Source organism: Stegostoma tigrinum, chromosome 4, assembly GCF_030684315.1.
Source record: "Stegostoma tigrinum isolate sSteTig4 chromosome 4, sSteTig4.hap1, whole genome shotgun sequence".
Lineage (NCBI taxonomy): Eukaryota > Metazoa > Chordata > Chondrichthyes > Orectolobiformes > Stegostomatidae > Stegostoma > Stegostoma tigrinum.
In genome coordinates this window covers 40,635,280-40,770,383 of record NC_081357.1, presented here as the reverse complement: position 1 = coordinate 40,770,383, position 135,104 = coordinate 40,635,280, and the positions used below count along the sequence as shown (strand labels likewise).

Here is a 135,104-nt window from a genome sequence, read left to right as displayed (position 1 = left end):
AAGAAAGCCAGTTAAAGAGTAAATGCGGATCTACAAGCGGCAGTAACAGTAACGCACCAATCCAATAAGGAAAAAAATCAGGCAGCTGCAGACCACACTAAGTGCCTGCAGGGGATGGAAAAGTTAAAATCCCAATTCTCAATCCGCAACAGGATAACATGTGCACATGGAGATGTTATAAGAGAAGAAGAGCAGGAAGTAAACTGGGATGAGCTTCAAGAAGATGCACACAAGTACGCCATGCTCGCAAATGACTGGGTTCCACCACAATCCTTCCCAGAAGAATCAACCCCTTCAATGCCCCCATAGACATCCCATGTTGTATTGAACACAATTATCACCGAAAGATGGGCCGGGGTTGCTGTTGACACCCCAGCAGTAACATACACCATCCCATTATCAGTAGTACAATTAGCAGAAATCGCCGAAAAGATCCTAGATCTTGATCCATTGGCAGACCCCTACGTACTCTTTGCTAGGGTCAGAGAACAAAAGGTTTTGCATGGGCTAGATGAGAGAGGAGGTAAAACTCATTATAATGTGGTTGATCCAATCAGTGCAGTCTGCAATCCCAGCCCCTCTAAATCTTAGGAAGGCACCCCAGCCAATTTGAAAGGGGCCATCCTAACAGCAAAGCACAACATATATTCAAACAACTAAACTCTTACACATAGCATGTTAGGAAATGACACCTAACTGAGATCTAGCAACATCATCAGACTTCACATAAATAGAACTCAAGATTCAAACTTAACAGCTAACCAAGCAAAAGTGGTAAGCTAGGAAAAAAATAAGACATTGGGAATTCATAGCGACAATCAAACAAACATTACGAAATAAGGGTTATATACATATATACCAGAAATGATTAAACAAGGTTTTGTACCCATGAACAAATAAACCATAGGATTAAGAAACATTAGTCCTCTTATCTACACATTAGATAATACTAGAGAAAGAAAAAAATGAGGTCTATATGATTTAACTCATCATATAGAGGAGCAATAACTTGAGACAAACCACCATAAAAAGAGGCGCCCCTTGGACCACTGGAGATCAAGTCCAGACTACCATCACCAAGTAGATCAAGGCCAAGGTCTTGTGTGGTGATGTTTGATCATTCCAAGTTAAGTTGAAGTACAAGATACTGATTTAGATTTACAGTGTTAATTGTCAAATTTATAGTATTAATTGTTAGTTTGTACAATTGCTATTATAGTATTAATGGTGTTATAATCAATAAAGATCATTTTCTATTACTATTGAGTCGACCCACAGTCCTTTGCGGGATATGCGAGGTAAGCACAGTGTGTGGCAAGCACAACACTTCTTTTTTACCTCTCCAATTCTGTAACAAACACTTAAAGTGTCTGTACCTAAGTACCCTGTACCTAGAGATGGCGCCAAAGCTGTGATGGTACAAACTTTTCACACGCTCATTCCAGTGCATGTGACAATAAAGGCTATTCTATTCTATGCTAGATAAGGAGTGAGAATTGATGGAAGAACAGAGAGTTAAGACTGCAAGATTAGCAGCAGAAATGGAAAATGATTATGAATTAGTTCACAAATCAAAGTTTGGCTTCCAATATCAATTTCAGTCAAACTGGGATAGAAATTGGGGAGAAAAGAAATCCTCAGCTGGTAAGGGAAAAGGAGATCTCATTGAAGACCGTAAAGATAGTTTACCACTGGGTAAAAAGGAAACCCACGAAGTGGAAAGAAAAGTAGAAAAGCTCAGGTGGTTTCACTACAATAATGGAGGCCACATGAAGTTGCAGTGTCAGTGTCAGGTGCCTTGGAGCTGCATTCATTCAGGCATTTGAGGAGTATTCCATCATACTCCTGACTTAAAGCTTGTGGATGGTACGCAGGCTTTGAGGAGTCAAAAAGTGTGTTAATTGCTGTGGGTTCCTAGACTCTGACCTGCTTTTGTAGCCACTGTGTTTATATGGCTAATTCAAAGTTAAGGTAAATCTACTCAGTGACCAGCATTGACATCCAACAATGCTGTATGCTTATTATGCAGTACATAACTCAAATGTCAAGTATAATATGTAGCTTTGTAGAATTCTTGGCTGGATGTTTTTATTCTTTGTTCTGATTCAACAAGTTAAAAAACAAATACTGATTTTGAAAGTGCCATGCTCATACATGATTTTAAAACAAGTTACTATATTACTGAAACGCTGAAAATATTTGGCGTAGGTGCAACAATTTACAAAATTATACAGAAGCAGGAGAATGATCAAGTTTGCCAACATCCACGTCCCAATCTATGTACAAGAACAAGAACAAGAACAAAGAAACTTACAGTACAGGAACAGGCCCTTCGGCCCTCCAAGCCTGCATCAACATGCTGCCCATCACAACTAAAACCCCGTACCCTTCCAGAGACCATTTCCCTCTATTCCCATCCTATTCATATATTTGTCAAGATGCCCTTTAAAAGTCACTATAGTATCTGGTTCCACCACCTCCCCTGGCAGTGAGTTCCAGGCACCCACCACCCTCTGTCTAGAATACTTGTCTCGTATATCATCTTTAAAACTTGCCTCTTGAACCTTAAATCCATGGCCCCTGGTAACTGATTCTTCCAACCTGGGAAAAAGCTTCTGACTATCCAGTCTGTCCATGCCCTTCATAATCTTGTAGACTTCTATCAGGTCCCTGCTCACCCTCCGTCGTTCCAGTGAGAACAACTCAAGCTTCTCCAACCTCTCCTCATAGCTAATGCCCTCCATACCAAGCAATCTGGTAAATTTTTTTTGTACCCTCTCCAAAGCCACAACATCCTTCTGGTAGTGTAGCGACCAGAATTGAGCACAATATTCCGAATGCAGCCTAACTAAGGTTCTTTAAGACTGCAACATTACTTGCCAATTTTTAAACTCATTGCCCCAGCCAATGAAGGCAAGCACGCCATATGACTTGTTGACTACCTTTTCCAACTACGTTGCCACTTTCAGTGACCTATGTCCCTGTATACCCAGACCCCTCTGCCTATCAGTACTCTTAAGGGTTCTGCCATTTACTGTGTATTTTCCATCTGGATTAGACCTTCCAAAATGCATTAGCTCACAATTTGCCGGATTTAACTCCACCTGCAATCTCTCTGCCAAAGTCACCAACTGATCTATATCCTGCTGTATCCTTTGACGTTCCTCATCGTTATCCGCAATTCCACCAACCTTTGTATCATCGGCAAACTTACTAATCAGACCAGTTACATTCTCATCCAAATCATTTATATGTATTACAAATAGCAAAATTCCCAACACTGATCCCTGAAGAACATGACTAGTCACAGCCCTCCATTCAAAAATGCACCTTTCCACTGCTATCCTCTGTCTTCTATGACTCAGCCAGTTTTTTTATCCATCTTGCAGGCTCACCTCTGACCCCATGCGACTTAACCTTCTGTATCAGCCTGCCATGAGGGACCTTGTCAAAGGCCTTACTGAAATTCATGTAGACACCATTCACTGCCCTACCCTCATTGATCATCTTCATCACTTCCTCAAAAAACTCAACCAAGTTAGTGAGACACGACTTCCCCTTCACAAAAACCATGTTGCCTCTCACTAATACATCCATTGATTTCCAGTTGGGAGTAAATCCTGTCTCGAAGAACCCTTTCCAATAATTTCCCTACCAGTGATGTAATAATGAAATAATAATGACAGAAATTCTACCATAACTCCACCTAAATGCATGTTTTCCTCATGTGCGTTCGTTTGAGGTATATTTGAGTTTTGTTGCCACGTTTGATAATAAATTTAACTAACTGATATTGACTTAGTAGTTCTGCAACTTGTTTTCAGCTTGGAACAGCAAAACATAGAGAAGCGTATGTTCTTCCAGCTATGGGTACAGTTGTTCACTTCTCTACCTAGTAATGCTTCTTTGTACTCCACTAATAATTTTCTCTTTCTCCACTTTTTCCCTCTGCCATTTGTCTCATTCTCATCCAATTCAACTTTTCTTTGATGTTTTCTCTCTGCTGAAAATTTTCATGCTTCCCATGATTTACATTTTTTTGCAACTAGAACAATGGTCCATGCTTCCTCGGTTTTGACAACAGATCACTGCCTGCAGGTATTTTGTTTTCACTTCTGACTTTTTCATACGTGAACTGGAGTTGTGAATTTCTGTGTAACGGTAAGGATCTTTCAGTTAAGTTTCTGTGTTTCTGTTCCACTGCTTCTCAGGCTTTTTTACAATTATCTGTACTAGTTTCCACTTTTAACATTCATCTTTGAGATTCTCTCCTTACATTTTTAATTGATGTATTTTTCTTTCCATTTGAATCATGACTAATTTTTCATTTTATCATTTTGCTGTGCTGAATTTCAATTTTGAATTTGTGATTTCTCAGTCATTTGTACTAGATGTCCACAGCTTATTTCTGCACGCCTTATCTTTCCCTCTCTCTGCTTCCTCTACCACTTCCATAAAGCTTTTTGTAAACCATTTCAGGAGGATAAAGGTAATGTTTTTCCCCTACTAGTCTGTAAACTACATATATTTCAAATCAGAAAAGATCTGAAACAAATTTGGTAAACAGATGAGCACCAAGAAAGAACTAAAACGTTCTAGGTGAAGTTGCAAATTTGGATCCTAGACATTTTTTATAGGATCCATCTGTTAATATTGTGTGATACAGTAAATTTGTATTTTATTTTAGAGTGTTTTGGGTTGTTGTTTAAAATATGGTTCATTGTACCACTGAGAAATCCACAATATTTTAAAACAATTTGTTACAGATGTCAAATGTGAGCAAAGTTTTCAGAGCAGATTGTTGGATATGGATTAGCCTGTAGCCTCCTCATTATGATAGATCTTAATGAAAAGAAATAGCTTTGTAATTACACAGCATCAACCAGTCAAGGAAATCACTCAAAGAACTGTGTACAGTTGATAACATAGAGTAAACAAAGCATGGTGTACATACATACACAACTAAATACAACCTGCCTTTGTCTACATTGTTTTTCCCCAATGGTGTTTCTGCCTCGTAGGTAAGAAGAATGCCCAGTCACATTTATTTCATTGTAACACCTTTGTTAAATGGTGCACCATTGTCATTTTTTGCAGCGTTTTATAGGACACCATCTTTTGACCTTACAAGACTGTACTTGACTGAGACTGTACTTGACTGAGACTGACACCTAAAATATTATTGGTGGAAATTACTTTTATTTATAATTACAGATAAAATATCAGTTGAATATTAAAGAAGTCGCAGTTGGTGTTCAGGCAAAATAAAACACTAAGCTTTAGAATTGTCATTTTTAAAATGTATTCTTTCCTAGGATGTGGGCATCACTAGCAAAGCTGCCCATTCAAAATTGCCCTTGAATTGAGTGGCCTGCTAGGCCATTTCAGAGGGTAGATTTAACACATTTCTGTGAGTTTGGAGTCACAGAGATCTATCTCTAGATCTTTTAGATGATTATTTATAGTTTCATGGTCACCATTACTGGGGCTAACTTTCAGTACCAGACATATTAATTGAATTTAAATTCCACTAGTTACCATGATCCTAAAACATTAAACTGGGCCTCTGGATTGCTAGTGATAATAGCACTAAGGTACTGTTTCCTCCTAGCCAGTGATAAGAATTAAATTCTCTCAGTGATAAGAATTAAATTTGCTGAACATATTCTACATATCAGTTGTCACAATGTTCCTCTTTTAATAAGTAAACACAAAGGGTGCTGAAAGTTATTAGTGTAAGGCAAATAAATAAATGGGACTAAGTATCTGCAAATATAATCTAAAAATCTCAAGAAGTTTTATTACCTATAATTTTGTTGTTTTCTGGACACATATCTTAAAGAACAAGTTATTGTTAATGATATTACCTCCCAAAAAAACCATAAATCCATGGCTGTTACAACTTATCTATTTGCCCTCATACTGAATTAAGCAAATCTAGCTGGTTACCTTGACTGTATCTTCAGCATCCAAGCAGTTCATTTTACAATTATATGCATTTTTAAAATTCATTAATGGAATGTATTGCTGGCCCAGGAAGGTCATTGATGGATGGCTGTTTATTGCCCATTCCTAATCGCCTAGAGAAGGTGATGGTAAGTTGTCTTCTTGAACCACTGCAACACCTCAGTGTTATTTGGAACAGAGTTCCAGGATTTTAACATGACGACAATGCAGGAACAGTGGCACTACTCTGAGGAATTCCTGCAGTGATGTACTAGGGCTGAGATGAGCTACAACCATTTCTTCTGTGTGTTCGGCAGTGAACTTGAAGGTCGTGGACAGGGTACAAATTAAGCAGGCTGCTTCAACCTGGATGGTGTCAGGTTTCCTCAGTGTCGTTGAAGCAGCATCCATCCAGACAAATGGAGAGTATGCCAAGACACTGAGCCTTGTAGATCATGGACAGGCACTGCAAGACAGCAAGTGAGTTATTCACCACTTAGGTCATAGCCCTTGGCTTTTTTTTTGTTGCCATAATATTTATGTAGCTAGTCCAGTTTCTGTCCAGTGGAAACTCCCAAAATGTTAAAAGAGAGGGATCCAGCGATGGTAATGTCATTGAACGTTAAACGGCCTGGTTCTTGTTGCAGGTGGCCATTGGTTGGTATTTGTGTGGTGTGAATGTTATTTGCCACTTATTAGCCAAGTCCAAGGAAAATGTGCAATCACCAGCAAACATCCTCACTTCTGGCCTCGTAATGAGGCTGAGATGATACACTTCCAACAGCCACAACTATTTTTCTTTTGGCTAGGGATGCAGTAAATTCTGGAGAACAAGTCATCAGTACTACTTTTGAGTGCTGTCAGAACTCAAGGCCTTGGCAGTCTCCAGTCTCCTTCCGCTGTTTCGAGCTACCCCGCCAAGTGAATCGAGAATTGGTTGGAAACTGCGAAGCTGGAGAACTCAACAGGAGGTCGCGATGTATGATCGACTTGGCACTTCAAAAGTGGAGCAATCGTGTAAACAATCTTAGTAAGTCAACAGTTAGCAAATAATATTCTCGTTGGTTCAGGCTGCAAGATTCCCAGAACATCCTTCACACAACCTGGAATGAAGCTCGCTCACATCTAGACCAATATTTGACCTAAATGTCCTTGTTCAATTTTTTTGCTTTCCTAAACAAAATTGACTTTTGTCCGGCTAAAGAGAGTGCTGAATCAAGGGTAACACTACCAAAACTACAAGCGTCACTCATTACTACTGTCACCCTTTATTTCGCATTTACAAAATGCTACCTGTTTTTAGTTTGATGAGTGTGCGCGGGTACTAAATGCAGTCCCATAAATTCGGTTCATATCGAGACCTGGCTGTGAGGTTGAGGGACGAGGTTTAACTGATTTAACTGCAGCCGCCCGCCGGGAAACTGGAGGGTGGGTACCTTTGTCGCGCCTGCGCCGGAACCACTGTTTAACGCCACGTCACAAAAGGTCAAGTCTCCGCTCGCGCTGGAGGGTTTCGGCATTAGCCTGTTCAAAGCCGGCGCGTGTGGTCTGATAACGCATTGTCCTCGAGCCCTGGGGTCTTGGGACGGGGTCGTGTGACGGCGCTGCTGTGTCCGCGAGCCCCGGTGGGTGGAGTCAGAGTGTTTGTGACTTCCCGCTGTGTCCGCGATCTCCTGAAGCGGCAGCGCTGCCAGAAACTGACAACATGGAGGGCCAGTACAACCTGAGGAATCCGGGTGAGTGAAACGTTCTCCCTTCCTCAACCGGCTCCCCCGTCCTTTCTCCCGTTTCGTGCCTTCTGTGAGTGTGTGTTGTGTATGAGTGGTCGCCTAGTTCCGGCCCTCTCCCGGCCTGTCGTACCCTACACAACTGCTGCTGTCCTGTTGCAGGCCTGTCGCTTTCTGCCCCGGTGTGTTGAAGGCCGTAGTTGTGCCTCGCTCCCTGAGATGCCTTCAGAATCCACTTGCTGCTACTCGGTGTTTCGCTGGGCTGGGCTGGGCTGGGCTGGACTGGGCAAGACACAACACTGAACTTGTTTCGAGACAATAAAATGTGAGGCTGGATGAACACAGCAGGCCCAGCAGCATCTCAGGAGCACAAAAGCTGACGTTTCGGGCCTAGACCCTTCATCAGTGATCTGAACTTGTTTCGGGTGGCTTTAAACATCAGTCGTCGAATCCCTTTTTGTCCTGTTACAACCTTCCAGTAGACAGAAGGATGGTGCACAGCTCAACCTCTGCCACCTCTCTTAGTCTTAATCCACCTAGGAGTTGTTTAGTTGGACTGCTGGTCAGCCTCTGAGGAGGATTTCTTTTAACACTCTTCTTCCCCCCCATGTAAATATTGGGAAAACCTCAACTGTGGTTGTTGGGCTCCTTGGAGCCACTTGCCACCAGTTCCATTCTCCTCTAGAAATGTCACTGGTTAAAGCAGATAGTTTTTATCCCATTGCCATCTAGCAGAAAGATCACCTGTTTCTACTTCTAGAATTATTTGCTCAATTCCTCTGCTGTTTCACTTGCATGTGCCCACACAACCAGGGTCAGCTGTTTCAATATTGGAATCTAATTTATTGTCACTGACCTCCAATGTTAACATAACCTAATCTGTAAGCACTACTTGACCTGCTCAGTGTTTTCAGCACTTTGTTTACTTTTAATTTCTGGCATGGCAGTATTTTACTTAGTACTGTTCTGGCTGATATTTCATCCTTCATTCCTGTCAGTATCAGCATTAAAGCTTCTGCTTCCCTTGCATGTTCCATACAAAGTCTGATTTGCACATTAGGCATATTCTTGTCTGTTTTGGAAATTTGTGACTGCGTATGGCTTCCGATGAATGTCTCTAAATTTGCTTTTAGAGAACGATAGAAATCGTCCAAAATAAATCCAGTTTTTTTAGCTATTGATCTGTTGGAGTATGAAATGTACTAGATCCCTACAGTTATTTGCAATGTACCTGGAATTACCATGGGTATTTGGGTTTGGGCCACAAATATTGATCTTGCATTTTTCTGAAGGAGAGTCCCGACCCCGAAACGTCAAGCTTTCCTTCTCCTCTGCTGCTTGGCCTGCTGTGTTCATCCACCTTTATGCCGTGTTGTCTCTTGATCTTGCAAGTGATGCCCACACCCCATGTAACCAAAAATTGATCTTAAAATTGAAGTATGAGAACATTAGTGAAAGGTTTGTTTTCTGATACTGCCTCCATTGCCAGTTAGATGGCAGATGAGAGTTATGTGGCCTTGATGTGTGCTTTGGTCATTCTTGTTAAAGTTAGGTTTTAGAGGAATTCATATGGAGTGTGTGCTATTTCTTAATACCTTTTTTGAGCACTATTATTAAGCTGTATGACCTGAACAGTTATGATTTATTAATTCTGGATCCTAATAATTGTGTTTTTGATGGCCGCTGGAGGTTAGATGTAAGAATACTGGCCTGCTTGAACTTGCTTTTGACCACATGTGGGTTGAATTTGAGACAATGAATTCCCTCGGAAAAGGATTGATCAAAAGGGATGGTTGTTCAAGCCAGGCATTTTCTGTGTGTTGGCATGAGCAGAGGGATGGTGGCAGTGAAGGGTTGTCAACTTTACGGTTAGCCATAAGTTACAGCAGCTTTTGACTTTTCGGACCTTTTCTGGCCAGCAAATCAGGTAAGCCAATCAAAGCCTTCCCAAATCTTTGACTCAAAGTTTTTATTAAGGGTTCTAGACGCTGGCTAGTTGTCCATCAGATGTTTCAGCTCCGACCATCTGAGGCTGTCTTCTGGCCTGAACTACTTGTTGATATTAGTGGACGTGTCCAAATTGAGTCTTTTGCCAGTTAGTTTCCTTTTTAAGGTATAATATCTTTAAGATATAAGATCCTTTTAATTTTGTTCAAAAAAGTGAATAAGAAGTTATCCTTTTTCACATAATGATTCTCAGTTTATAAACTTTGCTATTATACAACTTAAAATACTTCATTTTCTTTAAGGAAAGAAGCTCATGCCAAAATGAATGCAAAGTTTATAAACTCTTGAGATTGGTGATAGGAATTCTGACAATTCAAACAAAATGGGCACGTTATAGAACAGTGTACTTGAGACTGGAGCATACAACATTTTAAGGTTTATATGCCTTCAAAATAGAGGGGAGTGTTCAGTAGTCAGTATAAATTATTTTGTAGTAATTTCTTAAAAATAAATTGCACTGTATTTGTATCTTAGTGTTGTTTCAGTGGCAATAACTTAAACAGCTGTATAAGAAATCAAAACTGAGTCAAATTTTACAATAGATTTACCTGGGTTAGGATAAGTTTTTAGCAAAAAGGAAGTGTACTATATGTGATTCTTAAAATATATCAGAGAAACCGCAAAAAGTTGTAACACAAAGCAACTTGGGGTGTACTTGTGCATGCAAGCGAAGCAGGAAATCAGGGAAGCTAATGGAATGTTGGCCCTTATTTCAAAGTGGTATGGAGTACAAGTAGGGAAGCCTTGTTACACCTGTACACGGTGCTGGTCACACCACGTCTGGAGTATTGTAAGCACTTTTGTTCCTTTTAACAAGGGGACCAATATTATTTCATTGGAAGCAATTCACTAGGACGATCCCTGGTATGGAGGGATTGTCTTGAGCAAAGATTAAACAGGCTGGGACTTTACTTGCAAGAGTTGATGAGACATGCACCAGTAGGTTCAGGAATGGCTTCTTCCCAGCTGTTATTGAACTGATGAATGGATGCTGTAGTCCCAAATAATGCTGATCTTGCCAAAATTGATCTCATCTATTGCACGCCCTGTGCAATATAACCTGTATGCCTAAGTTATTTACAACCTTGATTTGTGCATCCTTGCATACTATGATCTGCCTGTATTGCTCGTGAACAAAGCTTCTCACTGTACTCTGGCATGGCACATGTGACAATAAATCAATCAATCTCATCAAAGCATACAGGATTGAGGGGCTTGACAGGCAAAATGCTGAGAGGATGTTTCCCCTTGTGGGAGAGTCTAGAGCCAGAAGCCATTGTCTCAGACTTCAGTAGCACCAATTCTAAGACTTAAATGAGTTGTCTACTGATAGTCTTTGGAACTCCTTGCCACAGAGAGCAGTAGGCCCAGAGTCCTTGTGTATATTTAAGGCTGAGATAGATTCTTGATTCTTGACCAGAAGGGAAATCAAGGGTTTCAAGGAATGTTGTTGAGGAGAATATGGCGATACAGGCTATTAGACTATACAGGATTGAGATTCACAAAGAGGTGTTAGCAATTCTGGGAGGTGTGAAAATAGATAAGTCCCCTAGGCCAGATGGGATATATCCTAGGATTCTGAGAAGCTAGGGAGGAGATTGCAGAGCCTTTGGCTTTGATCTTTGTCATCATTATCTTCAGAAATACTTTCCGAAGACTGGATGATAGCAAATGTTGTCCCCTTGCTCAAGAAGGGGAGGAGGGACAATCCTGGTAATTATAGACCAGTGAGCCTTACTTTGGTTGTGGGTAATGTGTTGGAAAGGATTATAAGTGGATTTATAATCATCTAGAAAGGAATAATTTGACTAGGGATAGTCAACATGGTTTTGTGAAGGGTAGGTCGTGCCTCCAACCTTTATTGAGTTCTTTAAGAAGATGACCAAACAGGTCGATAAGGGTAAAGTGGTTGATGTGGTGTCTATGGATTTCAGTAAAGTGTTTGATAAGGCTCCCCACAGTAGGCTATTGCATAAAATACGGAATCAAGGGATTGAGGGTGATTTAGTGGTTTGGATCAGAAATTGGCTAGTTGGAAGAAGACAGAGGGTGTTGGTTGATGGGAAAAGTTCATCCTGGAGTTCAGTTCCTAGTGGTGTACCTCAAGGATCTGTTTTGGGGCCACTGTTTGTCATTTTTATAAATGACCTGGATGAAGGTGTAGAAGGATGGGTTAGTAAACTTGCGGATTACACTAAAGTCGGTCGAGTTGTGGATAGTGCGGAAGGATGTTGCAGGTTACAGAGGGACATAGATAAGCTGCAGAGATGGGCTTAGAGGTGGCAAATAGAGTTTAATGTAGAAAAGTGTGAGGTGATTCACATTGGAAGGAGTAACGGGTATAGAGTATTGAGCTAATGGTAAGATTCTTGGTAGTGTGGATGAGCAGAGATAGCTTGGTGTCCATGTACACAGATCCCTGAAAGTTGCCACCCAGGTTGATAGGGTTGTTAGGAAGACATATGGTGTGTTGGGTTTTACTGGTAGAGGGATTGAGTTTTGGAGCCATGAAATCATGTTGCAACTGTACAAAACTCTGGTGTGACCACACTTGGAGTATTGTGTACAGTGGTCGCCGCATTATAGGAAGCATGTGGAAACATTGGAAAGGGTGCAGAGGAGATTTACCAGGATGTTGCCTGGTATGGAGGGAAATGCTGACGGACTTGAGGCTGTTTTTCGTTAGAGAGAACAAGGTTAAGAGGCAACCTAATAGAGATGATCAGAGGATTAGATAGGGTGGACAGTGAGAGCCTTTTTCCTCTGGAGATGGCTAGCACGAGGGGACGTAGCTTTAAATTGAGGGGTGATAGATGTCAGAGGTAGGTTCTTTACTCGGAGTAATAAGGGTGTGGAATGCCCCGCCTGCAACAGTAGTAGACTCGCCAAGTTTAAGGGCATTTAAATGGTCATTGCATAAACATATGGATGATAATGGAATAGTGTAGGTTAGATGGACTTCAGTTTGGTTTCACAGGTCGGTGCAACATCGGGGGCTGAAGGGCCTGTGCTGTGCTGTCGTGTTCTATCCTGTAGTTGGACATGAGGAGTGTTGGATCAACCGTGATCTTATTGGCTAGCAGAACAGGCTCGATGGGCTGAACAGCCAGTTCCTGTTTCTTATGGTCTTATAGATGTTGATTGCATCAAATGTGTTTTGTTCACTACAATTTCTGACAGTTGACTTAGCTCTTGTTTTGGTTTCAGAAGAGGACAACAGATAACAATCTAAATGGAATGTGTGAATTAAGCCTGCAGAAACTGGCTAGCTATATTTCGATTGGAAATCTTAAGGTCGTATGAGAAGACTTGAGTCTGAGTTGTCAGCAAAGTTATTCAACAAGTGGTTTTTTAACCACTTACTCTTCAATAAGCAGCATTTATTAATGGTATATAAAGTTCTTAATGTACAAATATGATTTTAAAAATTGATTAACAACACAATTTCTAAACAAATAACTGTTTGTATAGTGTCTGGTTACTTTGGCCCGCCCGACATTGTTCTTTCTAAAAACAAAATTCGAGCTCAGGTTCTTGATCTCCAATAAGCAAGTGTTAAGAATTTTTATTTTCTGTACTTACTACCCATTGTCCAGAAGTAAAATGGGAGAAATAGAGTCCCCACATTGCTTTTATTAGATTGCAAGATCTTGATATGGCTGATTTTTAATGTACGTAGTCTAGTGAATTTGGCATATTGTTTAACTCTTGTGCTTTTAGATATTTCAATTCAGAGTTCCCATTTTGCTGTTATTTGTGTGGCTTCATTCAAATGTCTGAGTTCAGTGTTTTACTTAGTTAGAGTTCTTTGAGTTTTTAAAAAAAGGAAATTGGTATCCATTCTGTAAAACTTGCACCAGATGAAACATTTCATGTAATAACAATAGGGATATGCTTTGAGTCAAAGTACAAAATGAAAATGGGCGAAATAGAACCATGATTATTCTTTGGAACTGAGGGCACATGTCATTCAAAACTGATTATTTCTGTTAAGTCAGCAAGCTTGTTCCTAGGTTAGTTTTGTTCTGTTGCAAGTTTTTTATACACTTATTTGTTCACGGAGTGTGGATTTGATAGCTAGACCAGCAGTTTTCTGCTCATTCCTAATGACTTTGAATAGATGGTGAATTGTTGCAGTCCATGTACTGTGGATAATTCTCAGTGCTGAGAGCAAAGAAGTTCATGAGCTGAGTGGCCCTGGTTGTACTGAAATAGAACATTAATAAGCAGGTTATTTTGTTGTAATGCACTTATGTTGAACAGACAGGAAGGAAATTAACCACAACAATACACTAACATCAACTGGCCACAAAAAGACATGACCGATACTCACTCATCTCCATCCACATGGATGAGGAAAACCACCAATTTGACTGGGACAGCCCCAGGATCCTGGGACAAGCAAAGCAGAGACAAGCACGGGATTCCTAAAGGCCTGGTTCTCCACTAAGAAAGCCATTAATAAACAGAGAGCTAGATCCCATACACACTCTGTGAAAGAAAACTGGAAGTGAGGTAATCCAGCTCAATGGACCTGAGAGTTTAAATTACAGGCGGGAAAACACAACAGCACTTCATCGGAGGCTGCACTGATGATGTTACCCAGCATGGTAATGAAATGTCTGCAGAACAATGAACCAGCTCAGTGAGCCAACCAACCACAGCAAAGAAGTTCCAGGATTCTGAGTCTTCAACAATGAAGTAATGGCAACATAGTTCAAAACCAGATTGAGAGAGTTTCAGAGGAGAGCTTGTAAGTGGTGATCCCATATGTCTGCTGCCCTTGTCTTTTTAGTTGGTAAAGATTGTGGCATTCAAAAGCACTGGGTGAAGCATTCTTGCTGCATTGCATCATGTAGATAGTATGTATTACTGCCACTGTGCATTGATGGTGCAGGGAGTGAATTATTATAGTAATACAGCATGGAAAAAGACCCTTCGGCCAATCTAGTTCATGGCAAACATGATCCCAAACTAATCTAGTCCCACCTGTCTGCTTCTGGCCCATATTCCTCCAACCTTTCCTATTCATATGTCCATCCAAGTATCTTTTAAACATCACAATTATACCTTCATCCACTACTTCCTCAGGAGTTATGTTTTTAATCAACCTGTATGGGCATGTTATGACACATTTCTGGGGCTGGAGAGACTTAAACTTGGACCAACTGATCCAGAAGTAGGACACTATTACTGTGACTCTGGACCCTTGAGGGAGTTACTGTTTAGGCTGGTGGATGTGGTTCCGTTCAAGCAGATTACTTTGTCCTGAATGGTGTCAAACTTCTTACGTTGTTGGGGCTGTATTCATCCAGGCAAGTGATACATTTTCTATCACACTCCTCCTGACTTGGCCCTTAATGAAGGACAGGCTCCAAGGAGACTTGATGTGAATTAATCACCACAGATTTCCTGGCTTTAGCGCACGCTTGTAGCTACATTACTTGTATGGTAGTGCAATTCAGTTGCTGGTCAATGTAAATCCCCAGGATGTTGGTCATATGGTACTCTGATTTGATAATACAATTGAATGTCAGATAAGGTGGATAAATTCTAACTTGTTGTGAGTGGGTTTTGTCTGTCATTGTGTTGCATGAATCTTATTTGCCATGTATCAGTCCAAGCCTAACATCATCCAGGTCTTGCTGCGTATACGTGTGACTGCTTCAGTATCTGAGTAGTCGTGATGGTGCGTTCAGGAATGAACGTACCCATTTCTGACCTTTTTTATGATAGAGGGAAGGTAATTGAAGCACCTGAAGGTTGGTTGACAGCCATTCACCTTTTGTGCTAGTTGTGACTCCAGTTAATGGAAACTGACTCCCACTTGGATTCCCTTGGCTTAATTTTGCCAGGGCTCCTTGATCAAATGCTGCCTTTGATGTCAAGGGAGTTCTCTTTCATCTTTCTGGAATTTGATTCTTTTGCTCAAGTTTAAACCAAGACTGTAATAAGCTTGTGAACTGAGTGGCCCTGGCTGTACTGAAATAGAATATTAATGAGCAGGTTATTTTGTTGTAATGCCCTTTTTCTAATGCCGCTTTCATCAGCAGAGAAGGTTAGTTTTTTGTAATGCTGGGAAGATGCTGGTATTTGTAGTTACAGTACAGCAATCTGGCTCGGGATGCAGCTAGTTCAACCTTCAGTGCAACAGTCAGAGTGTGACAAAACATGTAAGTCCTCCTGTTTTGTACCTTCACAAAGTTTTTAGTTGATTTTTCATATACTGCATGCTCTCCTGCACACTCCATTGAACCGGGGTTGGACTAATAATGGAAGAACAGATATGCACTGGACAGTGAAGTTACAGGTTTTTTAATATATAAATCCAGCTGCTTATGGCCTACAGTACTTCAGGAAGAAGAGGGTCAAATGAGCCAGCTGTTTCTTTGCCCGCATTTGATCACCTACCATGAGACCTCCTTGGGGTTTGAAGTCAATGTTGAGGACTCCCAGATCAACTCCCTCCTGACTGTATACCATTGTGTTGCCACCTTTGGTGGGACAGGACATACCTAGTATGTCTTTGCTGCTCCTCTGCTGCCTGGCCTGCTGTGTTCCTCCAGCTCCACACTGTGTATACCTAGTGATGGTGTTGCCTCGGGCATTTTAATACATGGTACCTTTTTATGTATGAATCTGGGCAGTGGGATAGCTGCCCCAACTTTGGCACAAATCTCCAGATGTTAGTAAGGAGGCTTTGCAGAGTTGACAATACTGGATTTTCAATTGTCATTTCTTGTGTGTACGTAAATACTTATTGGTGTTTGCGTTCAGTCCTCTTTGATTTCATAACCTCTTGATAGAACAGAGTGATTTTTTGGGGCATGGAGTCAGCTATATACTTTGCGCACAGTGCTGTGTATAGGCCAGGTAAGGATGGTGAATTCCTCGTCTAATGGACATCATTCAATATTTAGGTTGATGATTTGGTACTTAACTATCAATGTTCCCTCTAATTTCCAGTGCAGCATCAGCACACCAGTTGGCATGCGTGGAACCTCCCAGCAGTTGCATGGCTGTGCATCTTGGAGGGAATGTGATTACATATTGTCGTGCTTTGTTGAAGTATCCTGGAGTGGGACTTGTATCCAGAGTTCTGTTTCAGATAGGGAGCAACCCCTGTACTGCAAATGTTGTATTAATTGAATTCAAATTTCTGACAGCTGCTGCTCTGGGATTTAGCTCCCGGGACACCAGTTTAAGGCTGGACTTTGGGATTGCTAGCCTTATAATACTACTGCTGCATCACTGCCCCTCCCATATATGTCCAAGTTTATGATCCAGCATAAAGTCTTTCTGCAAATGGTGTTCGTCACTTTTGTACAATGTCCATGCATTACTCCTAAAATTTACTTTCTGTATTTTAACTTGTCTCTGCTTCACTTTATCCATTTGCCACGCTTTAAGTAAATTGTGCCAATGAGCCAAGTGAAACCATCTGTCACCCATATTCTTCCTAAGCTGAAGACTGCTTTCTGCATCTGCTCAGAGCTCTATTCTTGGTGCAGTCATGTAGCTTTTCTTAGCATTGCCTTGATCCTTGCAAATCTTGTGCACACTTGGCAAATGTTTAGCAAATACTTACCATGCAATTTGGTGTGCACTCTGCTTCTTAAATTTTTTTTGCAATGAAAACAGAAGGCTGAAGGAACTCTGATCAGGTGACATTTGTGGAAAGAAAAATGCTAGTGTTGCAACCTATCTGGTCTTAGAATTCAGATTCAGCTGAGTTTTTCAAACAGCTTTTTAAGGTCTAATTTCAGACTTTCAGCATTTGCTGTATTTTGCTCTAATTTTTGTGAAGTTGGTATCTAGTGATGCCTTTGCTTATTGCCTGGGAGAAGCAGTTGGTGGATGTACTACTGCAGGACATCAGTCCATCCTGTGCAAATCGTTAATTCTATATTTTCTGTTTGAGTATCTCCGATCTTTACCTGAAATAATTTATGAAAGAATTGTACAGAAGAATAAGTAAAGTTAAATTAAAAATCATCTTGCAGGAAGTACTGGTACTTGATTAATGTTGTACAGGCCTTACAAAATGAAGTGTGGAATTTTTGACTACAATTTTGCAGTGCAAGTCAAATCTTGCAGCAGGCTGAAATTTCTTTTAATAGAAGAACTGTTTAAAATCACGTCACACTGAAACATTTTTCTAAAAACAGCAGGCAGTCCCCTGGGTTGCAAGCAATTCTTTCTTGAACATTTGCAAGTTGTTTGTACGCAAGTCAGAACACAGTTCAGTACAGTCAAAAATAGCCATTCATAACTACAAGGAAACAATGGCATATCATAATTTTAAACTTAAGAGGAATGCATTCCATACGGGGTGTATTAATAAAGTTGAATTTTTTTTAAATGAAGGACTGCCTGTACACACACTTTGCAGGGGTTATGATCATTTTTCATGTTCACTATTATTCCACTCTAATGCGCCGCAAGTGCAGAAGCACTGAAGTACAGAAAATACCCCTAATCAATCTGTTCCTCTAAGGTGAGACCCTAGAGAAATGTTAACCCTTGATGCATTTCCATGTCTTTTGAATTCTCCTTTTTTAATTTTAGCTTCTGCTCCAAATCTATCCATAATTAGTTTTTACTCGGTTGAATATTTAAATTAAAAGTGAAGATTATTTTGTGCGCTTTAAACTTGTAGTATTTACTCTGTGTGAATACTTGTACAAATGACCCAGCCGTTCTAATGGGCAGGTAGCAATTATGGCAACACGGAATGGCAATGCACATCAGTACCATGCGTTAGTGCTGATGCACCCAAGTAGCTATAGAGGATAAGTTAGAGGGAATAAATGTGTAACTGTTCAACTGACAATTTCTCCTTCCCCTCTTTCCCTCCATCTATCTTATTCATATACCCATCCAGATGTCTTTTTAAATATTATTGTATCAGCTGCCTCCACTTCCTCTGGCATGACTCTCTGAAAATATTGTCCCTTGGGTTGCTTTTAAATCTCTCCCCTCTCTCTCATTTAACCCTATGCGCTCTAGTTTTGGACTCTCCCACCCCAGGTAGAAAACCTTGACTATTCACCCTATCCGTGCCCCTCTTGATCGTATAAATTTACCCCTCAGCTTCTGATGCTACAGGGAAAGTAGTCCTAGACTATACAACCACTTCCCATAGCTTAAACACTCCTCCAATCTCAGCAGCATCCTTGTAAATCTTTTCTGAACCCTTCTCAAGTTTTAGAACATCCTCCTATTGCAAGGAGATCAGACATGCAGTCAGTATTTCAACAGTGGCTTAACCATGTCCTGTACAGTCACAACATGATCTTGCAACTGCTGTACTCAATGTGCTGACCAATAAAGGCAAGCATGCCAAATGCTGCCTTCTCTAGCCTGTCTACTTCGGACTCTATTTTCAAGGAACTGTGAATTTAAGGTTTTGGACTAGATTTGTAGCTCAAGTTGAGGGTTGGTTGGCTCGCCGAGCTGGTTTCTTGTTTCACAGACGGTTCGTTACCAAGCGTGGTAACATCCTCAGTGCAGCCTCTGAAGCATTGGAATTCCTCGGATTTCTGGACTTCTAATCATTTGTATGTGTTAAGGATAACAGTCTTAAGCATATCATGATTAACTGAGTACTCATCTGAAAAGGCTGAATAAACCTCCCAGTGCTTTCCCTGCCAAACAAAGCATTTTTAATAGTTCAAATCCCTGTTGATCTTGGGTTACTTTGCACCAATTTCTCGAATGAGACTACAAATTTCATCCAATTTATCACTAAATTTAGGTACTTAGCAAATGAATATTCCTAATCATTGTAAGGTTTGTAACAAGTATTTCTCAAGCCTTCGAACTCTGCCAGTTAGAAGGACAAGAACAAAAGTGCATGGAGAGACCCATCCTCCGAGTTCTAAATTGCATAACATTCTGACTTCACACATTGCTTTTCAGGACTTCCAGGAGGAACACACATTGTGACATGTACATTTGCTGTGTAAACTGCAGTGCTTGAAAAATTCCTCTTCAATTCAGGGAAGTTAGGGATGTGTATTGTATGCTGTTTTTTGCCACCAATTCCTGCATTTCATGAGTAAAAAGAAGCTTATTTTACAGACTGCCTTTAATTTATTGTGATTTGAAGGTGCGATGTAACCTGCTGCTCTGTCTTGCTGACAGAAGGTCTGAGTTATGAGACTGTTAAAGATTCAAGGGAAGACGGTAATTCTGCTAGAAGGAACTTCTAGCACTGTTCATGCTTGGAGACAATGGCAGCAGTATCTGTGTTTATGGTGGTTTGATTTCTAGTCTCTAAAGTCTCAGGAAGGCATTGAAATGTATTATAAATGGTCATTCTTTAAGTTCATTTCAAAGTAGAATGGAGTTGGTATTTCAAGTGTAGCTAAACATCATTGAAATCATCTTTTAAGAGAAAGCTCTGTCTGTTATGTTCGAAAATTCAAACTAGGACCCTAAGAGCAGCTAGAGGATGCAAGTTGCTCTCGTTTATTACACAGGAATGAGACCAGGAGGAATCGCTGAGTGAAAGAATTGAGCATTTGCCTAGCTTAAGTTGGTGGGAAATTCCTCCAGTTTAGACCTTCATTGTGAAAGACCTTCTGGTCTTAAGATACCAGACTGGAAATGGAGATATGAACTGTCGAGCTAAGAATCACTTTGACCTTTTAATCACTGATCTTATTGCTGAAGTTTAAGAAAGGTCTGTTTTGTTTTAACAGCTGTTAAACGTTTAATGAAAGAAGCACAAGAGCTGAAAGACCCAACAGAACAATACCATGCACAGCCTTTAGAGGTAAGACCAAATTAATTTCAAAATGAAGGCCATTTGGAATTTATGGTTTTGCTTATGGAATGGAAACATGAACAGCCATCTCATTAGTACACTAATGACTGGTACAATATCTCCCAAGGTCAGTGCCATGTCCCTAGCTACTTACAAATGATCTAGATGAGAGAACCGGGCACTGTTTCAGATTGCTGATGACAAAATCAGAGGCTGTTAGGCTGCAGCAAGAGGCTTCAAGGTGATTCAGACAAGTTTAGAGTTGGCAAATAGATGGTAGATGCAATGCGAATAGCTAAATGGAAGCTATACTCTTCAGTGTGAAAAAGAGAAAGTGAGGGTATAATTTAATTGATCAGTTGGGAAGTGTGAATGTTCAGAGGGATCAGTCTGTCCTTGTAGACCGGTCAGTGAAAGCGGATGGATTAGTGCAGCTAACAGGAAGACAAATGATATAATGGCCTTCATTGCAAGAGGATTTGAGTTCAGAATTATGGCTATCTTAATATGAAAGGAAATATTTATCATTAGGGGGAGTATAGTGAAAGTTCATGAGGCTGATCGACTGGTTGCCAGGACTGTCATGGGAGATGGGGGGGTGTGTGGAGGTTATGTTTGACTGGTCCTATCTTGACCAGCGTAAGCAAGGATGAAAGGGGATCTGATTGAAATATAATAGAAGTTTAACAGGGTTAGACAGTCGAGATGCAGAGAAGATGTTTTCCCTGCTTGGTAAGTCGAGAAGCAGGGACCTTTTTAGTCTCAGTTCGAGCTGAACTGAGAAAGCCCTTCACTCAAGGCATAGTGAACTTGTGAAATTCAGTACCACAGAATTTTGTGAAGGCAGAGTCACTGACTATTTTCAAGAAACCGATGAAATCTAAAATATTTAACGTGTGGGGGAAGAAAGTAGGAGAAATGGAGCATCTTTTAATTCCTTAGCTGATTGATATATAACCTTGCTATTTGGGTGTGTATCACAAGAATATGGGATGCTTTGGAGTAAACGTGTGGACCGAAAGGCCTGCTCTGCGCTGTATTGTTCTCTGTTCTTTATGAAATGGGAGCAGATCATTCAGTTTCTTAAGCCAACTCTGCAATTCGTAAGGAATGCAAAATTGTTGAACCTGAGGTTAGTTTGTTTGACTATACCTCAGAGACTATTTTCTATTTCCAGTGAGCCATAGAACAATAGCAGTGATTAACATTGTGACACCTAATTTTGTTTTGGAAGAACCAAAGCTTTCAGTGCTGAATAAACACTGGGTTTATTTATTGGGTGTTTTGTTTTCTTAAGCAAGTGTAAAAATTTTGATTTTTAACTTGATCTGCAGTTACATCAAATGGGCAGATTATAATTATGGCAATGTGAGATGTTATGTTATTTTGATTCAAGAATAGTCCCTTTGGAAGATTGTGGATGCAGTTTCATTAAGTGTGAAAGATAGAAAGCAGGAAATTATAGACTTAAGCATTTGAGATTGCTTACATAGTAGATAAGGAAGTGATGGTTGGGAGGGTTCAGGTGACTGAAGATTAAAATCACTGCAGAGCTTGATGTATCTGGATACTATTGTGATGTGGGTCTTTGCGGGGGTGGGCAGGAAGCAAGTATCGGGAAAGGAAGGCAAATTAGGTCACTTCAAGGCAGCAGGAGTTTAAAAGAACTGAAAGTAAAGGTTTATTGTCTTAATGCATGAAATGTCTGCAGGAAGATGATGAACAACTGGCACCAGTAGATAAAAATGGTTTTGGATCTAATTGCTGTTCGAGAGATGTGATTAAGAGTGGGAAACCATATTCTAGGGTGCACTATTTTAGAAGGAAATGGATGGCAAATTAGGAAGGATGCCCAGATGGTAAAGGATACGGAGAGGACATTAGTGAGACAGCATCTGGCTCAGATAATCGTGAAGCGGTATAAATACAGATGGGAACTGGAAACCGCAAACTCTCCTGTCTTTAAAAAGACAGTGTTAGAAATAGGCTATAGGCTCTTAATGGCAGTGATATCTTTTGGTCTGAATATTAAGTTAGAAAATTAAAGCTGTTGCTACAAACTTCTTTGTAGTAATTGTGGAAATCTTAATATTTACACAGATTTGGACAATTAAATGGTCTAGAAGATGTATTTGAATATTTACGTGATCAGTTGACCTTGTAAGGGAATTGGAGTGCAAGAGTAAAGAAGTCTTGTTACAGTTCTATGGGGTACAGTTAATTCCAACTTTGGTCTACAAAAAAAAGTATTTGCATCGGAGGTGGGATGACGCAAGTTCACTAAATCGGTACCTGGGGGTGAAGGGTTGTCCTCTAGTGTGAGATTAGTCAAATTAGTCCTATTAACAAGAATACCACTCATTCTTTTGAGTCTTGCACAATTGTGAAGGGGCTTGATGCTGAGAGGTTGTTTCTGCAATTTGGGGAATCTCTAAAATGCGGGGTGGCAGGATTGTATGCTGAACGTATCGGACTAAGGTAATGAGAAACTACTTGTTCAAATCATTGTGAATCTTTGGAATTTTTTCCCGGGGGCTGTGAATGCTCCATCATTGAATAAATTTAAGCACGGATTAGCCAAACTTGGTTTCTCATGGAATGATGGGATAGTGGGAGAGGGCAGCAAAGTGGAGTTGAAATCCAAGATCCAACCACAATCCTACTGAGTGACAAAGAGTAGCCTCAAAAGCCATATAATCTACTCCTTCCATTTCTTGTTCTTTAGAAAGTTTCTATCGATGCTGCTTGTATGGACTTTCCGAAGGCATTCCATTACTAGTCACACAGACTGTTGACAGAAAATTAAATACATGGAATTGGAAGCAACCTTTTGACATGGGTAGGAAATTGGCTTTCATGCAGAAGACTGAGGGATGGCAATTATGTACTCTATTTGGCAGGATGTGACTGTGGTGTCCCCAATCTCCCATCCTCCTGTTCCACATTTCCACCAGTGCTCCTGTGAAGCACATTCAATTCAAGTTAGTGAGAATAGTTTGAGTTTTTCATTCTACTTACTGATACTGGCTGGAGTCATCTTCTGGCAGTGAAGCTGATTCCAAAAATACGTCTTGATCTGGTTTTGCATTATAAAACTGTAGCATGGCTGGCTGATGGACCATGAATTATCACCAGTTTTAGTTTATTATGCCACTGTTATTGATCCCTTGCTGTTGTGGTGTGTTATCTTTTTAAATGATGTAATAATGCAAGTATTGCAGGCAAATGATAGATTGGCCTTCATAGTGAAATGATCAGAGTACAAAAGCAGGGATGTTTTGCTACAATTGTACAAGGTCTTGGTGAGCCCATACTTGGACTATTTGTATGCAGTTTTGATCTCTTCTGAAGAAGGATTTTGTGGCAATGGAACGTGTGCAATAGAAGTTTACGAGACTAATTCCTTGGATGACAGGACTGACTTGTGAAGAGACTGAAGCAGGTAGGGTAATATTCACTGTAACTTGGAATGAAGGGTGATCTCATAGAAACATATAAAATTATAACAGGACTAGAACGAGTAATTGCAGGAAGATTGTTCCCAATGACTGGGGAGTCGAACCAGGGGTCACAATGAGAATATGGGGTAGGCCATTTACGACTGAGATGAGGCACACCTTGACCCAGAGTACGGTGAAAGCAGTTGGAGGCGAAAACAGTTAATATTTTCTAGAAGGACTTAGATAAGGGATCAAAGTGAGAGCAGGGCGAATGGCTTACTTCTGTTCCTATTTTCTGTTTCTATATTAATGGCAAGGTTACCAGTATCTAACATTTGCGCACATGCTGTTAAAGAAGTTGTTGCCAAAAGTAGCCTTCTCCACAGCGTCCAGTTGCAGTTCACACACAACCTTCAGCCACTTTGCCTATTTCAAGTTGCAGTCTGAGAGATGTATAGAAAAGTTAGTGCTGGTATATTTGAAGTGAGTGGGTGAAATAATTAAAAATTAACATCCTTTCTGATTCTGATAAGATGACTTTAAAATGTTTGTGGTGTAATTTCTCCAAGCAACTTTATACAGACTAGCTTGTGTGTTTCTCTCTCTTTATCTGTCACCACTATTTTCCCCCCCCCCCCCACCTTTTTTATCTCTCGACCATCTGCTCTTTCTACCCCCCCCACCCCGCATCCCATGTGTACTATCTGAATATTCTCTTGATTTCTCTTTTTAAATCTATAAATCTATTTATATTTTTCTAGTTCATCATTTATTTGTATGCTGTCTCACTGGGGATACCTCAGTCTGACTGAGGAGCTTCTGTTGCTTGCCTTGTTCAGACATGCAAATTATTGGATGCCTACTGGAAAAAACACTTTTTATTTTTAAAAGTCTGGACACTTGTCAGCGAAGTGAAAGAAACAAGCTATTTTAGATTATTAAAATCCCATAATAACCCAATATGCTTATTAAAAGATAGATAATGCTATCACTTTCAAATATGCTTGCATGTTGCAGATGAATAACATGCTTGTTTATATTTTTCAAACATTTGTTTTTTTTCCTTTTTGCTTTAAGGATAATCTCTTTGAGTGGCATTTTACCGTCCGGGGTCCTCCAGACTCTGACTTTGATGGTGGTGTTTACCATGGCCGAATTGTGCTTCCCCCAGAATATCCCATGAAACCACCCAGCATTATTCTCTTGACAGTAAGTGTGTGAAGTACATTTTTGAAATGCCTCTGGTTGTGTGCAGAATTTGTTAACAGAACAGCAAATTGCCAAGAAATTTCCACGACAATGTTTGCACATTGGAAGGCTATTTTAATACTCCATCTGTGTGTGGTTAGTGGGGGGAATAAAAGTTCCTGGTATCTTTATGTAATCCACCTTGTTTTGTCTTTTCACCATTGGATGAGATTAAGTAATAAAGCCTGTATTTCAGGAATCCTGAGGAGTATAAACTCAAACTGTCCCAGTTGTATTCAGCTGTTTGCTCAATTAGTGCTGAGATGCAGGAGAGATATGATCTGTATTTCTGTATACTTTCTCTTGTGTATGAAAGTAATGGTTTAATTTATATAGGTTTATCAATCCATAGACACATTCCGTTCCTTTCCAGAACTCTTAGTCTGTACATTTGTCAAACTCGTTTTTTAAAAAAACATTGTGGCACTACCCAAAGAGGAACCATGTCCTGTTGGACAAGCAGGCTGGACTTCCTATTTAGTATCTCGTCTAAAAGGCGACAGCTCCTACAGTGGGAGTGTTGCAGTGAACCCTTGGTCTAAATTATAAAAGCATAAGAAATAGATGGAGTACACAAAAAGACCCCCCCCCCCCCCCCCCCGCTCCTGAACCCGCTCAGGCCTTCAGTAAAATTATGACTAATCTTCCACCTTACTCTGTGTTTATGTACACAAGCTCCAGTGTGGTGCTTGATTCTATAACCTTTTAATTTGGATGAGACAATATTAACTCAAGCCAAGTTGGCAACTGTTTTGTGGCATTTCTAACAAAATAAGCTAACTTTTTTGCAATAGCCTTGACATGGAGGTTGACTTTTATTTTGTTTGCTTAAAATAAAGCATTCTAAGACAGGAAGTTGAATATTTTCCTCTTCCCAAAGATCACTCCCTGTTCCAAGGAACATTTGACCTGTTCTTACCAATCCTTTTCAGTTTGCTGCTAAGGAAGAATGTGACACCTGTTCTGTTGCATTATCACAAACATTGAGATCAATTTTGAGGCTGAGATAGTCAAAGTTATTATAATGTTAATGGAACAATAAATTGGGTATACAAATGCATTTAGATCTTTTACGTGGTTTATTCTTTTCAGTCATACCTTAGTATCTTTTTCTACAGTAAAATTTTTAAGATCCAGGAGAAGGTATACCAGGCATTCCAACTGGCTGACAAAGCATTTAAATTAGGAAGATTTTGGGAAACTTCCATAAGTTGATGCACGACAAAACTTAGTTTGGTTTGCATGCTATGCCTAGACATGTCAATCTTTTTGACAAGTTTGTAAAATGGTCAACTGAAGTTTATTGATATTCCACATATTATGATTTTAGTTTAAAATGGGCAGTAATTTCATTCCAAGCTATCTGTTTACTGGAAGTTTTATTTGCTGTTTACTACTGCTACTTAAATAGATCTTTTTCTTTCAGCCTAATGGAAGGTTTGAAGTAGGAAAGAAGATATGTTTAAGCATCTCAGGACATCATCCTGAAACTTGGCAACCATCCTGGAGCAGTGAGTATCTTCCAGTGTCCAGTATTAACTCAAGTCATCATCTTATAGCAACTGTCGCATTTAAAACACAAAGTGCAACCACCATTTGTCTCAAAGCAATTTTCAAAATGCAATATGACAAATCAGATCCCAGAAGGAGACCTGGTTTCATAACCATAAGCTAAATTTACAAATTTTGTTCAGTGTCGTGGTCAGTTGCTGATCATACGTTTGGCTTCCAATATATTTTTAACAAACATTGAAGCTTATGATTATGCCAAAGGGGGAAACGAATACATATTGTTTTGCACTTTCTTTAAAATAATAAGATTGTAAGAATTCTTACAATGATGGATTTAACTATTTTATTCTGAACAACAAGCTTACAGATAATTAAACTTCAGATAAAAGTAACCCTGCTTTTTTAAAATTCTCTTTTGTTCAGTTGGGGTGGCTGTACTTGGTTTCTTCCCAGCAAATCTGAGTCACCTAATGTTATTTCTTTTAGTTGATGCCACTTCATTAAACCCTTGAACTGTTAACACAGGTCAGTTATTATCACTAGTCTCACAGCGTAGAAACTGACCCTTTTGGTTCAACTCATCCATATTGACCAAGTTTCCCAAACTAAACTAAACCAGATTAATCTCTCCCATCTAACCAGGTCGTAATTATCACTTGTCTCCACCTATTATCACCATTCCACGTCTATTTCCCGCCCCCCCCAACTCCTTTTTCTGCAGGTCCCCCTATCTCAGCCCTTTCGAAGGATAATACCTGATGCGTTGACTGCTGCTTTCCTCCAGATGCTGCCTGGCCTGCTGTGTTTTTCCAACCTCCTGTTTCTCCCAAACTAAACTAGTTCCACTTGCCTGCATTTGGCCTCTCTCCCTCTAAACCTTTTCCTATTCATGTACTTGCCCAAATGAGGGGAGGTGACGGCCTAGTGGTATTATTGCTGAGCTGTTAATCCAGAGACCTAGATAACATTCTGGGGATCCAGGTTCAAATCCTGCCATGGCAGGTAGGATTTGAATTTAATAAATCCCTGGAATTAAGAATGTAATGATGATTATGAATCCATTGTCAATTGTTGGGGGAAAACCCCATCTGGTTCACTTTTGTCCTTCAGGTAAGGATGGCACTTTCCTTCCTAGTCTGGCCTGTGTGTGACTTCAGACTCACAACAACGTAATTGCCTCTGAATTGCTCTCTGGCCAATTAGGGATGGGCAGTAAATGCTGCCTGGATGGTGACACCCTCATCCTGTGAATGAAAAAGAAAAAAAACTTCTAAAATGTCATTCTACTTGCATCTACCACTTCCTCTGGCCGTTTATTCCACGTGGTGTGTATAGTTACATTATCTAAAAGGCATCTGTGTGGGTATATGAATAGAAAGGGTTTTAGAGGGATTTGGGCCAAGTGCTGTCAAATGGGACCAGGTCAGATTGGGGATGTCTGGTTGGCATGGACAAATTGGACTGAAGGGTCTGTTTCCATGCAGTACATCAACCTCTGTGTGGGAAAGGTTGCCCCTCGGGTCCCTTTTTTAAAAATCTTTCTCCTCTAACCTTAAAAATATGCCCCCTAGTTTTGAACTTGCTCAGCCTTTGGAAAAGACCTTTTACTATTCACCTTATCTATGCTCCTCATGATTTTGTAAACCTCTCTCAGGTCTCCCCTCGATGTTCTTTGCTGTAGTGAAATAAGTCCAAACCTCTCCTTAAACCCAAACCCTCTGGTGCCAGGAGTATCCTGATGGGTCTTTTCTGAACCCTCCCCGATATGATAATATCCTTTGTTTAGAAGGTGATCAGAACTGTACACATACTCTCTTAACATGCATTCCTTAAGCTCCACAGCGTTCTGTTTCTCGAATTTTTCAAGATGAAGGAGGTGATGGCCTAGTGGTATTATTGCTGTACTGTTAATCCAGAGACCCAGATAATATTCTGGGACCTGGGTTTGAATCCTGCCATAGATGATGGAATTTGAATTCAGTAAATATCTGGAATTAAGAATCTAATAATGACCATTAATCCAATGTCGATTGTCAGGAAAGTCCACCTGGTTCACTAATGTTCTGTAGGGAAGGAAACTGCCATCCTTATGTGATCTGGCCTATGTCTCACTCCAGGCCCACAGCAATGTGGTTGACTCTGAACTGCCCTTGGGGCAATTAGGAATGGGAAATAAATGCTGCCTGGCCAGCGATGCCCTCATCCCATGAATGAATAAACGGGGGGGGAAAACTCCCTCCTGCCCTGACACTGTGATAGACTGCTAAATTGCACTGCTGCTCACCTTTTTCCCCCACAAGAAACCTGCACAGCACATGCTCATATACCCATCACAATCTCAACTGCTAGATAGCGGACTATCTAACAGGAAATCTGTTTCTGTCATTGCTCCTTTACGTCATTGGGTACCTTTTATTGTGAGGCTTAGGTCGAATTTTTTTTTTAGCTGTTTGTAGACTCTGAATTATTCACCAATGTTTCTTAAGGGCCTTATCTGAATGCATGTAAACAACCAAGACAACCTGGCATTACTTTGAACACTCCAAATGAAACTAACATATCCTTTATTAACATCTATGTAATAGAAGTGCCAATTAAACTTGATATAAATTATTAAATGTCATGAACCATCTTCTCACTTCCCCATGGAAAAAATCTTTTAAAAGGCATTTTTCATTTTTCTTTTACTGTTTGCTCTCCTCTCTTCCCCGTATCTATTCTATTTATACAGAATTTACTTCAGCAGTAACAATGTCAGGGCATTCATTTTCTTTGTTTGCTCTTGATAAGCCATCTGCTACAATAATTGTCTCTTCCTGTGCCATGAATGATCTTCAAATCATGTTGCTGCGGATTAAATTCCAACAAATTAGTCAAGTGCTTATAGAATTATTGAAGAAAACTGAGAGGATTACAGTCCATACAAACATATGCTGCACGAGTGATAGCCTGATTTTTGTTTTGAGTGCTCAAGAATATGAACTCACTTGAACCTTGTGATTCCGAGGAAAATGTGCTAACAGCTGAAAATGTTGATCCCATTGATCACTAGACGTAGCACTGCAGTGACTGTCATGGTAGCACTTTAGGACTACTCCATTCTGCTATCGAGAGGTACAGGTAGGGTCATGATTACTTATTCTGAAAACTTCCTACTATAGCCATACGATAATGGCAAGATACCAAGCAGATTCTCCTTTTGCTTCTACATCCTTCTTGGGCGCCAGAAACAAGGAGAAACCGAATTGGAATTGTGCTCGCTGTTAAAACTTCAATATAGCTTTTCATTTCGTTCTAACATTTTAATTGTCATGGCACATAGTTCATATATAGACATTGAGATGGAAAGTGAGAAACACAAGTACCTTTTTTATCAAAATAGTTTTAAATCATCATATTGCATTTATTCCTAGTCCGGACAGCGCTGCTGGCAATTATTGGGTTCATGCCAACAAAGGGAGAAGGAGCTATTGGTTCTCTGGATTACACTCCTGATGAAAGAAAAGCACTAGCCAAAAAGTAAGTTTTTGTTTCAGGTATTTGTATTATTTAAGCAAAAGTATAATTCTACTTCTACTACCTCAGCCCCTTTGTTCTCTCAAAAACGATAGAAAAAGAAAATGGATACCAAAATTTATAATACTAGAGCAATGTTTAATCATGCATAAAATGCAAGATGAAAGAACTAGAGATTCTGACACTCTAATAGATTAGAGATAGTAGCACGGAACCCTGACCCGGATAACTAGCCACCTGACTTCCCCCAGAGCCTATCCAGTATCCAGACACCAGTCAGAAATGTGATGGAATGCTTCTACTTGCCTGGATGCCTCCAACAGCTCTCTGGATGTTTGCTGCCAATCAGGATAAAGAAGTTCACTTGATTGCCACCACATCCACAAACATCCCCCTCACTTCTGACATTCAGTAGTCGCAGTATGTACCATCAACAGGATGCATTGCAGAAATTCCCCAAAGATCTTTAGACTGCACCTTCCAATTCCATGACCACATCCATTTACAAGGCTAAGGAGAGCTCATAAATGGGAACACCATGACCTATAACTTTCCCTTCAAGTCACTCACCATGCTGACTTGGAAAAGCCTTGCTATTCCTTCAGTGTTGTTGTGTCAAAATTCTGGAATTCTTTCCCTAACAACATTGCGAGTATACCTACAGCGTGGACCACAGCAGTTAAAAGCAGTTTGCCACCACCTTCTTGGACAACCAGGGATTGGCCATAAATGCTGGCCCATCCAGCAAAACCCACATCCATAAGTGATTTTAAAAGCAAAAGCAGTTGTTCTGAACAAGCTAACTTGAGAGCTGTGTACCAAAGGATGTTATTTTTCCAAATGCGTGAACTGATTGCTTTGCTTTACTAAACGGCATCTGTTCATCTTTACAATGATCAATGTAAGGCGATTGACTGCTGCTTGTTGAGCAATGCATTGGAACATAAACACCCATGGGCACAACAGCAATTGTGTGTATCAAATTTAATTTTTTTATATATAATTTAGGTCACAAGATTATAACTGTGAAAACTGTGGTTCCCACATGAGGACAGCCCTCCTTCCGTGCACGGAAAGTGGCATTCCAAGTATGGCTGATGTGGAGGCAAAAGAATTGGCAAAACAAATCAGTTTTAAGGTGTGTTGCCTTTATAAATTGTTTTAAAATGGTATGCATTATTAGTTGAACCCACATAGTCATACAGCAAGGAAACAGACCCTTCAGTCCAACTCAAGCATCTGACAATGTTTCACAAACTAAACTAGCCCCATTTACCTGTGTTTGGCTCATCCTCTGAACAAATGCAGGGCTTGTATATTCTGGGAAAATTGTGTGACACGCTCTAAATTTGCTTTTCTTAAATCTTATTGTGCAATAATTCACCTTGGTGATGGAAAATTCATTTTTCATTCATTTTTCATTCATTTTTCATTCATTTTTCATTCATTTTTCATTCATTTTTCATTCATTTTTCATTCATTTTTCATTCATTTTTCATTCATTTTTCATTCATTTTTCATTCATTTCATATTCGATTCCTTACAGGTGTGGGAACAGGACCCCCTGGCCCAACGAGTCCACACCGCCCCCAAAGCATCCCACCTGGACCCACTCCCCCACAACCCACACCCCTGAGTACTATGGGCAATTTAGCATGGCCGATCCACCCAGCCTGCACGTGTTTGGATGTGGGAGGAAAGAGGTCTACCTGGAGGAAACGCACGCAGACACAGGGAGAATGTGCAAACTCCACACAGACAGTCGCCTGAGGCTGGAATCGAACCTGGGTCCCTGGCTCTGAGAGGCTGTAGTACTAACCACTGAGCCGCCGTGCCGTGTCTAATGTACCCTAGTTATTTCATACAGTTCACATCAAAATAATTGCTTTTGGAGTATAGTTGCTATTATGTTGACAGCCTGACAGCAAATTGCATGTCACAAGATTCGAAAAGCAGAGATGGCCTTCAGTTTTGTAACTAATTGAAAGGAAAATGTTGCAGGGTGTTCTGATTTGAGTTTGAGCAACAAAGCTTTGGTCTTATGTCTCATCTAAAAGATAGCATTAGAGTTGAAGTGTTGGCATGTAGTTTGTATTGAAATCCTTTGATGCATTTCTAGCCATATTTCTTGAATGAGAAACAAAGACTGCTAATAATTGAGCCAATCTAATGTTTTCAAATGTATAACTTGTTTTGTTATTAGGCAGAGACAGGTTCTGCTGCCAGCACTGCTGCTGAACCTTCTCCAGCACCAACACCTATAAAAATCGTAAACCAAGACACTCAAGATTCTGATCACCTTCTACTCACTGAAAACAATCCAGAAATTGAAGCTATGAGAGAGGTCTGTAAACTAATTCATCTTTTCCTTGTATCCTTGCCTTTAGTTAAATTTTTGATGGAACAGATCTGTTTACATCACAGCTGTGTTGAGGGAGGACACATTGGAGGGATCTTGCATTGAGGCATTATGGGTGGAGCTCAGGAATAGGAAGGGTGCAATCACAATGTTGAGGGTTTTCTATTGACCTCCTAATAGCCCACAGTAGACTGGACCAGCTAAGCAGTCACGACTGGAAAAGTGAAAAGAGCAGGGTAGTTGTGGTGGGTGACTTCAACTTTTTCCTCTTGTTGACTGGGAGTCCCTTTAGAGCCAGATGCTTGGATGGAGAGCAATTTGTTAGTTGTGTCCAGGAGAGCTTTTTGAGGCACTATGGTGACAAACCAACCAGAGTGGAAGCCATTAAACTTGGTCCTAGGGAATGATCCAGGACAGGTGATTGATGTTTCAGTAGGAGAGCGTTTTAGGCTTAAGTGACCATAACTCCATAAGATTTTGAGTAGTCATGCAAAAGGACACAAGTGGCCCTCGGATGAGGGTGCATAATTGGTCAAGAGACAGTTACATCCAAATTAGACAGGAACTGAAGAATGTGGATTGGAAGCAGTTATTTGAGGACAAATCTACCTCTGGCATGTGGGAGGCTTTTTAAGGACCAATTGACTAAAGTGCAGGGCATGCATGTCCCTGCAAAACTAAAGGATAGAAATGGCAGGATTCTGGAACTGTGGATGACAAGGGAAATTGTAAGGTTAGTCAAAAGGAAAAGGCAAGTATGTGACAAATCTAGGCACTTACAAACTGACAAAGCCCTGGAAGAGTATAGAGGAATTAGGAAGGAACTTAAATGTGCAACTGGGAAGACAGAAAGGGGCCAGGAAATGCCTTTAACAAACAGGGTCAAGGAGGATCCCAAGGCTTTTTATGCATTTGTTAGGAGAAAGAGGGTAACCAGGGAAGGAGTAGGCCCACTCAAAGACAAAAGAGGGAAGTTGTACATCAAGCTACAGGAAGTGGGGGAGATCCTGAATAAGCGCTTTGTCGGTTTTCACCAAGGAGAAGGACATGATTAATATTGAAGACAGGGATGAGTGTAAATACTCATTCTCTAGATTATTCAGATATAATCAACATACTGAAATAGGGAGTTTTGGGAATCCTAAATTGCAGTAAGATAGACAAGTCCCCAGAACCAGATAGGATCTAGCCCAGGTTACTCCGAGGCTAGAGAAGAAATAACTGGTGCATTGGCAGATATCGTCATATCCTTGTTGACCCACGAGTGAAGTTCCAGAGGACTGCAGATTAGTGATTGTTATTCCCTTGTTTATGAAGGGATGCAAGAATAATATAGGAAACTGTAGGCTGATGAGTTTGATGTCTGGTGTGGAAGCTCTTGGAGAGACTGAGGGGGCAAGATCAATGCACTTTGAGGAAAATCGACCGGTTAGTGACGGGCAGCATGGTGTTGTCTGGAGAAAGTCATGTCTCACCAACCTGATTACCTCTTCAAAAAATTCAATGAGGATAATTGATGAGGGAAGGGTTGTCTATGTAGTTTGTATAGACTTCAGTAAGGTATTTGATAAAGTTCCACGTGGCACGTTGGTACAAAAACTAAAATCACAAGGGATTGGGGGTGGCCTGGCTAGGTAGAAAACTGGCTGTGTCATAGAAAACAGGGTAGTGATGGAAGGATGTTTTTCAGAATGGAGACGGGTAACTAGTGTGGTGTTCCACAGGGGTCAGTCTTAAGTCCTTTGTTTGTAGTATATAAATGATCTGGAGGAAAATGTGGGTGTTCAAGTTTGCTGATAGCATGAAGACTGGAGTTGCTGATAGTGCCAATGATTGAAAGGATACAACAGGATAGAGATAGGTTGGTGACTTTGGCATAGAAATGGCAGATGGAGTTTAATCCAGACAAATGTGAAGTGATGTATTTTGGAGGATCAAATTTAAGTAAGAGTTATATTGTAAATGGCAGAACCCTTAGGAACACTAACATTCAGACAGATCTGGGCATGCAGATCCACGGTTCCTTGAAAGTGGCAACACAGGTGGCCAAGGTGATTTTAAGAAGGCATATGGCATGCTTCTCTGCATCGCCCGGGGTGTGGAGTACAAGAGTGGGCAAAACATGTTGCAGTTATATAAAACACTCGTCAGGCCACACTTGGAGTTTTATGTGCAGTTTTGGTCACCACACTACTAGAAGGATGTGGAAACTTTAGAGACAGTATAGAGAAGGTTCACCAGGATGTTGCCTGGTCTCCAGGGCATTGGCTATGCGGAAAGGTTAAAAAAGACTAGGATTGTTTTCACTGGAAAGATGGTAGCTGAGAGGAAACCTGACAGGTGTACAAAATTATGAGCAGAGTGGATAGCCAGAGGCTTTTTCCCTAGGGTTGTGGCACAGATTCAGAAAGTTTTTAAGGGAGCCGTGCAAGGAATGTTTTTCATGCAGCGAATGGTAGCAGCCTGGAATGCAGTACCAGAAGAGGTGGTGGAAGTGGGCACATTGAAGACATTTAAGAGGCATCTAGATGGGTACATGAATAAGGAGGGAATAGAGGGATACGGATTGGCAAAAAACAAATTTGGCATTTTAGGTTATTAGGGTATGATGGTTGGCACAGGCTTGGAGGGCTGAAGAGCCTGTTCCTGATGTACTTTTTCATTTGTTCGCTTATACATCGCACAGAATTTTTGTCCTATTTCTGGTGAGCTGAGTAATGAAAATAAAAAACTATATTCTTGTTAACTTGATCTGTTTTTCTAGCATGTGGATGTAACAGGAAATGTTAATGTAATAACATGTTGCAATGCCTTTTTTATTCCCCAATTAAACCCTATGTTAACATTCAAAAATTCCAGTTATTATCTCTCTCGTTATTGTTTTCCTTTTTCAGTTGTCATTTGTTTGTTAATTTTACATCCTTGAGGGTGAGGATAGATGTTTTGAAATTTACGTCACAAGTAGACAGGGTAGTTAAGTGTGTTTAACACTCCTGACTTCATTGCTGAGACCATTTGAATAGAGGAGTTGAGATGTCATGTTGAGGTTGTATATGACAATTTGAGGCCTTTTCTGGAGTACTGACTGCAAGTGTCGGTTGCTCTGTTTATAGGAAGGCTGTTATTAAACAGAGGGTTCAAAAAACTTTACCAGGATGTTGCTGGGAATAGAGGGTTTGAGATATAAAAATAGACTCGTAAGTCTGGTACTGTTCTCACTGGAGCCTAGGACGTTGAGGGCCGACCTTTATCGCGGTTTATAAAAGGGCATAGGTGACTGACAAGGGTTTTTCCCTCAGATGGGAGAGTTCAAAACTAGGTGGTGTGTTTTTAAGGTGACAGGAGGAAGATTTAAAAGCGACATGAGGGACAACTTTTTAATTCAGCAATTCCTTTGTGAAATGAACTGCCTGAGGAAGTGGTAGATGCAGGTGTCGTTACAATGTTTAATAGGCATCTTGATAAGTTCATTAGTAAAAGTTTGGCAGGACATAGGCTGAGTGCAGGCAGGTAGGGACTAGTTAGTTTGGGAACATAGTCAGTGTGGACTGGTCAGACAAAATGGTCTGTTTCCATGCCATATGACTCCATGACTCTGACACAAGAATACCTTATGAAATTAAGAGCAGAAGAAGGCATTCAGTCTTTGAGCCTGCTCTGACATGCAATAAGATCATAGTCAATCTGCTTATTTTGAATTCCATGTGCCCATTTCCTGAGGCAGGGGAATCGATTTCCTCCGCTTTAAAAATGCGCAATGACCATCCTCCTCCTCTTCCCAAGGTAGAGGTACAAAGTCGCACAACCCTCAGAAGAATCTCCTCATCTCTGACCTAAAAAGGTGAACCCTAACTTTTAAACAGTGCCTTCTAGCTCTGGACTCTCCCTCAAGGGAATGTTCTTGCCATCTCCTCAGCAAGACTATTGAGGTATTTTATACTTCAGATCAAGTCTCTTTTGAACTCCAGTGGAAACCAGCCCAGTCTGTCAAATTTGCTCATTCCATGTCTAAATCAAGTAAACCACCTCTGAAATGCTTCAACATATTTACCTTGTTCCTTAAATAGACCAAAACTACACACTGGTTCAGATGTGGCCTCTCTCATGCCCTGTACAACTGAAGCATAGGCAGTGTTTGAACATGAACAGCCTTTTTAATTACTAGTTCTACCTGTGTACTAACTTCTTAACTCCTGCACTAGACTACCTAGATCCCTCCACATCTCGGAATGTTACAGTTGTTCTCTTATTTAGATACTACTGTACTGTTTAAATCTCCCTGCCTAACTAAATCACTTCACGTTTTCCCATGTTATACATTGACATAGGTTTTTTCCCCACAATCACTGAACCTATCTAAATCAGTCTGTCTTCCATATGTTCTCTTCACAACACACTTGTCTGCTGAGCTTTGCAGATAACACAAAGGTAATTGCCGTGGCTTTGTTCCCTTTGTTCACGTCCTGATATATGTTGGAGGAAAAGCGGGCCCAGCTTAGATCCTTGTGGGATTCTAATAGTCATATTCTGCCAATCAGAAAAGGACTTGTTTATGCATGATCTTGCTGTGAGCTAGTCAATTTGTATCCATGCCAGGATGCTTATAACATGCTTGTAGACCAACACCATGACCCCTACTTCTTGGCACCTTGTCAAATGCCTTTTTACAAATCCAAGTACCGTACATCTACAAGCTCCCCTTTACCTGCAGTGCATTTACTCCTTCAAAGATCTCTACTGGTTAAACATGATTTACCCTACTGGTGAACTGCTTCCTGATTACATTGAGACTTGCTAAGTGCCCAGTTATAACTCCTTAATGCAGTGACATGAATCAGTCATTTACGTGGAACACTTGTTTCGACCTTTGAAACCACACTATTTGTAATAAGTTTACTGTTTTATTCCTTGTTAATGAAATGTTGGCATAGCTGGCAAGGCCAGCAGCGATGCAAGGTGTGTGAATATTTTGAGTTTGGATTTCAAGCAAATGGCATATGGGTGTTGGTGTCTTTTTGTGGAAAGTTTGAATAATTAACTGGATGTATCTTTTCAGAACCATGACTTTACACCAGTATGTGCCAGAAAGCAGATAAATGGAGGCACCCTGGAGGGATAATGGAAGTTTAAATTGTGGAGATTGTTTTTACCATTAGAATTATGAAGGGTTGATTTTTAATTTGGAAAAATCAAGTGATGGGAAAGCTTTCCAGCTGAAAGGACATCAGTCAAGTCTTCTATGTAAGAATAACCTCTCCTAGAAAAGGAATGTTCAGAACAGTTAAGAAACCTTTGTGCAAGTGTGTAGTTTGTGCAAATTTCCAGACCACAACTGGTTAAAAATGTTGCCTTAATTTTTCAAAACTGTGAAAGCCCAATATGAAAGGCCCAGACTTGTCTAAGGTTTTTCAACTGTCTTTTGTGTTAGCTGCCTTGATAATTCCCCTTGCAATTGCTCTGATTCTCAAGTTTTCATTCACTACCTTTTAAATCTGATTTATCCATTACCTTTTTAAGATGATCCAATTTTAATACTTCGCTTCCCACCCTAAACTTCATATGCTTACTACGTTCATAGCCATTGAGTTATACAGCACTGAAACCAATCCTTCAGTCCAACTTGCCTGCACTGATCTATTCCCATTGACAAGCATTTGGCTCCTATCTCTCTCAAGCCTTTCTATTTGCGTTCCCATCCAGGTGCCTTTTAAAACGTTGTAATTGTACCCACCTCTGGCAGTTCATTCCACAGGTGTACCACCCTCTGCATGAAAACATTGCCCATTAGGTCCCTTTTTAAATCTAACCCCTCTCACCTTAAACTTATGCCCCCTGGTTTTGAGCTTCTCTACCTTGGAGAAAAAACCCATTGGCTATTCACTGTATCTATGCTCCTCATGATTTTATAAACATCTATAAGGTCACCCATCAGTCTCAATGCTCCAGGGAAATAAAAGCCCCAGCCTAGTCAACCTCTCCCTGAAGCTCAAACCCACCAACCTTGGCAACATCCTTGTAAATCTTTTCTGAACCCTTTTCTAGTTTCACAACGTCCTTCCTATAGCAGGGAGACCAGAATTGAATGCAGTACTCCAAAAGTGACCTAACTAGTGTTCTGTGCGGCAACAACCTGACATCCGAACTCCTATACTCAATGCACCGACTAATAAAGGCGAGCCTACTAAATGCTCTACTTGTGACTCCACTTTCAAGGAATAATGAACCTGCAATCCAAGTTCTTTGTTCAGCAACACTCCCCAGGTCCTTCACATGAAGTCCTGCCCTGATTTGCCTTTCCAAAATGCAGCACCTCATGTTTGTCTAAATTAAACTCCATCTGCCACTCCTCACCCCACTGGCCTATCTGCTGTACTCGGAAGTAACCTTCACTGTCCACTACACCACCAATTTTGGTGTCATCTGCAAACTTACTAACCATACTTCATATGTTCACATCCAAATCACTTATATAAATGACAAAGTTATGTAAATTTTTGTCACAAATCCATCTTCTGTCTAGATTCTTGTACTTTTTCTGTAGTTACAAGTTTTGCTTCAAATTTTTTGAAATGTCCTTTTCTTGTAATTTTTTTCTTTATTTGTGGTTTGTGTGATGGACCAAGGATTCTAGATTAACCAATTTGCTAAGCTTCTGTTCCAATCCCCACTCCTTCCTTCCCAGTCCCACAATCAACAGATCCAGACCAACTGAGCACCTTTTTTGACATTTTGCCCAGTTGTTTTGTGCCACTTGTACTGTGATCTCCAAATTAGACACATTCATCTCTTCCCGACTGTGTTCCTGACAATTTGCTCCCTCTCTTCTTGATTATTAGCTTTTGTCTTTGCACTCCTGCATGATTTACCGAGATACCTCATCTATTCTGTATCTTCCAGGCTGAGAGTTCCTTCTACATAGAAAGCAGCATTTCAATGTGCTTTTTGAAAACTAGTTTGCTGTGTCTGCTCTTGACAGTGTGGAAATTGTGATTTATTTTAGCAAAACAACCCTTTTATCCACAAGTGTAACCCTGATCTCTATGCTTTATTTCTTCAATTCAAGTTCCCATTCTGACCTCTTCATAAGGCCACAATAAATAAATGGATAAAGAAGTAGGCTCAGACAGTAAGAACTGCCAATGCTGGAGTCTGAGAGAAGTGTGGAGCTGGAGGAACACAGCAGGCCAGGTAGCATCAGAGGAGCAGGAAAGCTGACATTTTGGGTTGGGACCCTTCTTCAGAAATGGGGTGGGGGAGGGCGCTCTGAAATGTATACGGCGGGGGGGTGGGTCGGTGACTGGGGAAGGTAGATGGGGTTGTGATAGTTGAAAGTATGTAGTAGTGGGAATTGTTCAGTGAGGTGGGAGGAGCAGATAGATGGGAGAGATGGACAGGTCAAGGAGGTGGAGATGAGAGGGAGGGTTGGTCTTGGGCTGAGGTCAGGAATGGGGAGATTTTGCAGCTAGTAAAGTCCTCATTAAGACCATTTGGGTTGTATGCTCCCAAGGTGGCATATAAGGCACTGCTCCTCCAGTTTCCGGGTGCTGCCATCGTGACACTGGAGGACGACACCTAAGATCGCCATGTTGTCCAGACAGTGGGACGGGAAGTTGAAGTAATTCGCAAATGGAAAATATGTCGTTCGTCATGAACCGAGCACAGGCGCTCTACAAAGTGGTCTCTGAGCCTCCGCTTGGTCTCGCCAATGTAGAGGAGGCCACATTGGGAACAGCGGATGCAATAAACCCCATTAGCGGATGTGCAGGTGAACATCTGTCTGATGTGGAAGGTTTTTTGTGGCCTGGGATGGAGGTGAGGGGGTAGGTGTGGGGGCAGGTGTAGCACCTGCGGTTGCAGGGAAAGGTGTTGAGGCCAATGAGGGTGGAGCGGGCAAGGAAGTCGTGGAGAGCGCAGTCCCTGTGGAAGGCAGATAAAGGGAAAGAAACATATCCTTTGTGAGGTCAGATTGCAGGTGGCAGAGAATGATGTTGAATTCAGTGGTTAGTGGGGTGACACATGAGGGCAAGAGGAATTCTGTCTTTGTCTTTGTTTTTATTGCAGGGAGGAGGTGTGTGGGCAAAAATGCAGGAAACGCAAGAGATGCAGTCCTTGAAATATGAGGACATCGAGAAAGTCTGGAAGTGGGTTGCCTCATCTTGGGAGCAGATGTAGTGGAAATGGAGGCATTAGGAGTAGGGGGATCAGATTCTTGTGGGAAGGTGGGTGAGAGCAAGTGTAGTCTAGGTATCTGTGGGAGTCACTGGGCTTGAAATAGTTATCAGTTTTGAGGTGGTCACCAGAGATGGCGACGGGTCCAGGAAGGGGGGAGAGGTATCCAATATGGTCTGGGTGGAAAGTGTTAGAAAATTTGAACTGTTCGATCTCCTTGTAGCAGCCCGAGGTGGCGCCGATACAGTCATTGATGTAGCAGAGGAAGACGTGGGGGGTCGTGCCAGTGTAGCTGCAGAGAGTATGCTGTTTGGCCCCACGAGCCTTCACTATTTCTGTACAATCATGGCTGAACTGACATTAGTCCACATTTCCACATTCTCCCGGTTACGCTTGATTCTCCAACTGTTCACAGAATCTGTCAATCTTGGCCTTAAATATGCACAAGAATTCTGTCCCCACTGCTCTCTGGTAAGGATTTCCAAAGGCATGGAGCCTTCTGAAAGAAATTTCTCATGTCAGCCTTAAATTGGCATCCCTTCTATTCAGAGACTATGCCCTCTGATCCTAGTCTGTCCCAAGAAGGGAAACTTTCTGACAGTGTATATCCTGTCAAGCCTCTTAAGAATAGTATGTTTCAATTCAGTCACTTCTCATTCTTCTTGAGCCCCAGTCTTTGCTTACAAGATGATTCCTCCTTACCGTGGATCCTCGTAGTGAGCCTTCTCTGAACTGCCTCCAATGAAGTATCGTTACTTAAATAAGGAGACCAACACTGTTGAGAATATTCTTAATGCTTTTGGCTTTTTACACTTCCATCTAGCTTTAATGCTAATTTCAGAAACAGTATTTTGCCATTTTCTGGACTAGTCTAAAATCCCCTCACCTGAATATTGGCTGCAGTAGCTTTAGATTTGTCATATTTTGCTAATTTGCTTGACTTTTTTAAAAATTGTACCATTCTGATTTAAGGATCTCTTATCTGCAGGAATACAATTATTTCATACAACAGCTATTGTATCCTGTACAGGCTGCTTATACCACAAAAGGATATTTTTGATATATTTTGTGGCTTACTCATTGTGCAGTTTTCAGGGTAGGAGTTAAATCAGCCCATTCAATTGGCTTTTTTTAAATAAATAATGACTTCTGAACTTTTTACCTGAATGTTTTCCCTAAAATGGCTGTTTCACATTACCGTACAGCTTGTTTATGAACCAAATTAAAGCAACTTTAACCTAAAAAATTCATGCCTTTATCATGATTGCAGACCACTGAATCTCCATATTTAATATTCTAAATTCATAAAATAACTATAATGACAATTAGAATATTTTGCATTTGCTTAATGAATGATTAAATCAGAGTTACTGTATGACATTCATAGTAAGTTCTCTATTATTGATATGCCAAACTGTAATTATTTAGTGGATCAAATGTTTATATAAAAACGTCTTTCTGAAAATCTGCAACTTGGCCAAGATGGGTTGGCCTGGAGGGCTCTTCCACTTGAATTTGCATTTAAATTGTGGTCAAAATACAAAATAAACTGTGGTTCAGAATGATAGCCTGGACATTGTTTTTGTGAAAACAGATTGAACTTGGTTCCATCTAACCCATCTTCAGTGAAAGAGGAGACAAGCTAAATTGTATCAGACACACATGACAAGATTCTTTTTCAGCTCTTGAATGTTTGTTTTTACTTGATTTTCAGTTAGTATTTTATGCCTTCATAATCGAATAATTCCAACATCAAATGCAGCAATTTTAATTTTCCTCACACACCCCTTCCGAAGGATATTTTCACCATTTAAGTATCCCGAACATTTAATCCTCTAGAATGGCGTGACTTCATGGGGAATGAGGAATGTGGAAGGCACAAAAATGTGCCACCCTGTAATGAGGAGGGAGCTCCAGTGTGGTAATTAGGAATCACTATAGGGAGTGAGATGAAAGGTTCTGCAGCACATTATTCCCTTTCACAAAAATAGAAATCAACGCTATTAAGCATAATTGAAAACACAGCCATCTTTACCTTTTTAAGCAAGAATTTTTAAGATAACATCAAATGGAACGGGGCTGTCGTTGCATTGCTGTAATGGGTAAGAGTGATATTTGCTTTCTGTTCTGTCACCTTTTTGCCATTGAATGTGTTTCACTATTTGTACAAGTGAAAGAAGGCACTAATTTGCGATGAAATCTAGCAATATTGCTGAATAAAAATGAGTGTTTCTCAATGGCAACACCCATACTAGTCTGAATCCACTTGCCTACAAATCAACAGTATAAAAGTTGGTTGTCTCCTTGAGTTGGTACTTCTGTGAAATGAGTGGAGGATGAAAAGCTTGAACAAAATGTCTATTTCAGCAAAATTCAAGTTTTATGCTATGATAATGGCACTAGTCATGGACTGTTGAGTGGTTTTTTTTCCATGTTAGTTTTGAAGTTGTTATTTAATTCTGGGAGATGTGGCATTAGATATCACCATTTTAAAAATTGCAAAAAAATCTTATTACTTAAGATTATTTTTCCTCCAGCCCTTTTGTATCAATACGTAGATTACTTTTTTATAACAAAAGGGCTGTTTAAAAATGCAAAATATGGATTAGGGTGTAATGCTAAAGAATAAAATTGAGAGAATTATTTTAAACCTGTATATCATGGTTGTACCACATTTGGAGTGCCATGTAGAGTGTTGGCCAGCAAATTATGACAAGGGCTTTTACACCCCAAGAAGGGGATGGAACAAAGGTTTACAAAGATGATTCCAGATGATTACACTATTTAGGAGAATTGAAAGGCTGAACAGAGTCTTTTTCTCTAGAAAAACAAATTCCAAGTTGTAATCTAAATTTTTTTTAAATAGAGTTTTTTTTGGGGGCGCATTTTCCATGTTGTGGGGAACATATTTAATTGCTTGAGATAACAAGGTGTAGAGCTGGATGAACACAGCAGGCCAAGCAGCAGCAGAGGAGCAGGTAAGCTGACATTTCGGGCCCTTCTTCTGAAGAAGGATCTTGACCCAAAACATCAGCTGTCCTGCTCCTGCTGCTTGGCCTGTTGCGTTCATCCAGCTCTACACCTTGTTATTGCAGATTCTCCAGCATCTGCAGTTCCTACTATCTCTGAAACATATTTAATTGCTTCCTTGTATTGAACCACTTGGGAACTTCAAAGAACATGTATTTGCCTGATGGGGCGAGAATGCAGTTTTTACTACCACTATAATTTAAGGCCAATAATTTAAATGCCCTTTTATAGATAAATAGACAGGAAGAGAATAGGGCACTCATTGGGTTAAAGAAGGGCAAAGTTCAAATGAAACATTGTTTAACTTGGATATGGTGATAAGCTTGTTTCTTTACTGTAGATTCAATACAATTTTACATTTCATCACTGAAGAATAGTCTAAAATTTAGCAAGGATGCATTCACATGCAATATGCTTTGTAAGTTAGTTGTGCAGAAATAGTGGAAGATGCATGGTTTACTTGCTCGATGAATATTTTTGTTTGATCATTTTAAACTGGATACCCCTGAAAACTACTTTCTATAATATTTGTATTATTCTTTTATAGACTGGTGTAGATGACTCTTCTATTGGGCCTCAGGAACCGCCACAAAGCAGACCAAATACTACAAGTTTAAGTCCTCGGCAGCGACGTACTCAACAGCAGCGACGTGCTCAGCAGCAAGCAAGGCGCCCAATTTCACAATCATACACTCAAGTCCGTCGACCAGCAAATGCCAGTCAAATTGGATCCACTGTCCTAATTGTCATCCTGACATTGGCACTGGCTGCGCTAATCTTCCGAAGGATTTACATGTCAAATGAATACAGATTTGACTATGAATTGTAATGATCATTTACTTTGCATAGCCATAAACTGGATTTATTATGTCATATGTATTTTAACATCAATCCCCATTTTACTGGCCAGGATTTGCAGAGGCTTTGAATGACCCATGCACAAGGGGAAATTTAAAGTAATACATGATGCAAAACTTGAGTGTAATTATGATCCTTGGGGTAATAATCAGTGGCATTTTACAAACTTTGACACTGCAGGGAACCCGTTCAGGAATGTTTTTGATCAAACTCTTGTTAAATTCAATTTATCTTCCGTAGAAGTCAGTTGTTTTTTAGTTGAGGCCATGCTGTTCAACAATGTCAGTAATTCTGAGGGTGCTGATAATCTGTTTACTGGAAAATTTCTGTGGACCATTGCAAAGTTCATTTGGCTCATAACCTGAGTGCTAGTGGTGTTGTATGCAATTTTATCCTCTGAAATGAGCCCTGTTTTTACATACAAACGATTGCCTTAACCCTGTCAGAAAGTGCAACATCTCTAGATATTTCATCAGAATTTGAATACATAGTCAGGATCTTTAACTGTCTGCAGCAGATCTAAAATCCAAAAGATTAATTTTCAATATTGCTATGTGGTGTTGTTGTAGGCTGAGATATCTTACTAGTTTCATGGTACAAGATTTCCTGTTACTGGAACATGCACCCAAAATTAAATTTTAAATGTGCAAATCATCTTGGAATGTGAAGATCCAAGAGAATTGATAAAATCCACAACCAATAAATATTTATTTGTAGTTTCTGCATGAAGTCAAAGGAACCATATTTGTAACAAGAGTTAACAACAAAGGTGGTTGTTATTGGCTTTGGATTGAGTAATTAAAGTTCCTTGAAGAATTTTTCTTCCAAGTTGGACAAATTAATTAAATATGGGATCTTCCGGCAAGTAAAAAGAAAGACCCTGTTTCTCCAGTACTCCTGCTTGTTAATTTTCCTTAACTGAGCTCTGAACACTGTCACATAAGAGTTGATGGTAATGTATGTATAAAATTGAACTTTCCATTGAAATTTGTACAATGATGTTTTTAATTTTCATGTGCAGGATATTACTTGTTTTATTTTTAAACAATCAGATCTTCGTGAATGAGTAAATATTGTCTGCTTAGTTAAGTAGGCAGGAATCTTTTTGATTGCCCAATGATTTATGTCAATGTAAAATTCAGTTTCAAATATAAACCATGAGAACAAACTCTCATACATGAATGTTTGTTTAATATTCTATCTTTTTGTGCTCTCACATTGATTTTTGTGGACCCAGAGTACTTGGCACAAGCAGAGCTATTGCACTTTACAGTTAAGGGAACAATGCAAACATTCTGCGGTTACTCTCGTCACTTTCTCAGACATTGATATTAAGTGTGAATAATTGATGAAAAGCCTGAAATTTATATGACAAAAATAACCTTACTTTTGGTTTCTAAAGAAAGGTTGCCATTTCAGTCTGGCATCTTGAATATGTACCAAGTATATTTGTTCAAAAGTTCCTTTCGCATGGTATTAGAAACACATTGCTACAGTGCACCAATGGAAAATCTCTAAAATAGAATACTTCCTTAATATCACGTATATTTAATAAACTCATTTGCCAATGCAAGATACAACAGTAAAATAAGTGGTGTTTAATATAAATCCAGTTTGCCATGTTTAAACTTGCTTGCTTTCGGTTTTCTGTCATTGCACAAAAACTGCATTTTTTTTTCATTGTGTTTTATCAAAAATGCCCTGGGTAAATGAATTGCAGTTGCAAGTAACAAAATAGTTAGCAAACATCTTATCTCTTAGGTTTAAAATGGAAAACAGTTAACTATCTACTTGACTTACATAATATTCTTGTTTGTAATGAGTACTTTCATGAACACTTTTTTAAAAAACAATTATTGCAGAGCAATAAGGAAAGAGCAGGTATGTAGATAAATAACTTTTGAAAAGGTGGCCACAGAGCGCACAAATGACCAACTTCTATGCGGTATGATCTTGTGTACAGTAGTTCATGTTAGATTTTTTCAGAAGCAAAGCCTTCAGTTTTATTCTGTTTGAGATCCATTCCATTTACACAATCAAGATAAAATATTAAATATATACATGCTGCAGGTGAAGTTAGAACAATGAAGTTAGCATGTTAGTTTCCATTAAAATTGTTGACCACTTCTCAGCACTGGTATTCATTCATCAATATATGTTCAGCAATTACATGCTTGTGTTTATATTTAATCATTAGAGGCCTCTTTGCCTTACATGTCACTTGCAAAAACTGCATGTTAAAATCCTAGGTTTATTGTAATAAAATAAATGTATGGTGTTTTAATTGATTTTAATAAATAACATTTGTAGTGGAAGCAATAGATTTAAAAGATGCAATCTGTATACTGCAACTCTCTGAAATAGCACTCAGTCCTCTTTAGGATTGTGAAAACAGTACCTTGATATTTTCCATCAGTGAAACTGATACTCCTTGTACTTTCAAGGTGTTCTGTTATCTGTATTCTAAAGTTGATTCTTGATTGACCTCTCTGTTGAGGTCATTAAGCGCAGGAGAGCATCACGAGAGCATTACTAGAGCAGATCCTAAAGAAGAAATTTTAAAAACCTTGTAATCTGCTTAGATTTGAGTCATTAATAAAAAAATCTTGTGGCAACCTATATTTGGAATTCCTGTTATAGTTTGTCATTTTTTTTTGCAATAACATTTTCTCATTGCTTTGGGCATACTTGTAATTTATAATGCAAAACATGCATGCAAATGTTTTGAAGCTCCATTGTCCATGTTACATAAACTTGAGCTCTTCCAAACTGCCTATATTTGACCTACGTTAGTTTCATGCTAGCTTGTCCATTCATTGGCTTCTCCCAACATGTTAAATACATGTTCTTGTTCTTGTATTCAAATCCCCACAGACTTGTTCATCTTTGTTCTTAAGCAAAATATTAAAGATGCTGGAAATATTCAGATCTGGTAGTACCTGTGGAGCTATGACATACTCTATCTTAAGACATCGAATTAATGAATTTCAGAATGTGGCAAGTACAGCAGTGCAAGTAGCATTCTTTGTCTTGGGAGATGTGTAATAATTGGTGGATTCCACGCATATAAAGGATGAAGTTTCATTTGGAAATACTTGGTGTATATCAGAACCACAGGTAATAGCTGAGGTAGGGAATTTAATTGTGAAGGCCAGCCTTGGTAGATATCAAGTACCAGGAGGGAAATAGAAAGCAAAAGGGGTGACACAGGTAAAAGAGATCAATGGAAATGCCATTCGAGAGAAGAACTGAACCTCTTTGTATACATTCTGGGAGGAGAACTGGAAGTGAATTATACAGTAAAATGAAAATGCTTGTCATATATGACTTGAAACATTAACCACTTTTCTCCACGGATGCTTCCAGCCTGCTGATCTTTTTTCAATACTTTTCTTTTTATCTTAAAACAATTTATTAAAAGTTTATGATATTAGATGAGTCCTGTCTGATGATTGAAGGATCTTTTGAGCTTTGCATAATTCTGTTGGGTTTTGTTTTTTGCTATTGATAATTAAAGCAGAGCTAAGATTGATACTTGTTCAGTTGATGGTGCGTTATTTCATGTTACTGAAAGTGATTAACTTGATACCTGGCTTCACTTTGAGATTAGCTCAAGTTGTGGTTATTATGTGTAGCTTTCCATTGTGTTTTGGAAGTGAGTACTTGAATTATTTAATACAATAAATGTCAAGATACTAGGAACGCTCCAAATGTGAACCTTACAATTGTTTGAGCCCTTCATGGTTTGTTAAGTCATGTATCCTCTGAGTTAACAAAACTTGGATTAATTTATTGATTTGTAATAGCTGGCTGTATCTTCATCAGTGATGGGATCGTTAACCTCCAGATTAAAACGTTGTACCAGTAAGAATTTTAGCCACCAGAGTAAAATTGAATCTGTAGATCACAGTGAGCATGAAACCTATGTAATGTGTAAGCCTTCTTTGAGATCACTTGATATTCCAAAGATGCAAGCTGGCATGATCCACAGGAAGTTCCCTATCAATTGCGGTTATAATCCAGTTTTGCATTAAATGCAGCAGCCATACTTTTCACATCGAGCCGGATGATTTAAAATATTCTCTCTTTCTCCTTTCTCTCTCTTTGTTTTTCCTCTGTCTCTCTGTGTGTCTCTCTCTGTGTGTCTCTCTCTGTGTGTCTCTCTCTGTGTGTCTCTCTCTGTGTGTCTCTCTCTGTGTGTCTCTCTCTGTGTGTCTCTCTCTGTGTGTCTCTCTCTGTGTGTCTCTCTCTGTGTGTCTCTCTGTGTGTGTGTGTCTCGCGCTCTTGCGCGCGCGCTCTCTCTCTCTCTCTCTCTCTCTCTCTGTGTCTCTCGCTCTGTGTGTGTGTCTCTCTCTCTCTGTGTGTCTCGCGCTCTCTCTCTCTCTCTCTCTCTCTCTCTCTCTCTCTCTCTCTGTCTCCTGTCTCTCTGTCCCTCTCTCTGTCTCGCTCTGTGTGTGTGTCTGTCTGTGTCTCTCTGTCTCGCTCTGTGTGTGTGTGTGTCTCTCGCTGTCTGTCTCTGTGTGTCTGTCTGTCTGTGTCTCGCTCTCTCGCTCTCTCTCGCTCTCGCTCTCTCTCGCTGTCTGTCTCTGTGTGTGTCTGTCTGTGTCTCTCTCTCTCTCTCTCTCTCGCTGTCTGTCTGTGTGTCTCTCTCTCGCTCTGTGTGTGTGTGTGTGTCTCTCGCTGTCTGTCTCTGTGTGTGTCTGTCTGTGTCTCGCGCTCTCTCTCTCTCTATCTCTCTCTGTCTCCTGTCTCTCTGTCCCTCTCTCTGTCTCGCTCTGTCTGTGTGTCTCTCTCTCTCTCTCGCTGTCTGTCTGTGTCTCTCGCTCTCGCTCTCGCTCTCGCTCTCTCTGTCTCGCTCTGTGTGTGTGTGTGTGTGTGTGTGTCTCTCGCTGTCTGTCTCTGTGTGTGTCTGTCTGTCTGTCTCTCGCTCTCTCGCTCTCTCTCGCTCTCGCTCTCTCGCTGTCTGTCTCTGTGTGTGTCTCTGTCTGTGTCTCGCTCTCGCTCTCGCTCTCGCTCTCGCTCTCGCTCTCGCTCTCGCTCTCGCTCTCGCTCTCTCTCTCTCGCTGTCTGTCTCTGTGTGTGTGTGTGTGTGTGTCTCTCCTGTCTCTCCCCCTCCCCAAGCAGCCAGAACAATGGCACCACGGTTAGCTGCAAAAGGCATTCCAGGGTGTCAGGATCAAGGAGGTTTCTGAGCAGGCACTGAATATTCTCAAAAGCGTGGGTGAGCAGCTCAAGGTCATGGTGCACATTAGTACTAATGACTTGGGCAGGAAGAGTGATGACATCCTGCTAAGAGAGATAAGGGATTTAGCTAGTAAATTGAAAAGCAGGACATTTTGAGGTTGGCATAGGGAGCAATCCCAAGATTACATGTGCCAGTGAGGCTTGGAATAAGAAGATAGTACGGTTAAATAAGTGTTTTTAAAAAGTTGGAGAAGGTAGGGCTTTTGACATGTGGATCTTTGCCTTGCACAGCATGTGGGGCCTGTACAAGAAGGACAGGTTGCACCTAAAAGAGTGGCACCATTATCTGTACAGGGAGTTTGCAGATATCACTTGGAAGTGTTTAAATTTGTGTTGGTGGTGGTTGATAACCAAAGCAAGTGAAGTGATTGAGGAAGAGTTGGAGATTAAGGCCAGTAAGCCGAAGAGGGAAAACAGCCAGGGAAAGGATACTTAACACAGTGGGACTGGCGGTCTGAAGTGCTTTTGCTTTTTAAGAGTATGACCAGTAAGGTACATGAGTTTGGAGCTTGGTTTAGTAAATGTAATGATGATGATATTGTCGTTATCAATATTATTTGAGGTACTTGGTTGCAAGAGGAACAAGGCTGACAGCTTAATGTTCCAGGATTCAAATGGTTCAGGCAAGCTAGAGTTGCAAAAGAGATGGGGAATTCTGCTAATGATTAGCAGGAATATCTCATCTCAGCTAAACTGAAGGAGAATGCCTTGGAGGGCTTATCCAGAGAGGCCATATGCTTAGAGCTCAGGAATAGGAAGGTTACAATCACTATAATGGGATTGTACCTCAGGCCTCCTAACAGCCAGTATGTGATATCCAGACAGATTATGGAAATGTGTGACCATAATAGGGTTCTTGTGATGGGTGATTTTAATTCACCCCATCCCCTGTATTGACTGGGACTCAGCACCAGCAGCTTGGATAGGGGAATGATTGGGGTTGATTTTGTTAGGTCCGTCCAGAAGGGTTTCTTGAAGCAATGTGTGCATAGCCCAACAAGGGAAGAAGCCATACTAGATCTGGGATTGATGTTTCAATGGGGAAGTATTTCAGGAACAGTAAACAATTCTGTAAGTTTTAAGTTGCTAATAATTTTAAGGATAAGAGTAGTCCTCAAATGCAAGTATTAAATTGGGGAAAGCTAGCACAATATTAAGCAGGAACTGGGAGATGTGGATTGGGGCAGCTGTTTGGGAGTAGATTCCCATCTGTCATGTAGTAATCTTTTAAAGGCCAGTTAATCAGAGTTCAGGATCAGCATGTTCCTGCGCAAGTGAAGGAAAAGGATGGCAAGATTTGGGAATCTTGCATAATGATAAGATTGGCAGCTTGGTCATACAGAAAAAGGAAGCAGGAGAAAGAAAGGCTTAGGAAACTGAAAACAGCCCTCAAGGAATATGAAAAAGCAGGAAAGAACATAAACAAATAGTTAGGAGACCTAAATAAGTATATGAATTGACCATGGCAAACAGGATTATGGAAAATCCCAAAGCTGCTTTTATGTATAAAGAGCAAAAGGGTAACTAGGGAAAAGATATGTCCATTCAAAGACCAAGGAGGAAATTTATACATGGATCTGGAGGATATTGGTGATGTCCATAACAAATACCTTGCAAGGAGAAGGATGCAGTGGATGGTGAGTCTAGAGTGGGATATGTTTTATAATCTAGGACAGGTTGATATAAAAAAAAGATGTTGGGTGTTTTGAAAAGCATTAAGGTACACAAGTCCCCAGAACCTGATGGGATCTATCCGAGAATACTGAGGGAGGCAAGGGAGGAAATTGTTGGAGTCTTGTCTGAAATATTTGTATCCTGTTTAGTCATTGGCCAAGTTCCAGAGGACTGGAGAATTGTTAATGTTGTTCCATTGTTTAAGGGCAACAGGGATTATCTATGAATTTCAGGCTGGTGAGCTTTATGTTAATGATAGGGATATTATTGGAGAAGATTCTAATGGACAGGATTCATTCACATTTGGGGAAAATATGAACTTAATGACAGGTAACATGACTTTGTGTTGGGGAAGTCACATCTCTCAAATGATTGTCACTTCCTCAAAAAACTCAAAGATGATTTGAGGACAGAGCAGTAGTTATTGTTTACATAGACTTTAGCAAGGCTTTTGAAAAGTTCGCACATCGCAGATTGATACAAACGGTGAGGGCATATGGGATCAGCATTGAGCTAGTAAGATGGATACACAACTGGCTTCATCAAAGAAGATAGTAGTAATGGAAGGTTGTCTTCTGACTGGAGATCTGTGACCGTTGGTTTTCCACAGGGATCAGTGCTGGGATCCCTGGTGTTTTTAATGTATATAAATGATTTGGAGGAGAACATAGGTCTGATCAGTAAGTTGCGGGAAAATAACAAACGTTGGAGTTGTGGATAATAAGGATTATCAGAGGGTATGGCAGGATATAGATAGGCTGGAGACTTGGGTGGAGAAATGGCAGATGGAATTTAATCTGGATAAATGCAAGATCATTTTTGAAGGTCTAATGTAGCAGGGATGTATACAGTAAATGGCAGAACCTTTAGAATCATTAACATACAGAGGGGTCTAGTTGACCTGTACACCAGTTCCCTGAAAGTGACCCCACAAATGAACATGGTTCTCAAGAAGATGTATGGCATGCTTGCCTTCAGCATTTTAAGACATAGGGTATAAAAAAAATTGACAAGTCATTTTGCAGCTGCACGCAACTTTAATTTGGCCAGATTTGGAAAATTGCCTAAAGCTCTGGTTGCAATACCACCAGAAAAAATGTTGAGCCTGTGGAGAGGTACAGAAATGGTTTACCAGGATGTTGCTTTGTTTTGGAGGGTATTAGCTATGAAGAGAAACTGGACACACTTAGATTGTTTTCACTTAAATGTCAGAGGCTGAGGTGGGGCAATGCCCTAACAGAGTTTTACAAAATAATGAGAGGAATAGGTAGTCAGTCTTTTTCTCAGGTTAGAAATGTCATTTACAAGGGAACATAGGTATAAGGTGAAAGGGGGAAAAGTTAAAGGATATGTGAGAGGCAAGTTTTTTTTTTGTACAGAGTGTGATCAGTGTCTTGACTTTGACGCTAGAGAGGGGGTGGGGGTGGATATAATAGCAACATTCCAGAGGTACCTTGACAATAAATAGGCAGGGAATGGGGGGAACAGAGCACGAGGAGGCAAAAGGATTTTAGTTTTGAAAGATGTCAAGTAAAAGTGCAGTCTTGGAGGGTCACTGGGTCTGTTCCTGTGCTGTGCTGTTCTTTGTTCACTAGATTCTCAGCATTCAAAATCCTAACCGTGTTCTGCATTTAAAAACAAAAATCCTCATGTTGCTTTTGGCATACACCTTAGATGGTTAATCTCTGATCTTTCCAGCCATGGGAATTGTTTTTTTTTTCCTTTCTTCCAGGCCCCTCACGCTTTGGAACACTGCTAGAAGCTCTCCTCTTTCCCTAAGAAGAGCTGCAGCCTCTCTGATATGATAACATCTCTGAACAGGTTGATAGGAAAATATCTAAAAATGCATTGAATGTAGAAACAGCTGCTTTCAGTGTATCTGTTATTTCCCATGCCTGCAAACTTAAAGCTTTTACCTTGGCAATAGCCAGTAAGTTCTATCACTTACTAAGGCGCAAAACGCCTGTCATTTTAAATAACAATGAGGTGGTGTAAGGCGCATGATGCAGCAAGTAGCTGGCTTTTTTCCCTTGTGTCCCATTCACTCTCAGTCGAAGATGGCAGTTTGCTGTGATAACTCGCCAGGCCGTGGTTGCTGGCTGAATGGATGACGGTCACTTGCCAATCACGAAGCAGATCCTGTGCTGAAGTCTGTTCAGCGGCGTTTGGGCACGGAGCGGTCGGTTGGACAGCCAGCACCAGCACCAGTCCGAGCACTGAGCAGCACCAGCCGGGCTATGCTGCTGGAGTAAACCTAAAACAAAATCCAAAACCAAAACACAAGCGATTCAATGTTTAAATCAGAAGTGATTCGCACTGCACGTTTTAACAGAACTGTTGCTGGGATTACCTCGATTGTGCAAGTCATGTCGTACTTTTTAAAAACTATCCTCATACTCTTCTGCCTGACGATAGCTGCTGAAAGCAGGAAACACCGGAAGAAGAGGTGGGCATCTCAGGTAGACCCACGCAAACAGGGCAGGTAAGGAAGGAAATTTGCAAGGAAAGGCAATGTCATTAAGAGAAAATAGTCCAATAGCGATTGTTTCAGTGGTTGGTGAAAGTCGATTCTTTTGTAATTACAAGATGTAAGCGGAATTAATTCTTCAATGGCAGATGAGTGGATTATGAAAGACAGGATCCCTACTTTTCACTTTACAAACATCAAGGTTTGTGTTAATACAGTGCACCCCACAGCAATCTCATCTGTTGATTTGTACAGCGGTAAAATGCACCAAATGCCCACTTAATTTTCTGGGGTTTGTCGACTTTGGGACAAAAATGTTCTATTTCGGCGGAATTCTGCTCGAAGCGTAATTTGTAAGTAAATGTAGTTTTCTGGATCAATATGACAGGAAACTTTATAATAAGTTTCCTTTCCCCCCGCCCCCCGCCAAGGAATAATGAAACAGAAAGGATTGAATAGATCCAGTTAAAGGTGTTTCAGTTGTTTGGCGAATATGCACTTTGAAAGTTGTGGCCAGCTGACACCTGTCACTGACTACAGGAAGCCAGAGGCACAGTTCTTCTGGAATTTCTGCTTTTGTTAGGCAGTCTCGAATTTAAAAATTATTGCCAGGTTTCAAATACATTTCTGAATTTTTGTACCGGTTGCAGACATATTCACTCCTGATAATTCAAAATTAACTTCTATTAGCGTTTTAAATTATTTTAGTAAGTATCAATAGACAATGCTGATTTTTAAAAATCACTTAACCAACATTGAACTTCGAGTAGCCTCTATTGTCATTGGTAGACTTAAAATACATTGGACAGAATGATATCAGTTCATACCTACCACAAGGAGCTGCGCTGTTCGCATCAAGTACCTCTTTAAATATTTCTTTCTCCGACAGGAATTCCAATAACATTCCGGCAAAACAGTTCAAACAATCCCATTACAAAAATTGCACTGTTGAAGTGGGACATAAAAGATGCAGTGTCCGCACCATTCATCCACTGCTTGTAAAATTTAACTACTGGAATTCCTAAATCATGCCATGTTCAATTTTCATTAATATTTTTGAAAGTATCATTTGTGACTGAATTTTCAATTAATATTGTTTTGTTTTTATTTAACATGAGATTTTCAGTTCCTTAGCTATCATATTTGACATGAGTTTTATTTGCATTGATGCAGTTGCGCGTAACCAGTGAGCTTACATCAATTTTTTTTGGAAACACAGAAAAAATACCTTGTACTTTGTTCTTTCTAAATGTGCTATCCAAAGTCTGAGATTGTTTGGTTTTTTTCGAATTATTTGACTTCAAATCTTTATCTTAAATATTGTGGTTACTTCCTATCTAATCTGCAGTCATAACCATTCTGCTGTTACTTCCGAATGGGTGCATCTTTGCATTCTGCAAATATTACCAATCTTTCCAAAACTACAAGAGATTGTTATGACTATATTGCTGAAATACGTTTCCAAATATAAGTAGCACAGTTTGAAACACGACAAGGTTCTTGTTAGCAGACCCGCAGTATGTAATGAAATACAAGAAAAGGCTTGCATTTATATGTCCTCAGGACATCCCACAATGGTCCCCATCAACAAATTGCTTGAGGAGAATTGTCACTATTGTTATGTAGATTAATTCAGCTGCCAATCTGTCCACAGCAATGTTCTAGCAATAGCAATTTTCAATGATTATTTTTGCAAAGTTGGATAACATACTTGTGAATTAGAAGGCAAATGTTGGAATTTGTTTGTAAAAGTAAATGGGAAGGCAGTGGGCATGGAAGAGTGTATTCTCCCGTTAAGAGGTGATCTGTATGATAAGGCCAGAAAGCCCAAGCAAGGCTGGGGAGGTGACAGTGGAAGTGATTGAATGAATGTCTATTCCAGGAATACTGGTCGTTCTTGGAAACAACCAAGCAGGATCAAATGTGTGAGTGATGCCCCTTGTAGTGGAGAAGCTTAAGGAAAATCTGAAGAGATTTAAAAGAAAAATACCCTGGAATTTTTCTGGACTGTGTGGTGACAATCATAGGTTTAAGCAAGGGGGGAAAGCCAAAGAGAAAGACAAAGGAGTTGGATTCCAATTAGCTATTTGATGAAATGATAATGGAGAAACCTAAACAGGTAGAGGATCAGGCAGAGGTGATTAGTTCTGAAAGACTAATGGAGTTACAACAAAAAGACGAGACAATAAATGTTTATATCATAAAGCCTACTCAGGAAAAAAAAATCAGAATGAATTCCAGAATGTTATTACCCTAAAGATAGAATCCTAAGGCAGAAATAGAGACCTCAGCAGGTTAATGTAGAGGAGAAATGGGCAGAAGTTCACTAGTTTAGATTGTGTTGCCGGTAGAATACAGACAGGAAGTATTGTGGGTAGCACACAAATTACCTGTATGAGGTCATCTAGGAAATTCAGGCTAAGGTACCAAAACCTTTCCATTGGTCCAGATTACATAAAGATGTGGTAGAATGTTGCCTTACCTGTCATATGTGTTAAAAGGTAGGAAAGCCACAGGCAGTGATAAAACCAACCCTTTTGGTACCAATTCCCATATTTGAAGAACATTTCATGTGGGTTATGATTGACTGTGTAGGTCGCTCCTTAAAAGCAAAACTGGGAACCAGTATTTACTAACCATAATGGATGTGTCTACCAGGTTTCTGAAGACAATTCCACCACAGAATGCCAAGATAAAAAAAGTTGTGGAGGAATTGCTTGCTTTCCTTCCTGGTTTTGGACTATAAGGCCATAAGACACAGGAGTGGAAGTAAGGCTATTCGGCCTATCGAGTCCACTCCGCCATTGTATCATGGCTGATGGGCATTTCAACTCCACTTCCCTGCACTATCCCTGACTACCCAGGGAGATTAATTAGACTAAGGGTCCAATTTTACTGCCAAATCATTTAAGCAGGAAATGGATAGTTCAGGCAATCAACACTTTAAGTGAAGTGCATACCATCCTGAATCCCAGGGAGCATTGGAAAGATGTCATCAGACTCTAATGACCGTGTTGAGGGCTTATTGCCAGGATTACCCAGATAATTGGGATAAAAGTATCCCATTATTTATTTTACTTGCTATTAGAGATCTCCAAATGAATGAACTCAGTTTACTCTATTTGAATTGACATTCAGACATGAAGAGAGACAGCCTTCAAAAGTAATTAAGGAAAAGTTGATAAGCCTGAATTCAAAGATCTCACAGTCAGATTATGTATTGCATGTGATAGAACTTTTAATCAGAGTGAGTGAGTTAGCTAGGCAGCATTTGAAGGTGGCACAGCATCTAATGAAAGAAGAAGTAGATAAGAAATCAAAAGTTTGTACATTTGCATGGTGATAAAGTATTGGTGCTGTTACCAGTGGTAGGAGATTCCATCAAAGCAAGATTTATTGAACCTTATCAGATTGAGAAGAAGTTAATTCAGGTGAATTATCTGGTGAAGATGCCTGGTAGGGAAAAAAACTTTATCGGGTATGTCATGTGGACCTTACTATGACTGGGAAAGCAAACTGGAGAAACAGATAATACTTACTGCCATTCAGAGTGAGGCACATCAAAATATGAATCTCAGAAGGTTCAGATTTTGATGTGCCTCATAATAAATTAAATAATAAAGAAGACCTGAAAGAATGGGATAGGGTAGTAAGCTATCTGTCTCAGGAACAGAGAACTGAATTGAAAGACTTGTTGCAGCACTACGAGGCCATAAGTAGAAATAGAATGGGGAGGACTAATACTACATTACGTGAGGTGGATGTAGGGAATGATGCTCCAATAAAACAACACCCCTACAGGCTTAATCTTTCCATGCAGCCCAGGTACAGAAGAAAGTAGAAGAGATGCTGCAAGAAGACGTCATAAAGCTGAGTCAAAGTGAGCGTAGTCTGCCAATTGTGTTGGATCCCAAACCTGATGGTACTCAACAATTCTGCATGGAGGACTGTGTGGAAAATGTTGGACAAGCCACTTAGATCACAAAGTTGGACTTACTTTGCAGTAACTTTGTTGGAGAGGGCAAACTCACATCCAGAAGAGCAAAAGAAGTTTATCTGTTTGTAACCCCAAATAGGCCGTGTCAATTTAAAGTAATGCCCCTTGGAATGAAGAATGCACCAGCCATATCTCAAAAATTTACAAACACAGTTGTGGTCGGATTAACTAATTGCTCCGTCTAAATAGATGACTTAGTGATCTTTAGCCATTCGTGGAAAGGTCACATGGTGAAATTGGCAGGAAGACTACAGAAGGCAAAACTGGTCATAAACTTAGCAAAAACTGAATTCACGAAGGCAGAAGTGATGTTCTTAGGCCACAACATCAGACATTGAAGGATGACACCAAGAAACTTGAAGGTGAAGGCCATTGATAAATTTCCAAGACCATCCCTGAAGAAGGAAGTGCGACACTTTTTGGGATGGAGCAGACTGTACAGGAAATTTGTACCAAACATTAGCAGCATGACCGCACCGCTGACGGATTTGTTAAAGAAGAACATGAAATTTCAGTGGACAGGACAATGCCAGGAGGCATTTGAGAATTTAAAAGCAGTGTTAACCACCGTACCAGTTTTAGTCGCACCAAATTTCTTAACCCTTTAAAGTCACTATCGACGCAAGCGATGTACGGATTGGAGCTATGTTGTTACAGGAGGATGATTGTGGAATTGAAATGCCAATCTGTTACTTTCTAAAGAAGCGCAATATCCACCAGAGAAAATATTCAACTGTTCAAAAGGAGTTATTGAGATTGGTACTGGCCTTACAACAGTTTAATATTTATGTTGCAAACAATATATTGGAGATAGTTATGCATACTGATCACAACTCTTTGACATTTTTGGGAAGATTTAAGGACAAAAGCACTAGACTACTTCATTGGAGTCTTATTTTACAAGCATTTAATTTACAAATTGTGCATGTTGAGGGTCGTGAAAATGTTATTGTGGATGTGTTATCGCTGGTTTAAAAGAAAATGTACACATAAGATAGAAACGGTAGCGTTCAAAGTCATTTATGTATATAGAATTAGAATGAAATGAGTAACTCTAAGTTAATGCATTATGGATTTAATAATAAAAGCGTTAAGATATAGAGAAAAGAATGAAGGCATTTTTTCATAATGATGGTTCTTCTTTTTTTCTTCAGTGGGGAGGTGTTGCGAAGTTGAGCACAGGAATTGTGAATTAGAAGGCAGGATGTTAGAATTTGTTCATAAAAATGAAAGGGGTGGGGAAAGAGTGTGTGATCCCTTTAAGAGATGATGTGCTTTTGGAAGCTCGGAGATTAAAAAAAATGTCTGCAAGCAGCTGTTGATGCACAGACAGTTCTGAAATAGAAACATATGTATCAATTTTGTGCTCTTGAGATGCTGCTTGGCCTGCTGTGTTCATCCAGCTTCACACTTTGTTATCTTGGATTCTCCAGCATCTGCAGTTCTCATTATCACTGTATCAATTGGCTGTGTGTTTGGCCACCTAGGGTTGGTTTGATGTTAAGGCAACCAGCTTGAATATCAGCCAATTAATTTAAACCAAAACACAATTAAATTTAAATCTCATGGTGTTGACAATCTAGGACAAATTCACATAAGAAAATTGACTGGTCATCAGGGATATATAAGAAGAGGTTTTTTGACAATCAGGGTGAGAACAAACTGCCATCGAAAGAGTAAAACTCTGGCTCTCACGGAAATAGTGAAGCTCTCTGATTTAAGCAACATCTGAAAGTTACCATAGTACTCTTAGCTAATATTCCTGACACAAGGATTTGATGAAGAAAGAGTTCCTGACTGAAGAATAAGAGAAAAGGCATGGAACATTCAAGAAGATGCATCCTGACTGTAGTTTTGAGAGTCTAAGTTTAATTTATTTTTCTTATTAGTTTGGTTTATACAAGTAGAACTTGTATATATTGGAACAAAGTACCATTAGAATTTTTTTAAAATTCAGGATTACTTAGTAGTTACTGGGGAATTGTTTGGTTTGTTAGCAGTTCCGTTAATTTGCTCACTTTTGGAGTTAGATAAATAGCTTGTTACTTGCTGATTATGATCAGAGATAATGGGAACTGCAGATGCTGGAGAATCCAAGATAACAAAGTGTGAAGCTGGATGAACACACCAGGCCAAGCAGCATCTCAGGAGCACAAAAGCTGATGTTTCGGGCCTAGACCCTTCATCAAAGACGGTCTGATGACCAATCCTTTCTGATGAAGGGTTTAGGCCCGAAACGTCAGCTTTTGTGCTCCTGAGATGCTGCTTGGCCTGCTGTGTTCATCCAGCTTCACACTTTGTTATCTTGGATTCTCCAGCATCTGCAGTTCCCATTATCACTGATACAGCTTTTGTGCTCCTGACTTGCTGCTTGGCCTGCTGTGTTCATCCAGCTCCACACTTGTTGATTATGGAGCGAGTTAAACAATTTCACTTCATTTAACCCCTCCTTTGTAATGTTTTGGGAGGTGAAAGGCAGGTTATACCATTTTTCTCATTTCCTTTAGCAGATTACAAGGTGAGGCAGCCTTCTCTGGGTATTTGAGTTTTAATTACCAAAGGGATTCGGCCTCTTTGCCATAACACCATTGTTTCAAGGGTGTGATTTGAGGGTTAATCTTTCATTAGAATACTTTTCTTACTGCTTTTCAAATAGTATAGGAGCTTTACATCTGCCTGGACAAAACCTCAGTTTAAGATCTAATCAAAAATATAGCACCTCCAACACCTGATGTGTCATCCTAGATTGCGTGCTTAAGTCATCAAATGGACTTGAACCTTGCAGATTTACAGTTGAGAATGCAGCTGAAGAAGCAGGATGACGTTTAGGAAATTTAAGGTGTTGTATTCTGTCCATTAACTCAAAAGCTGCACGAAGGGAGTGTACACGTATGGATCTGAAAGGTAGGAGTAAACTTACCACTCACCTTCTGTTACTAGATGTTGTGAATATAAGGCAGAGTTTGTTCTCCCGACACTATTGCAGTGGGATAAAAGCAGAAAGTGCCGAAGGAACTGAACAGGTATGGCAGTATCTTCAGATAGAGAAATCCATTTCAGATCTACAGTTATCTACAGTATTTACTTCTGTACTTGGGTGCACATGATAATAAAATCTAAATCTAACTTCAAATTTAAATCAGTTATGGTTCTGTAGTGGGATTCTGTCAACTCTCATATTAGTAATCATGATTCAGATTGCTTTCTAGCAAACTCAACATGATGGTTATTACTTTGATAGTAATGATTTTTCATCACTTCAAAGTTATTCCCTAGTTAATTAAGGTAAGAAATTATCTTTTTAAATAAATTAAACCAGCAGGTTTAAGATGTTGGGCTTTAAGTACAATGTGGCCTAGATATTCAGTGAGATTATGTGAACTTGATGCAAGGAAAGATCCCAGCAAATAATTGCAAAAGATCCATTCAATATTGCACCTGAATCATAATAATCAGATTGGAGACAGTGTTGCGCTCGTCTAGATCTCTGCAGTTTGTCGCACAACAGTGACACCGTTTTATGTGATGGGTTCCTGGGTGGAATGGGAAACAGGTGAGTGTTTACTGACACTTACAAAATTTTCTGGGCACTCAGTCGCTTCAGTATTCTAACAGGAATTTCCCTGGTACCACAGGAAGCACCACTTAGCAGTTTATACTTCCTTCCTGAGATCCCTGAGGATTAATATTACAAACTTAACTGTACATAGTTCACGTCATTATGGGTGACAAAGGCTACTTCGAAGATATAATGCATCATGATGTAATGAAGCTTTGTGTACTATTATATTGGTGGAATTTGAGAACAATATGGAGATTATGAGGTGGAATGACTGTATTCAAACAAATATAGCAACACTTCCTAGAGTACAGAAATTAATTTTTGTGGTGCTTAGTATGACAAAGCAATATTCCTAAATTACAGAGATAGTAGGACCACCAAAGAAATTTTTCCCTCCCCACTCTTATCTGCTTTCCAGAGGGACCACTCTCTCCATGACTCCCTTGTCCACTCCACACTCTCCTCCAGCCCCACCACACCCGGCACTTTTCCCTGCAACCTCAGGAAGTGCTACACTTGCCCCCACACCTCCTCCCTCACCCCCATCCCAGGCCACAAGAAAACCTTCCACATCAAGCAGATGTTCATCTGCACATCTGCTATTGTGGTATACTGCATCCGCTGTTCCCGTTGTGGCCTCCTCTACATCGGGGAGACCAAACGGAGGTTGGGGACCGCTTTGCAGAACACTTACGCTCGGTTCGCAATAAACAACTGCACCTCCCAGTTGCAAACAATTTCAACACTCCCTCCCATTCCTCAGATGACGTCCACCCTGGGCCTCCTGCAGTGACACAATGATGCCACCCGAAGGTTGCAGGAACAGCAACTTATATTCGACTTGGGAACCCTGCAGCCCAATGGTGCCAATGTGGACTTCACAAGCTTCAAAATCTCCCCTTCCCCCACCGCATCCCAAAACCAGTCCAGCTCATCCCCACCTCCCTAACCTCTTGCCTATCCCCTCCTCCCACCTGAAGCCCCACCCCCATCTCCTACCTACTAACCTCGTCCCACCCCCTTGACCTGTCTGTCCTCCCTGGACTGACCTGTCTCCTCCCTAACTCACCACCTACACTCACCTTTACTGGCTCCATCCCCGCCTCTTTGACCTGTCTGTCTCCTCTCCACATACCTTCTCCTCTATCCATCTTCTATCCACCTCCCCCTCTCTCCCTATTTATTTCAGAACACCCTTTCCCACCCCCGTTTCTGAAGAAGTGTCTAGGCCTGAAACGCCAGCCTTCCTGCTCCTCTGATGCTACCTGGCCTGCTGTGTTCATCCAGCTGTACACATTCCTAAATTACAGTTGAGATTTTCCAATTGATAAAAGTTGTCTTTTGCAAAACTTGAATTGTAAAGAATTATTTTCCAGCAGCCATGATGCTGAATAATGATTGACAGAATAATGTTTCGGTCTAATCTGGGGAGGTGGTGAGGTAGTGGTAAGGTAATTGGACTGGTAACCAAGAACCCTGGGCTAAAGTTCTGACAAAATTGACTTGAACCTCACCGTGCCAGATGATCAAATTTGAATTCCATACGAAAGGTCTAGAATAGGGAGCTGGCCCATGGTGACCGTGTAATCACTGTTGATTGTCATTAAAAACCCATCTGGTTCATACATCTACTTTATAGATGGAAATCTGCCGTCCTTACCTGGCCTGACCTACGTGTGACTACAGACCCACAGCAATGTGATGGAATCTTAACTGCCCTTTTGGCAAATAGGAATGGGCAATAAATGCTGGCTTAGCCAGCGATGTTCACAAGATGTACACAATGTGAATGGAAAAGACATTTCTTGCTTTTATTCTTCCTTACTGTTTTGGAGTCACAGAGTGGCTATAGAATGGAAGGAGTCCATTCAGTCCATTATATCAATGCTGACTCTCAGCATGAGCAATCCTGCTGGTCCCAGTCTTCTCTTCTCGTGACACATAGTAGAAGCGTAGGCATTTGGTTAAGAGGTTGTAAATATTAATCCTGTTGAAATTAATAATAAACCTTGGTCATTGCCTTCAAAAAGCTTTGCCAATAAATGTCAAGTAAGCTGTCTTAATATGAAAGAAGCAGGCAATGAAATGGAATGACACAGTATACTGAAGTATTAAGGCATCATAATGATTCAGCAGGTCGATGGTTCATGGCTAATAATTCACTTGTTACTAAATCCCATGTCACAGTTCAGTGCTTTGGAAGTACCTTGTGTTTCTTTAAATGTGAATAAGGAAAGCCAGTAGAAGAGCCATCCTCAAGTGGCTTCTTCTAGCTCTCTTTTGGAGTCACAAGAGTGAAGGTGAGTTTTCTATCTGTTGTATCATATATGAGTGATGGATGGTATAGGATAAAGAGGAAATAAGTTGTCCTGAAAGTAAATAAATTGAACTGGTATTAGTCACGTTGTCATATTGTTCATGATATATTGCTAAGGACAGTGGAAGTGATCAGATGTTTCTCTGCCCTACTCCCTCACTGCAGCCCAATAATAAGGAGAATTCCAGATTCAACCAAAACTCGAGCATCAAGCTCTGAACATCTTCTCCGAGTGGGTGATCATGATTTCACAATGAGACCTGCATTTGGTGGTAGGAACTTGTTTTCATACACTTCATCTAGAATTAAACTTCAAATGCATGCTTTTCTGATAGTGTTGCTCAGTCTTCTACCTCCTTGTTTCAACGCAAGTATTTTAATTCTAATAAGCAACTCTATGATCTGGTAGCATTTCTAATATCGAAGGAGAAATGGACTAAAAACAGTAAGGGTAGATTTTGAATGGTTGGTAAAGAATGACGAGTACTGCAGAATCACACTCCATTCTTGAACAGATTATGAAGGAGGAAACCATATGGAACATGTTATTATTATTTAATAAAATTCTTGCTGATGGAAGACCTGTGCTGGGACTTTGCTAGTCATGAAGACAGATGTTCAATGGTCTGGTCCAATCTACAGTATTCAATGATTTTTTTGTCAGTAACACATTAGCAATGTTGGACACCGGAGTTGGCAATGTATCCCTGGCATCAAGTGTTGCGAAGGCAGTGAGCAGGTTTTAAAATATTGTCCAATTCAGGTGATCATAAAGTTGTTTGTTCTCAAACTGTTCCATTGACCATGCAGCGCTGCCAAGTGTAAATGCTGCTGCAATTCCCACACATTCTCCCATCCTATTCAAACAGGCTGATACTGGGCCCCAATTAGTCCTGGGAATCTGTGGTGTTATACATGCTGAGAAATGAGGGAGTAAAAGCTACACTGCCGTTCAGCCAGAAGCAGTCCGACTAGAGCAGAATATCCAGAGAAACACTTTATATTGCTTGAGCAAGAGTTTGGGTGGTGAGGATAGACTACATTGGTTATGTCAATTTTATTTTGCTAGCCAGTTTGGATTCCAATTATAACTTCTCATTTTTTTTCATGATCTGCACCACTAACCTGGAACGTACCTGACCCAAGGAGCTTGATCAGTCCCAGTTCATGTTCTGTAATTCTGCCCACTACTGAGTTGGCATTGCTCTCACAAATATGACATGGTGCTTTAAATAAAGATCCTTATTGCACAATGTTTGCTTGGTTGCCTCCCTAGTGCCAAAGCCATGGATATCACTGAGCAGCTGCACAGAAATCTCAGGCAGAAGGAGGGATATGTTCTCGCAGTCCAGAATTTAAGAAGCTGGGTAGGAAGTTAGAAAGCAAGACCTCAAAAGTGGTAATTTCTGGATAACTCTCAGTGCGATGGGAGGATAGAACAGGCAAGCGCATGGTTGGAAAGATGGTGCAGGATGGAGGACTTTAGCATGGGACATTGAGATTGGCTGTGGGGGAAGTTGTACCTCTGTAGGTCAAAAGGTTTGGTCCTGTACAGAGCTGGGATTTACCAGTGTGGTCTGCTAGTGTGACAGGAAGGTTTTAAACTAACTTGGCAGGAATTTGAGAAGCAGGAGATAAATCCAAGAAGAATACCAAAGTTCACAAAATACTGGGAGGGATAAGTGGCACTAGAAAAGGGAATAAGGCACTTGTGGGGGTCAGAGAGTACCTCGGGAAATTGAGCGGACAGACCGATGGGTCGAGGAGTGGTTGATGGAGTTTAAATGAGATAAATATTGCATTTTGGAAAAGCAGGTCAGGATGGGACTTATACAGTTAATGATCGGACCATAAGGAGTGTTGCTGAACAAAGAGTCCCTGGGATATTGGTGAATAGCTCCTTGAAAGTGGAGTTGCAGGTAAACAGGTTGGTGAAGAAGGCATTTGGTATGCTTGCCTTTATTGTTCAGTGCATTGAGTATATTTGTTGGGATGTCATGTTGCAGCTACACAGGACATTGGTTAGACCACTTTTAGAATACTGCTTTCATTTCTGGTCTGCCTGCTATGGGAAAGAAGTTAAACTTGAAAGGGTTCAACAAGGATTTATAAGGATGCTGCTGGGTTTGCAGGTTTCGAACAATAGAGGGAGGCAGAAAAGGTGGGGGCATTTTTCCCTGTAGTGTCGGAGACTGAAGGGTCACCTTGTACAGGTTCATAAAATCATTCGGGGCATGAATAGTGTGAATAGCCAAGATCTTTTCCTAGGTGGGGGAGTCCAAAACTAGAGGGTAAAGATTTAAAAAGGACCTGAGGGACAGCATTTTCACACAGAGTGTCGTGCATGTATGGAAGGAGCTCCCAGCATGTAGTGGTACAATTCCAACATTTAAGAGGCATCTGAATGAGTATATGAATTGGAAGGGTTTAGAGGGATCTGGGCCAAATGTTGACAAATGGTACTAGATTAATTTAGTATGTGTAGTTGGCATGGACAAATCGGACCAAAGAGCCTGTTTCTGTGCAACACAATTGTATGACACTAGAAGTAAGGGAAAAGGTCTAAATCAGGGTGTATGTGCATGTACGTTAATAAATAAGTTTGGGTAGTATCATGTGCAGATTGCTTCTTGGAAATTGGCTGTTGTGATAATAGAGACCTGGCTCAAAGAAAAGCAGCACCAGCTGTTAGATATTTCTGGATGTAATATTTCCAGGAAATGGAGGAAAAGCAGAAGTGATTACTGGAAAATTTGAACACTGGGGAAATCAGATGTTCTGGAGGGTTCAAGGACAGAAGCTCTTTAGCTGGGGATAAGGAACAAGAAAGTTCAATTACATGTAGCATTTAAGCCATGAAGTAGTACCAAGGATGTAAATAAACAAATGTGCAAGAGAATTACAGAGAAGTGCGTAAATTATAGAGTAAATTTAATGGAGAATATATGTTAGTTGTCTGAATATAGGTTTGGATAGTTGTGATATAAAGAGCAGAGAGGGGCAGTGGGCATAACTGAGGTGTTAAATGAATGCTTTAATCTGCTTTTACCAAGGAAGAAGATGTTAGCCAAGCCATTGTGAAAAAAAGGAGATAGACACTAGAAGGATTTAAAATTGATCATGAGGTGGTATTGGATAGAATGTCTGTGCTAAAAGTTGATAAGATATCAGGACTGGATAAGCTACATCCACAGATAATGACGGAAACGAATGTGGAAATTGCAGAGCTCCTGTCCATAATCCTTCAGCCTTCCTTATACTCAGGGATGCTGCCAAAGTGCTGCAACAGTATTTTGCCCAGAATTTATTGCCTATGCCCGTTTGAAATAACTCTACAGAAATGAATATCCCATCACCAAGTCACCCTTTATTTAATTGTGGAGAGTCCTTGACACTGATTCGGCTCCCTCAGATCCAGGAAATACAGGTAGTTCTCCTATAAACCGATAGTTGCGTTCTTGTGTGACTTCACGCAGTAGAAAATTGTGCTGTAGAAAATCGCCATAAAAATTTACATTATTGGGAAATCACTGTAGAAAATCGTTATACCTGTACGGCAGAAAGTTTGCATTATCCAAACAGCGTCCACTATTCATCAATCATAGTACAACCAATTCAGGTTAATGAATCATACATTATAGCAGAACTACCTGTACTCAAATTCCCTGCTGGTAAATGATGGCCTGTTATCTGTGACCAACACTTCTGGGAATCCATGTATGGTCAAAGATGCGTGCAGTTTTTCGATCATCGTCCCTGTGTTTGATGAATTAACTCTATGCACGTCCAGCCACTTTGTGTGGGCATCTACAAAGACTAAGAACATTGAACCTGTGAAAGGAACTGCATAGTCACCATGTAACCGAGTCCAGGGTTTAACAGGCCATCCCCACAAATGGGGGGAGCTGCCGGATGTAATTTCGTCCTTGTTGGCAGTCTGGGCACTGCCCAACCAATGTGGCTGTGCCTGTATCCAATCCTGGACACCAGACATAACTTTTCGCCAACATCTTCATTTTGAAAACCCTTGGATGACGCTGGTGGAGTTCAGTCAGAATCTGGCAGTGACCTTTGCTCTGGACAATCACTGTTGCTCCCCATAATAAATGATTTCATCTATTGTGATCTAGTCTCTTGGGGCCCAAAAACATTTCCGTTCTGTTTGTGATGGCCCTTTTGATTCCCCCTTCATCACCTGCTGTTTCAGTTTTGCCAGGACTGAACCTTTCTGCATCCAAAGTCTGGTAATGTTAGTTGTGACTAGAACTGTGTCCAGAATTTGAAACCATTATGGACTCTCAGAGTGAACAGGATGTCTGACACTCCTGTTCTTATCTGTCAGCCAGGACTCCCTGATTGGACCAGATTAACACTCCCAATCACAGAACTCATATTCTGTGAGATATACCTGGCTGACTTCATTTGAAATATATTTTTTGACAGAAAATTGTAATAGGCAACATTGTTAGTCATGTTTGTGGCTTTTTTTTGGTTAAATTTTTCTCTTCTGTGTTACTAATGTTAATGGTAGTTGTCTTTTCCGAGGGTGGGGTCTTTCAACGCTGGGGGTATATTTTTTAGGTGAGAGGAGAAAGATTTTAAAAAGATAAGAAAGGCAAATTTTGTACACAGAGGTTGTTTCACATGTGGAATGAACTTACTGAGGGAAGTGGTGGATGTGGGTACAATTACAATGTTTAAAATACATTTGGTTAGATACATGAATAGGACAGATTTGGAGGGCCATTGGCGGTGGGCTTAGTTTAGTTTGGGATTATGTACTGCTTGGAGTGGTTGAACTGAAGGGTCTATTTCTATGCTGTATGACACTGTGACTCCATGTGCTATAATGCTGTCACCCTTGATAACAGTGCTCAAATATTGTTGTGCAGGATAGAAACAGTAATTCATTATATCAAGTTTAGATTGGTTTCTTTGGAGATTAATGCAACTTTAAAGCTCTTCACTTCTCTCACACAGTGTGCAGCCACATGCATTTGGAATTAAAACTACAAATCGCGTTTTTGGATTTTGAATTGCAAACCCATTGGCTGTGGGATTTGACTAACCATCTGGAAGCTCAGTCAATGTACAAGTGAGGATTAACTGATGACCATGTAGATTAAAAGAAACAGCAATTTGTGCTTTGTGTATCAGCATGTGTGTCTGCACAACAGCTGTCCACCTATCTATCTTGGGAAACACGGTTTTTGCTCATATACAATGTGTTGTTTGCAGTAAAGTTTTCAGCCAAGCAGTGATTTCACCAGGTAAAATGCAAATTGTACAAATTCTGAAAATAATATGCATACCCAAAGTAAAATTTACACTAAGACTTATTTAATTTTAGAACCATGTAATTTCATGCATCTAATGGGTGGCTTAAAGATAATGAAATGCAGTACTAAACCGAAGCATTTGTGAAAGGCTTTTTGTGGGAATGATGTAATATCAAATGGGTAGTTTTTTGTGTGCTTGCAAGGGATATAATCAGTTCCAAAATTCCAAATAAAAACCAAAAGAACTGCGGATGCTGTAAATCAAGAACAAAAAGAAAGTTGCTGGAAAAGCTCAGCAGGTCTGGCAGCATCTGTGAAGGAGAAAACAGAGTGAACGGTTTGAGTCCGGTGACCCTTCCTCAGAGCTGATGGTGTCTTGGAAAACATCAGTTTATATGCAAAAAATAGGGAGGTGGGTGGGGTACGGAGTAAATGATAGGATAGAGCCCAAAGAGAGAGAAAGACAGTTGGACACACAAAGGAGTTGCTAACGATCAGGCTGGGAGGGTGAATGGTTGTTAATGGGGATGTTAGTGACTAACAACAGGGGGTGTGTAGTGACAGGCTCTGTGGTAACAAGGCCTGGTGTGTGGGGTGGGGTGCTAGGACATGGGAGACTGTAGGCCCTAAAATTATTGAACACAATATTGAGTCTGGAGGACTGTAGGGTTCCCAAGTGGAAAATGAGGTGTTGCTCCTCCAGCTTGTGTTGGGCTTCATTGGAACACTGTAGCAAACCAGACCAGGGATTAAGGTGGTGCATTGAAGTGGCAGGCAACAGGTAGTTCAGGGTCTTTTTTACGAGCAGAACGTAAATGTTCTGTGATGCAGTCGCCAAGTCTATGCTTCATTTCCCCTGTGTAGAGGAGACCACATTGTGAGCAGCAAATGCAGTAGACCAGATTCTGGGAAGTGCAGGTGAAGTGTTGCTTCACCTGGAAGGTATGTTTGGGCCCTTGGATAGTGGGGAGGGAGGAGGTAAATGTGCAGGTGTTGCACCTTCGCCAGTTATGGGGAAGGTGCCGTACGGCTGTGGGGAGGTGTTGGGGGTGAAGGAAGTGTGGACCAGGATGCCTGGAGGGAACGTTCTCTGCGGAAGGCGGAGGACAAGGGAGGGACGGGGAATATGTGTCTGGTGGTGGCACCTTGCTGGAGGTGGTGGAAATGGTGTCTGATGATCTTTTGGATGTGAATGCTGGTGGGATGGTAGGTGAGGATAAAGGAACCCTATCGCTGTTGTGAGAGGAAAGAGAAGGGGTGAGGGCGGAAGTGTGGGAGATGGGTCGGGCCTGATTGAGGGCCCTGTCGATAATGGAGCTGGGGATTCCTCAGTCGAGGAAGAAGGTGGACATTCCAGAGGCTCCCTTGTCGAAGTTGGCCTCATCTGAACATATGCGACGGAGTCAGAGGAACTGAGAGAGAGGGATGGAGTCTTTACAGGAAATGGGGTGTGATTATGTATAGCCCAGGTAGCTGTGGGAGTCAGTGGGTTTGTAATGGATATGAGTGGCCAGTCTATCCCAGAAATGGAAACAGAAATGTCGAGGAAGGGAAGGGAGAAGTCAGCGATAGACCAGGTGCACGTGATGGCAGGGTGGAAATTGGAAGTGAAATTCTCCAATTCCAGACGAGAGAGAGAAACAGCACCGATGATAGCATCGATGTATCAGAGAAAGAATTGTGGGTGGGGGCCGGAATAGGACTGGAACAATGAATGTTCCACGTACCCCACGAAGAGACAGGCATAAATAGGGCCCATGCGGGTCCCCATGGCAAACCCTCTTACCTGAAGAAAATGACAGGAATTGAAAGAGAAATTGTTGAGGGTGAGGACAAGCTTGGCCAAGCGGAGGAGGGTGGTGGTGGGTGGGAATGGCTCAGGTCCTTGCTCCAGGAAGAAGCGGAGACCCCTAAGACCCTCCTGGTGGGGAATGGATGTGTAAAGGGATTGCACATCCATGGGAAAGAGGAGGTGGCTGGAGCCGGTAAACTGGAAGCTTTGAAACCGGTGGGAGGCATCAGATGAATCACGGATATATGTGGGTAAGACTTGGACCGGGGGAGAAGACTGAGTCAAGGTAGGAAGAGATGAGTTCTGTGGGGCATGAGCAGGCTGAAACAATGGGTCTACCTGGACAGTCCTGTTTGTGGATTTTTGGCAGAAGGTAGAAACGAGTAGTGTGGGGTTGGGGACTGTTAGCTTGGTAGCGGATGGGGGGAGATCACCGGATGAAATGAGATCCATAACCGTAATGCATACAATGGCCTGATGTGCCATGGTGGGGTTAAGGCCCAGAGGAAGGTAGGAGGAGGTATCTGAGAGCTGGTGCTCAGCTTCTGCAAGGTGGAGGTCAGTACACCAGACAACAGCACCACCACCCTTATTGGCAGGCTTGGTGACAAAGTTAAGGTTAGATCTGAGTGCATGGAGTGCAGTTAGTTTGGAGGGAGATAGATGGGATTTGTTGAGGGGGGCAGCGAAATTGAGGCGACTAATGTCATGTCGACAGTTCCCAATGAAAAGATCAAGTGCAAGTAAATGGCCAGAGGGAGGGGTCCAGGTGGAGGAAGAGTGTTGGAGTTGGCTGAAGGGGTCTGTGGGACAAGGAGAGGATGCTTGTCGAAAGAAATGGGCATGGAGGCGAAGAAGGCGGAAAAACAGTTCGGCAGCATGTCATGCCAGAAATTCGTTAAGGTGGGGACGCAGAGGGATAAAGCTGAGGCCTTTGCTGAGTACAGAACGTTCAGCATTGGAGAGCAGAAGATTAGGAGGGATGGTGAATACCTGACAGGAGGTGGGGGTGTTTGGGCAGGGGATAGAGTCAGAGGGAAGGGAAGGAGAGGTAGGTTCCAGAGCGTCATGGGTATCTCTGAGTTGTTGCATCTTGTGGGCCTTGACGCCTGAAAGGCAAAGAAAAACTTTCTTGTTAGCACGATGAATGAGCCGGAGGATGAAGTGGAACTGCGGACTGGTGCAGCCCTGAGCCAGTGTGTAGCGATGCTGTTGGAGAGAAAGGTTGAGCGTTGCATGTGATGCTACATCGCACTGAGTGTGGATCTCAGGATGCGGCGAGAGCAGCTGTCCGTGGAACGTTGAACATCATGGAGATATCTGTAATCCTGGGAAGATTCAAACCATGAAGGATGAAACTTCAGATAACAAGGTGTAGAGTTGGATGAACACAGCAGGCCAAGCAGTATCATAGGAGCAGGAAAGTTGATGTTTTGGGCCTAGACATTCCTTCGGAAATGGGGGAGGGAAGGGGGTTCTGAAATAAATAGGGAGAGAAGGGGAGGCGGATGGAAGATGGACAGAGGAGAAGATAGGTGGAGAGGACACAGACAGGTCAAAGAGGCAGGGATGTAGCCATTCAAGGTGAGTGTAGGTGGGGTGTCAGGGAGGGGATAGGTCAGTCCAGGGAGGACAGAAAGGTTAAGGGGGCGGGATGAGGTTAGTAGGTAGGAGATGGGGGTGGGGCTTATGGTGGGAAGAGGGGATAGGTGGGAAGAAGGACAGGTTAGAGAGGTGGGGACAAGCAGGGCTGGTTTTGGGACGCGGTGGGGGAAGGGGAGATTTTGAAGCTTGTAAAGTCCACGTTGATACCATTGGGCTGCAGGGTTCCCAAGCGAAATATCAGGTGCTGTTCCTGCAACCTTTGGGTGACATTGTTGTGGCATTGCAGGAGGCCCAGGATGGACATGTCATCTGAGGAACGGGAGGGGGAGTGGAAATGGTTCGCGACCAGGAGGTGTAGTTGTTTAGTACAAACCAAGTGTAGGTGCTCTGCAAAGCAGTCCCCAAGCTTGGTTTCCCCAATGTAGAGGAGGCCAGAACGGGAACAGCAGATACAGTATACCACATTAGCCAATGTGCAGATGAACATATGCTTGATGTGGAAGGCCTCCTTGATGCCTGGGATGGGGATGAGTTGGGGCAGGTGTAGCACTTCCTGCGGTTGCAGGGAAAAGTGCCAGGTGTGGTAGGTCTGTGGAAGGGAGTGTGGAGCGGACAAGGGAGTTACGGATAGAGTGGTCCCTCCCGAAGGCAGATAAGGGTGAGAAGGGGAAAAATGTCTTTCCTGGTGGAGTCAGATTACAGATGGCGGAAGTGTTGGAGTATGATGCGTTGGATCTGGAGGTTGGAGGGGTGGTATGTGAGCACGAGGGAAATTCTGTTTTGGTTGTTATTTTGGGGAGGGGGCATGAGGCATGAGTTGCAGGAAATGCAGGAGACATGGTCTAGGGTGTTCTCGACCACTGTTGGGGGGATGTTGCGGTCCTTGAAAACGAGGACATCTGAGATGTTCAGGAGTGGAATGCCTCATCCTGGGAGCAGATGCGGTGGAGGCGAAGGAATTGGGAATAGGGGATGGCATTTTTGCAGGAAGGTGGGTGGGAGGAGGTGTATTCTAGGTAGCTGTGGAAGTTGGTGGGCTTGAAATGGATATCGGTTTCCAGACTTCAGTTGGAATTCACGTGGGGTGAGCCTGAGCTGGAGGCAGTCACTGAGGAATGTAATATTATGGTGGGAAGAGGGGATAGGTGGGAAGAAGGACAGGTTAGAGAGGTGGGGACAAGCAGGGCTGGTTTTGGGATGCGGTGGGGGAAGGGGAGAGCCTGAGCTGGAGGCAGTCACTGAGGAATGTAATATTACATTCCTCAGTGACTGCCTCCAGCTCAGGCTCACCCCACGTGAATTCCAACTGAAGTCTGGAAACCGATATCCATTTCAAGCCCACCAACTTCCACAGCTACCTGGAAATGAGTTTTAGCAAATACCTCGTCAAACACCAGGAGTGACAGTGAAATTAAAGTCAGTGGGCAAGAAGAAAGATTGGAATGGAAATCCCGTTGGAGAGAGGAGTAGAACTTCTTCAAGGTGGCCAGGCCTGGAATAGATGTGGCAGTGAGTTAAATACTAAATAAAAACAAAAAATACTGCAGATGCTGCAAATCAGGAACAAAAAGAAAGTTTCTGGAAAAGCTCAGCAGGTCTGACAGCATCTGTGAAGGAGAAAACAGAGCTAACATTTTGGGTCCGGTGACCCGTCCTCAGAGCTGATGATGGCTGGGAAACCATTAGTTTATTGGCAGAAAATAGGGAGGTGGGTGGGGTACGGATTAAACGATAGGATAGAACCCAAAGAAAGAGAAAGACAGTTGGACAAACGAAGGAGTTGCTAACAATCAGGCTGGGAGGGTGAATAGTTGTTAATGGGGACTGTTAGTGACTAACAACAGGGGGTGTGTACCGGTTACAGGGGAAGGTGCCGTAGGTCTGTGGGGAGGTGTTGGGGGTGATGGAAGTGTGGACCAGGGTGTCAACAGGACCCTCAACCAGGTCCAACCCATCTCCTGCACTTCCACCCTCACCCCTGCTCTTTCCTCCCACAACAGCGATAGGGTTCTCTTTATCCTCACCTACCATCCCACCAGCTTCGACATCCAGAAGATCATCAGATGCCATTTCCGCCACCACCAGACACACAGTCTCCTCCCCTCCCTTGTCTGCTTCCGCAGGGACCGTTCCCTCCAGGACACCCTGGTCCACACTTACTTCACCCCCAACACTTCCCCACAGCCTTACGGCACCTTCCCCTGTAACCAGTGAAGGTGCAACACCTGCCCATTTACCTCCTCCCTCCCCAGAATCCAAGGGCCCAAACATACCTTCCAGGTGAAGCAACACTTCACCTGCACTTCCTAGAATCTGGTCCACTGCATTCGCTGCTCACAATGTGGTCTCCTCTACATTGGGGATATGAAGTGTAGACTTGGCGACTGTTTCACAGAACATTTACGTTCTGCTCGCAAAAAAGACCCTGACCTACCTGTTGCCTGCCACTTCAATGCACCACCTTAATCCCTGGTCTGGTTTGCTATAGTGTTCCAATGAAGCCCAACACAAGCTGGAGGAGCAACATCTCACTTTTCGCTTGGGGACCCTCCAGACTCAATATTGAGTTCAATAATTTTCGGGGCTGAACTCTCCCATGTCCCAGCCCCCCACCCCACACACAGGCCTTGTTACCACATAGCCTGCCGCTACACACCCCCTGTTATTAGTCACTAACAGTCCCCATTAACAACAGCTCACCCTCCCAGCCTGATCGTTAGCAACTCCTTTGTGTGTCCAACTGTCTTTCTCTCTCTTTGGGATCTATACTATCGTTTACTTCCTACCCCACCCACCTCCCTATTTTCAGCATATGAATTGATGTTTCCCAGCCACTATCAACTCTGAGGAAGGGTTATCAGACCCGAAATGTTAACTCTGTCTTCCCCTTCGCAGATGCTGCCAGACCTGCTAAGCTTTTCCAGCAACTTTGTTTTTGTTCTTGATTTCTTAATTCCGTTGTGTTAAAAGCTCATTGGTCAAAGTTCTGAAAGAAACTCATCAGCCACTTTTTCAGTAATTATCATGAGCAAACGAGGAGGGAGATTATTGAAAAAGGAGATTTTTTTTCCACAGTTTTATGTCAAGAAAACATCACTTTACCTATAAACTAAGCATGTGTTCTTGTGGATTTGTTTATCAATCATTTTCATGCCACCCATTTGGACGAATAATCTTATTTGCATTCCTTCAGCTGTATTTACAGCGTTAATTCTATGATCCTAGTTCACAAAAGCATGCTCACACAAGAGGAAGAAGGAGGACAGAACGTGTCATATTTCACAGCCTCAAAAGCACCTAGAGCGCTTTATTTTACTTGAAATCCTTGACAATGATAAGACTTGTGGGATTGGGTGAGTTGGTTCATGTTAAGTGTACTTGGATGAGCTGCTCCTTGAGAACAGCAGCTGTGGGGCATTGATGGTCAGAGGCCTTACTATTCTTCCTTCTTTTCATGTTTTTCCTCCTCTCACTGCACTTCTTCCTGTCCCCGTCATTGTGAGATCTGGTCCCTCATGACAGTAAAGTATGCTGTATTGAACAAACAGGGGAGATACTAGTGTATTAGTAACATTATTGAATCAGTAATCCAGAGGCCCAGGCTAATATTCTGGGAACATGTGTTCAAATCCTATGGCAGCTGATCGAATTTGAATTCAATTAATAAATCTGGATTTTAAGTCTAATCTCAATGGTGAGGACCATGAATACATCATTGATTGTTGAGAAATGTAAACATCCTTACCACCTCTGGCCTACATGTGAACTCAGACCCGTAAAATATCTTACAAACTGGCTCACCACTCAAATTTTACATACATATGAACAAGGAGCAGAAGGCCATTCAGTCCCTCAAGCTTTCTGTGCTAATCCGTAAGATTATGGCTGATCTGATTGTAACTTCGAATCCACATTGCCACCTACTCCTCATAACCTTTTATCTCTTGTTTAACAAGGTTATATCCACTTCTGCCTGAAAAATATTCAAAAACTCTGCTGTGCCTTTTTGAGGAAATGTGTTCCAAAGACTTTTGACCCTTTGTGAGAAGACAATTTGGCTTATCCCTGTTCACAGTGACCCCTAGTTATAGGCTCTTCCATAAGACAAGACGTCATCTCCACATCTACATTGTCAAGATCCCTCACGATCTTATATATTTGAAACTTGTCACCTCTTGGCTCTTCCAAAACCCAGTGAATATAATCCTAGATAAAAATAGGAAGAACGGAGGATGCTGTAAGTCAGGAACAAATATAGAAGTTACCGGAAAAACTCAGCAGGTCTGGCAGCATCTGTGAAGAAAAAATCAGAGTTAACATTTTAGATCCAGTGACCCTCTCTCAGAACTTTTTTTGTAGTTTTTTTTTAATAGTGAGGGGGATGGAGCAGGGAGTAAATGAAAGGATAGAGCAGTTGGACAGACAAAGGAATTGATAACGATCTGGCTAGGAGGGTGAATAGTTGTTAATGGGGACTGTTAGTGGCTAACAATAGTTAGTGTGTAATGGCAGGCTGTAATAACAAGGCCTGGTGTGTGGGGTAGTGTGCTAAGACATGGGAGAGGTTAGGCCCTAAAATGATTGAATTTGACATTGAGCCTGAGGGCTGCAGAATCCCCAAGCAGAACATGAGGTGTTGTTCTCCCAGCTTGCGTTGACCTTCGCTTGAACAATGCAGCAAGCCAGAGAGAGATGTTGGCAAGGGAGCCAGGTAGTGTGGTAAAGTGGCAGGCAACAGGTAGCTTTGGATCTTTTTTGTGAGCAGAACATGGATGTTCTGTGAAGCAGTCACCAAGCCTACGCTTCGTTTCCCCTGTGTAGAGGAGACCACATTGTGAGCAGAGAGTGCAGTAGGCTAGATTCTGGGAAGTGCAGGTGAAGTGTTGCTTCACCTGGAAGGTATGTTTGGGCCCTTGGATAGTGGGGAGGGAGGAGGTAAATGGGCAGGTGTTGCACCTTCACCAGTTACAGGGGAAGATTCTGTGGGTCTCTGGGGGGCGGTTGGGAGTGAAGGAAGTGTGGACCTGGGTGTCCCAGAGGAATGGTCCCTGTGGAAAGTGGACAAGGGAGGGACGGGAATGTGTTAAGATGATGGTATCTCGCTGGAGGTAGCAGAAATGGCATCTGATGATCTTCTGGATGTGGAAGCTAGTGGAATGGTAGGTGAGGATAAGGGGAACCCTTTCACTGTTGCAGGAGGGAAAAGAAGGGGTGAAGGCGGAAGTGCAAGAGATGGGTCGGACCTGGTTGAGGGGTCTGTTGACAACAGATCTGGGGAATCCTCAGTTGAGGAAACAGGTGGATATTTCAGACGCTCCCTTGTCGAAGTTGGCCTCATCTAACGTTTCAGGTCAGGTGACCCTTTGGCAGAACAGGTGTTGTTGTAATCCGACATACTGATATTGCAGATGCTGAGTGTCAGCTCTCAGATAACTCTTCCTATGTGACAGAGACAGAGGAACTGAGAGAATGGGATGGAGTCTTTACAGGAAGTGGGGTGTGAGGATGTTTAGCCCAGGTAGCTGTGGGAGTCAGTGGGTTTATAATGGACGTTAGTGGCCAGTCAATCCCCAGAAATGGAAACAGATGTCAAGGGATGGAAGGGAGGAGTCAGAGATAGACCAGGTGAAAGTGAGGGCAGGGTGGAAATTGGAAACAAAATCGATGAATTTTTCAATTCTGGACGAGAGAGGGAAGCAGCACCAATATCATTGATATATCAGAGAAAGACGTGTGGGTGGGGGCCAGAATAGGACTGGAAGAAGGAGTGTTCCAGTATCCCATGAAGAGACAGGCATAACTGGGGCCCATGTGGGTACCCATGGCCACCCTTCTGACCTAAAGAAAATGAGAGGAGTTGAAAGAGAAGTTGTTGAGGATGAGGGCAAGCTCAGCCAAGCCGAGGAGGGTGGTGGTGGGTGGGGGCGGTTCAGGTTTTTGCTCCAGGAAGAAGTGGAGAGCCCTAAGACCCTCCTGATGGGGGATGGACGTGTAAAGGGATTGTATGTCCATGGTCAAAAGGAGGCAGCTGAAACCTGCAAATAGGAAGTTGTTGAAACTGGTGTAAAGCATCAGAGGAATCATGGATGTACCTGGCATGGATTGGGCCCGGGGGGAGAAAATTGAGTCAAGGTAGGAAAAGATGAATTCTGTTGGGCAGGAGCAGGCTGAAACAATGTGTCTGCCTGGACAGTCCTGTTTGTGGATTTCAGGAAGCAGGTAGATGTGAGCTGTGGGGGCTGGAAGACTGTCAGTTTGGAAGCAGTAGGGAGGAGGTCACCAGATGAAATGAGATCAGTTACGGTGGCACAGTGGTTAGCACTGTTGCCTCATAGCGCCAGGGACCCGGGTTCATTCCCACCCAAGGGCGACAGTCTGTGTAGAGTTTGCACATTCTTCCCTTGCCTGTGTGGGTTTCCTCCGGGTGCTCCAGATTCCTCCCATAGTGCAAAGATGTGCAGGCCAGGTGGATTGGCCATGCTAAATTGCCCATAGTGTTCAGGGATGTGTAGGTTAGGTGAGTTATAAGACGATGGATTTGGGTGGGTGCTCTGAGGGTTGGTATGGACTTGTTGGGCCAAAGGGCCTGTTTCCACACTGTAGCGATTCTATGATCTAGTTACCATTGTAGATACAGCCTGATGTGCCATGGTGAAGCTTTAGTCCAAGGAAAGATAGGAAGAGTTATCTGAGAGCTGACACTCAGCATCTGCAATGTCAGTATGTCGGACTACAACAACACCCGTTCTGACAAAGAGTCACCTGACCTGAAACGTTAACCCTGATTTTTTCTCCTCAGATGTAAGCCTAATCTGTCTAACCTTCTGTCATAAGACAACCTGCCTATTCCAGGTACAGTGAGATAACAAGGTGTAGAGCTGGATGAACACAGCAGGCTAAGCAGCATCTTAGGAGCAGGAAGGCTGATGTTTCGGGCCTAGACTTTTCTGAAGAAGGATCTAGGCCTGAAATGTCAGCCTTCCTGCTCCTCTGATGCTGCTTGGCCTGCTGTGTTCATCCAGCTCCACACCTTGTTGTCTCAGATTCTCCAGCATCTGCAGTTCCTACTACTTCTATCCCAGGTACAGTATTAGTCTGGTAAATATTCTCTAAATGCCTCCTAATATGTTTACATCCTTCCTTAAATAAGGTGACCAATATTGTACTGAGTGCTCCAAATATGGATTCATCAATGTCCTGTGTTATTGAAGCATAACTTCCTTAATTTTGTGTTCAGTTCCCCTCTAAATAAACAATAACATTCTATTCGCTTTCCTAAGTACTTGTTGTATATTATCCTTTTGTGATTCATGCACTAGGATGCCTTCTGCATCTCAGATCTTTGTAACCTCCCACCATTTAGGTAATCTTTTTAATCTAATTTAGATAACCTGCCATCTTTTTTATTCTTTCTGCCAAAATTGACAATTTCATATTGTCCCATATTACACTCTATTTTTGAGATTTTTACCTTGTCTATAACATTTTGAAGCCTCCTTATGTCCTCCTCACAATTTGCTTTCTTACCTATTTTTGCAGCATCAGAAAAAATGGCAACTTTCAGCTCTTTCATCCAAATGATGTAAGTTGTGGACAGTTATGGTTATATAGATCCCCATGGCACAGCACTCGTTGCATCTTGCTAACCAAAAGAAAAGTATGCCCACTCTCTGCTTCCTGTTAGCCAACTAATCGTTTATCCAAACCAACCTGCTAGCTCTTGCTTATTATTTTTTACAATAACCTTTGATGTGACACGTTATCAAATGCCTTTTAGAAACCTACGTACATTTAATCCAGAAGTACCTTTATCCTCAGTATGTCAATTTCTCTAAAGTGAAGTACTCCAACGGATTTGAGGAACATGATTGCCCTTTACAAAACCATGTTGACTCAGCCTGATTACCTTCAACTTACTTAAGTGCCCTCCTATAACGCCTTGATTAATGGCCTCTAACATTTTCCCTTTGACAGATGTTGAGCTAGGTGTCCCATAGTTTCCTACTTTTTGTCTCCCTGCTTTTTTGAATATTAGAGCATCCCTGAATCTAGGGAATAATTCATAGAATGCCTACAGTGTGGAAAATGGCCCTTCAACCTGACAAGTCTACACAGACCCACAGAGTATCTTGCCCAGACCCATCCCCTATAATCCACCTAATCTACACATCCCTGAACACTATGGGTAATTTAGCATGGCCAATCCACCTAGCCTGCACATCTTTGGACTGTGGGAGGAAACCCATGCAGACGCAGGGAGAATGTGCAAACTCCACACAGACAGCTACCCAAGGATGGATTCGAACCCAGGTCCCTGGCACTGTGAGGCATCAGTGCTAACCATTGAGCCACATTCATGATCACAACAAATTTTCTCTCTCAGGCTGCACAGCCACTGGGAGGACCATACATGCTGATCAGGATACATTAGCTGTCAATTCCAGAAATTGTTGCCCTGCATGGAACTTGGACCATAAGACCATAAGACATAGGAGTGGACGTAAGGCCATTTGGCCCATCAAGTCCACTCCACCATTTAAATCATGGCTGATGAACATTTCAACTCCACTTCCCTGCACTCTCTCTGTAGCCCTTGATTCCTTCTGACATCAAAAATTTGTCAATCTCTGCCTTGAAGGCATCTAATGTCCCGGCCTCCACTACACTCCGTGGCAATGAGTTCCACAAGCCCACCACTCCCTGGTTGAAGAAGTGCTGTCTCATTTCAGTTTTAAATTTACCCCCTCTAATTTTAAGGCTGTGCCCACGGGTCCTAGTCTCTCCGCCTAACGGAAACAACTTCCTAGCGTCCACCCCTTCTAAGCCATACATTATCTTGTAATTTTCTATTAGATCTCCCCTCAACCTACTAAACTCTAATGAGTACAATCCCAGGATCCTTAGCCGTTCATCATACATTAAACCTACCAGGGATCATTTCCGCTGGACACGTTCTAGGGCTAGTATGTCCTTCCTGAGGTGTGGGGCAAATCCATGCATTAGAAAAAAACATTATTTGAGGGAATGTTGATCATAATGAATTACAAAATCCTTCAAACTCTGTCATTTTGGCTCCAAACTTACTCAGTGCTAGCCTGATCCCCAACTGACAGCAGTGCACGCCCAATCTGAATTTCATGTCTGTAGTCTTCCTGACAAATGAAACGCATCTACAGAACTTGCTCAACTCAGCCTGGAAGGCATTCACCCACCAATACTGTCTCGCAGGAACAGAAATAGCTGCACCAACATTTCTCAGCTTCTGGACATGGACTCTGCCCTCTTCAGTGTCCTGCAGCTTGCCTGTACTGTGCTGTGGTTTCATCAACTACTATCCCTACTCACTGTTATCTATGTCCTTTTATATCTTCGTAAAAGAATCTGTTCGACCGGAGATTTTAGCCCTTTAATCTCAAACCTCTTGTTTCCTTAGAAACTATAAAGGTTGGTTTCCTTTGTAAAATTATCTGTTCTGTTTACCTTCCTCTTCCCCTTTTCAAAGCAAATTCAGTGAAGTAGTTAGGCTCCTCTTTAAAAAAATAGAAATCAAGTTTAAAGACTCGGATTCCCTCGCAATAGACTAAAACATAGAGATAGGAGGAGGCCATTCAGCTCCTTGGACTCATTCTGTCATTCAGTAAAATCGTAGCTGATCTAGCTCCATCTACCCATTTTGGCTCCATAACTCTTAACAACATTGGTTAGTCAAATTTGTCAATCTCCCATTTAAGATTATTAATTGAATTAGTACCTGTTTTATTTTGAGGAAAAGGATTTTGCATTTTTATTACCCTTCACGTGAAGAATTTCACTTCTGAAAGACCTAACTGTTAATGTTATGTGTATCCGTTTGTTCTAGGCTTACCCAGCCGGAGATGTTGCCATCTATCAAATCTTAGATTCACAAGCAAAAGCATCCTTTAACATTCCATATTTTATGCTTAGCTCATGTAATTCCTCCTGTAACCCTTGGTAACATTCTAACAAATCTCTCTGCTCTTTTTCCAAGATATGTGTTTTTTTTAATCAACCTCTTCAAACATTTTTTGAAACAAGAGATAACAAGGCGCAGAGCTGGATGAACACAGCAGGACAAACAGCATCAGAGGAGCAGGAAGGCTGACACTTCTGGCCTAGACCTTTCTTCAGAAATGGGGGAGGGGAAGGGGACTCTGAAATAAATAGAGAGGGGGAGGCGATGATAGAAGATGGATAGAGGAGCAGATAGGTAGAGAGAAGGTGGACAGGTCAAGGAGGCGGGATGGAGCCAGTAAAGGTGAGTGTAGGTAGGGAGTTAGGATGGAGGTTGTTCCCCCATCGCAACTCCCTACCTACACTTTACTGGCTCCATCCCCACCTCCTTGACCTGTCCGCCTTCTCTCCACCTATCCGCTCCTCACACCTCACTGACCAACCCCCATCCCCAATTCCTACCCACTAGCCTCATCCCTGCCTCCTTGACCTCCACCTTCTCTCCACTTATCTGCTCCTCTATCCAACTTCTATCATTGCCTCCCCCTCTATTTATTTGAGTCCCCTTCCCCTCCCCCATTTCTAAAGAAGGGTCCACACTCGAAACATCAGCTTTCCTGCTCCTCTGATACTGCCTGGCCTGCTGTATTCATCCAGCTCTACACCAATGTGATAACTAGGGTTTTGTATCGCCTTGGTAGTAATAAAGACAAGCATTCCATTGTGGAGTACTAAAAAATATACCTTCTTAGAAGTCAGAAGTTTTATTTGGACAAAAACAGGCCATAAAATCTCTAAAATGTTAAGAAGCAGCCGAAAAGGATTAACCAACAGCTAGCCACATCGCAATGATTAGACTCGACAAGTGTCACTGCTGAAGTTCCTTACTGTCTATGAGTTGCATGGGTTGCTCTGTGAATTTGTCAAGTGTTCAGTCAGGTGCTGGGGCAGACCAATATCACAAGATGAAGTCCAGATCTTCGATTTAAATATTTTATTAGTTGTTCAATAGACCTCTACCATGGAATAAATTCGCAATCACTGCCTGCCTTAGGTGAGGTTTCGTGCTCATAATGCACATGAAATATAAATGCTGCATCAATAATTTCTAGGTCACTGCCTTTCCATTACAAAATCAGCTTGACGCAAAATCAATGCAATACTTTACTTGAAGGATTATTTTGAACAAATCCACAAACTCATGATTTGTGAACATATTTATAGATTTTGTTAAAGCTAACATGGTAGGAAGTCATCACCCCATTTACTCTACATAGGGTATTCCTTCCACTCTCAACAATTCTATTTACTAACAAACCTAGAGATGTTCTTGCCATTGCGGTAATTATCCTTTTATCCAGAGAGCTTTGTTCTCTGTAAGTAAACTGATTGCATTTACCCTGCAACCCATGAATCATCCAGATCTTACATAATTTGCTGCAAGCCATGGCCCATATCATGCAGAGGGCACATTCTCATTACTACTGTGGGAAAAGAGATTTAACTTTAAGATGGGTCTGCCTCATCTCCTTTGCCCAGATTGGGTTGTTGAGAGGATGTCAGCTCAGCTCGATGGCACACTGCCCACGTGTACGTGAATGAATGATTATGTTTTCTGAATATAAACTAATGAAAAACAGCCTCAATTCATTTTCCTTCTTGGTTTAGAGCCACAGCAGAAAACTATTCCTGGTTCAGTGCTAAGTAACGTTGAACTAGTAAGGTTCATAGAATAGTTGATGTTGGAAATAAGGCATTTCACTGAGCACAGTAAAATGAACACATGGCGCCCAAAATCAAATTCCCATTTTCCAGCAACAACAAGAAATTATATTTGTAGAGTGACTTTAACATAATGTATTAAGGCACTTCACAGAAGCATTAGAAGCAAAATCTGACACAGGGCTATGTAGGAGGTATTCAGCTGAATTTTACTGGCCTGCAGGAGATAGGGAAGGCTGCAGTAATCGAGGGAACCATGTCTGATGGCCTTCTGACCTTGTGGAATTTTATCAAAGGGTGAGACAGGAATTAGATAGCCTAAGGATGCATACAGTGAATTTATATATGTAAGGGCCCTGGGTAAGGGATATATTAGTGCACTGTTGGTAATTTTTAAACTGATTTATAGAATGTGAGTGTTACTGGATAGGCCAGCATTCATTGCCCATTATTCACTGCCCTGGAAGAGGTGCTGGTGAGAAGTCTTCTCAATTTGCTGCACTCCTTGGGCTTTAGTGACACCCATGGTGCTGTTAAGAAACGACTACCAGGATTTTGACTCAGCAACAATGAAGGAATGGCTATACTAGACAGTTTTTAAGTTCCTCCATTTGGCATAGCAATGCTGAAAATGGCTCTCATTATGCTGATTCTCCAGCTCCTACCAAAAACCACACTATTGCCATCCTGGGCTTTACCAGTGTTCAGAAACTGAACTGGTCTAGACGTATAAATACAATGGCTACAAGTTCAGGTCAGAGGCTAAGAAACCCGCAGCAAATAATTCACCTTCTCACTTCCCAGACCCAGTCCACCATCTGCAAAGCATAGTTCAGGACTGTGATGGAAGTTTCAACAACAATCGAGAAGTTTGACACCATCTAGAATGAATCTGCAGGTTTGATTGATACCACATCCTCAAATAACTACTCCCTCCACCACTGACTGTCAGTAACAATAGTGTGTACTACCTTCAAGACTACCTATGGATATTCGCCAAGACTTTTTAGACAGCACTTTTCAAACCCATGACCACTTGCATCTGGAAGGACAAGAGTGGCAGATTCATGGGAAAACCATTATCTGCAAGTTCAGCTCTGAGCCAGTCACCATCCAGCTTAGAAATTTATCGCCTGTGCCAATGGGTCAAAATCTTGGTATATCTTCCCTAAGGGTATTGTGGGTCTACGTACACCAAATGGACTGCAGCAGTTCAAGAAGTCAGTTCACCACCACCTCCTGAAGGACAGCTGGGGGTGGGCAATAAGTGTTGATCCAGCCAGAGAAACACATATGCCATGAACAAATTTTAAAAAAAGCTTTGGACAAGGGTTTTGAAAAGGGCATTCAGTGAGTCTGCCTGCAAGGCCTACAGAAATAGGACTGTTAATTCCAGATCCTGAAATAACTCTCATAGGAGGGTTTATTCCAAATTAACCTCACTGTCCTGAAATTACTTCCCTGGCTGTTTGTCAACTCAACGTAACAGTTCCATATTTCCTAACCCTACCAAACAGCAGTCTGCCCTAGGGCCATTGTTTTAGCCACAGCTTGTGCATCATGTCCAGTTACATTGAATAGGTGGTCAGCACTCTATTCTAACTGCTGTTATTAACATACTTTTTTTTAAAGTTCTTTAGTACCATTTTAAAAGGTGTGATATTCTTCTCATGTCAAAATTTCTGACGACAAGGGATCTACAATGGGGAAATTGTTCAAACGGATTATTAAGGATGTTATAGCAGGATAGTTAGAAAACCAAAATAGGATCGGGGAGGAAGTGACATGGTGGTGATATCATCAGGATGGTATTCTAGAGACGCAGACTAATCCTGTGGGGATTTGGGTTTGAATCCTACAGTGGCAGATGGTGAATTTTGAATTCAGTAATAGTGACCATGAGCTGAATCTTAACTTTTTTTTGACAAAATGCAAGTTGCATCGAGATTTTTAGATGGATTCTTGCTGTGAAGCTCAGCAAGTTTTGGTGCCATATCAAACATGCCCAATTAACTACCTGCCCTACCACTTTGGCATCCCTATGTCTAATTTTATCCCCATCCTCCTGCCCGCTGTTCACGGAAAAACTTCTAACTCACCAGATACATTTTCTGTCAGAGGTTTGTTCATCTGTGGAATTATTATCTCCCTGAGAAAGTGGAGGCTGGATCTTGAATTTATTCCAGGGTGAATTAGATAGATTTTTGATAGATAAGAGAGTCAATGTTTACAGTGAACAGACAGGACATTGTGTTTGAGGTCAGGAACAAATCAGCAGTGATCTTATTGAAGAAATAAATAGATTTCCAGACATTAAAAGTGTTAAGGAGTATGGGAGATACCAACTGTATGTCATTGAGATAAGTGGATCAACCATGGGTATATTGATTAAGATAGGCCTGATAACCAACTGCTACCCCCAATCCTGTTATCTCTGTTTCTGTTGAGTAGACTCAAAAGGCTGAATGGTCTACATTTGCTGCTAAGTCTGAGTTTCTATGACAAATTAAGCTTCGCTTTCATCAAGCATGTTTTCTTAAGAATGGCAGAAGAATTATTTATGTTTTAAGTAACAAAGATTTTCATTTCAATATTCAAATGATAACATGGATTAATGTGAAGCTGCATTCATGTAACATCTGTTTTCTTGTCATGGCTAGTAGCAGAGAGTAAATCAATACTATTTTTTAGTCTATTTCTAATCCTTACAGAAGATTCTTTACAAAAACACATACAGTTATCATACTGATATATTGTAAAAGAAATACACTGATTTTTTTTAACTGCGTCTTCCTTCTGTATAAGTATCAGTGAAGAGTTAAATTATGGTTTTACAAAATCCTTATGGTATTGCATTAAGAATCATTTCCAAATGCATGAATTGACACTATTTTGTGCCATCAGGCCCAGCAATACCTGTTGGAGTTGATGTGATGGTGGAAAGCCTGGACAGTATTTCTGAGGTGAATATGGTAAGTAATCAAGCTGAGCTTAAGTAATTGCATTCAGTGCCAAATGATCATTTTGGTTTTGGATAATAATGCACTAGACACAAAGTACTTTGTTCCCATTAACATTCTTGTACGGTTGCAACCAGTGTCTGTACGAAATGTTATTGTCTAATGCCTCTTGACTGTATGTTTTCCCTTCTGTCATGACAAGGCAATGTAAAACTTAGAATAAAAGAGAATATGACAAATAGATCTCAGCCAAGTGCTCTAAGATGTTGTGAGTGAGGACCTTTCCTTTAATATTTTCTCCCTTCCTAGTCAGGAGGAGTAGTAGTGACATAACTAAGATGAATTAAGAGGGAAATGAAAATGGCTGTCTTCAGTTGTGTGGGCCTTTTTATTGATGGAACTTCTGACTGTTTCATTTGAGTATTCTAAACATCGTGAATGCTCTTAATGTACTAGCAATAATGTATAGTAAAAATTATAGAAAATAAAGCTTTATGTCATTAGAAATTGAATTTAACACTGCTGTTTGTAACTCAAACATTTTAATTGACTGTTAGATTTCTAAAGCCTAAAATATTTTGATTTTCAAAGAATTAATAAAATATTGTTTCTGCCAGTATTAGCCTTTCAAGTTAGTTTGAAAAGTAATAGTGTAGCACATTCTGATTTTTATTTGGACAAGTTTGGTAAGTAGGGAAATGCATGGCAGATAAAATATAATGTGGATAAATGTGAAATTATTCATTTTGGTAGCAAAAACAGGAAGGCAGATTATAATCTGATTGGTGATAGATTGGGAAACTGGGAAGTGCAACGAGACCTGGATGTACTTATAAACCAGTTGCTGAAAGTAAACTTGCAAGTGCAAAAGGTGATGAAGAAGGCAAATGGGATGTTGGCCTTCCTAATGAGAGGATTCTATTACAGGAGCAGGGATGTTGTGGCAATTGTACAGGGTGTTTTTGGAATCATGCTTGGAGTGTTATGCACAGATTTGGTCTCATCTGAGGAAGGAGGCAGTGCAACAAAGGCTTATTAGACTGATTCCTGGGATTGCGGGACTGACATATAAAGAGACACTAGATTGCTTGGGACTATATTCACTGGAGTTTAGAGAATATGGGGAGATCTCATAGAAACCTATAAGATCCAAACAGGACTCAACTGGGGAAATTTAGGATGGATAAGCCTGATCACTGAGGATAACAGAACCAGGGTTCACATTCTAAAGATAGGGGGCAGGCTGTTTAGGACTGAAATGAGGATAAATTTCTTCTCCCAGAGATCAGTGAGCCTGTGTGATTTTCTGCCAAAGAACGTGGTTGAGGACAAAATGCTTCATACTTTCAAGGGGTGTTAGATCTAGTTTTTAGGCCTGAAGGAATCAAAGGTTATGCGGAGAGTGTAGGAACTGGGTATTGAGTTGGATGGTCAACCATGATCATATTGAATGGCAGAGCATTCTCTAGGGCCAAGATAATAAAATGTGAGGCTGGATGAACACAGCAGGCCAAGCAGCATCTCAGGAGCACAAAAGCTGACGTTTCGGGCCTAGACCCTTCATCAGAGAGGGGGATGGGGGGAGGGAACTGGAATAAATAGGGAGAGAGGGGGAGGCGGACCGAAGATGGAGAGTAAAGAAGATAGGTGGAGAGAGTGTAGGTGGGGAGGTAGGGAGGGGATAGGTCAGTCCAGGGAAGACGGACAGGTCAAGGAGGTGGGATGAGGTTAGTAGGTAGCGGGGGGTGCGGCTTGGGGTGGGAGGAAGGGATGGGTGAGAGGAAGAACCGGTTAGGGAGGCAGAGACAGGTTGGACTGGTTTTGGGATGCAGTGGGTGGGGGGGAAGAGCTGGGCTGGTTGTGTGGTGCAGTGGGGGGAGGGGATGAACTGGGCTGGTTTAGGGATGCAGTTGGGGAAGGGGAGATTTTGAAACTGGTGAAGTCCACATTGATACCATATGGCTGCAGGGTTCCCAGGCGGAATATGAGTTGCTGTTCCTGCAACCTTCGGGTGGCATCATTGTGGCAGTGCAGGAGGCCCAGGATGGACATGTCATCAAGAGAATGGGAGGGGGAGTGGAAATGGTTTGCGACTGGGAGGTGCAGTTGTTTGTTGCGAACTGAGCGGAGGTGTTCTGCAAAGCGGTCCCCAAGCCTCCGCTTGGTTTCCCCAATGTAGAGGAAGCCGCAACGGGTACAGTGGATGCAGTATACCACATTGGCAGATGTGCAGGTGAACCTCTGCTTGATGTGGAATGTCATCTTGGGGCCTGGGATGGGGGTGAGGGAGGAGGTGTGGGGACAAGTGTAGCATTTCCTGCGGTTGCAGGGGAAGGTGCCGGGTGTGGTGGGGTTGGAGGGCAGTGTGGAGCGAACAAGGGAGTCACGGAGAGAGTGGTCTCTCCGGAAAGCAGACAGGGGAGGGGATGGAAAAATGTCTTGGGTGGTGGGGTCGGATTGTAAATGGCGGAAGTGTCGGAGGATAATGCGTTGTATCCGGAGGTTGGTGGGGTGGTGTGTGAGAACGAGGGGGATCCTCTTGGGGCAGTTGTGGCGGGGGCGGGGTGTGAGGGATGTGTTGCGGGAAATGCGGGAGACGCGGTCAAGGGCGTTCTCGATCACCGTGGGGGGAAAGTTGCGGTCCTTAAAGAACTTGGACATCTGGGACCAAATGACTTACTCCTGCTCCTATTTGCTATATGTCCAAAACCAGCGATTTGATTGGGGAGTTTCTTGATCTGTGGGTGTAAAACAATTTTAAAGAGCGACATAAAACTATAGTGCCTGTGGCATTACTCAGAAAGATCTAACAAACTAATTTGAGGTGTGGTGGTTCATATTTGTAGTGAAACATGGGCAGTCCCTGTGCCCACAGGAAAATCCCATAAACAGCATAAAGATGTATGGCCAAGACGTCTATTTTTTATGACCTTGTTTGCCTGAAGAATGTTGGCTTGGGTGTCGGGATAATTCTTTGCTTTTGAAACATTACGATGTGATCCTTAGAATGTATTCTAACGACCAAAGCAGACAGATTACTGTCGTGTCTCAATCTCAGGAAGCACAGGAATGGCAACTCTAGTTCTGAGTGGGGCTTGAACTGCTAACCTTCTTAAATAGAATCAAGAGCTAAAATGAAAAATGTATACAAACCAATCACTCCTTTCTCAAACATGTGGCCTGTCTGTCACATTTCATGTTTCACTTATAATCCCCTCTTGGTAAATTATTCACCACTGGAAACAAAGTTATTCCTGGAAGTAAAGTGATCAACAGCAAAAGATATTCTGCTGTCTGTTCTGTTTTAAGATTTGCTTTCAAAATATGATGAGCAGCGAGCCCATGCAAATGTGAGATCTCCAACATTAATGACTTCAGGAGAGTTAGAAGAGATATTGATGTGTGGTAAGGGTTCCCCAGTCATCCAATAGTAAGACCAGCACATTCTTCTGAATGTTAGCATCTGTGGTGAGGGAGCTGACTTCACGCTCATTATCATAGCCACCGAGTCAGAAACACAAGTTGCTAGCTGCCTCTCTTTCTATTCCGACAACTTGTGGTACATCAATGCTGGAGCATGTAGTGACATCACTATGTACCCCTAGACAAGGTGGCACCCTAAAACAAAGTGCGAGTAATCTGTGGAAGGTTACATTGGTTACAAGGGATTGTTACATTGTCCCAGTTGAATTGGTGGACTTCTTTATCCAAGTGTATGGAAATGAGTGATGGTTGGCCATGTCTCTGGGTAGTTAGTTGGTGCTCAAGTACCCTGATAGCTAGTTTTCTCCTGGTCTGTCCGATGTAGTATTTGTGGCAATCTTTACATGGGATTTTATATATAACGTTGGTCTTGTTAGTTGTGGGTGTGGGATCCTTTGTTCTTGTCAGTAGTTAACATAGTGTATCTGTGGGTTTGTGTGCTACTGCAATTCCTAGTGGTCAGAGTAGTCTGATGGTGTTCTCTGATATGTTCTTGGTGTATGGCAGGGTAACTAGTCTATCCGGCATTCCGTGTCTTCCTGTTGTTGTCTGCTGCATAAGTACTGGCTGACTACACTTTGTGGGTAGCTGTTGTTTTTAAAGATGCTGTAGAGATGTTCTTCTTTGGCTGTGCGCAGCTCTGGGGTGCTGCAGTGTGTTATGGCTGTTTTGACTAGAGTCCTGATGCAGCTCTGTTTGTGGGTGTTGGGGTGGTTGCTGTTGTAGTTAAGTATTTGGTCCGTACAGGTGGCCTTACTGTATACGCTGGTCTGTAGCTCAACGTGGGCCCTTTGTTCAACCAGTACATCCAGGAATGGGAGTTGGTTGTTGTTCTCCTCTTCCATGCTGAATTCTATGCCGGTCAGGATGTTGTTGATGAGTTGCTGAGTTTCCTCCAGTTTTATGTGCTTGATAATGACAAATGTGTCATCCACATAACGGACCCATAGTTCTGGCTGGATATAGTGGGAAGGGCTGTCCGATCTACTCTTGGCATTATTGCTTCAGCTATAAGTCCTGATATGGGTGATCCCTTGGGTATTCTGCTGATTTGTTTGTATGCCTGGCCGTTGAAGACAAAGTGGGTCATGAGGCATAAATCTAGTAGTTTGAGGGTGATGGTGTTGGTGTTGAAGGGGGTCAGCATTACTAGTCCATTTAGTAATGAGGCTAGTGTCTCCTTAGCCAGGGGGATGTCAATGGAAGTAAACAGCACTGTCACATCAAAGGATATCATAATTTCGTCCTCATTGATATACCAATCACTACGAAGCTGGTAGGTTGGTTTGCAGACTTTGAGTCACCATACTAGGGTGACATCATCAGTGTGCCTCTGATGAAGCGTTGCCGGTCTGTCCCGCTTGTTATTTATGCAGGTCCGGTCTGATATGGTGGTTGGCCTCATTTCCGGTTCTGCTTCATAGTGGTTGGTATACGGGGGTCTAATTTTCATATGTTTGTTGATGGAGTTCCAGGTTGAGAACCAGTTCTCTAAGAAATCCTGTGCATGTCTTCGGTTGGCTTGTCCTGGGATGGTTACATTTTCCCAGTCGAATTGGTAGCCATCTTTATCCAAGTGTATGGAAATGAATGATAGTTGGTCACCTCCCTGGGTAGTTAGTTGGTGCTCATGTACCCTGATAGCTAGTTCTCTCCTGGTCTATATGATACAGTAGTTGTGGCAGACCTTACATGGGAAGAACTGGAAATGAGGCCAACCACCACATCAGAGTGGACCCACACAAATAACAAGTAGGATGCTTTACCGGAGGTGCACTGATGATGTTACCTAGTAAGGTAATGAAATGTCTGCAAACCAACCTACCAGCTCGGCAAACAAATCAACAATTTCATCCAAAACATTGTTGATCTATTATAAGATTATCAGATCATTTTAATGTTGACCTACCTTGCTGATGCTGCATGCCATTGAGAATTTGAGAATTCAAAGGCGGATTATTTGAATTTTATGATTTCTGCAGGATTTCACAATGACTCTGTATTTGCGCAATTATTGGAAAGATGAACGGCTTTCATTTCCCAGCACTACAAATAAAAGTATGACGTTTGATGGAAGGCTCGTCAAAAAGATTTGGGCACCAGACGTGTTTTTTGTTCACTCAAAGCGTTCGTTTATCCATGACACAACCACAGATAATATAATGTTACGCATCTTTCCTGATGGAAATGTGCTGTACAGTATAAGGTAAGTGTAGGTGCTGCAATGCATTTCTTCTCCAGAAATTCTACTGGGACATCTACCATCACAGCTGCTACATTTTAAATTTCCCTTTCCAATCTTATGTAAGAAATAGGAGCAGGAATAGGCTATTCAGTCATTCAAGTCTATAGTTTGATAAAATCATGGCTGATCTGCCCCTTCCCTCAACGGCTCTTTCCTGCCAACGCCTCTTAGGCCTCAACTCCCCGATACTTCACAGAAACTGTTTAAATCCTTTTTAAATACTTTTATTGATCTAGTCTTCCCAACACTCTGAGGTAGAGAATTCCAGACATTCATTCACCCCTGGAAGAATAAGCTGCTTTGCACCTTAGTTTTAAACGATTGTCCCCTTATTCTTTAACTCTGTCCCCTGGTTTGAGATTCCCCACTAGTGGAAACATCTTCTCAACATCTACCCAAGCCCCTTCAGAATTGTGCTCCTGAGATGCTGCTTGGCCTGCTGTGTTCATCCAGCCTCACATTTTATTATCTTGGAATTCTCCAGCATCTGCAGTTCCCATTATCTCTCCCCTTCAGAATCTTATGTGTTTCAATCAGATCATCCCTTCACTCTTCTGAACTCTGATGAATAAGGACTTAACCTGTTTCGTTGTTCTTGATGAGTCAATCCCTCAACCTGAGGAATCTGCCTAATGAACCTCTTTTGAACTACCTCCAATGCCAGCAAGCCTTTTCTTAACTTTGGGACCAAAACTGTGCACAACCCTCAAAGTGAGAGGAGTAAATTTTACATTCAAAAACAGCTAAATAGCTAGGTAATAGGTGGAAATGTGTTCCTTGCATGCTCCATGGACAAGACATCAGAAAACCCAGTGTCCAAAAAGTCCTGCTCCTTGTGTCTGGTGTTGTTACTTATAGCAAAAATGCATAAAAATACTTCAGGTGACTTATTTCTGTCCTTCCAATATATTGCAACTTTCCAGTGATGTGTGGATGTTCCTTATTAGGCTGAGAAATAACCCATCAGGAATCTTGCACCAAATTCTACTTGGCTTTTTCTGGGGAACTAAGCTGAGACCTTTGCATTATTCATGTCAATAAATAGCCTTCTGGGCATTGGGGCTGATTCTATAGAAGGCCATGTTTGGTTTGAAGTGGGAACATTGCACAAGCTGATTTCTTTTGTGTCTATGAATTTATCAACACAAAATGATTTCTTCTGGTTTCCTGGAAATAATTAAAAGAAAATTTTCTTAATCTGCTCCTTGGATGTGATGGTTCATCGGGTGCAGTAAATATAGGTAAATGAGAAAGGCTTAGACTGTTTCTCTTATTAAGAAAACCCACATGAAATTCTGAAATAAAAGCAGCAAACCCCGACAAAGGGTCACTGGACTCAAAAAGTTAGCTGCATTCATCAATGCTCCCAATCTGCTGAGTTTCACTGGCACTGTCTGCTTTTGTTACAGATTTCCAGCATCCCCAGTTTTCTTTGTTTATTTTCATGTGATATCCTGCATTGACTGTGGCCAGATAATCCAAGGCTCTCGAGCACAGGACCAGGAAATCCTCCCCTGGAATAGTTTCCTGTTTAGGAGGCAGATACCTTAACCTTCAGGCAATCACTCAGACAGTCTTAGGAATGATAGCAGTAGAAATCAAATAAAAGGTCCATTCACTTCCACCTGGCAGGCATGAGGAGATCAGATCACAACATTGTATCGGTATTGGCTTAACAGTGACATTAGAGCAGGGCCTGTATTGTTCAATGACAGATACTAAACAACATTATAAGTCATCTCTTATATTTGTAGGGTTACAGTAACAGCAATGTGCAACATGGATTTCAGCTGCTTTCCTCTTGACACACAGACCTGTTCCCTGGAGATAGAAAGCTGTAAGTTATCTATACTACGCACATGTTCAGCTATGTGTATTCTTATTGCGCTCTAGCCACAAAAACTTTGCAGGATGTAGACAAGCTGCTGTGTCGGCCGGATAATGCTTTTTTAAAAAAAAATCTCGCTCTCTTCCTTGTTATTGTGTTATCTGATAAATGTAATTTAAAACTCAGCTAAATTGACAGGATTTCTCCCCATAGGGCTATGATTGATTGTAGAAGGTCAGCCAAATCTGAATTGCCATCAGCAATCCAATATTTTGCTTAGAAGCAAGATAATAAAATGTGAGGCTGGACGAACACAGCAGGCCAAGCAGCATCTCAGGAGCACAAAAGCTGACGTTTCGGGCCTAGACCCTTCATCAGATGAAGGGTCTAGGCCCGAAACGTCAGCTTTTGTGCTCCTGAGATGCTGCTTGGCCTGCTGTGTTCGTCCAGCCTCACATTTTATTATCTTGGAATCTCCAGCATCTGCAGTTCCCATTATCTCTTTTGCTTAGAAGCAGACAGTTTATTGAGAATTTATTACAAAATTACTCTGTAATTATTTTATTACATTGTCAATTATAATAAAAAAGTTTGCAAAGATATAGGGCTGGATTTTCAGTCCCATCTTGGACTCGGTATGAAGGTGAGTCGGTGATGAATGTAACGCCTTGTGTCTGTGCACCAGTCCCCAACGCTATCCCACATGTAAGCAGTCTGCTGAAGTGGGTAGGAAAACAGATAGGAGATAGCGGGAACTGCAGATGCTGGAGAATCTAAGATAACAAAGTGTGAAGCTGGATGAAAACAGCAGGCCAAGCATCATCTCAGGAGCACAAAAGCTGACGTTTCGGGCCTAGACCCTTCATCAGAGAGGGGGATGGGGAGAGGGTTCTGGAATAAACAGGGAGAGAGGGGGAGGCAGACCGAAGATGGATAGAGAAGATAGGTGGAGAGGAGAGTATAGGTGGGGAGGTGGGAAGGGGATAGGTCAGTCCGGGGAGGACAGACAGGTTAAGGAGGCGGGATGAGGTTAGTAGGTGGGAGATGGAGGTGAGGCTTGAGGTGGGAGATGGGAATCCAACCCCACCACAACCCGGCACCTTCCCCTGCAACCGCAGGAAATGCTACACTTGCCCCCACACCTCCTCCCTCACCCCTATCTCAGGGCCCAAGATGACTTTCCATATTAAGCAGATGTTCACCTGCACATCTGCCAATGTAGTATACTGTATCCACTGTACCCGGTGTGGCTTCCCCTACATTGGGGAAACCAAGCAGAGGCTTGGGGACCACTTTGAAAAACACCTCTGCTCGGTTCGCAATAAACAACTGCACCTCCCAGTCGCAAACCATTTTAACTCCCCCTCCCATTCCTTAGAGGAAATGTCTATCATGGGGCTCCTGCAGTGCCACAATGATGCCACCCGAAGGTTGCAGGAACAGCAACTCATATTCCGCTGGGGAACCCTGCAGCCCAATGGTATCAATGTAGACGTCACAAGCTTCAAAATCTCCCCTTCCCCCACTGCATCCCAAAACCAGCCCATCTCATCCCCTCCCCCCACTGCATCCCAAAACCAGCCCAGCTCATCCCCGCCTCCCTAACCTGTTCTTCCTCTCACCTATCCCCTCCTCCTACCTCAAGCCTCACCTCCATCTCCCACCTACTAACCTCATCCCGCCTCCTTGACCTGTCCGTCCTCCCCGGACTGACCTATCCCCTCCCTACCTCCCCACTCATACTCTCCCCTCCACCTATCTTCTCCTCTATCCATCTTCGGTCCGCCTCCTGCACTCTCCCTATTTATTTCAGAACCCTCTCCCCATCCCCCTCTCTGATGAAGGGTCTAGGCCCGAAACGTCAGCTTTTGTTCTCCTGAGATGCTGCTTGGCCTGCTGTGTTCATCCAGCTTCACACTTTATTATCTAGGAAACAGATAGCAGCCTCCACACAAAAGAGAGGCACATGGAGGAATGGGGAACTGGAGCAAGGCACATCATAGGTGTTTTCAAGGTGAGAAGCCATCTCTTTCTATTTAAAAGGCCGAAACTGTTTCATCCCAGAATCTCTTTAAGGAATGGCACAATGTAAATAAAAAGTCAGGACAATAGTAAGCTCGATTTCCAGCGCAAAAGCACCTTGGACTCTTGGCCGACTGGGGTGAGACAGGCCTTATTAGGCATCACATGTATCCCTATCCCCAACTGCATGTTTTGCCTTGTAACAACCCATCTCCTGCTTGTCCAGCATTGAGGCTGCTGCTGTTCCTCCTTCTATAACTTTTCCTTTATGCAGCCATGATGCAAAAATAAGCTGCAAAATTTTAATTAGAGTGAGTAAAGCCGAGAAATAAAAAGTCAAGCAATCTCCAAATTTAATCATGAGTTGGAAATGCACTAAATCTGAAAGAACTTAAAACCACATGAAGGTTCCTTTAAATAACGCTGAAAGTCAGTGCCTGAGGACAAGCCCATGTCATATTAATGTGTTAGCTACAAGGCAGGATTTCAAGTCCGAACCACATCAGAGCATTCTGACTGGCATCGCATGCATGGGAGCACCTGCCTATTTATGGCAGGAACCTCACCCACATAAATGGAGACTGCAGTTGAAATGGTGGTCAACATGATTAAAGTTAGGAGGATCTGGTAAGTCAAGTTGATCTATCCTAAAAACTTCTCACCCTGATCCTGCCATGTAGGGTGATTTAAGAGCAACCTTAATATATAAATACAGTGGTGTCAATCTGTCTGTATAACGTATATACATCCTGTCACAACCTTGCAGGATGGTTACTGCATAAAACATCCATTGATCAAACCTAATTTTATCGATTGAATACTTTGAACCTAAAATGGAGGTGCTGTACCGGTCATTGAAGAGGTTTTTGCATCAAAGTGTACATCACAGCAACTTTTGAATTTCTAATATTTGGTGGTTTTGTATCTAAAATTAACACTACAGCATAATTTGTTCACGAGAGGCTGAGGTCTTGATATCCAGTTTTAATCTGTCACGATTAAATACTGTGTTTGTATTTCTTTCATGGCAGATGCTTACACTGAAGATGACCTCATGCTATACTGGAAGGGTGATAGAGATGCATTGAAGACAGATGAGAAGGTCTCCTTGTCTCAATTCCTTATCCAGAGATTTCACACGACCTCCAAGTTAGCTTTCTACAGTAGTACAGGTGAGTGTTTGTATGTGACTCGTGAATTGAAATCTCATCCATTTTATTTGGTAACCCAACAGAGGGATTATAAAATAGCTGAGCAACTTGGCAGCTCTGCTTTATCTACTTTTCAGTTGTTTCTCCTTCTTCAGGGTGGTAGTTGATGGGAAATGTTCATCCTGGAGACCAGTTACTAGTGGTGTACCGCAAGGGTCGGTGTTGGGTCCACTGCTGTTTGTCATTTTTATAAATGACCTGGATGAGGGCGTAGAAGGATGGGTTAGTAAATTTGCAGACGACACTAAGGTCGGTGGAGTTGTGGATAGTGACGAAGGATGCTGTAGGTTGCAGAGAGACTTAGATAAGCTGCAGAGCTGGGCTGAGAGGTGGCAAATGGAGTTTAATGCGGACAAGTTTGGTAGGAGTAACCGGAAGGCAAAGTACAGGGCTAATGGTAAGATTCTTAGTAGTGTAGATGAGCAGAGAGATCTCGGTGTCCATGTACACAGATCCTTGAAAGTTGCCACCCAGGTTGACAGGGCTGTTAAGAAGGCATACAGTGTTTTAGCTTTTATTAATAGAGGGATCGAGTTCTGGAACCAAGAGGTTATGCTGCAGCTGTACAAAACTCTGGTGCGGCCGCACTTGGAGTATTGTGTACAGTTCTGGTCACCGCATTATAAGAAGGATGTGGAATCTTTGGAAAGGGTGCAGAGGAGATTTACTAGGATGTTGCCTGGCATGGAGGGAAGGTCTTACGAGGAAAGGCTGAGGGACTTGAGGCTGTTTTCATTAGAGAGAAGAAGGTTGAGAGGTGACTTAATTGAAACATATAAAATAATCAGAGGGTTAGATAGGATGGACAGGGAGAGCCTTTTTCCTAGGATGGTGATGGCGAGCACGAGGGGGCATAGCTTTAAATTGAGGGCTGAAAGATATAGGACAGATGTCAGAGGTAGTTTCTTTACTCAGAGAGTAGTAAGGGAATGGAACGCTTTGCCTGCAACAGTAGTAGATTCACCAACATTAGGTACGTTTAAGTCGTCATTGGACAAGCATATGGACGTACATGGAATAGTGTAGGTTAGATGGGCTTGAGATCGGTATGACAGGTCAGCACAACATCGAGGGCCGAAGGGCCTGTACTGTGCTGTAATGTTCTATGTTCTATGTTCTATATGTTCATGGGCATTTCCTCATTTCTGTTCAGCAAAGTTCTTGATGACCTCCCTAAAATCAGTATCCCACCAAACAGAGAATCACAAACAAAAATCTACAACTAACCTTACCATAATACAATGGATTTGATACTGTACATTTTCTGTGATAAATCATGCTGCTGAAAGAAAAACTGTTAATACCGTATTTAGACAAAATTGTACCTGAACTTGGAATTATACTTGACAATTACAAAGTACAGAAAGTGAAAGTTAATCAGTTATTGGAAGGAACTTAGTTGAAGAACGGATATTAAATTGATAAGTAAAATGATCTACATTCAGATAATCTTCCAGGGATAAACATGAATCTAAGAACTAAGAAAAAGTTTTGACCAAGCATACCACCCTTAACTATGGCTGCTGAACTACCTATCAAAACAGAAGCACTATATTCAAGATTCTTATGTACAATCATGGAAAGCATTTTGCATTCAAACGCACCTTTATGATGTGTGAGAAGATAAAACAAATCTTACTTTTGTAAGAAGATTCATTTAGAGTAAACTAATGCATTAATTAGAAAGGAAATTGTTCTCATTTTGAAAGACAGCTAGGGAAACACAATGCAGCTGGAATTTCTGAAGGTAGTAATGTTCTTCTCTGACATGTTCATTGAGAATTAAAAATACATTTGAAGAGATCCAAAACAATTGATTTAGTTTCTCATTGTTAATTAAACTTTTCTGTAGAATGGCAGGCAATTAACTACATGAGCAGAACAATACATTTGCCCATGAAACAATTTGTAGTTCACTACCTGCATCGCATAAGTTAAATGGATGAACATCAGAGCTGTAAAGTTCTGGGAGGTTTCCCAGTCTCCTACTATAATTATAGCAGAAGACTGACAAAATGTGCAGTACTTTTTATCCGGCTGATTATATCTTATTTGATGGATTTTTGGAGTTATTTGGGCATGATGTTTTAATGATTGTTTATTTTGACCCAAATTATTCCTATCAACTGAAAAAGCTGTTCACTCGTGAAGTTAATGTTTGCATGGGGGGAGGCCGTGTTAACATATTCAGCTGGCTTGTTAGAATTTATGACTTACTCTTAAGGGGTTGTCACTGGATTAACTGTCATTTAAATGATTCCCTTAGCTAAAACCCTAAAATATGTTTAATCTGAGAAATTCACTGCCAGAATACCTTTCCTAATCCCCACTGTAAAAATGTATTCCATTGTTGAACTTTTAAATGTTATGGTCATAAGACAGATTTGGTTTTATTTTAAGTGGACCTTTGAACCAAAATTAACTAAAGTTAATTAGTAGGTGATAGCCTTTTGCTTGTTCATTTCTCAGGGCAATGCCTTGACTAATCAGTCAATATCCTTGGTTTAAAATTTAAACAAAGTTTGACAGTTAACTGTCGAACACCATTAACGTGTGATTCTCTACAGCAACGCTCCTGCCAATCAGAGTCTACTTCCCAGCACTATCCACTTGTGCAGTATAAATGTTGATTTTTCCTTTGAATTGTTAATTTTGCAAATTGTCTGGAAAAAAGCTAGATAGAAACCTTTGACAGAATGTGCCTTTTCTCAGCAATGCAACGTTTATTTGGGGTAAATGCATGAGAATGTATATTGACAACCATCCACTTTTGCAAATAGGTTGGTACAATCGTTTGTACATTAACTTCACTTTGCGCCGCCACATTTTTTTCTTTTTGCTACAAACCTACTTCCCAGCGACTTTGATGGTAATGTTGTCCTGGGTGTCATTCTGGATTGATCGCCAAGCTGTACCGGCTAGAGTTTCATTAGGTAAGCTAAGATGCCATTTTAATTTTTTTGTATCATGATATATGTTGTTAAAGAAATTAAAACTTTAGCCTCAAACAAAGTTGATAAGCAATTACCAGTTAAAGCTTTGCTAAAATAGCTTAAAAGAGATTGTGGAGAAATTATTGAGTTAATTATGATCCAATTCTAGCCACACTTATTGTACTGCAGTTCTGATCAAAATAAATCTCTCCTTCAACTTACCTGCAATGTTAGAACTCAATTTTGAGGGGCAGAACTTTGTCTCAGGTAGTGACTCAGAACAAGTGGTTGTCATATGCGCAGCTAACCCTAATCTGTTCTCACCGTGTGGTTGGCACCATCTTCTTTAGGTACTGGGATCTACTGGGTGTGCTTGATCAGTTGCAATAGAAGACAACCACAGGCTGGTCTAACTAGAAGAGCCCATTATACTGATCAAGAGGTAGTTTATTTCATGTTAGCAACTAATCAATGATTGACGTTGTTACCAAGATTCTGAGAACCATGTCCCTTTAAGAATGACAGTCAAATGACATAAGGATGATGTGATTGGCCATTTAGGTGGGAACAGCTTGGGATAACTAGGAAAAGACTCCTGCTGTTGGACACTTTGACCTCCTGGTCCTTCTTGAAATATATTACGAATTCCCATCTTTTGCATCTAAAGTGGATAATTCCTGTGGTTGGCGTCTTATTCAATGTTTCTCACTTTCTTAACAATATCACTTAAAGCCTGTGGCTTTAATAAGTGAGGCCAACTTCAATCTTAATTTTACTAAATTACTATTTATGGTTTTATCAGATTAATCTTGCTTCTCTAACAGACATTTTTGGAATGAATCCCATGGTCTGTAACAGCAATCCCTATTTATTTTGCCTTTTTCCTACATGATTCTCACTACCTGTGGTTTAAATAATTTGGTTTTAACAAAGAATTTCTCACCTTTTCTGCACCTTTAATAATGACTTCTAATTTTCTTCTTCTGTTATTCCACGGCTGCTTAGGCTTCAAATCTCCCCCTTTGTTACTTTAATTCTACCTTTGTGATGTGCTCAAATCTGCAACCTCAGTTTTAATTGCTTTTCAGGCTCTTGATTTCTTCACTGTAGTTGTGCATTGTGGTACCCACCCACACTGGTGGCAAGGCTCAATCTGAACTGTAAGTATTTTCCTGCCTTTTTTGCTTTCCCAGGCTGTAACCGTTTTAGGCCCACTGACCACTAGGATGTTTACCTTAACCAACGGAGCCTCTGATGTCCATTTGCTCTTCAACTGAATTCTGACTTGGGACTGCTCCTAAAGACCACCACCATATGATGCAGTGTGAATATGCGTTGCTAATTCTTCTCTGGAGAGTGCCTGATCCACTTGCTGCAGCGCAGCACTTACTAGATCCAAAATACTTTTACCACTAACTGTAGATTCTTCCTTGTTGAATGTTGCCCAGATGATTTCTTCTGTACAGTCCTTAGATGTTCAGTGCTTCCCTGTTGCAAACTGTCTGCATGACCAGGTGACCAAAAACCAAGTCTGAAGACGCTGAAAATCTTCAGGGCTCCACCAGTGCCAGCATGTTGTATGAGGCAGTGACATGAGATTCCCACCTATGACTCACCATGTCGTATGAGGCAGCCGAGCAGACCCTGCAGTCCACCAACTGGTAGCTTTGTTGTAACATTCCTCTTTAGATGGGAGGATCTGCAGGTTCTGCTTGGTCTAATGTGGTCGAGGAATTTCACTTACTGTCCTACTAGGAACAGTTCTAGTATTGAACAAAAAATAGTTTATTGCATATTACCAACTAGTTACTGTACATATTACATTATAGACATTATTACAGAGATTCTGAGAAGGACCAGAATGTTAAGTTCTACTCCTTCTAGATCTTAATCTGTTCTCACAATTCAAATAACATCTTACATCATATATCTATGATATTCCTCTGGATTACCTCTTTCAGACCCATATATTACAAAGGTACCAGATTGCCTGCTGATTGCAATTAGTGCCTGATATGCAATACTATTGGAATTAACTATCGGATGTCATGTGTAACAGTCAGGCACCTAAGATGAATCACCTGTCCTAATGTTTTACTTAGCTTATTCTGAAAAATATCATGACCATAGCAAACCTCAATCAAAAGGAATTGGTGCTGCAATCCTTACTCATTAAGGAAGATGAAACAATTTATTCTCCAAACTTTCATTCCCTGTCTTAAAAAATTTCAGGAATTGATATTTTTTAAAAATACATTAATAGGATGTGTGCTTCACTGTCTAGGCTGTGTTTATTGCTCATTTCTTGTTGTCCCAGAGAAAGTTGTGAACTGTTGCACTCTGTTTACCTTAAGCAACCTATCTACACAGTTTACAACACACCTTCGGCATTGGTGGGATTTGAACCCAAACCTTCGGGACTAGAGGCAGGGACATTATTGCACCACGAGAGCCTAGCGACAAAAGCAATACATTCTTCCTGATCTGCCAATACTTGATCTTCAACAATGTTTCTGCCTGGATTCAAACTGGGGACTTGCCTCTGAAAGGGAACATTGTTCCCTCAAAGACCAATGTGACTTAAGTTTCTTTGCCTAAGCATTCATTCATGCATGCACGGAGGATGTATCCATCAAAGCTAACACAAAATTTCCCGATTTGCTATGAAACAATGGTATAACACTGTTCTTAAAGAAACTAGTTTTGCAATGGAAGGATTGCACATTTACACACATTTATCTCTGTCCAAAAATGTTGATTCTACCTTACATTCCAAGTTTATATTATCCAATTATATTCAAATTCATATGTATGATTATAATATCCAATCAAAGTATTACATATCCACATCTACTGACTGTAACTACACAATTTGTGATTATCAAAATTCTTTACTCTTCTTTGCCCCCTTTCAGCTTGTAAGGCAAATGTGACAACCACCACACTGCAGAAACACAATGTTTGCAATCTATTTATAAGCTGAGGATCAGGTAGGGATAAACATTTTTCAATGGCAGGCACCCATTCTAAATTGTTAGCAGACATCTACAATGTTTAAAAAAATGTCTTCTTTAAAATTGAACATATCACATGTCTGATACTTTTTCCATGTAAAATTGACATAACATTTTTCAAAGTTTTCTGTATTTCCAGGTATAACGACAGTTCTAACAATGTCCACTATTATCACGGGTGTGAATGCTTCCATGCCAAGAGTGTCGTACATTAAAGCTGTGGACATTTACCTGTGGGTTAGTTTTGTGTTTGTCTTTCTCTCGGTGCTGGAGTACGCAGCTGTCAATTACCTGACTACAGTTCAAGAGAGGAAACAAAGAAAATTGCAGGAAAAGGTGAGAACTGAATCTAGATATTTAACACTGTTCCCCTATAGTGGTCAAAAACTTCACACATCTGCATTTTCATTTTGTTATGCCAGGTTTTGTCTTTTATACGTAATCTGCTGCCTACATCATCCTCTGGACTAAGACCTGTTACCCCTTTACTATCATTCTGATCAACCATCACTGGCTCTTTATTCAGTCATGCACTTAATGCATAATCCTTGACATTGTTTGTAAATCCGTCCATGACCTTGTACCATCCTGCCTTTGCCCTTGTTTATTTCTGTCACTGCTGTGTTCTGATGATCCCTAGGCGTGTTAGAGCTGAGGAGCTCTTTCATTCAGGTTAATATGTAGACTGGCTATAAGCAGATTTTCCCATCACGGTGGGACCCATGTTGCAAGCCAGCTTGGACAATAATGGGAAGAACACTTTAGATTACAAATTTAAAAAATCATTTGGAGTGCAAATCCATTCATTAACTTCATTAAATAAAAGCTTAGTAGTACAGAACTTAAAAATTGATAATAGGGAACTAGAAGTTTAAACTTTTCACCTTGCACTCATCAGAACTGGAATGCAAGAAGCTTGAAAACGAAACACCAATTCATATAAAAGGAGAAGAGGGTGCTGATTGTTTTGGCCACAGTTGGTGTAGAGATGTAGCATAGGAACATAAGAGCAGGAATCAGCCATTCAGCCCATCAAGCCTGCCCTATCATTCAATGTGGTCCTGACCAATCGAGCACTTCTTTTTAACCTATCCATGCCCATAATCTTTTGCATGGTTGGTAATCAGAAATCTATAAAATCTCTACCTTAAACATACTCAAAGGTTGAGCTTCCACAGCTCAATTGCACTAGAAAATTGCAAAGATTCACAACTCTGAATAAAAGCTTTTCTTCTCATCCTAAGTGGTATACCCTCTATTTCTAAACTGTGCCCCTTGGTTCTAGACTCCCCAGCCAAGGGAAAATTCTTACCGGCATCTATCCTGTCTATTCAATTAAGTATTTTGTAGGTTTCAATGAAATTACCACTCGTTCTTTAAAACACCAGAGAATACAGGCCCATTTGCCTAATCTCTCTTCCTAGGACAATCCTGCCATCCCAGGAACAAGTCTAATGAACCTTTATTGCACTTCTTCTATGGCTGTAATAGTTTTCCTGAGTTAGTGAGACCAAAACTGCACAAAAGTGCTTCATGTGGTCTAACCTGGCTCCTTTATGAGAAGGCAAGATCTTCTCATAGCTTACTGCCCCTGCCCGTTAGCCTTCAGTGACTTAATGACAAGGACAGCTAGGTTCCATTGAACATCTACACTTTCCAACCTCTTACCATTTAAGAAATGCTCTGCACGTCTGTTTTCTCCAACCAAAGTAGATAACCTTACATTTTCCCATATTGTATTCCATCTTTCATCTTCTTGCCCATTCTCTATTCCACATTCTCCTGAAGCCACTTCACATTTTCCTCACAACACACATTCCCAATTAACTTTGTGTCAACTGCAAATTTGGAAATATTACATTTGGTCCTCACTTCAAAATCATTGAGAAATCTTGTGAAAAGCTAGTTACCAAGTACTGATCCTTGCAATACGCCCCTAGTCACAGGCTGCGAACTTAAGATTGACCCATTTATTCCCACTCTGTTTTCTCTCTGTTGACTAACCATTAATCCATGTTACCTCCTATCCCACATGCTTTTATTCTGGACTTTATCAGAAGCCTTTGGAAAATCTAAGTGTACTCTTATTTATCGCTTTTATTAGTAACATCTTAAAAATATTCAACAGGTTCATCAAACATGATTTCCTTTTAACAAATCCACAAATTGTCCAATCAGATGTTTATATTGACTTCAGGAAAGCTTCAACAAGGTTCCTCATGGTAGACAGGTTAGTAAGATTAGATCACATGGGATCCAGAGGGCATTAACCAATTGGATTCAAGATTGGCTTGAAGATAGGAGACAGAGGGTAGTGGTGGAGGGTTGTTTATCGGACTGGAAACCTATGACCAGCAATATGCCACAAGGATCAGTGCTGGCTACACTTTTTTTCATCATTTGTACAAAAGATTTGGATGTGAAGATAGGAGGTACAGTTAGTAAGCTTGCAGATGATACCAAAATAGGTGGTACAGAGGACAGTGAAGATTATCTCAGAGTACAATGGGACCTTGATCAGTTATACCAATGGGTGAAGGAGTGGCAGATGGAATTTAATTTAAATATATGTGACATGTTGCAGGACTTCTACAATTAATGGTAGGGCCCTGGGGAGAGTTGCTGAACAAGTAGACCTAGAGGTGCAGGTGCATCATTCCTTGAAAGTGGTGTCACAGATAGGCAGGGTGGTGAAGAAGGCTTTTGGCATGCTTGCCTTCATTAGTCAAAACATTGAGTATAGGAGTTAGAATGTCATATTGCGGCGGTACAGGACATTGGTGAGGCCACTTTTAGAACACTGCATACAATTCAGGTCACCCTTCTATAGAAAAGATGTTGTTAAACTTTAAAGAATGCAGAAAAGATTTACAAGGATGTTGCCAGGACTGGAGGGTTAGAGTTATGGGGAAGAGGTTGAATAGGCTGGGGTTATTTTCCCTGGAGGTTCAGGCTGACCTTAATAGAGGTTTATAAAATTATGAGGGGCATGGATAAGGTGAATAACCAAGATATTTGTCCCAACAACTTTGTTTTTGTTCAGAAACACCTTGATTGGTTTCTGCTGTCTATAAGCAGATCAAACTGAATTTTTAGCTCAGTTGGCTGATTTGTGATGCACAGTGACACCAGCAGCACGGGTTCAATTCCCACACCAGTTGAGGTTACCATGAAGGATTCTCCCCTCACCTGAGGTGTGGTGACACTTAGGTTAAAACATCACCAGTCTCTCTCACTCTCTCTCTCTTTCTCTGGTAAGAGAACAACTAAGTAAAATTATAGTGACTTTGCCTCTTCCAATGCAGATTGAAGGCAACCTTGAAAAATGTGTTGTCGGTGCTACATGTTCCTTTCAGAATTTCTTTACACCGCTCGATAAATGTCAGCCTGCACTCAAACATACCTTTGAAATTGAGCAATTAAATGAGCTCCCCTTCCTCAATATATTAGGTGAAAAGTCAGAAAATGAATTTTTAACTACTGTCTACAAAAAGCCTACACTTTTTTCAGAGGGTGTTAGGTATAGTTCTTGGTGCTGAGGGGATGGGATATAGAGAGAAAACAGGAACAGAGTACTGAGTTGGATGATCAGTCATGATCATATTTAATAGCAGAGCAGTTTCATTGGGCTGAATGGCCTACTCCAGCTCCCAGTTTCTAGTTTTGTGTTTCTACATTTCACTGGTCAACATACCTATTCATTCCTACAATCGCAAATACAACAAGATCAATCTTATTGGCAACCTCACCTTGTAAGCTTGACTCTAAGATAGTTTTGGGAGATGCCCTATCGGATACCCTGATCAAATCATCACTTGTTTTATAATGTGAAAGCTCATGAAAGGACCTATGTTCACTACTTTTAGGGCTGAACAGTGCATAGTCTACCCTCAGATTAACCTGGAAGGGGAAAGGATTCTCGGAAATGTGAACAACAGGTGAAGCTTGCTGTTAGTCCTACACAACAAATGCACAAGTGGGTTTCTCCACCAATAGGAAGCTGCCATCAAGCCAAAAAGACATGTGATCTACCACACAAATGAGTAATGTGATATCAGAGCTTCAGTGCCAGTGTGATGTAGGCTGTACGTCCCAATGACTGATGGATCATATTAAAAACCAGGTTCCATTGACCAGTCACAGCTGGCAGCATGCCACTCGTGGTCGACCAGCTCATGTTTAAAAGCCTCAGAAGAGTACATCCTCCATTAAATGTGACTCCATCATTGCCATTCTGTCAATAAATTCTGTCATTTACTAAATAATCTGGAGCGTGCTACGATTTACCGTGAAAACCAATTTAAGATCATCAACCAGTGTGATGCATTTGCTGTTCTAGAAGCCACATACATAAATATTCAGTTTTCCATTGCACCTTATTTTAGGAAATAAGATAATGTGGGTAGCTAAGCTCTGCTGCAGCCCCATGGCAACACCCAGACCAATCAGAATCGACCTGCCTGGTCTGAGAATTAAGATTGACACTGTGGTGATAATGGCCTGACCAACCACTGTCCTCTTTTTATTCTGCAGAAAGTGGCCTCCCTTTTTCACTGCACCTCCCAGTCGCAAACCATTTCCACTCCCCCTCCCATTCTCTTGATGACATGTCCATCATGGGCCTCCTGCACTGCCACAATGATGCCACCCGAAGGTTGCAGGAACAGCAACTCATATTCCGCCTGGGAACCCTGCAGCCATATGGTATCAATGTGGACTTCACCAGTTTCAAAATCTCCCCTTCCCCCACTGCATCCCTAAACCAGCCCAGTTCATCCCCTCCCCCCACTGCACCACACAACCAGCCCAGCTCTTCCCCCCCACCCACTGCATCCCAAAACCAGTCCAACCTGTCTCTGCCTCCCTAACCGGTTCTTCCTCTCACCCATCCCTTCCTCCCACCCCAAGCCGCACCCCCAGCTACCTACTAACCTCATCCCACCTCCTTGACCTGTCCGTCTTCCCTGGACTGACCTATCCCCTCCCTACCTCCCCACCTACACCCTCTCCACCTATCTTCTTTACTCTCCATCTTCGGTCCGCCTCCCCCTCTCTCCCTATTTATTCCAGTTCCCTCCCCCCATCCCCCTCTCTGATGAAGGGTCTAGGCCCGAAACGTCAGCTTTTGTGCTCCTGAGATGCTGCTTGGCCTGCTGTGTTCATCCAGCCTCACATTTTATTATCTTGGAATCTCCAGCATCTGCAGTTCCCATTATCTCTCTCCCTTTTTCAAGTCTGTTTCTTGCATCTGATGCATGCAAGTCAAAAAGCTCCAACTTCATTCTGATGGAGGATTTGACTGTAATTCTGCACCTGCCCCTCTTTAAATGCTAAACAAATTGGGCACGTCACTCTGAGGATGAGCTTCCCCTCCTGCCCACTCCTCGTGCTGTGCACCTGCAGTTTGGGATGTTTTCACTGTGATCTTGTGTTGCCTCCTACCAATCAATTTGTTAGCAGCTCTACACTGCCACTAGGGCCAGTGGCCACTGCTGGAACTGCAGGCTGCCCCCACAGAAAGGAAATCTTAAGGTTTAATACTGAGTTTAAGTTTGGGGTTTTGCAGGACCACACTGGCGGGTCTCAGTTAAGGTGGAGGAGTTGAGGGGGAGGGGGGGGGAGGTGGTATGCTGGGTTTAGGGAAATAGGAATAATAAATAACCATAAATAAAAACAAGAAGTCCTGGAGAAACTCAGCAGTCTGGCGTCATCTGTGGAGAGAGAAACAGAGTTCACATGCTGAGTCTGACATGTCTTCTTCAGAACCAGAGGAAGAAGTCCAAAGAAGAGTCATTGAACTTGAAACATTAACTCTGTTCCTCTCTCCCCCTGGATGCTGCCAGGCCTGCTGGGTTTCTCCAGGACTTTCTGCTTATATTTCAGATCTCCAGCATTGCAGTCTTTTTCTTCTTTATCTGAGTAATTACCATTGTGGAGTGGCCTCCATTGGAAGCAGGGTGCCAAGCAAGTGGACACTCCTCAGTCTTGTCACATGGCATCTGGACCTTCTGCCACTGATAAAGAAGAGGAGGACCTTCAGTGGTCAGTAATTCCCCAACTGGCCAAAGAAACAGCTTGGATATCTCTCCCATTGCTGGTAAAATACAAGCAGACGCAGATGAGCAAGGTGCTACCACGATTGGACATGATCATATGCGCACAATCCAGCCAGCCTGCTCTTCGCATGTGCGGGGAGCAAGATTATACTCTCTGTTTCACCCCAAAGGGTGTGGATGCACCAGCTATTTAAACAACTGTGTCCTCACATTTGTTGTGAAGGCAACAGATGAAAGTTATTGTAACAAATGAAACCTAATGATCAACTTTGAGAAGGACAGCACACCATGAAAATTGCTACATTGGATACCACTGAAGAAAGAGGAGACACCAGTCCAACATTTCCAATTCATGTTATTTCACACTCACTAACTCATTCATTGTAAACACTGTACTGTAACTTCAGTTTTAAAATATTCGAGCTTATTGAAGTTTCTGAACATGATGGGGAAAGGTTTTTTTCTGGTTGCATTTCAAAAAGTTTAGAAACAGAAATAAAGTTCAGCGCTCTCAGGTTTCTGGGGTGTATCTGTTCCCTGGAATGTTCTACTCTTTCTCTCGGCACTTGTTGAAATGATCCCTTTGTGAATGCTCAAACTTAGGTTCAAGTGGGTAAGCAAACAGAAAATCACAGCACAAAAGCTGCTGTAATTTGTCAAAATGTGTCAATTGCATGCAGAAGGCTGGATTTTCCTGGCCTTTTGGGGAAAGCAGTGGAAAAACTCAACACTGTCCAGCTAACAAAGTGCGAGGCTGGATGAACACAGCAGGCAAAGCAGCGTCTGACGAGCACAAAAGTTGACATTTCGGGTTTAGACCCTTCATCAGAAAAGGGGGATGGGGAGAGGATTCTGAAATAAATAGGGAGAGAGGGGGAGACGGACTGAAGATGGATAGAAGAGAAGAGAGTATGGGTGGGGAGGTAGGGAGGGGATAGATTAGATTAGATTCCCTACAGTGTGGAAACAGGCCCTTCGGCCCAACAAGTCCACACTGCTCCTTGGAGCACCCCACCCAGACCTATCTCCCTATAACCAACACACCCCTGAACACCGGGCAATTTAGCATGGCCAATCCACCTAGCCTGCACATCTTTGGTCTGCAGGAGGAAACTGGAGCACTCGGAGGAAACCCACACAGACACAGGGAGAATGTGCAAACTCCGCACAGACAGTTACCCGAAGCTGGAATCAAACCCGGGTCCCTGGCGCTGTGAGGCTGCAGTGCCAACGACTGAGCCACCACGCTGCCCCCGTGAATGTGAAATCCACATTGTGGGGAATCACCAGCTTCAAAATCTCCCCTCCCCCGACTGCATCCCAAAACCAGCCCAGCTCATCCCCACCTGCCTCTCACCTATTCCCACCTCCAGCCGCACCTTCATTTCCTGCCTACTAACCCCATCCTGCCTCCTTGACCTGTCCGTCCTCCCCGGACTGACCTATCCCCTCCCTACCTCCCCACTCATACTCTCCCCTCCACCTATCTTCTCCTCTATCCATCTTCAGTCCGCCTCCCCTTCTCTCCCTATTTATTTCAGAATCCTCTCCCCATCCCCCTTTTCTGATGAAGGGTCTAGGCCCGAAACGTCAACTTTTGTACTCCTGAGATGCTGCTTGGCCTGCTGTGTTCATCCAGCTACTCACTTTGTTATCTTGGATTCTCCAGCATCTGCAGTTCCCATTATCTCTCTCAACACTGCCCAGCTTCCAAGTGACGTTCCCAAGGTGGTGTTGCCACAGGATTTGGTAACATGCTGCGCAGAAGTGGACAGTCAATGAACTGGCATAAGCCTGATTCAAGTGCCATTGCCCACTCATGGTACTACATCTTTCCCAGCACCATGCAGAGTCCCTGCTGTGTCACGACGCACGCAGAGAAAACTGCAGTCTGCCTCTTGCTGTGAGGTTAGCAGTAAATTAATAGGATTAGGGGCCTCTATGCTCACAGAGGACAGCCAGAGGAATTCCTCAGGAGAGTCAGTCCTCCACCTTGAGGTATTTCACAGCAAGGCTGCTCCAAGAGTACTAAATGGGTTAGGCAAAGCTCCAGCCTTGAATCATATCTCTGCCCCCACCAACCTCACCCCACTCCCCCCGCTCCACTCCAATTTATTGAATTTCATTAAAGATTTGATGAGTCCAACAGGTTGCTACATTACATTTACATCTGTTGTTGCTGGATCGCAGTTAGAGCTCACCCTTTCAGTACCCAGGCAAAGACATTTCCTTATTAGTACATGACCTATGTATTTAACTTTTGTTGTCTTTAGACCCCAGAACATAGAACATAGAATGCAGAATAGTACAGTACATTCAATTTACTTTTGAAAATGAACATTATGCATTAGTATGGATAAAAATGCTGCATTTATAATTGTCGATTTATTTTGCATGAAAATGAAGAATATTGTAATACTGATTATACATATTCACTGCAAGAGAGCTTTCACAGGACAGGTTCAGGAAGGAATGCACACTGTAATGTATAATGTGGCTCAAACAATACATTATGATATGTATTTGTGCAGTTACTGTGGCAGAATTTTCCCATGTGTTTTCAAAGTGTGGGAACATGTGTGTTAGATCACAACCAATGTGCCACTCCATCCGGCAAGGTAACTCACTGATTGCCTGTCAATCAGCTCATTCAAGAACAGACACATGAGGAAGCTCACTGGACAACAGTCTGACTGGAAATGTGGGGTGTCTTCCCTAATCTGGCGGTAGGATGGATCTCTGCAGTGAGGACCTCATGGTAGAAATCTCATGACAGTTTCAATCCAGAAGGAGCATTGCTAGGGCACATGTCTAGGAGAGGTGAGACTTGAACCCAGGCTTACTGGCTTTGAGATAGGGACACTACCACTGTGCTACAAAAGCCCCCATATTGCACTTCTATCTCAAAATAGAAGTCTATAAGATGTAGGAGCAGAATTAGTTCATTTGGTCCATTGAGTCTATTCCACCATTCGATCGCGGTTGATAGGTTTCTCAAACCCATTCTCCTGCCTTGTCCCCATAATCCGTGATCCACCTACTAAACAAGAACATTTCTGTCTCTGTTTTAAATACAATCAATAATTTGGTCTTCGCACCCATCTGCAGAAGTGAGTTCCACAAATTAACCACCTAGTCGCTCCTACTAATGGAAACACCTCGACAATTAACCTAACTTCCACTCTGTTCAGGCCATTTAGTCTTCTGTAAGTTTCAATAAGATCTCTCTCATCCTTCTAAACTCCTTCAAACACAGACACAGAGTCCTCAACCGCTCCTCAATTAACCAGCTCTTCATCCCCAGGATCATTCTTGTAAAACTCCTCTGGATCCCCTCCAGTGATGGCAAGTCCTCCTTCACTTCTGATGAAGAGTCACTGGACTTGAAGTGTTAACTCTGTTTTCTCTCCACAGATTCTGCTGGACCTCTTCAGTTTTTCAGCAATTTCTGGTCTTGTTTCTTCTGATTTCCAACATCTGCAGTTCTTTGATTTTTGCTCAGGAGTGTACCTCTGATCTTGTATTCTGCCAGTTAGCCAATTGTCTGTACATAGCAGTACCTTGCCCCTAACACCATGGTCTCTTAACTTATTTAGCAGCCTCCAGTGCAGCACCTAGTCAAAGGCCTTCTGGAAATCCAAAGAGATCACGTCACTGGCTCTCTTTTGTATAACTTCTCATTATCTCCTTAAAGAATTCTAACAGATTTGTCAGGCATGACCTTCCTTTGATAAAGCCATGCCGACTCAGCCCTATTTCACATTGTGCTTCCAAGTGTCCTGCTATATCATTCTTAGTAACTCTAAAACCTTATCAATGACTGAAGCCAGGCTAACTGGCCTATAATTTCCTGTCTTCTGCCACCCTCCCTTCTTAAAAAGGGGGTGATACATTAGCCATTTTGCAGGCCTCTGGGACCCTCTCTGACTCCAGTGATTCATGAACGATCATCAGCAATGCCTCTCAATCTCCTCAGCTATCTCCTTCAGAACCATGGGCTGCAGTCCATCTAGTCTGGATGATTTTTCCACCTTTAGACCTTTCAGCTTCCCCAGCACCTTCTCCTTAGTAATGGCCACTACACTCGCCTCTGCCCCCTGACTCTCTTGAAGTGCTGGAATACTGCTGGTATCTTCCACTGCAAAAACTGATGCAAAGCATCTATTCAGTTCCTCTGCCATTTCTTTGTTCCCTATTACTACTTCTCCAGCTTCATTTTCCAGTAGTGCAATGTCCACTCTTGCCTCTCCTTTACCTTTTATACATCTAAAAAAATCTTGCAATCTTCTTTTACATTACTAGCTAGCTTACCCTCATATTTCATCTTCCCCCTACTTACTGATTTTTAGCTACCCTCTGCTAGTTTTTAAAGGTTTCCCAATCCTCTGGCTTTCCACTAATCTTCACCATTGTATGCTTTTTCTTTTGTTTTTACATTGTCCCTGACTTCCCTTATCAACGATGGTTGCTTTGTTCTCCCCTTTGTATTTAATACAAAGTAACTGCATGCACTATCTTGACAGCATGTCAGCTATGTGCAACTGTTTTTCTTGCCTATATCTCACATCCAGATTATAGAGCTGTCACTGCAATAATATGGTTTGCAGATGCTTTGGAGCAAATAGTAAATGGTCGAGGATAATGTTAGAAAGTGCCTTCAGGTCTGGCTTAACTGTCAGTTTGTTTCTTTCACGTAGATGTTACTAAAAATGTTCATAAAAAAAGACAATGGCCAATCTGAATGTTGCATTGTTCCATTTGAATTAGGCATTTGGTTTCCTTACTGCATTAGGTTTGCTCCAAGTCATATCTCTCTGTCTTCAATGTGAAATAATACAGCACAGGAATGGGCCCTTCAGCCCACGATGTTGTGCCGATCATGATGCCAAATGAAGCTAATCTCTTCTGTCAGCCCTTGATCCATATCCCTCCATTCCTTTTATATTCATGTGCTTATCTAATAGTCCATAAAATGCCCTTATTGTATCTGCTCCACCACCACTCCTGGCAGTATGTTCCAGACTCCTACCACTGTCTGTGTGAAAAACCTGCCCCTCACATCTCCTTTGAACTCTTCCCCTCTAACCTTAAGTGCATCCCCCTAGCATTAGACATTTCAACTCTGGAAACCGATTCTGACCTCAACACTATCTACACATCTCGTAATTTTATAGACTTCTATCAAGTTTCCCCTCAGCCTCTGCCAAGCAAGAGAAAACAACCCGAATGTTTCCAGCCTCTTCTTGTAGCTCACACCCTCTAATCCGAGTAGCATCCTGGTAAACCTCTTATGCACCTTCTCCATCATTCCCGTAATGCGGCTACCAAAATTGAATGCAATATCGTAACCAACACCTTATAAAGCTGCAATGTGACATCCTGACTCTTGTACTCAATTTCCCGATCAAATATGCCATATGACTTCTTTACTACCCTATCTACTTGCATGGCCGCTATTAGGGAGCTATGGACTTGAACCCCAAGAACCTTCTGTACATCTGTGCAGTTTCCGGTTCAGCTTGAGAGTCACTTTGGTTATATTTTGCTCATGGTCAGCAATGGCTTCTTCATTTGTTTCTCTGCATCAGTCAAATAGCAAATCATCCACTATAGCTTCCACTAACTCATTTATAATCTCACGCTGCCGGCATTAATAGTCCTCTGCAACTGCAGAAATATCAAATGGCATGGACCACCATCTGTATCCTCCAAGGGCACCCAAAGTAGAATTAGAAAGCTGCTGCTTTTGTCCAGATTCTGTTGCCTATAACCACCCTTCAAGTCTAGGATAATAAAGGTTTTGCCCTTCAGTTGTGGCAAAATTCCTGTGATGGTTAGTAAGGGATAATGAGATCTCTTCAGCTGTTATTTAGATTCTTTAGTTTGATGTGTACTGTCAGTTTTTTGGAGTTGTGTTCACTGCTACTGTGCTGCTAATCCATTCTGTAGAAACTGTTACTTTCTTGAAATCTCCTTTCTTTCCCAGCACTTACATCTGGTGTTTAAGGGCAGCTGCATCTTTCCTTGGTAAATGCTTACCTGATCTATTTTGAAATGATACTTTCCAGGAAGACATCTTAAACCTGTTAACAATTCGATGTACTCCTCACAGATCTGTTCAATAGTGAGCAGTTCAATGTGCTGCTACATGTTACAAATTTCTTTTTGCGCACTGAAGGTGACCAGGCAGCCCAAGCTTTGATCTCACTCTGGCTGAGTTGAGTGGCCTTTGCTCGCATCAATGATCTGGAATTTTAACATCATCATTCTCATTGCATTGGGCCTCAGAGTAAATTTTCCTCTCAGCAGGAGTGTGGCGCCATCGTATAACATTAACCTTTCTTTCAAGAGCCTTGTTTTTCGATTGAAATGTTAAGGCACTTTGCACAGGTCTGTGTACAACATGATGCTGCACCATTATCTATCTGCAACTTTGCTGACCTTTTCTTCTGCAGCCACAAACCATTTATCATCAATCAATCGAACTCAACTACCTGCTGTACTGCACTTCTGACCAAAAGCTGGAACAAAGAGCTAATTTTTAAGGGTTGCTGTAGATGAGGAAAAGGAATTAAAGGAGGAATTCCAGAGCTTAGCATCTAGTCATTGAAGGCACAGACAGTAATAGTCAAGTTATTAAAGTTATGGATCCAAAAGAGGCCAGTGTTGGAAGAGTGAAGAGATCTTGAAGGTTTGAGGGACTGGAGGAGGCGACAGAGTTAGAGAGTGGCAAGGAAAAGTCATAGGGAGATTTGCAAAGAAGGATGAAAATTTAAAACTTGTTTTAATGCAAGTCAATGAATAATAGCTGAATGGGAGTTGGTTTCTCAAAAGTCTGATTTAAATTTGTAGCTTTCCAGTCCTCTGATACAATGCCTGTTTACTTGGCTTAAGAAAAAAAGTTGACTACCACCTTCCCAAAGGTGTTTAGGGATGGAAACAAAAGCTGCCCTTGCCACTGATGCTAACATTCCACAAAAGAAAATAAAATCCCAGGTGGAAATACTTGTTGTGAATACTCGAGGGCCAAAGTGGTAGAAAGTGTTCAATTTCCTGGGATTGTAATCTTGCAACATAACAATGACTTTTAAAAATCATCAAAAATGTTTTGCAAACTCAGTAATGCACTTATATATGTTGTGCATTAGTACCAAACTGTTCAGTTCATGCACATAATTCCAGGATCTCTTCTCAAATTTGAAATAATTTTCTTGTCTGTTTTCCCAGTTTCCTTGCATATGTGGGATTGCCAGCACTAAGGACTTAATGTTTGATGGTACCTTTAGTGAAGCAGATGCCAACAGTCTGGCAGGATATACCAGAACTTCAATCAGTACTGATGACAGGGTCAAGCAGGTTCGCCTATCCATTGGTGGAGATTCCAATTTACAGAAAAAACGTCGCCTTAGGGAGTTTGTTGGCATGCGGATCATTCAGAATACCCATGCAATAGATAAATACTGTAGAATGATATTTCCAGCATCTTATATATTATTTAACTTAGTGTATTGGGCTGTATATTTATAGATGTTAATTTGAACAAAGCTGTTTCCTTTTAAAACCAAAACTAGTAGGATGCAGCATATGTACACAAACAATGAATGCACCGTGTACAGCGTTACTGCATTTTGTAAGGTTAATTTTGGCTCATAATTTATTTGTGTAAACGTTGCCTTAATATTGACCTTACATCTGCAGTAGCCTGAATGTATATATATTTTCTGTAAAGTAAAAGCCAATTATACTGAATTCTGCATGGAACCGGATTAGACATTGACATTTCACTCCTGGAGCCTGGCATCTACTGCAGCCCAGGTTGACATCATGTGCTTTTAGTTGCAGTCATCTTATGTGAAATGACCTTGGATAATCTAGTTCCTCGAAGGCTCAGCCAGCACAAAATTATTCGTAATTTAATATAATTGGATGACCACCAAATGGTTGCTACGGGAAAAAAGTCACACTGGGGCGGGGATATTCTTTAGAGACTGTGACTGAGAATTATTTTGTGGGTAAAGAGGGACCTTTAGTTTGCAGCCAGGCTATAACTCCAGTGCTTGCTACTTGTTAGTGAACATGTGAACTGCAAAAGTGATTTTGCTTCCCAGCACCATTTATTGTACCAGACCATTACTGCTTAATTAAGTTAACCAAAATTCTGCTTGAGTACAGGCATTGAATGTCGTAGCAGAAGAGAATTTTCTGTTTCTATAGTCTCATGATATGATTTCAACATTGAACAGCTAGAAATTTTATAATATTTAAGATTGTAATTTTTAAAAAATGTTTTTTAGATCTATTATATGTATAATACTGGTGGTAATTTTGGTGGTTAAGCTGTATCAAATGAGGTTTGTTGAATGACTGTGTTAAATGATGATACCTAAAGAATGCTTATTGTTCTCAATAACAGTTCCCATATGACCATAAAATATAGCAATAAAGAGAAAGCAGTTTTCTTGATTTGACTTTTCCCTGTAAGAGTAAAATTGTATTTCTTCATTCTCTTTGTGTCTCAGTCATTACAGTGAGCTTTCGTACCACTTGTGATCGCCCTTGAAAATAAATCTGCAATAGTAGTTTCAATAATCTTTTATCACCGTATACTTGCCTGCTCAAAATTCATTCTTAACTAGTAACATTCTTTAAGGTCATTCTTATGGTAATTTACTCTAATGAAATGTCCAAATTTTTGAAATAGAAAGAAATTAAACAATGAGCCCTGTGAGATGGTTATAAGGAATGGACCAAAGACTTGGTTGAAGAGATAACATTTATAAAGTTTTAGAATTTAAGAGAGAAGAACAAAGATTTGGGGTATGAGGAGAGTGTTCTAGAGATGTGGACCACCAGTGGTTGGAGTGAGCAGGATGAAGTACAGAAGGCTAAACCAGGGACTATGACGAAGCCATTAGGCTGAAGAAGGTTTGAAAGATTAATCTTTTAAAGCCTTGGATTAGTGAAACTAAGAGCTGGATGCAGAAGAGAAAAAAACATGGCTAATGCTCATGCCCCACAGATGGTATTGAAATAGCCAAGCATCAGCAGTTAGTGAAAAGTATTTAATGATAGTGAAAAGCTGTAGAACATGGAATAAATCATGTCTATGTACCAGCATACAGATTAGGAGCAGGTGTAGGCCTTTCAGCCCTCGGCCACATCTACAACTTGACGTGCCATGGCTAATCTGATTGTGGCTTCAACTCTACTTTTCTGGCCACCCGCTATAACCTTTGACTACCTTGTTAATCCAGAATCTATCTAAGCAACATTGAAAATATTCAATGGCTCTGCCTCCAACCAACTCTGGGAAAGACAAGTCCACAGACTGATGACCCTAGTTCTGGCATCATCTACAGGGTGGAGCATCACCTTAGCAACCACCCCGTCAAAACACTCCCTGAATTGTATCACCTTGGCTCAGGCCCTCTATCTGTGAAACCAAATCCCGGTCATCAAGATGTTGGTGACATTCAAGTGTAAGAGGTAGTGCAGAGAAAAGTGACAAGGGCAGGTATTTTAACAATTCCTCTGGGAGTGGTGGCATTGCCGAGAAAGGTCATGAATGACAAGGGCACTGCAACATGGTAGTTCTGTGTTGGAGTGAAGGGGACCTTTTGCTTCAAGCCCTACTTTGCTAATTAAATAGTTCAGCCAGTAGGAAAAAAATGGGGACCGGAGAAGAATTGGAAAAAATATGAATTGCGAGAATCCAGTGACTAGTTTGCACAAGAACAGGGTGATATGCTCATTCTATAAAATAGCAACCAATATGGCTCAAATCTTCCACAAAATGACAGTGATCATCAGATTGTCACTCAACTTGAATTATTCCCCATCACGAAGCTGCCCACATTTCTTGCCAGGCCTTCCAAGCATAGCTTTTGTTTTCATTGTGTTTATAGTTTGTTTATTGAATTCCCTCAGCATGGAAACAGACCATTCTGTCCCCACCAATCCATCAAAGAGCATCCCACTCAGACTCATCCCCCGTCCCCTTTCCCTGTAATTGTGCAACTCCCACCGCTAACGCACATGAACATTATGGACAATTTACCATGACTAATCCACTTAACTTGCACATCTTTGGACTATGGGTGGAAACTGGAGCACCCTGTGGAAACCCACGAACACACAGTCACCCGAGGCTGGAATCAACGCCGGTCCCTGATGCTGTGAGGCAATAGGGCTAACCACCAAGCCACCTTGGAAACCCACCATCCCTCCCCCACTGTGTTCATAAAGTTCGTAAAAGATACTTTACAACACATTTTGACTTGATTATTGCAAAATTTGCAATAAAATTTAGTTTGCTCCTTTGGAGCATATTCCACTCAATACAACTGAATTTACAAACTACATTCCAAATTAGGCACGCAGCATGAGCATAAAACATTGCAAATTGGAAATTATGGAGAATACAATAGATATACTTTGTTTCCTCTCTTTGCCATGCACACTGAGGTCTTGGAAATTAGAGATTCCTTTAAAACTGTGTGATTTTAGTATTCCATATTGGGTATTTCATGTAGAAGATGAGACCTCATTTAACTATGTTGCAATAGTAGCTAGCATTCTACAAGTAAACAAATGATTTTCTGGATGTCACTACTCTATTATGAGTATTCATTTTCAAAAATTAGAAGGCGTTGGTCTGAGAAAGAATGAAAACGAACTTTCAAATAGAGGTGAGCAAGGGGACATTGCTCTTCCTTGCATCATGAGTCATTGGCCATTAGGGTTTAGATTAGAATAGATTAGATTCCTTACAGTGTGGAAACAGGCCCTTTGGCCCAACAAGTCCACACCGCCCCTTGCAGCATCCCACCCATGCCCATCCCCCTATAACTCGCCTTTATTAGACAAGGCATAGATTCGTGAGCAAGAAGGCTATGTTGTAACTATGTTGTAGGGGCGGCATGGTGGCTCAGTGGTTAACACTGCAGCCTCACAGCACCAGGGACCCGAGTTCGATTCCAGCCTCGGGTAACTGTCTGCGTGGAGTTTTCACATTCTCCCCGTGTCTGCGTGGGTTTCCTCTAGGTGCTCCGGTTTCCTCCCACAGTCCAAAGATGTGCAGGCTGGGTGGATCAGCCATGCTAAATTGCCCGTATTGACACATTAATGAATGGCTAACCCCAGAATAAGGTTTATCAATGGGTTAGGCAGAGATAGAGGGAGAGACAGTGAGAGAATCCAGGGGAATGAGCTATTGCCTTCTTGGGAGAAGACCAGGAGTTCTTGTACATCAGCCAAAGGATGAATAAAGACAAAAGGCACTTTTTAAACCACTATCCATGCTCCTCCATTCCACATGACAGCTTCAGGACTCGTCAAGCATTCTCACTTATCACTATCATATACTTGCTTTGCCTAATTGACTGATATTTCATCATGTCTAAACTGCTGCCTCATAACAAACTCAATAGACTATCACTTTTACCGAGTTGATGGTTCAACAATGCAAATGATGTTTGAACATCGCAGATGGCCTGTGATGAAGTAACTACCGTAGATAATCAACTATGTTAATTAACTATGAATACATTTCATCATAGCAATGCTGATGGAGACAATTGCAACTTTCCTGATGTTGAGACTGATTCTCAGCTACACTGGCCCTCAATCAGGCCTACAATTAAACTGCGTTCTTGTTTCATGCACACAGGTAATTGAAATGATCATATTTAGGGAACAGTGCCGTGTTGGTTATGTTGCTGGACTATCTGGAAAGGCTGAGTTAATGATCTAGCCGATGTTCATTCTAGACCCACACTGGCAGATTAAGAAATTGAATTCAATTTTAAAAGTCTGGCAACAAGGTTGGCATCAGCAAAAGTGAAAATAAAACTGTCAGATTGTTGTAAAAATCTAGTTGATTCATTAGAGAAGCAGATCTCAGTCTGACATATACGTGACTCCAGTAACATGGATAAACTCAAAACTTCCCAGTTAGATCTTCCCAAAGAAGAACATTGAATACTATCTTCTCAGGGAAACTAAAGATGGGCAAACAAATTGGCATGATGAATGATTTGATGAATGATTTTATTGTCATGTATATTTCACAGTGAAAAACGCAGTAAAATACTGTGAAAAGCTTCCATTGTCACCATGATCCGGTGCCTTTTTGAATAGTTTACGGATAATTTAAAAAAAGAGACATCTCACATAGAATCTATAACACTTCCACCACCACTTCGTCGCCACCAGCGTTGGACCCAACCAATGTGAAGTCACCGCTCCTCAGGTGCCACCTTTCACTGGTGGCCCTGCCTCACTGATGTCACCTCCACCAGTGTAGAAGCCAATGCCATGTCCCATGCTCAGCCCCCCGCCAGCTGCCTCACTGCTGTCTGCTAGAGTCACGCTCCAGGCCCCAACAAAGCTGCCTTCCTATCGCCTTCCACTTTCCTCTTCGATACATTAACTTTCAATGCTTCCACAACTGAGCTCTTTCCAGAAGGCAAGTAGAAGCAAAAACTAAAGAGAAAGAGAAAAGGAGAAAGGGAAAAGAATAGGAACGTGGATGGAGTGGATCAGGCACTGGATGACTGGATGGTCTCAGGAGCCTGGATGCTGCCTACCCCTGGTTACCATTGACCAGAAACTGAACCGGACTAATCAGATAAATACTATGGCGATAAGAGCAAGTTAGAGGCGGGAAATTCTGCAGTGGGTAACTCACCTCTGGACTCCCCAAAAAGCCTGTGTGCCATCCACAAGGCACAAGTCAGGAGTGTGATGAAATACTCCCCACTTGCCTGAATGAGTGTAGCTCGGACATCACTCAAGATTTTTGATGACGTCCAGGACAAAGTAGCCTGACCGATTGGCACCTCACCCACAGGCCCTCTGTCAGTCTACCATCACCATTCAGAAGCAGCAGTGTGTTCTGTCTACAAGATGCGCTATAGAAATTCACCAGTGCTCCTTAGGCAGCACATACCGAACACAGAATCACTTCAATTTAGAAGTACAAAGGCTCTATGGGAGCACCATCACCTGCAAGTTCCCCTCCAAGCCACTCACTATTCTGAATTGAAAATATTTTGCAGTTCCTTCAATGGTCCAGAATTCCGTACCTAATGGCATTGTGGGTGCACCTACACCTAATGGATTGCAGTGGTTCAAGAAGGCAGCTCACCACCACCTTCTCAAGGGTAACTGGAGATGTGCAATAGACAGTGGCCCAGCTACGGAAGTCCACAACCCTTAAATGAATAATAATATGTTGCCAGGTCAGCGATGGCCACATCTTAAGAATGAACGCAGAAGCAGAAAATGAACTCACTTTTTGCATCCTCATCGGCCACAGGCGAGGTCCCAGAGGACTGGTGAATAGCCAACGTTGTCCCATTGTTTAAGAAGGGTAGCAGGGATAATCCTGGAAAATACAAACCTGTGAGCCTCATGTCAGTGGTAGCTGAACTATTGGAAAAGATTCTCAGGGACAACATCAATATGCATTTTGAAGCAAATGGACTTATTAGTGATAGACAGCACGGTTTTGTGCCTCACTAACTTGACTGAGTTTTTTCAGGAGGTCACAAAGATGATTGATGAGAGGAAAGCAGTTGATGTTGTCTGCATGGGTTTTAGTAAAGCCTTTGAAAACGTCCCGCATGGCAGACTGGTACAAAAGGTGAAGTTACATGGTATCGGGGTGAGCTGACAAGATGGATGCAGAACTGGCTTAGTCATTAGGAGACAGAGGGTAGAAGTGGAAGGGTGTTTTTCGGAATGGAGTATTGTGACTAGTGGTGTTCCATAGGGATCAGTGCTGGGAATTCTGTTGTACATGGAGTACATAAATGATTTGGAGGAAAATGTGGCTGGTCTGTTTAGTAAATTTGCGGACGATTGGTTGTGCTGTGGATAGTGAGAAGAATTGTCAGAGGATACAGAAGGATATAAATCAGTTGGAGCCATGGGCATAAAAATGGCAGATGGAATTTAATCGAAACAACTGTGAGATGATACCGTTTTATACAGTGAATACAGCGATACACTATACAGTGAAAGGCAAAACCCAAAGGAGTATGGATATGCTGAGGGATCTGTGTGCGCAGGCCCATCGATCACTGAAGGTGGCAGCGCAGGTAGATAAGATAGTGAAAAAGGCCTATGGCATGCCTGTCTTCATTGGAAGGGACATTGAGTATAAGGATAGGAAAGTTATGCTGCAAGTTTAGTTCGGCCACACTTGGAAGATTGTATACAGTTCTGGCCACCACATTACCAGAAGGATGTGGATGCTTTGGAGAGGGTACAGGAAAGATTTACAGGATGTTGGCTGATAAGGGGGATTTTAGCAATGAGAAAAGGTTGGATAGATTGCGTTTATTTTCAATGGAACGCAGGAGGTTGAGTAGCAACCTAATAGAAGTTTATAAGATGGTGAATGGCATGGTCAGTGTGGAAAGTATGAGGCTTTTTTTTTCCCAGAGTGGAGGATTCAATTGCTGGGAGACACAGGTTCAAAGTGAGGGGAATGACATTTAAAAGGATGTGGAACATGCTGCCGGGGGAGGTGGTGGAAGGAGATACAGTAGCAGCATTCAGAAAGCACCTGAATGAATAAATGAATAGGAAGGGAATAGAGGGACAAGGATCCTTTAAGTGAAGACAGTTTTCATATGGAAGATCAAAATATGCAGCCTTGGAGGGTCGAAGGGCCTGTTTCTGTGCTGTTTTGTTCTTTGTTCTTAATTGTGGATAAAAGATGAGACATTTAACCAAGAGATGGTGCTGTTGCAGAAAGAAGCAGGAGCTGTGCGGCAGTATCAACTGCAATCTGTGTTCTCATTTCAAGTTAAAACAATGACATTACATTCATGGCAGAGAATTCCAGGAGCTCACCACTTTCGATGAAGAACTTTCTTCTCATCTTAGTCATAAGTGGCCTACTCAGCATCCTTAGACTGTGACCACCGTTTCCAGACCCCACTCATTGGAAACATCCATTCTACATTTACCCTGTCCAGCCCTGTTAGAATGTTATAGGCTTCTCCCTCATTCTTCTAAACTCCAGTGAATATAGTCCTAACCAATCCAATCTCTCTTCATATGTCAGTCCTACTACCCAGGAATCAGTCCATAGCCACAACATTCTTCCTCAGGATAAGGTACCAAAAACTGCACACAGTATTCCTTGTGTTGTCTCATCATGGGCCTGTACAACTGCTGTAAGACATTCCTGCTCCGTTAGTCAAATCTACTTATTTTGAAGGTTAACATACTATTTGCCTTCCTCAACGCCTTTTGCACCTGTATGCTTGCTTCTAGAGAGTCATTTACAAAGACACCCAGATCTCATTGCAATTCCCACTTTCTGAATCTAATGGCATTCAAATAATAATCTGTCTTTCTGATTTTGCTACCAAAAAGGATAACCTCACTTTTATCCACATTATTCTTCATATGCCGTGCATTTTCTCACTCACTCAACTGGTCCAAATCACTCTGAAATATTTCTGCATCCTCCTCACAGCTCACTTTCCCTCCCAGCTTTGTGTCACTTGCAAACTTGGAAATATTACATTTAACTCCATCATCAAAATCATTAATATATATTGTGATGAGCTGGGGTCCAAGCACTGATCCCTATGGGATCCCAGACAGCCTGCCATCAACCAAAAATCTGTTTATCCCTACACTTTGTTTACTGTCTCCCAACCAGTTCTCTATCTATGACAGTGTATTACTCTCATGCTTTAATTTTACATGTTAATTTCTTAGGTAGAACTTTATCAAAAGCCCGCTAAAATTCTGAGGACACCATTTCCACAGGCCATGACTGACGTCTTTGAAAGTTCTAGTAGATTGTGAAGTGCAATCTCCTTTTTATGAACTGATGCTGACTCTGTTCAGTCCCAAAATTGTTTTCCAAGTGTTCTGCTAATGACTGTTTCATGATGGGCTCCAGAGTTTTCCCCACGACTGATACCAGACTAGCGAGTTTTGAGAAGATTTGTAGCTCAGGTTGAGGTTCTGGATGTGAGTTTGCTCGCTGAGCTGGAATGTTCATTTTCAGACGTTTCGTCACCATTCTAGGTAACATCATCAGTGAGCCTCCGACGAAGCGCTGGTGTTATGTCCCGCTTTCTATTTATCTGGTTAGGTTTCCTTGGGTTGGTGATGTCTTTCCTGCATTGCTGATGTCATTTCCTGTTCTTTTTCTCAGACGATGGTAGATGGGCTCCAAATCAATGTGTTTGTTGATGGAGTTCCAGTCGGAATGCCATGCTTCTAGGAATTCTTGTGCATGTCTCTGTTTGGCTTGTCCTAGGATGGATGTGTTGTCCCAATCAAAGTGGTGTCCTTCCTCATCTGTATGTAAGGATACTAGTGATAGTGGGTCATGTCTTTTTGTGGCTAGTTGATGTTCATGTATCCTGGTGGCTAGCTTTTTGCCAGTTTGTCCAATGTAGTGTTTGTCACAGTTCTTGCAAGGTATTTTGTAGATGATACCAGACTAATTTATCTGATTCCCTGTTTTCTCCCTACCTCCATTTTTAAATAGTAGAGTTACATTAGCAAATCTCTGGTCCATAGGAACTGATCCAGTAGTCCTCAGTCAAATTAAGTGAGAAGCCCTTCAGATAGGCGTTCCTGGCACAATAAGCCAAGGGCAGCCTCTGCTGGCAGTCCAAACACTTGGACATGGCCAGTCAGCTGTTAAGGAGGGTCATGTTCAGGAGGTCCTGACCTCTACAGCCCAGGCAATGGGTCAAGGTCTGTGTCGTGTGTCCAGTGTAACCAGTCCTGGGGGGGGTGGAGAATGTAAAACAGTCAGGAAACCATGAAAGTATCATTCCGGGGCCTGGCCACTCATCGTTTCTGACTCTCCAGCTAATTCACAAAAGGGGTAATCTGTTGTCTGTCCTGCATGCCCATCTGTAAAAGACAAGGAGAGAACTGTTGCCAGGGGCCAGTGCTGCAGGAAGGAAACTAGGGAATTTAGTTGTGTGGATTGGAGGCAGCGTGCTGGATGCAGAGGCGATGATAATATGCCTGGGGGGTAAAATGGGGAAATTAAAATTTCAATAAATGAGTTGTTTGGGGAGCTTGCAATATTTGCAAGTTTTGACTAGCTTGTACCTCTGTTTTATGTCATGGGTTTTCAATCTTTCTGGTGTAACTGTGAACTCTGGTGACCTCCCCCTCTTCACATGTTAATTATCATACATAGAACATAGAACATAGAACATTACAGCACAGTACAGGCCCTTCGGCCCTCGATGTTGTGCCATACTGTCATACCGATCTCAAGCCCATCTAACCTACACTATTCCATGTACATCCATATGCTTATCCAATGGCGACTTAAATGTACCTAAAGTTGGCGAATCTACTACCATTGGAGGCAAAGTGTTCCATTCCCTTGCTACTCTCTGAGTAAAGAAACTACCTCTGACATCTGTCCTATATCTTTCACCCCTCAATTTAAAGCTATGCCACCTCGCGCTCGCCGTCGCCATCCTAGGGAAAAGGCTCTCCATATCCACCCTATGCAGTAAATGTTTTTCCTATTTTGTTTCTCAACTTGCACACAGAAGAGCATGGTTTGTTTTCTCTTCTGTTGATAGAAATACACTCTCAAACTGGGTCCTTTAAGTTTACTGTGAAAAGCACATATTTCTGATTGCCAATGAGATGCAAAATTATCACTCTCAATCACTTCCTAGATAACGGATTTTATAATTTCAGATTATTAAATTTGAGGGAATTTTGCTCTTTTTACTTGTCATATTCCACATTATACACTAGAGTGCCTTATATCATTGATTCGCACTTTTTCAAAAGTAAAGACTTCATTTCCACTTCTTTCACAATTTCCTCCAAACACTTGTTTATTCTGTTTTGTCAAATTATTTTTCAGGTTGGTTGATTTTTTATTCAGCTCCGTCAGTTCTGTTGCCTTTGTTTGAGAGTCATGTAGGGAAACCTTACCACTTCCAGTAGGCATTTTGCTCATTTCAGAATTCTTCCACCATGGTTACTGACTGCTCTTTGGATTCTTTCAACTTACTGCTTGGCATCATATACTCATTCTTAAAAAAATCTGTAATTGCTTTTAATTTCTGGAGCTGCTCTTTCATACTGTACATCTCATTGTGCTTGTTCTCCAGACTGCATCAGACTCGCACTGATCTTTTTAAGATGAAGGCCCAATAGATCATCAGCCTGGACTTTTAATTCTGCATTCGACCAATTGTCCTGATCCATCAGCAATTCCTTCTCCTGTTCAAGGCATTTTTTTTTTACAATGCTTCATACAGATTTCTTTACTTGATGTTCATTAGATTTGTTCTTTGAAGATTTACCTTGTTTGAATTTACTTCTAAGGGCTTATCATTTAGATGCTTCAAGTCCTTATTAAAGTGTTTTTTTTCATCCTATGACCAATGTTCAAGCATCGTCACCACTTTGTTTCTTCATTAGCAAATCCATTATCAAAAGTTGGTTTCCATACCAATCCGTTTTTCTTTAGCAGATCCTAGTTCCTGACACTTCCTTTAACGTACTTGTGTTTCTAATGTTTATTTGTCTTAGTCCTGAGCTAGTTATTTTTCCAAATTTATTTTGACCAGCCTAAGAAATTTGGGCTATGGATTCTGCAGAAGCAAGGGAGAATAGTTCACAATATTTCTCCTGCAGACTGTCTTTCATTTCAACTGGTTTTCTTGAAATCTCAGAAATCACTACCTAAAATAAAATGCATCCCTTCAACAAGTAAACTGGGAACAATTCATTCTAGTAAATTATGTTGTTAACTAATTTTTCACAATTTTTCACTAACAGGTTCATTAATTTCATAAAGACCCCTTTTAATATTTCCTCTTTCATTAAACCCACTTGAACACAAATCATATCATCAGCCATTGTCAATGTGCGATCTACCCTCTCAAAATATTACTTTGCTCACTTGAGGAATGAGGGATCTCTTTTACCTTAGTGACAAAATCTCTATAATCTCCCATAACCCAACTCACTGCATTCTAATAAATCCTGGTGGTGCATTTTCTTACATTAATCTGAGGTATCCAAAGTTTTGCTGTGCAAATATATGAAGCGATATGGGCATGTAGATGGAGTTATGCCAAGATCTCACTGAATGGCAGAACAGACACAAGGGGCCGAATGGCCTACTTCTGTCCCTATTGAGCTTAAGTGAGTTGGAACTCTCCAAATTCTCCGTCTCTGATGGACATTTTCATTGGCTTCCAGAGAAACTGCCAATCAGAAAATTCAATTTCTGGGCAATTCCCATAGGCACAACTGTGTCAGGGATGCCACAGGGTCCCAATGTACACCTCCAATCCACGCTGTTCCAACAACTGTACGAGCCATTAGAATATCTGCTCCATAGACAATAACATTTACTGGCTAAAGCAGCATCTTTAAACTGGACTTTCTGTATCTAGCCTGTCCAGCCTGTTAATGTTTTTGAAAATCTGTGTCAGGTCGCCTCATAGCCCTCTGCTTTCCAGGGAGAAAAGTCCCAATTTCTTTAATCTATCCTCATGAAATCACCTAGTTGAATCAATAAATAAAAGCAGGAACAATTCATTGTGCTGACAGTTTCATTTTCCTCTGACCTCACTGGATATAGCATGTGTGGCTGACAGAAACAGTCTAAATCTTTTAATCCAAGATGCTTGTTATCAATGTTTATTGTCCCAAAATGTAGGGCAGCATACATGGCCAGCTGTATGATGCCTGAATGAAGTAGCAATATCCATATATAATATCCACCTCTCCATTTGAGTTTTAAGTGTGAAAATAAATAAACAAATATAAAGGGCAACATGGAGTTTGAATTTGGCCAATGTTTTCAGGTACTGGAGGTTTAAAGACAAATAGGAATACTTTGTTTATTTTGCTGCTAATCTTTTATTTAGCAAATGCAATCTTCATATTTCCTGAAGCTCCAGTAGCTACAAATTCAAAAGTACACATCAAGTACGCACAGAAGATAAAAGGAATAATGAGACTAAATGTCAATCTTATTTAATTTGTTCTCAGTGTAAAACCATAGTTGATGACGCTACATTTATTCTCATCCTTACTGATCTGCAGTGATTATTTCACACAACTGGTTGGTTTATTGGACTACTTCAGAATAGCTTATGCTGTCAATCTCCCAACCACATCCACATATGGGCCAGGGAAACAACATACATTTGGAGCTCCTGCATTTTATCCTTACGAATACAATAATTAAGATATATGAAATAATTGCACAGAGGCCAATATCCCGTCACTAAATCATCCTTTATTTACAGCTCACAGCCAGTCCCTAGAATGAGGAGACTCTCTGAATCTCCTATTTATATCTGTCAGCCAAGGCTCCCTGCTTGGCCCAAGATAACTCCAATCAAGGATCTCATAGTCAATGATATCCATTTGGCCCCCATTATAATCACTGCAATATATGTGTAAACTGTCCATCAGTGGCCACCCCCCTGCCCCCTCCCCCCCACCCCCTTAGATAACCAAGATCACAAATACTAGTACTGTGATTTTTACTGGATAAAGCTGCTGGCCAATGGGTAGTCATAGCTCAGCAATTGCTGTAAAGTTAACCAGCCGTCTGTGCTGGTACATTACACAGATACTATTTATTAAATTTACCAAACAAAGTACAATGACTTATATTTTGAAGTACAACTCTTCTGCACCTCTCTCAACAGCATCCTCAAGTTAAAGACTGCCAACAATAGATTATGTCACTTTTATACTATGGGGCAAGATGAAGAGGCAGGACCCAGGTCTACAACAACCAGAGTAGGGATTATGGCCCATGCTTCTGGAAATTACTCTGAACCATTCACTAGCTGCCTACCTGACCAAGTTAGGTAGCTCCATGAAGGGCAGATGTAGTTGTTAAATGAGTAAAAATGGAAAACAATTGCAGTGAAAGATCAGCTTTTCTGCTTTTGTGGAGTCATATGTGAGGAAAATATTGACAATGGTCATGTAGAAGCACTTGTTAGACCTAGCTAGTGTACTGTGTGCAGTTCTGGGCACCACACGGGTGGAAGGATGTTAGTGGATTGTAGAGAGTGCAGAAGAGATTTACAGGAATTATTGCAGGGATGAGACTGTGGTAATGAAGACTGTGGTTCTTCTCTGGAGAGAAGAAGGCTAAGAGAAGACCTGATCCAGGCTTTCAAAAACATGGGCAGGCTGGATAGTCTAGATAAAGGGAATCTGTTGCCACCTGTAAAAGAATCAAGAATGAAAGGGATTTAAAGTGATTTGCAAAAGAAGTAAAGGTGGTTAGGGGTAAATAAACTTTGTCACTCAGCCAGTAGTTAAACTTGTCATAATACATCGTGCTTTAAAAGGATAATGGTTCACTGTTATTTTTTGCTCATTTAACAATTGCATCTGCCTTTCAAGGGGCTAGTTAACCTGGTTAACTAGACAGCTAGTGGGAGGTGCTGTATGGAAATGTAGTGGAGGCAGGTTCATTTGAGATATTGGGTGATTATTTTGATAAAAACAATATACAGGAACATGGGGGAAGTCAGGAGATGAGCACTAGGTAATGATGCTTGTTTAATGACACTGGGCTTAATGGCTTCCTTCTGCACCATAAGACTTCTGTGATTCTGTGCATGTGTGTTTAAGAATGGTAGTTCAGTGCATGTAAATACTTGGCTGACGAAACATAAGAATTGCTGTATGTTTGCTTTAAACTCTGGATTATTTTCTTTACTCTCCCAGGGAATGTGGACATCATTAGCAAGGCTTGCAAATTTTGCTCATTCGTTACTACCCTTGAACTGAGTAGTTTACCAGGTTATTGCAGAGGTCAATTAAAAGTCAACAACAATACCGCAGGTCCTGAGCTGCATGTAGATCAGATCAAGAAAGGATGGCAGATTTACTTTCTTATAGGTCATTTGTGAACCAGAGGGGTGTTTAAAATAATTATTACACAATCACCATCAACTAAGCTTATATTCCAATTTATTACCAGAATTCAAATTCAACCATGTACCATAGTGGGATTTCAGCTCGCGTTCTGATGCCACCAACATGGGCCCCTGAATTTCTAGACCAGTGATGATATACTATACCACTGAATTGCTTGGTCTGGTTTTGAAAAGTTTCAAATGTACAAAATGAATATGTAGGATATTGCAAATTCTGATCTGACACTTTCTTACATTTGTCAGTAACATTCATAAGCAAAAGTGGTCATTTTAATTATAAAGGTGTTAGTTCACACCGCCCTATTTGTATGGTGATACTGTGCAAAGGTTCCTTTAAGACTAAAGTGATCTAAAATCCACAACATGTCTAAGTAGAAAATTCTTCTTCAGTAAACAACATGAATCTTATTGCATTATTACAAATATTTACAGATGACATGAATATGACTTCCATGGTACGGAGAATTGTAGGACCATCTAACTCCATATTTGTCATCTATAAGCTCCTCCTTAGCTTTGACCAAGTCTCTGTAATACCATCACAGCACACGATGTTTGCCGCACTCAATTAAATATCAATTTTTATGGATCCATATACAAAAATATCCAGGAAACCCTGGCTCGGAATGGACTCCTTGGTCTTTCATATCAGGCCTTTTCTGAGCTTACTTGCAGTTTTGATTCAATGCAAAACATTTGGTCCTCGCTTTTCAAAAACCTTGCAATAATACATCATGCTTTAAAAAGATAATGGCTTACTATTATGGGCAGATCAAGATGGGCTGGGAGATGGAGCTTCAAAGGATTTTGGGTCCAGTTGAACCTTGCATTTGGCCGGAATGTGGGAAGTCAAGATTAGAGCCCAGAACATGAGAGATCCGAGAAGAGAGCAAGGAGATTGGAGATGAACTGGGAGAAAATGAAACAGAGATCGGGACCAAGAACAGAAACACAATGGAGAAGGAGCCATGATGGCAATTAATGTGGCTTATCCTAACCCTAACCCTAGATATAGCTTGGGAGGTGCATTTTCCCTGGCTCCACATTTGGGCAAAATCTAACAGGTGATCCCCAGGCAAGGTTTTCTGCCTCAGAGCAAACCAGTATTGGAGAGGAGGACCCCAAAGACGTGTTAGGCCCTTTATGTGAATATGCAAAGGGAATATTTTAATCATAGATATAGAACTTCATTCTTATGTCCATTACTAATCTGTTATGTGGTGCACTTATTTTTTTTTCTTTATTCATTCATGGGATGAGGGTTTTGCTGACCAGGCAGCATTATTGCTCAGCGGGCAGTTCAGAAACCACATTGTTGTGGGTCTGGAGTCACATGTAGGCCAGACCAGGTAAGCGTGGCAGTTTAGAGATAATGGGAACTGCAGATGCTGGAGAATCTGAGATAACATAGTGTGGAGCTGGATGAACACAGCAGGCCAAGGAGCATCTTAGGAGCGCAAAAGCTTTTGTGCTCCTCAGATGCTGCTTGGCCTGCTGTGTTCATCCAGATCCACAGTTTGTTATCAAGGATGGCAGTTTCCTCCCTTAAAGGACATGAGTGAACCAGATAGGATCTTCCAATAATCGACAATAGATTCATGGACATCATTGCATTCTTAATTCCAGATATTTTTACTGAATTCAAATTCCACCATCTGCTGTGGTGGGGTTTGAGCTCAGGTCCCTGGAATGTTATCTGGGTCTCTGGATTAATGGTCTGGTGATAATACCACTAGGCCATCATCTCCCCCTAACTTATACCCAGCAATGTACAAACAATTTCTGCCCATCATACTGGGGCCAACATGTTGAGTGTCACCTTCCTCCAAATCGTTCAAGTTCACTGCAAGTGTCCCAAACTTGGTCATATTCTGACATTCATACAATTACACTTCCACCTATTAATCTGAGCTGTTATAGTTTGATAATACTTTCATTGTATTGTGGGGTTCCTCCTTGACTTTAACTGCTTTATTCAGCAGAGTTCAACACTGGCTTGTGCAGAGCAGAACCACTGCTCTCCCAATTAAAGTGAACAAGTCACCCTGGTGTGGGTGGTGGGGGTGTAGAGTGTCTGTTCAGTGATTCTGAAATAACTATTTGTATATTTGCAAAGTGTGTTTAACACCTTTGACTGTCACATGTATTCCTTGACATTACATCACATGATCTCTCACCTGCCCTTTAGAAACATTGAAAATAAGAGCAAGGAGTAGGTCATTCAGCCCTTCGAGATTGCTTCACCATTCATTATGATTATGGCTGCTCATCCAACTCAATAGCCTGTTCCTGCTTTTCCATTATGTTCTTTGATCCATTTAGCCCAAATGCTATGTCCAACTCCTTCTTGAAATCATACAATGTTTTGGCCTCAACTTCTTTCTGTGGTAGTGAATTCCACAGGCTCATCCCTCTGGGTGAAGGAGGTCTGTGACCCCTGGTTCCAGTCTGTCCCATCATCAGGATCATTCTTCCTCATCTACCCTGTCTAATCTGGTTAGAATTTTATAGGTTTCTTCTGAAAACTAGCAAATATAATCCTAATCAATTCAATGCCTATTCATACATTAGCCCTGGCATCCCAGGAATCAGTCTGATAAATCTTTGCTGCACTCTTGCTTCAGCAAGAACATGCTTCCTCAGAAAAGAAGACCAAAACTGCATACACAGTTCCAGCTGTGGTCTCGACAAAGCCCTGTATAACTGCAACAAGGCAACCCTGCTCCTGTGCTTGAATCCTCTCATTATGAAGACCAACACACTATTTGTCTTCTTTACCGTCTGCTGCACCTGCACGCTTACCATGCTATTGGTGTACAAGAACACCCAGGTCCTGCTTCCTTTTTCTCACTTTACAGCCATTTAGATAATAATCACCTTCCTGTCTTTGCTGCCAAAGTGCATAACCTCATATTTACCTGCATTACACTGCATCAGCCATGCATTTGCCCACTCCCTCAGCTTGTCCAAGTCACACTCAAGCATCTCCTCACAGCTCCTCATAGTTCACACTCCCACCCAGCTGTGTGTTTTCTATAAATTTAGAGATATTTAATGTAGTTCCCTCTTCTAACTCATTAATTTTTTGGGAAGCTGGGCTCTTACCACTGAGCCCTGCAGCATCTCATTAGAAACTACCTACCATTTGGAAACAGACTCATGTATTCCTACTCTTTGTTTCCTGTTTG

The 135,104-nt window shown here is 41.6% G+C and overlaps 2 protein-coding genes across 4 annotated transcripts; both read left to right on the top strand.

Moving 5' to 3' along the window:
* The first annotated feature begins 7,407 nt into the window (after positions 1 to 7,407).
* ube2j1 (ubiquitin-conjugating enzyme E2, J1) lies at positions 7,408 to 47,202 on the top strand. Its single transcript, XM_048530879.2, has 8 exons — positions 7,408 to 7,682; positions 20,387 to 20,460; positions 24,969 to 25,100; positions 26,566 to 26,650; positions 30,065 to 30,170; positions 31,176 to 31,305; positions 32,371 to 32,511; positions 44,273 to 47,202. The coding sequence occupies exons 1-8, from the start codon at positions 7,652 to 7,654 to the stop codon at positions 44,552 to 44,554; spliced, it is 981 nt and encodes a 326-aa protein (XP_048386836.1). The 5' UTR covers positions 7,408 to 7,651; the 3' UTR covers positions 44,555 to 47,202.
* A 6,474-nt stretch (positions 47,203 to 53,676) lies between these two features.
* On the top strand, positions 53,677 to 118,398 carry LOC125452599 (gamma-aminobutyric acid receptor subunit rho-2-like). Of its 3 annotated transcripts, none has more exons than XM_048531226.2 (9): positions 53,677 to 53,983; positions 64,010 to 64,116; positions 87,119 to 87,186; positions 92,640 to 92,863; positions 94,657 to 94,739; positions 97,784 to 97,924; positions 100,822 to 100,896; positions 104,050 to 104,246; positions 117,194 to 118,398. In XM_048531226.2, the coding sequence occupies exons 1-9, from the start codon at positions 53,793 to 53,795 to the stop codon at positions 117,491 to 117,493; spliced, it is 1,386 nt and encodes a 461-aa protein (XP_048387183.1). In that variant the 5' UTR covers positions 53,677 to 53,792; the 3' UTR covers positions 117,494 to 118,398. The 3 variants fall into 3 exon arrangements, with proteins under 3 accessions (XP_048387183.1, XP_048387182.1, XP_048387185.1); XM_048531225.2 differs by having other exon boundaries at positions 100,744 to 100,896; XM_048531228.2 differs by lacking the exons at positions 104,050 to 104,246; positions 117,194 to 118,398 and adding an exon at positions 101,985 to 102,038 and having other exon boundaries at positions 100,744 to 100,896.
* The last annotated feature ends 16,706 nt before the right edge of the window (positions 118,399 to 135,104 follow it).

Excerpts from the sequence above, each read along its gene's own strand:
- LOC125452599 (XM_048531225.2), top strand. The coding sequence starts at position 53,793 with ATGTTTAAATCAGAAGTGATTCGCACTGCACGTTTTAACAGAACTGTT. Across the intron at positions 53,984-64,009 it reads GACCCACGCAAACAGGGCAG|CCCAATAATAAGGAGAATTC; the intron begins GTAAGGAAGGAA and ends CCCTCACTGCAG. Across the intron at positions 94,740-97,783 it reads TTCCCTGGAGATAGAAAGCT|ATGCTTACACTGAAGATGAC; the intron begins GTAAGTTATCTA and ends CTTTCATGGCAG.
- ube2j1 (XM_048530879.2), top strand. The coding sequence starts at position 7,652 with ATGGAGGGCCAGTACAACCTGAGGAATCCGG. Across the intron at positions 31,306-32,370 it reads CAAAACAAATCAGTTTTAAG|GCAGAGACAGGTTCTGCTGC; the intron begins GTGTGTTGCCTT and ends TTTTGTTATTAG. Across the intron at positions 32,512-44,272 it reads AAATTGAAGCTATGAGAGAG|ACTGGTGTAGATGACTCTTC; the intron begins GTCTGTAAACTA and ends ATTCTTTTATAG.